At 56.2% G+C, this 107,517-nt stretch overlaps 5 protein-coding genes across 22 annotated transcripts; 2 read left to right on the top strand and 3 right to left on the bottom strand.

Annotated features, from left to right (window-relative positions):
* Positions 1-8,470: 8,470 nt before the first annotated feature.
* On the bottom strand, positions 8,471-70,785 carry PLIN1 (perilipin 1). Of its 3 annotated transcripts, none has more exons than XM_070054543.1 (9): positions 70,776-70,785; positions 21,854-21,912; positions 17,612-17,816; positions 15,974-16,056; positions 14,787-15,051; positions 14,356-14,528; positions 10,880-11,071; positions 10,222-10,467; positions 8,471-9,364 (listed from the first exon to the last, which is right to left on the bottom strand). In XM_070054543.1, the coding sequence occupies exons 2-9, from the start codon at positions 21,896-21,898 to the stop codon at positions 9,038-9,040; spliced, it is 1,536 nt and encodes a 511-aa protein (XP_069910644.1). In that variant the 5' UTR covers positions 21,899-21,912; positions 70,776-70,785; the 3' UTR covers positions 8,471-9,037. The 3 variants fall into 3 exon arrangements, with proteins under 3 accessions (XP_069910644.1, XP_069910643.1, XP_069910642.1); XM_070054542.1 differs by lacking the exon at positions 70,776-70,785 and adding an exon at positions 22,326-23,156; XM_070054541.1 differs by lacking the exon at positions 70,776-70,785 and adding an exon at positions 22,434-22,666.
* On the bottom strand, positions 24,529-33,549 carry PEX11A (peroxisomal biogenesis factor 11 alpha). 2 transcript variants are annotated; one of them, XM_070054544.1, is made up of 3 exons: positions 33,374-33,545; positions 29,803-29,918; positions 24,529-26,572 (listed from the first exon to the last, which is right to left on the bottom strand). In XM_070054544.1, exons 1-3 carry the CDS (start codon positions 33,427-33,429, stop codon positions 26,001-26,003), a joined length of 744 nt encoding a protein of 247 aa, XP_069910645.1. In that variant the 5' UTR covers positions 33,430-33,545; the 3' UTR covers positions 24,529-26,000. The 2 variants fall into 2 exon arrangements, with proteins under 2 accessions (XP_069910645.1, XP_069910646.1); XM_070054545.1 differs by lacking the exon at positions 29,803-29,918 and having other exon boundaries at positions 33,374-33,549.
* WDR93 (WD repeat domain 93) lies at positions 33,597-78,806 on the top strand. Of its 15 annotated transcripts, none has more exons than XM_070054530.1 (17): positions 33,604-33,793; positions 36,760-37,104; positions 37,720-37,912; positions 40,905-40,969; positions 51,086-51,164; positions 52,721-52,836; positions 53,691-53,729; positions 61,047-61,131; positions 63,841-64,012; positions 65,650-65,726; positions 66,185-66,271; positions 67,172-67,291; positions 67,969-68,182; positions 69,677-69,740; positions 70,928-71,084; positions 71,380-71,581; positions 77,895-78,159. In XM_070054530.1, the coding sequence occupies exons 2-17, from the start codon at positions 36,802-36,804 to the stop codon at positions 78,049-78,051; spliced, it is 2,130 nt and encodes a 709-aa protein (XP_069910631.1). In that variant the 5' UTR covers positions 33,604-33,793; positions 36,760-36,801; the 3' UTR covers positions 78,052-78,159. The 15 variants fall into 15 exon arrangements, 11 of the variants coding, with proteins under 11 accessions (XP_069910639.1, XP_069910633.1, XP_069910631.1 ...); XM_070054533.1 differs by lacking the exon at positions 77,895-78,159 and adding an exon at positions 78,178-78,806 and having other exon boundaries at positions 33,605-33,793; XM_070054531.1 differs by lacking the exon at positions 77,895-78,159 and adding an exon at positions 78,528-78,806 and having other exon boundaries at positions 33,605-33,793.
* A 5,168-nt stretch (positions 78,807-83,974) lies between these two features.
* MESP1 (mesoderm posterior bHLH transcription factor 1) lies at positions 83,975-85,083 on the bottom strand. Its single transcript, XM_070053392.1, has 2 exons — positions 84,478-85,083; positions 83,975-84,301 (listed from the first exon to the last, which is right to left on the bottom strand). Exons 1-2 carry the CDS (start codon positions 85,081-85,083, stop codon positions 84,227-84,229), a joined length of 681 nt encoding a protein of 226 aa, XP_069909493.1. The 3' UTR covers positions 83,975-84,226.
* Positions 85,084-101,875: 16,792 nt separating this feature from the next.
* Positions 101,876-103,899, top strand: MESP2 (mesoderm posterior bHLH transcription factor 2). The gene is made up of 2 exons (XM_070053393.1): positions 101,876-102,745; positions 103,402-103,899. The coding sequence occupies exons 1-2, from the start codon at positions 101,891-101,893 to the stop codon at positions 103,654-103,656; spliced, it is 1,110 nt and encodes a 369-aa protein (XP_069909494.1). The 5' UTR covers positions 101,876-101,890; the 3' UTR covers positions 103,657-103,899.
* The last annotated feature ends 3,618 nt before the right edge of the window (positions 103,900-107,517 follow it).

The following is a 107,517-nucleotide window of genomic DNA, read 5'->3' on the forward strand; positions in this document are numbered from 1 at the left end:
AATTGAGCTCCATCTTAGAGGCGTTGTCGAAAGAAACTTGGCACCAGCAACGGGAGAGGTGGCCCCGTGTGTGATGTGCACGCCCCACACTAAGGAGATGGTGCCTTCTCGGTGATTTCTGACAGATTGTTTGCATCAGCTCCACACCCGATTAAACTGCATTTTAATTAAAATTTGGAAACATATTTGTCATTTCAAATGTCATTAGAAAAACCTGGGCCTGGCACTGTGGCATAGTGGGCTAAGCCTCCGCCTGCAGTGCCAGCATCCCATATGGGCACCGGTTCTAGTCCCAGCTGCTACACTTCCAATCCAGCTTTCTGCTATGGCCTGGGAAAGCAGTAGAAGATGGCCCAAATCTTTGGGCCCCTGCACCCATATGGGAGACCCGGAAGAAGTTCCTGGCTCCTGGCTGGTTTGGCTCAGCTCTCACCATTATAGTCTCCTGGGGAGGGAACCAGCGGATGGAAGATCTCTCTCTCTCTCTCTCTCTCTCTCTCTCTGTTACTCTACTTCTCAAATAAATAAAGAAAAACTGAACCTAAAGTAGTAGCAAAACTTAGTTTATTGTGTATGTAGAAGATTGCCTATTAATAGGCAACATAATTAAAGGCTACAGAAATGGCCAGATCTCTTGAAAGCTTTGTGTTAGGACACTCTGAGCCTCAAGAAGCCATAACTGGGCCAGCGCCGCAGCTCACTAGGCTAATCCTCCGCCTGCAGCGCTGGCACACCGGGCTCTAGTCCCAGTTCTAGCACCGAATTCTGTCCTGGTTGCTCCTCTTCCAGGCCAGCTCTCTGCTGTGGCCTGGGAGTACAGTGGAGGATGGCCCAAGTCCTTGGGCCCTGCACCTGCATGGGAGACCAGGAGAAGCACCTGGCTCCTGGCTTCGGATCAGCGAGGTGCGCCAGCCACAGCGCGCTAGCCGCAGCGGCCATTGGCGAGTGAACCAACGGCAAAGGAAGACCTTTCTCTCTGTCTCTCTCTCTCTCTCACTGTCTAACTCTGTCAAATATAGAAAGAAAGAAAGAAAGAAAGAAAGAAAGAAAGAAAGAAAGAAAGCAAGCTTGCCAAAGGGGCTGGCGCTGTGGCGCAGTGGGTTAAAGCCCCAGGCTGCAGTGCCAGCATCCCATATGGGCGCCGGTTCAAGTCCCAGCTGCTCCTCTTCCGATCCCGCTAATGCACCTGGGAAAGCAGTGGAGGATGGCCCAAGTCCTTGGGCCCCTCCTGGCTTTGGATCAGTTCAGCTCCAGTGGTTGTGGCCATTTGGGGAGTGAACCAACAAATGGAAGATCTCTGTCTCTACCTCTCTCTGTAACTGTGTCTTTCAAAGGAGGAAAAAAAAAAAAGCCTGTGTTGTGCAGCAGCAGATCGTGATACCAGAATCCCATGTAGGAATGGAGTCCTGGCTGCTCCACTTCGGAAGCAGCTTCCTGCTGATATGCCAAGATGGAGTTCCAGGGGCCTGGCCCAGGTGCCCAGACCTGGTGTTGCAACCAGTTAGATGAAAGGTCTCTCCCCGCCGCCCCTTTCTGTGTGTGTGTGTGTGTGTGCGTGCATGTGTGTGTTACTCTGCCTTTCAAATAAATAAATCTTGGGGTCGGCATTGTGGTGTATCAAATTAAACTGCAGGCTGCACCACCAGCAACCCGTATGAGTGCCGGATCAGAAGTAAAACAGCCAGGACTCAAACATAAAGCAGCCAGGTGCCCATATGGTATGCCAGCATTGGAGGCAGCATTTTAACCCACTGCACCAAAGTGCCAGCTCCTCAAAATTCTTTTAAAGTGGTGTTTCTTTAAAAGAAAAAGTAGCTGATCCCACGTAATAGGTTAAATGGAATAATTTTTTGTGGTCAGAAAATTCAGATGCTTTTTTTAAAAAAATATGTTTATTTATTTAAGAGACAGAGTTTTAGACAGAGGGAGAGACAGAGAGGTCTTCCATCTGCTGGTTCACTCCCCAGTGTCTGCAATGGCCAGAGCTGGGCCAATCTGAAGCCAAGAGCCAGGAGCTTCTTCTGGGTCTCCCATGTGGGTGCAGGCACCCAAGCACATGGGCCATCTTCTGCTGCTTTCCCAGGTCATCAGCAGAGAGCTAGATCAGAAATGGAGCAGCCAGGACTCGAACCTGCGTCCATACGGGATGCCGGCACTGCAGGCAGAAGCTTAACCTACCACACCACAGCACCATCCCCCAGATACTTTTAAAATGTGTTATAGACCTGAAAGGATGAAGGGATTCCGGCAGCCAACTTGTGTCCATCTGACCACCAAAACAGAAAACAATCAGTGTGAAGCGGAAGAGACTTAGCCCTAGAAACTCCTTTTGCGGAAGCTGACTTGCTGATTTTACTACTTAGATGGAAAAACAAGGCACCCGATGTTGCAAAGACGGCCCTGCGAGGGGGGCTTGCCTAAGCAGATGGAGGAGACCCCGGTGGGAGGCTGGATCCCTGGCAGAGCTGAGGGGAAGATCAGTGGAGAAGGCAGACTGTTCAACCCACAAGACAGAGCCTGGTCCCTTGGCCCCTGCTCGGTGCGAGACGGCACTGCCATCCGCAGGCCAGAAGCTTCCAAGAGAGCTTTGAAACGTCCTGCTGTAAACAACCCAGGTTTGCAGAAACAGAGCCTCTAGCAGCTGAAGTCTTCTCTATGGGGAAGGAGAATTTGGATTCCTACTTCAACCATCCACGAAAGTCAATCCCATGTAGAAAGCAAAAGAACAAAAGTGTTAGAAGAAAATACAGGGAGGGGCCGGCACTGTGGCATAGCAAGTTGAGCCTCTGCCTGCAGCGCCTGCATCCCACATGGGCACGGGTTCAAGTCTCCGCTGCTCCACTTCCCATCCAGCTCCCTCTAATGGCCTGGGAAAAGCAGTGGAAGATGAAGATGGCCCAAGTGCTTGGGCCCCTGCACCCAGGTGTGAGACCTGGAAGAAGCTCCTGGCTCCTGGCTTCAGTCTGGCCCAGTTCTGGCCCTTGCAGCCATTTGAGGAGTGAACCAGGGGATGGAAGATCTTTATCTCTGTCTCTCCCTCTCTCTCTCTGTAACGCGACCTCTCAAATAAATAAATAAATAAATCTTAAAAAAAAAAAAAGAGAGAGAAGAAAATGCAGGGGAGAGGCAGGCATTTGCACAGTGCTGGCATCAGGGATCCCATAAAAGGAGTGCCTGGTTCAAGTCTGTTGGCTTGTTCATTTCCAATCCAACTTCCTTATAATGTGCAGGCAGGTGCCCCCAACATGAGAGACCCTAACTGTTTTCCTGGCTTCCAGCTTTGACCCATTTCATGCATTTGGGGAGTGAATCAGTGAGTGGGCTCTTCCCCCCCCCCCATTTTTAAAAAATATTTATTTGAAAGACACAGTTAAAGAGAGGCAGAGAGAGAGAGAGAGAGAGAACTCTTCCATCTGCTGGTTCACTCCCCAAATGGCCACAAAGGCTGGAGCTGAGCCAATCTGAAGCCAGGAGCCAGGAGCTTCTTCTGAGTCTCCCATGTGGGTGCAGGGGCCCATGAACTTGGGCCATCTTCTACTGCTTTCCCAGGCCATAGCAGAAAGCTAGACTGGAAGTGGAGCAGCCAGGACTTGAACCGCTGCTCATATGGGATGCTGGCGCTGCAGGCTTTACCCAATACACCACAGCACTGACTGCTCTCTCTCCTTATGTAAATAAACAAAAGTTTTTAAATAATAAATAATAACTTTTCTTCATTGAAAGAAATCATAAAGAGAATGAAAAGATAAGCAACAAGCTGAAAGAATATATTTGTGACACAGAACTCGTACGAATCAATGAGAAAAAGACAGTAGCCAACAGAGAGACGCTTGAAGGTTTGGACAGATGGACAGACACAGAAGAAGAAATCCTAGTGTTCACACCAGACGTGATGGATGCTGCCCAATGCCATTGCTGCTCGGGGAATAACAGCCCCAGGGAGACCCCAGATAATACCCATCGGATCTACAGAAGCTGCAATTAGACAATACCAGGAGCTGGTGAGGAAGCTGAACACAGGTCGAGGTCTCACGTTCTGGGGGGAATGTAAATCAGAACAACCACACCAAGACATAATTTGTCAAGTTCTTGTCACTGTATGCTTTAGGAATTTCACTCTTATTGGCAGTACCTCAGACAGCCTTGAGAGTGCACCTGCTACTAAGTAAGAAACAGTAAACAATGCACACAAGCAAAGGTGGGAGAGGGGTGTGGCAGAGGCTGCAAGCGGCCACCTAGCCCTGGGGGCTACTTTCCCGCCTTCCAGGACCCCTGATCTTCCCCAGTGTCCTTTTAGGCTGGGTGTGCCCGTATGGGTGAGTTTTCCCCGGCAACAATAAGCAGGAGTGGCCTGTTTGATTTGGGGGATTGGAGGGAGACGGGGTGCTGTTTTCCCTCCCCTTTTTCTCTGCAATTGGAATATGGAGTTTCTGGCAGGGTCTGGAACAGTCATTTTGGCCCATGCATTGACTTCAGAAAAGCAGATCAGAGCAGAATAATGAGACAGGAGGAGGCTCAGTCCCTGTCACTGTGAGCCCCTTGTCCTGGGGCCTTTCTTTGAGACGGACTTAACTCGCTATCATCTTTAAACTGCTGTGGGATCCCAACCCTTGGGACGCCTGCATCCCATATCAGTGCGGGGGTCCAAGTCCTGGCTCTGCTCCCAATTCCACTTCCTACCAATGGAGACCCTGGGAGGCAGCAGGTGATAGCTCAAGTCCTTGCCATCCCATGTGGGCGACCTGGATTTAGTGCTTGGCTTCCAGCTTCATCCTGGCCCAGCCCAGGCCTCTGGGGGCATATTTGGGGAGTGAACCAGAGAGGATGGGAATTTTCCCAGGCGCCCTCTCTGAGAGAGAGAGAGAGAGAGAGAGAGAGAGAGTCTGCCCCTCAAATAAGTAAAAATAAAAAACAAATAATCTCTTATGAAAATGAATCTCATGAGGCCAGCGCCGCGGCTCACTAGGCTAATCCTCCGCCTTGTGGTGCCGGCACACCGGGTTCTAGTCCCGGTCGGGGTGTCGGATTCTGTCCCAGTCGCCCCTCTTCCAGTCCAGCTCTCTGCTGTGGCCCGGAAGTGCAGTGGAGGATGGCCCAAGTACTTGGGAGACCAGGAGAGGCACCTGGCTCCTGCCCTGCCTTTGGATCAGCGCTGTGTGCCGGCCGCAGCGTGCCGGCCACAGCAGCCATTGGAGGGTGAACCAACGGCAAAGGAAGACCTTTCTCTCTATCTCTCTCTCACTGTCCACTCTGCCTGTCAAAAATTAAAAAAAATAAATAAATAAAAAGAAAATGAATCTCAGGAACACAATTTTGAGCAAAAAGATGCAGCTCTTAGAAGAACATGTATTACTCCACTTAATAAAGGTGAGGCCTCCCAGGACACAGAAGCCACATGGAGCCTGGAACCAAGGAAGTAAACTTCTGCCACTTTGTGGAGTTGTTGTGTCCTTGGTTCTGGCCAGAAATATTGAGCACCAGGCTCCCATCACTAAAAAGGCTTTCTCTCTCTTTTTTTTTTTTTTTTAAACACTGCGTCTTTTTTTTTTATTTTAAGGTAGATCGATCGATCTATCTATCTATCTATCAGGCAGGGTTACAGAGAGGCAGAGGCGGAGAGAGAGTGAGCACTCCATCTGCTGGTTCACTCCCCAAATGGCCACAACAGCCAGGGCTGGGCCAGGCTGAAGCCAGGAGCCAGGAGCTTCTTTCAGGTCTCCCACGTGGGTGCAGGGGCCCAAGCACTTGTCACAGAAACCTGGGGTGGGAAGACCGCCTTTGTTCAGACAGGCCCCACGGACAGTGGAGGATCTGAGCGGTGTATTGACGCCAGCAGGCTCGGCTGGAACCATCTCCCGAGAGCTGAGCAACAATGCCGAGTGTCTTACCATGTTTATAGGCTCGTCAGCACCACACCTCGGCTGTTACGCCATTGGTGGGTTTACATTGCAGCCTACGTGACGTAGGACCACACTTCCAGTGGTCGGTGGGCCCGGGGTGTTTGTAAGAGAGATACCAGGGGCAGATTCATTAGGACAGGTTTATGAGTGGAGTAGACAGAAGCAGAACTTGGACGTCTTCCTCCATAGACAAGGGCACAGTGGGCAGCTCCCTCACTGGTTAACCGAGAGCAGCCACTTTTCAAGGTTTGTGCTGGGAGGAGGGGTCCGCTTCTCTTTCTTTGTCTCTGGTTGTGGCCCTATATCCTCTACAGGGCCATCTTCCGCTGCTTTCCCAGGCACATAAGCAGGGAGCTGGATCAGAAGAGGAGCAGCCGGGACTCGAACCAGCGGCCATATGGGATGGCAGTGCTGCAGGCAGCAGCTTTACCCACTACACCACTGCGTCAGCCCCAAAAAGAGACTCTTGCAAGTACGATGTTGGCCCCTGGGCTGTCCTGGTCCACAGCCTGGCCCCCAACACCCCAGCTGGGGCCAGCGCCATTCTGGCCTCACTCTCAGGGCTTGCTGGGACTGGATCAGTGAGCACTTGCTGAGACTGGCCCAGGGAGACAAGCTGCAGGACAACGGAGGAAGAAGACAGGAGGAGGGCCGGTAAGGCCTGGAAAGGTGGGCGCTCCTCTCTGCACATCCAGCCTGAGCCACTTCTCCAGCAGCTGCCCTGGAGCCCTGTCAGGGCGAGCCTGGGCTCTGACTTCTTCCCAGCCTGGCCATGCTAAGGGCTACCCTTGCTGGATCCATACCCCTCCACCCCCAGGGAACAGCTGGGAGTGGGGTGGCGGGCATCCCCAAGGTGGGGAGGCCCTGTTCGCGCCCGCCAGTCATGTCCCCTGTTCTTGGCATCTTTAGACTCCGAAATCACACATCAAGGTCCATAACTCACTTCACCAAAGGTCCACCAGAGTCAGTTCCAGGGAGCAGGGCTCTCGGGTGTGCGCCAGAGTGGGGGCCGGGGGGTGCTCATGGTCTGTGAGAGACCCTGGAAGGAAGGATGGGCTGGGGCCTCGTAATTACCTGTGCACATTTCTGTAGCTGCAAATGAAAAAAAAAAAAACTAAAAACAGGGTTTGGTTTGGAAGGCTTTGGTTTGATTTATCAATGTTTAAAATGCACATACTTGTTCACCCAGCCTGTCTTAGTTACAAATAACAGCTTATCCCAGAGTTATATTCACATATGTGCATGAGACATTTTTGACAAGGATTTTTTAAAAAAGATTTATTTATTTATTTGAAAGTCAGAGTTACACACAGAGAGAAGCAGAGAGAGAGAGAGAGGTCTTCCATCCATTGGTCCATCCCCAATTGGCTCAATTGGCTGCAACAGCCGGTGCTGCACCGATCAGGATCCAGGAGCCAGGAGCTTCTTCCAGGTCTCCCACACGGGTGCAGGAGCCCAAGGACCTGGGCCATCTTCTACTGCTTTCCTAGGCCACAGCAGAGAGCTAGATCAAAAGTGGAGCAGCCAGGTCTTGAACCGGTATCACTGCAGGCAGTGGCTTTACCCGCTATGCCACAGTGCCAGCCCCAAGGATCTTTACTATAGCACAGTTTGCAAGAGTAGACGCATTGGAAACAACTAAAAGTCTATCATGAGGAAGACTGCTAAAGCAAATGCGGCACATCCATATTGTCCAGTGTGTAATAATAGTGCTAATACGTGGCCACTCAAAAGAGCAAGTAGGGGACAGGTGTTTGGCCTAGAGGTTAAGATACTGGTGGAGGTACCTGGGTCCCTTATCCTGAGGACTTGGGTTCAATACCCAGCTCCGGTTCCTGATTCCAGCTTCCTGCGAGTGAGAGACAGCGTTCATGGATGAAGACACTGGGTTCCTGTCATCCACACGGGTGACCTGGATTGCTTTCCCGGCTCCTGGCTTTGGCTCAGTCTGCTCTCAGTCACTGCAGGCTGAAGTGAACCAACAGGTGGAAGTGCTCTGTCGCTTACTCTCTCTCTAATAAATATTTTTTGAAAAGAAGAGTAAGTTGGGGACCAACACTGTGGTATAGCAGGTAAAACTGCCATCTGCGATGCCAGCATCCCACGTGGGCACCAGTTCGAGTCCTGGCTGCTCCATTGCCAAGTTAGCAGGGAGCTAACTTGGCCTGGGAAAATGGCTCAAATGCTTGGGCCCCTGCTACCCTTGTGGGAGACCTGGAAGAAGCTCCTGGCTCTTGGCTTTCCTGGCCAAGTCTTGGCCATTGTGGGCCATTTGGGGAGTGAAACCAGAGGATGAAAGATATCTTTGTGTCTAAGTAAATAAAATATTTTTTTAAAAAAGCAGAGTAAATTGGATAGTTGGATTTACAGATCTCGAGGGTGCATGGTTCAGTGGCGAAGCAGATTGGTATGACAACTCATAGCCGTAAAAGCAAAGGTGGGAAGTGGACAGCTGAGCGGGTGCACGTGGGTATTCTGGGATGGAAAGACACACCAGAGGCCCTCCCATGGTTGTCCTTATGAAGGCGAACTGGGTGGGGGTAGGGGTTCCGGGAGGAAAACGCACATCCTTTTGCAATGTTTGAATATTTTATTTATATGTATGCATTTCCTAGATTGACCAAGTACTAACATTTCCAAAAATAGGATTTGAAGTGGAGTGTAGAACCTCTATATGTGGCCCAGACAGTACAGACTACACTGGGCGAAAGGACATCCTACCGGCGTTCCAAGGACAGACAGCAGACGGCAGTGAGGATGATGCGAATGCGAGTGCGGCTGTGGGCAGGGGGTGGCGCTAGAGAGGCCAGGCCTGGGACTGGGCCTGCGCAGGGCAGCGCAGTGCTTTAAATAAACGCTCCCTGCAAAGGCGGCCTGCAGAGAGCAGACAGCCTAGATCATCAGAGGGTCGGGGCGCGACGCTAATAATAACAATAATACATTTTTTAAAAAGCCACCGAAGCTGAGATGGCCCGTGGCCCTCGGAGCACTGGCTCGGCTGTGCTGCAACGATGATGCGTGCCTGAGCGGCAGCGCGGGAAAGAACAAGGCCGGGGTCCCCAGGGGCCGCTCTGAAGACGCCCGGCGCTCCCCGGGCAGCGCGGGTTCCGTTCGCTGGCGGGGGACGGCGCGCGGCCTCAGCTCTTCTTGCGCAGCTGGCTGTACTGCGCGCGGCCCAGGATGGGCTCCAGGACGCTGGGCCGGAAGAAGCTGTCGCTGACCCTGCGCGTGGGCTTCTCGCGCGGCGCGGCCAGGAAGCCCGAGCGCGGCGCGGCGAGCGGTTCCGCCTTGTCCTCCAGCCCCGGGCCCCGCGCGCTGCGCAGGCCGCCGCGGGGCGGCGCGGGGCGCGGCGCGGGCTCCGGGCTGGCGGGAGGCGCCGCCGACCCCTTGCGCTCCGGCTCGGCCGGCGGGTTGTCGATGTCGCGGAACTCGCTTTCGGGCTCCATCAGCGACAACCTGGGGAGCTGAGGGCCCGGCGGTCACGTTAGGGGCCCCGGCGTGGCTCTCGTCCCTGGGTCTCCAACCCTCTTCTGCCTACCCCACCCCCCATTCATTGCCACTCCCGGAGCGGCCATCGGGAAGGCACAGGCTGGGGTGTGGGACAGCGGGAGGGGGTGGGAGTGCAGGGAGACCCTTGAGGTGGCGCCTGCACTGAGCTCTCCGCGGGGAAGGCCCTGGTACCCGATTCCCACAGGTCCCTTGGGCCTTCCTAACTCTTCTTGGGCCAGAGCTGCAAGCTGCGTGGTCTACACACTGACTCCGCCCAGGGGCCGGGGTTCTGTCTGGTCATGTTGGGGTGGGGGGCGGCGAGATGCACGGGGTGCAGAGACTGAGTGATGTAGCTCCTTGCTGGCTCTAACAGCGCCTCTGGCCCTGGCCAGCCCCCACCAGCCTGCACAATGTGACTTGCTCTGGGAATGGGCCCCAAGAGATGGCAATGCTGTCCTCGGGGTTTTCCTCTGGGTGACAGTATCGGAATGGACTCCACTGGTAACCCTTGAAACTCGTGCCCCACCTGTCCTGTGTGGTGCAGAACTCCTCCAACCCCTGCTTGGGCAGCAGCCCCCAGACCTGCCAGATCCTTCAGCTGGGGGTTGGGGGAAGCTTCAGAGGGATGGTGGGAGACTCCTGCTGGCACAGTGACCAAGGCCATGGGCCACGCTGCTCCCGGGGTTGGGGGACCCCCATATATGTGAATGTTCCCAGGGCACTGCGGCTTGCAGGGGGTTAGTCCCCTGGGCTGAGGGGATGGAGGGTCTGCAGCCCCTTCAGTGAACTCTATCATGGAGAGAGTGCCCGCTTAGCCCGGGGTGAGACTCACCGGCACGTAGTGCACCACAGTGTCCACCACGTTGTCAGTAACGCCCTTCAGGGCATCCGAGAGGGACATGGCCCTGCCCTTGGTGGAGGAGGCAGCGTGGGCGGGCGTGAGGTGCAGCATCCTCCCTGCCGTGCCCAGCACGGCCCTGGGTGCCCACGTCACGGCCGAAATGGTGCCATACAGGGTTTTCTGCAGGGTGTGCGCCACGCTGCCCAGGAGGCCTTGCGGGCTGGGCAGGGCTGCTACCTGCGGGCCAGAGCGCAGTCAGAGACTCCCCTGCCCACCCCCCCCCCCACCTCTCCTGGCTACCAGGGCTGCCCTAGAGTCAGAGGGGAAAACATGTGGACGTCAAATTGAAGATACTTGGGGCCTGCTCTGGCACAGCTGTGTGTCCTTAGGATTGTCCCTCCCCCTTTTCTGCCCCTCAGTGCTTTGATCTGTAAAAAGGGCCAAGACTCCCCGCCCTGCCTGATTTCCCGGGGGTGCCGTGAGGGACCGCTGAGAGTGACAGGGAGGTCCTGGGCGTTTGGGGCGGGGTGAAGCATGCTGCAGCCATGTCCCACGGCCCGAGGCTGGGGCAGAGACCCCTACTGCCCCCTCTGCCTCTGCCCCTCCCCCCTGTGGGCTGAGGGACCTTGAGCTCCCATGGGCCCCGCACCTCTCTGAGCTTGTACTCCTCCGTCTCCGACTCTGACTCCTCCTCTGTCTCCTCTCCTTCTGTGTCTGTCTGGTCGGCGTGTTCCTCCTCCTGGGCCGCAGCAAGATGGTGCAGCCAGGGCACGCGGACCTCGCTCCGCCTCCGAGACACCACCTGCATGGCCGCCGCCGCGCCCCACTGGGCCAGGCTACTCTGAGGGCGGGACGGCAGCGTGTCACTGGTGAGGCCGGCGAGCCCCAACAGCCAGGGTCCCTGGCCCCAGGGTCAGAGCAAGGTGGGGCCCTAACAGGATGTTCTTTAACTTTTCGTTGAGTGGTCACTTCCACAGGCTACGGTGCATCCTTCCTTTTGGGCACACAGCTGTGTAACTACCGCAGGCCAAGGCGGAGAGCACTGCCAACACCCCAGGGAGCCCCGGTGCCCCCTCTCATCCACACTCCCACAAGAGTGGCCAAGGATTCTGACTGCTTCACCATGCATTGCTTTTGCTTATGCTAGAACTTTGTGCAAATGGATCACACAACGTGCATTCCCCCATGATAGTGTCTGCAGCTCCATGGAATGGCATGACAGGCACCCCTGTTGCTGCATACGTAAGTAGTTCCTTTTTTTTTTCTTTAAGATTTATTTACTTTTTTGAGAGGCAGAGTTACAGAGAGAGGGAGAGACAGAGAGAGAGGTCTTCCATCTGCTGGTTCACTCCCTAGATGGCCACAATGGCGGGAGCTGAGTTGATCCAAAGCCAGGAGCTTCTTCTGGGTCTCCCACTTGGTAAAGGGGGCCAAACACTTGGGCCATCTTCCACTGCTTTCCCAGGCACATTAGCAGGAAGCTGGATCAGAAGTGGAGCAGCCGGGACTCGAACCGGTGCCCATATGGGATGCCGGCACTGGAGGCAACTGCTTAACCTACTATGCCACGGCACTGGCCCCAGTTCCTTCTTTTTCATGTGTGCGTGATAGTCTATGGTGTGCAATCACTGCAGTTCACCCCTTCTTCTACTGGTGGACACTTGCATTGTTTCCAGTTCTCAATGAAGGATAAAGCCAATTGGAATGTTTCTGACATGACGTAAGCATTCATTCTGCAAACCAGGGTCTCCTTACACAGCTTTCAGATCACTGTTCTAGGGGAATGGTGGCACCTGAGACTCTGTCCCCTCCGGGCCAGGGGGAGGTGTGTGTGTGTGTGTGTGTGTGTTTCAGCCCCCTCCAGGCCAGGGGGAGGGGTGTGTGTGTGTGTGTGTGTGTGTGTGTATGAGCCTCCTCTGGGCCAGGGGGAGGTGTGTATGTTGTGTTTGTGTGTGTGAGCCTCCTCTGGGCCAGGGGGAGGAGTGTGTGTGTGTGTCAGTCCCCTCCAGGCCAGGGAGAGGGGTGTGTGTGTGTGTGTGTGTGTCTGTGTGTTTCAGCCCCCTCCAGGCCAGGGGGAGGGGTGTGTGTGTGTGTGTGTGTGTGAGCCTCCTCCAGGCCAGGGGGAGGTATGTGTATGTGTGTGTGTGTGTTTCAGCCCCCTCCGGGCCAGGGGGAGGTGTGTGTGTGTGTGTGTGTGTATGAGCCTCCTCTGGGCCAGGGGGAGGTATGTATGTGTGTGTGTGTGTGTGTGAGCCTCCTCTGGGCCAGGGGGAGGTGTGTGTGTGTATGTGTGTTTCAGCCCCCTCCAGGCCAGGGGGAGGTGTGTGTGTGTGTGTCAGTCCCCTCCAGGCCAGGGAGAGGGGTGTGTGTGTGTGTCAGTCCCCTCCAGGCCAGGGAGAGGGGTGTGTGTGTGTGTGTGTGTGTCTGTGTGTTTCAGCCCCCTCCAGGCCAGGGGGAGGGGTGTGTGTGTGTGTGTGTGTGTGAGCCTCCTCTGGGTCAGGGGGAAGTGTGTGTGTGTGTGTGTGTATGTGTGAGCCCCCTCCAGGCCAGGGGGAGGGTGTGTGTGTGTGTGTGAGCCTCCTCCGGGCCAGGGGGAGGGGTGTGTGTGTGTGTGTGTGTGTGTGCCTCCTCTGGGCCAGGGGGAGGTGTGTGTGTGTGTGTGTGTGTATGTGTGAGCCCCCTCCAGGCCAGGGGGAGAGTGTGTGTGTGTGTGTGTGTGTGTGTGTGTGTCTGTCTGTCTCAGCCCTCACTGGTAAATGATTCTCAGCACAGGGGACAAAAGGGAACGAGAGGCCACAGCATCTGACACACAGTAAGTTCTCAGCAGACAATTGCTGGAATGAGTGATCCAGGCCCGGCAATGCTTTCAAAAGTACTCAAGGGGCCAGTGACGTGACACCGTGGGTTAAGCTGCTGCATGCAACGCCGGCATCCCATATCAGAGAGCTGGTTTGAGTCCCGGCTGCTCCACTTCCAATCCAGCTCTCTGCTAATGTGCCTGTGAAAGCAGCAGAAGATGGTCCAAGTGCTTAGGCCCCTGCCACCCACCTGGGAGACCCAGATGGAGTTGCTGGCTCGGGACTTCAGCCTGGCCCAGCTCTGGCCATGTTAGCCATTCGGGGAGTGAATCAGCAGATGGAAGATCTCTCTCTCTCCTGCCACTCTGCCTTTTGAGTTAATAAAATAAGTGAATCTCAAAAAAAAAAAAAAAAAAAGTGCCATTCCTATGGTGGCTGAAAAGTGGCCATCTTGGCCGGTGCCGTGGCTCAATAGGCTAATCCTCCACCTAGCAGTGCTGGCACACCAGGTTCTAGTCCGGGTCAGGGCGCCGGATTCTGTCCCGGTTGCCCCTCTTCCAGGCCAGCTCTCTGCTGTGGCCAGGGAGTGCAGTGGAGGATGGCCCAAGTGCTTGGGCCCTGCACCCCATGGGAGACCAGGAAAAGCACCTGGCTCCTGCCTTCAGATCAGCACAGTGTGCCGGCCGCAGCGCGCCCGCCGCGGCGGCCATTGGAGGGTGAACCAACGGCAAAAGGAAGACCTTTCTCTCTGTCTCTCACTACCCACTCTGCCTGTCAAAAAAAAGAAAAGTGGTCGTCTTGTTTGCTGACCTGCATGCTTTGATGTTTTTATTTCCTTTTTTGCACTTAGTTTCTTATAATGCATGGGGAGGTGAGGGTGGGGAGCAGTGGGGTGTCAGCCCTCCCTGGGCCTGGGAAAGGCAGCCTCTTCCCCTTGGGTGCAGTGCAGATGGAAATTAGAAGCTTCTAGAAGGGAAAAGTCAGGGACACGGGCCAACTGGGTGCTTGCCGCACAGGATGAAGCCTCATGCTTTGCTTGTTTAAGGATGACACGGCCAGATGCCTGGGTACCAGGTGGGAGGGCCCACAGCAGGAGGCCTGGCTTCGGGGTGAGGATGGGGGCCAGGACCACCCTAGCAAAGCTGGCTGGAGGACCAGCCCCACTCCTCCAAAGACTCTCGTCCTCAGACCGCAAGTCCCAAGGCTGGGAGAGAGAATATTCCCAGGATGGGTGGGGGCGTGGGTGGGGGACAGGAGGAATCAGAGGTCCACAGGGCTCCTGGGATTGTGGGGGGCAGGCGGGACTGAGCTCAAGGCAGACACTTACCAGGGGCGCCACACCCGGGATCCACATGGCCAGGGCGTGGCCCTGCTTCAGCGCCCAGGCGGTGGTCTGCATGCCTTGTCGAGAGAGCGTGTTGGCCAGGGCCCCCACCCTGCTCGCCAGGCTCAGCTTGGCCTTGGGAGGCTTCTGGCCTTGCTGGCGTCCGGGAGCAGCGGCTGGGTGGGGATTTGTGGGGAAAGAGGAAAAGAGTTCAGAGAGGGCTGGGGAAAGCCTGGGGCTGGAGGCAGTGGTCGCGGGGCCACCACCAACTCCCTGGGGATTGCGCCACTCACCCCCCTCCCACAGGTGGGGAGGGGCCAGGGGCCAGAGCATCCACCCGGCAGTCCTGCTGGGCCCTTCCTAATCCAGCCTCCTCCGCCTCCCTCTGACTCCCGGGCAGCAAGGGTAAGTTGTGGGTCCTGAGACGCAGGTACCTGTCTCTTCCTCGGCCTGGGGCAGGAGGTATTCCACCACCTTCTCAATGCCGCCCAAGGCCAAGTCGGCCCCGCCAGAGGCCAGGCGGCCAGCCCGGGTGCTGGCAGCATACTCGGCCGTGTCTCGGGCCACCCCCCAGGCGAGCTCGCAGCCAGCCAGCGCGGCTCCCAGGACCTTGTCTGAAGTGCTGGTGATGGGCACGCTGATGCTGTTCCTGGCACTGCGGAGGCGTGTGGAGATGCTGTCCTTCAGCTCGGACGCGATCTGGGGAAGTCGTGGTGGGAGGGGCTCAGGCCACCTCTGGGCTCAGCTCCCTAGCCCGGCCCAGGGTGCTGGGTACCGATATTTGGGTCCCTGCGTTATGCTGGGCCCTAGAGGGAAAGGGCTCCCACCTCGCCGTGCCAGCCTCGTGGACTTTCTGGCCCCTTCACAGCTACCACTGCTGTGGCTTTGCGGACAGTCCCCAGGTCTTCCTCCTGGGCTGCACCTGACGCCCTACTGCCCACAGGGCCTCTCCGCTCATAGTCCCATCTGCCTTCCTATAGGCTGATAGCCATGGTTGATCTTCCTGCCACAAGTCATACCCTGAAATAATTTGCCTTTCTCTTCATTAACCTGGGAGCTCCTTTGTGACAAAGATACTGCCCTTAACCTGGAAAGATGGGGGAGTGGAGAGCACAGGTCCCAGGCAGAGGTGCACCTGCCAGGCTCCACTGCAGGTGGTTGCCTCTGAACTCTGGGGACGTGGCCCCTTCCCCAGAGAGTGGGCGAGGGGGTCAGTGGGAGAGCTCATGCCGTGGGGCTGGGGGCTCGGACAGTGCCTGGGTGGGTGGATGGATGAGGTCAGAGACGGAAGCTCATTCCCCCACGGGCAGCTGCTCCGTGAGTATGGCTCCCTGTGAAGGGACCTGCTCGGGCTCTGGGCCGTCAAGGCTGGGAGCTCTCGCAGACACTGCATTCTGTCTTCCCGATGCATGTGACTCCCAGAGGGCCCCACTCCGACTTTCTGCTTGAGTTTGCCTTTGGGCTTGTGCCTGCTGCTCCGGGAAAAACCTGTGTCCGTTTGACTCCAAGGGCAGGGAAAGCAGCCACTGTGCGGCTGTAGGGGCCTCCCCCAGCCTGGAGGGAGTCCAGCGCCAGTGCACCCGAGGGCGAGGCAGGCACGGGGGTCGAGCAGGGGGCTCACCTTCTCCGGAGGGTACTGGAGGGCGGGGATCCTCTCCTCCAGGTGGTCCAGGCCTCGGCAGGCCAGCTCATTGGCAGCCGTGACTGGAAGGGAAGGACCATGTTGGGGTGGGGGTGGGGTGGGGGTGCGGCCCCACTGTAAGAACCTAGCAGTGGCCTCTGGGCCAGAGGCAGCTCCTCAGAGCCCTGGGGGCCCAGCCCTGTTGCCTCCCAGGTGTCCTTGACCCTGAGCCCTTTGCCGTCAGTAGCCCCGACCTGCGCTGGGACGGGCCCACACTCCAAGCTCAGCTCCCACCTCCACACAGTGTGTGGCCTCAGGTGAGCCACAGCCTGTGTGTGCCTCGGCTTCCTCACAGCTCCCTCCCTCCCTGGCTGCCCAGGGGCTCGGCCTGGGTGGCAGGAAGAGGCAGCACGGAGGTGTGGGTGGGAGGCAGGGCCTTGGTGGCACCAGTCTGGGGCTGCTTAATCCTAGTGGTGACACTGTCAGCAACAGCTGCCATGGGCTCTCCACAGCCCTTGCCTTTTTTTTTTTTTTGACAGGCAGAGTGGACGGTGAGAGAGAGAGTGAGACAGAGAGAAAGGTCTTCCTTTGCCGTTGGTTCACCCTCCAATGGCTGGCACACCACGCTGATCTGAAGGCAGGAGCCAGGTGCTTCTCCTGGTCTCCCATGGGGTGCAGGGCCCAAGCACCTGGGCCATCCTCCACTGCCTTCCCAGGCTACAGCAGAGAGCTGGCAGAGAGCTGGCCTGGAAGAGGGGCAACCGGGAAAGAATCCGGCGCCCGGACCGGGACTAGAACCCGGTGTGCCGGTGCCGCTAGGTGGAGGATTAGCCTAGTGAGCCACGGCGCCGGCCAAGAGATGCTCTTTCATACATGCCATCTCCGGGCATCTTATCTTCCTTCAGAGAAAGCTCAAGCCCTGGTGACTGGGCTGTCTCGGGACTGGGAAAGGGTGGAGGGAGGGAGGCCAGCCCAGGGCCAGGGGCCTTCACCCGCCCTCCTCTCCTGTGGGCTGGGTGAGAGCCTCAGATCCCCCTCATTCTCCAGCCAGCAGCGAGGAGGGAGCCAGACTTCTCAGCGCTGCTGGGAGTTCCCTCAGCCCCATCGAGAGCCACGGCTTGGAGAATTCACTTCAAGTTGGGCTGAGCAATTTGAAGGGACAGGGCCGCTAGGGCTTGATGGACAGCCGTCTTCCCGTCCTGGTCCCTGGCTGATGGCCCTCTGCTGCCCCCACGTGCCAGGAGCTGGTATCACCAGCTGTGGGGCTCAGCCAATGCCCCCCCTTCCCAGCACTGGTGCCCACCAGTCCTGCTGTTGGAGCCACTGGATTCGTAGTGAGAGCAGGTGTCTGACCTGCCACGGGCCCCCGTCTCACCATCGCCACTTAGCCCCGCCCACCCCTCCCCCTGCCAGTTCTTTGCCCCGTCATTGTCATCCCAGGTGACAGCCAGCTGGGTAATGATGGGGCATCTATCTACACAAGGACAGGGAGCTATATTTACATCTTTGTGTCTCTACGTGAGAAGACCGTGGAATGGGATGTAGGCCTGGGTAGGCGGTCGGGTAGACAGACAAGTTATCAGGTGATGGGACAGCCAGACGGGGGACAGACAGCCGCGAGTGTCAGTGAGGACTCACACTGGGTGGACAGCCTGCGGACCACTGGCTCCATACTCCAGGCAGCCAGGCTGCTGGCGCTCTGCACGCCCTTCTCGTAGGCATTGCACACGGACGCCACCAGGGGATGGGCTTCCTTGGTGCTGGCGTAGGTCTTCTGGAAGCACTGGCACGTGCCGCTCACCACCGGCAGCTGCAGCACCCGCTGTAGCGCGTTCTCTTGCTCCTGCCAGGGAAGGAACCCATTCGCGTTGTTGTCGCACCTCTCTCTCCAGCCTTCTGGGAAGGTGAGCCCAGGCTGGGGAGCCCATAGTGAGTCACTGAGCCTAAGTGACCTGGGAGGAACCAAGGCCAAAGAGGTCTCCGGATGCCAACAGTCACGGGGACACGGGGAGCCACAGGGAAGGTAAGATGCACCTGCAGCGCCTCAAGGTCACGAGCCAGGCTTTGGAGTGCTGCAGAGACAGAGGCAGCCCCTGTCCTCCTCCCTGGCCACCCCTCCTGAACTTGGCAGGAGAGAGCAAGTGTTGCTGCCATATGTGTCTGGCGTTTTGGTTCACCTTGCACCGGTGGCCTCGCCTGAACACTTGTCCGGTTGTCTGGAACACTGCCCCCTGCCTGTGTGCCCCGGCCCCGGCATCTGGGAGGCTCACCCTCCATCCAGGTCCCCCTCTGCCCAGCCGTGCCCTTTCCCGCGGGACCCAGCTTGGCCGTCACTGCCCCGTGAACCTCCCAGTCCTCATCCTACACAGCTGCCCCTGGGTGGCCATCCTTGGACCTGCCGTGCTGTGATTTTGTGTATGCTTGGCCCTCTCTCCCAGTGCCTGTCGCTGCTATACCCCCAGATGGCCTGGCCCATAATGTCAGCTCAATAAAGCAGGGCCAAATTAAACAAGCGGGGCTGCACAGAGCAGAATGGGAAAGCTCAGATCTTGGGCCTCCAGGGGGCGTGCAGTAGGAAGCCCCGCCCCACTCCCCTGGAAGGCTCCCCTCTCTTGGAGAGGAGGGGCGCACTTGTCCTCAGAGAGAGAGGCCTGCGCCCCTTGTCGGCCAGCGCCCCTTGTCGGCCAGCTCTGAGGGCCCGAAATCCACCTCCAGCCCTCAGCCCACCTTCTGCCCCTGGAGCAGCACTGGGCAAGCCTATTTCATCCCTCATGGTTGGCTCTTCCTGTAGTTGAAGCTAAAAGTGTCACCCATAAGAGGTCCCTTCTCCACGCTAAGGAGCTCCAGGTCCCAACCTGTGTTTGTTTTTTTTTTGTTTTGTTTTTGTTTTTGTTTTTGTTTTTGACAGGCAGAGTGGACAGAGAGAGAGACAGAGAGAAAGGTCTTCCTTTACCGTTGGTTCACCCTCCAATGGCTGCTGTGGCCGGCGCGCTGCGCTGATCCAAAGCCAGGAGCCAGGTGCCTCTCCTGGTCTCCCATGCGGGTGCAGGGCCCAAGCACTTGGGCCATCCTCCACTGCACTCCCGGGCCACAGCAGAGAGCTGGACTGGAAGAGGGGCAACCGGGACAGAATCCGGCTCCCCGACTGGGACTAGAACCCAGGGTGCTGGCGCCGCAGGCGGAGGATTAGCCTATTGAGCCACGGCACCGGCCCCAACCTGGTTTTGTGGGCAGTTCACCCCGCGGTCTGGTGGCCGTCTCTGCTGGGCGGACTAGTCTGGAGCTGTCTTTCTTTCAAATCTAGCACACAGACTCAAAGGCAGCCTGCAGGTGGGAGCGGAACGTGCTAGCTGTGGCGGACCCACAAGTCTTCATTATCGGGGCACAGTGCTCTTGTTATTGGGGTGCTGTGCCCTTGTTATTGGGGCGCAGTGCTCTTGTTATTGGGGCGCTGTGCTATTAGCACACTTCAGCAGCAGTCACATGATTCAACTTTAGCTCACCTTTAGCCGCACAGAGGGAACCGACATTGACTGCCTAGGGGACAGTGAGCTCCAGGCACTGGCCCGGGTGCCTCGGTGACTTGAGCTCACTGAGTGCCTACAGTGACCCTCTGGCGCCACTTTGCTGATGAGAGACTGAGACTCAGAGAAATGAAGTGACTTCCACAGATTGCACAGCTAGTATATGGCCGGGCCAGGATTCCAACTTAGGTCTAAAACGGCATTACATTAAATTCTGTGTGTGTGTATGTCGGGGGGTGGGGGGGTGGGGGGTGGCCAGCGTTGTGATGCAGGGGGTTAAGCTGCCACTTGCGACACTAAATCCTATATGAGCTCAGCTCAAGCCCCAGCTGCTCCACTTCCCATCCAGCTCCCTGCTAATGTGTCTAGGAAAGCAGCGGAAGATGGCCCAAGTGCTTAGGCCCCTGCTACCCGCATGGGAGACCTGGATGGAGTTCCTGGCTCCTGGCTCCCGCCTGGCCCAGCCCTGGCCATTGGACTATTTGGGTAGTGAACCAGCAGATAGAATCAGTCAATCTCTCTCTCTCTCTCTCTCGCTCTGCCTTTCAAATAAATAAATCTTTTAAAAAAAATTCTTGGCGCCATGGCTCAATAGGATAATCCTCCACCTTGCGGAGCCGGCACACCGGGTTCTAGTCCCAGTCAGGGCACCGGATTCTGTCCCGGTTGCCCCTCTTCCAGGCCAGCTCTCTGCTGTGGCCCGGGAGTGCAGTGGAGGATGGCCCAAGTGCTTGGGCCCTGCACCCCATGGGAGACCAAGAGAAGCACCTGGCTCCTGCCTTGGGATCAGCACGGTGCGCCAGCCGCAGCGCACCGGCCACAGCGGCCATTAGAGGGTGAACCAACAGCAAAGGAAGACCTTTCTCTCTGTCTCTCTCTCTCACTGTCCACTCTGCCTGTCAAAAAAAAAAAAATTCTTGTGTCTATGGCGAGCATCAAGAATTCTCCGCTGAGGTCAGGCTAAGCTGCTCAGCTGCCTCTGCGGCTTTGAACCCGACCCGGGCACAATTCTGCTCTGCAGGAGAGGCCCTGGCCTGTGCTGTCTGCAGGCGACCGAGCTGGAAGAGCCCCCAGGGACACCTGTGTGTCCATTCGACAGAGCAGGCCACGGTGTTTCAGCTTTTCATCTTGCAGGTAACTTGGAAATGGGAACTGGCAAGACACCGTGACTTTAAACAAGCACATATTTTCTTTAGCATTTTGGATAGCGCCTTCAGGGGTTGTTTTCAAAGGTGGAAAGGGATCCTGGGGCGGGAATAAGCGGCCAAACTTGGGACCAGATGGGTGTTGTACAGGTTCATGGTTCTTAGGTTGCACTGTCTGAACAGTGCCCAAAGCAGGAAGGCCCTGCCAGGAAGCATCAGGCACTATTAGGACCTGGGGCTGACACTGTGGTGCAGTGGGTTAAAGCCCCAGCCTGCAGTGCCAGCATATCATATGGGCGCCGGTTCGAGTCCTGGCTGCTCCACTTCCAATCCAATCTCTGCTATGGCCTGGGAAAGCAGTACAAGATGGCCCAAGTCCTCGGGCCCCTGCACCCTTGTGGGAGACCCAGAAGAAGCTCCTGGCTCCTGGCTTCAGGTCAGCTCAGCTCTGATTGTTGCAGCCATGTGGGGAGTGAACCAGCAGGTGGAAGACAGCTCTCTCTGTCTGGCTCTACCTCTATCTGTAACTCTGTCTTCCAAATAAATAAAATAAATATTTTTAAAAAAAGTATCAGGACCCTTCTGGTCATAGCAAAAACCAGATCGGAGCTGTACTGCGGGACACACTGAATGTCCAGCCCATGCCCACACACAGTGGCACAGGCTGCGCACTGCTCAACTCCAGGCAGTGCCATCTCGCCACATGGATGACATTGGGAGTGGCAGAATCTAGTGGCTCTGCACTGAGCAGATGAGGGGACTTCAAAAAGATCGATAGAAAATGGAATTCAAAGATAAGTTGGATAGTTTTTCCATAACATGAGTTCTCCATGAAGACAAATGCATGGATTTCAGAAGTTTTTTGCACCACGATAAACTTTCCTTTCATTGTGCCTCCCACAGACCTTTTGAAGTGCACCTGGGTGGTCAAGCCGGGGGGTGCAGCAGGGTGCAGGACACAGCAGCACCCGTCCCCTCCAGCCCTCCCCCCACCCCCAGCCAATACGCCCAGCCTTTCTCTAGGTTCTTTGGGCATCTTTCCCACCCAGATCTCCCCGCGGATAGCAGTGGGCTCAAACATAGCGGGCAGTGGGCTAGGACCACAACCTAAGACACATCTTCCTGAGGTCCCAGGACCTCCCTGCCCTGGCCCTGCCCCTCCCTCTCCCTCCACTGTCCATCCCCACGTCCTGCGATCCCAGATCACTTACCGGGAGGTCTCCATCCAGCAAGGTCGGGCCCTTGTTCACTGCCATGCTCGCTCGTCACGCTGCAACACAGAGAGTCCCAGGTCCACCAGAAACCCTTGGGCCTCAGCTCCACAGGGGCAGCTCCCCCTGCCACTGTCTCACGGCCACCAGCTGGGCCCAGGCTTCCTGAGAGCTCGGCTGCCCAGCACAGAAGTTTGAAGGGTGAACATCACGTCCAAGGTCACCCCTCAGGGTCCCAGAGCAGTGCTCCACGGGCTGTTGGCTCAGACAGACGTTTTCTTAGGAGGGGCCGGGGAAAGAAGTGAGAAACTCGGGCAACCATGGGAGAGAAAAGGTTTGTGAGGAGTCTCGAGGCTCTTAAATGGGGGCCCCAAAGAGGCTAAAAGAACGTGTGCAGCCACTCTCAAGGCCAGCTGCTCCAGCTGCTCAGGGAAAGGCTGGGGTTGCAGGTCCCCCACCCGCTTGCATTCACCTGGCGCTCTCCCTCACTTTCCTCACAGCCTCTTCATCCCCAGAAGGCCTTGACCCCCGGCCCCCACCTCTTCCCTTTCATGCCATCCACCCAGGAGCCCCGACTCACTGCAGCGCCCGTTGCCTCTGCAGGAGCCCAGGCTGCAGTGCCCCCGGAGCACACACAGTTCCAGCCACTCCAGGGAGTCTTGGGCAATGTGAGTCGGGCCTCCCAGCTAGGGGAGGGCGGAGGGGCAGAGGGGCAGAGGAAGCTGGGCCGGCCGTGGCCACGGGTCTGACCCAGGGTCCCCTGGGTTTATATCCCAACTTCTGTAAGGACATTTAGCCAACAGGGAGGGAGAGCACAGAGCCGAAGGCGATGCCCATGCAGAGGCCTGCTGATTGCAAGCCCTTGCAGGCATCCATTCTGAAATATTTCTGGCCCTCCATTTGCAAAAGGGAAAAAAACCAAAAGCCCACCCTGCTTTCTGGAAAAGACTGGGCTACCCATTGCTAATGTGTTGCTAACGGCATTGTGGCACAGCAAGCTAAGCCGCCGCCTGCGATGCTGGCATCTCATACTGGAGTGAGTTTGAGACCTGCTCTTCCAGTTCTGATCCAGCTCCCTACTAATGCTCCTGAGAAAGCAGAAGATGGCCCAAGTCCTTGGGTCCCTGCCACCCACGTGGAAGACCAGATGGAGCTCCTGGCTTCAGCCTGGACCAGCCCCAGCTGTTGTGGCCATGCGGGGAGTAAGCTGGAGGATGGAAGATCACCCTTGCCCTCCCCCTGTGTGTCTCCCTCTGTCTCCCCCTTTCAAATAAATATATAAATAAAATAAAATCAGAGGCTCTAAAGTTCCAGAGAGTTCCATCGTCTTTGAGTCCTTCCCAACAGAGCCTCCCAGGGGGAGGGGCGATTTTTATCCATTTCCCCATCCTCAGTTACTATTGAGAGTGAATCCTAAACAGCATGAGTTAAAGCCACAGAGGGCCAGTGACAGGGTGGACCAGGAGTCTGTTCCCATCAGCAGCACCGTCCTTGGCAAAGACTCAGGCACAAGCCCAGGTTCTAGTCCCTGGCTTCAAAACCGACAGGGCACTGTGGCGTAAGCCACTGTTTCCCGCGAAAGGATCCTGGGAGGGCAGCACTTAACAGTCCTCGTGGCTGGTGGACTTGCACACGCGATGGGCTCTGCAAAGCCGTGAGCCGTGGGCGACAGGAGAGAGAGGCAGGGTTGCAAAGAAACAATGCGTACGATAGATCCTCAGTGTTCAGTCCTGTGTGTGTGATGCGACAGGGCAGGCAGGGCCGGGAACCCCCACAAGCAGCAGCGACTGTGCCACTGTGCCTACGTAGCCACCCGCCTGGGCTCCTCACATACAGGACAGCCACGGAGATGCAGGGAAGCATTTAACAAGTGCCTCCCCCCTCTCCACAAGGGTCAGGCCAGATGACACTTGAGGCTGTGTTTGCACAGCAACCCGGGCCAAAGGGCAGCTTCCAGTCCCTGGAGCAGTGGCTCCGGGCCAGAGGTAGTATCGTACAGGGCTCTGCTGACAAAGCTGGTCCTTTGGCCGCTCGGGCTGGGATTCTAGAATGTGGGTGAGAGGTGAGAGGCAGTGAAAGGGCCCGGAGAGTCTCTGGGGAAGAGGGCAGGGCAGCTCGCCAGCAGCGGCTTGCGGGACACGGTGCTCTCTCCCTTCCTTTCTCCCCAGCCCCCCACCACAAAAGCAGGGTCTGGGTCATCTTGTTCACAGGCGGATTCCCAAAAGCAAGCACAGCACTTGGATGTTGGCTGGGAAGATGGATTCTGAGGCTCCAGATCCACTAGGATTCTAAATCCACCAGGAGTTCCTATGGGCTTTGGTGTGCATGGAGGCTCAGCGGAGGGAAAAGCACACAGGGAGGCGGCTCAGGGCACCCATGGAAGTCTCCGGTGCCTACAGAAGACAGAGCGCTTCCCAGGCTGCCCGTCACCACCCTGACCTGCACGAGGAGACAGGCGCCGTGGCACCTCCAGGCAGCGCAGCCAGCCAGCCAGGGCTGCCGTGGCCCCCTCCCGGGGGCAGCGGTGTGGCTGAGGTCTCCTTGGAGGTGCCTCTCGCCCCAGCAGCTCTGCAGCCGGATCTTTCCCCGCGTTCCTCCTCTGCCCAGAGCTCCCTCTACCAGCGGGGTGGTCGGGGTGGGGGTCAGGGTGGGGGTGGGGCCTTCGCAGACACCAGTCAGTTTGTCTTGAAATTTATTGGACATGATGAACCTGTTACAGTAGAGGATCTGGACAAGGCAAAAACAGTCATTTAAACTTTTTATCTGCCCGGGTCCAGCACCTTGTATCTCTCTCAAAGTCCCCAAAACGTTCTTTTCCAAATCCCGGACCTGATTGATCGCTTAGAAGAGAGCCAAGGACCTGAGTCTGTTTTTCAAGAATCTTAATCACATCTATGGGAATTTAACCCCTTCAGTGCACACTTCTTTTCCCATTCCCATCCAGAGGAATGACAAGGCCTTCCCGGTAGGACCGACACTGGCCCCGACCCGCTGGCGTCCTGCCTGCCCACCTCACTTCCCTCAAACTGAAGGATTCATCACCACAAAACCGGACACCCAGGGCGCAGGTAAACGTCTTCTTGCTTGGCCCCTGCCTGCCCTCTCCCACCTCCCCCAGCCACCCCACAGTGAGAAATCTGATTATCAAAGCAAATGATGACACTTTTCCCAGCATACATTTTGGTGAAAATTAATGCAGAATTGCCCAAAGTGTTATATGGCTTTGAACAAAAACAATCTGGCTCACAAGTCTAGAAGGTTTTCATTTTTTGTAGAATAGAACAGGAAGCATGGACCAATGAAAGCATCGAATCTGGGCAAGTGGAGAGACAACACAGAATTCTGGAGGGCCTCACGCGTTCACTCTGCCAGGAAGGCGGCAAGAGACCACGGACCAAGGGGTTGGAAACTGGAAGGAGGAGTTTTGCTTGTTTTTCTGAGTCGGTTTCCTTATCTGTCACGGGCCACAGGACAGGCACCCACTGCGACCTTCCACCTGTTGTCACCTCAAGTCCCTTCTGTCTGTTTCTGATTTTTGCCGAGTCATGGCACTGCCTAATGCCCTCTGCCCCCAGACGATTTCTAACATGAAGGTGCCTGGTACTTTTCTGCTTCTACTTTGGACACAGCAGGGACGCGAGTGCAGAGCTCTGAGGGCCAACAGTTAAGCGGCTCCAAGCCCAGCTCCCGCCATGCGTGGCTGACATCCACGGGTGGCGATGGGGTACAGTGGGCCAGATCCCAGAGTGCTGCAAAACCAATGGGTGACGCACCCCAGAGTGCCCACGGCCGAGTGCTCCGTCACCCTGTGACTGGGCCGTTTGCACTTGGTTTTCCTCCTGATCGTGAGTCAGGGGGCAGACACTACGCTCCCACTGTGCACGTAAGAGACGCTCACTGAGTGTTAGATGACGGAAGGTGTTAGGAATCCAGAGGTGACTCCAGCTCTCCGACAATCACATGCGAGTTTAAATCTTCACACTCCCCTTCTGCAGCCTTGGCCCCACTCTGCCCGCATCACGGGCTGCTCGACGCTCAGGGGACCGGGAAGCTACGCGTGGCTCGGCCTGGTCTGGGACTGCAGCAGACGTCCATTCCACTAAGGCTCACCTGTGAGGGCAGCGTCTCGTCCTCTCCTGAGGACACCCTAGCGGGTCCTGAGCTTCATCTGAGGATACGCCACAGTGATGATGCCGGCCACCGAGGACACGAGCCCCCCGAGCCCGATGACACCTGCGTTGGACTTATAGATCCCCAGCTGGTCCAGGGGGATCAGGATGTCACAGAAGTTCTTCACTGTGTCGAGGAGCAGGGGCGGGTGGCGCTTCAGGGACCGGAATAGGAGGAGGAGGAAGGACTGCAGCCACTCTGTCTCCTCGTCCGCCACGCTGTAGGCAGGGGGATCCCGGGAGGACGTTTTCTCCCTCTTGGCTCTGTCGCGTGCAACCCGCCCCATCTGCAGGGAGATTTCATACACGTCCCTGACCAGGCTCAGCAGGAGGAAACAGCAGTAGTGGCGGGCGGCCCGTCGTCGCCACGTGTCTTTGTTGATGCCGGAGGCGAGACCTACGCTCTTCACCCAGAGGACAGTGTCACAGACGAAGTAAATCACGCGGTTCAGGTTGGCTAACGTCAGGCACAGGCGAGGCACTGGGTCGGTGGCCCGGATGCTCTGCTCGGTCGCCTGGACAGCGTGTACCACGTTGCCGAGCCTGAACCCTGCAGGGAGAATCGACATGATTAGCGGTTATCCATCAGTACACAGTGTGAAGGCAGAAGCCCTGGATCGGGGTGAGGAGTCGGCACTGATCAGTTTTTCCCCCTATAATTTTTGTTTACTTGAAAAGCAGAGAGACAGGCAGAAAGGGAGATCTTCCTTACACTGGTGCACCCCCAAATGCCTGTAACAGCCAGCGTGGGGCCAAGCTGATTCCAGGAACCTGAAACTCTGTCTGGGTCTCCCACGTGGCTGGCAGGGACCCGACGACCTGAATCATCTGCTGCCTTCCGGGAAGCACTGGCAGGAACCTGGCCGGGAAGCAGAGTCACCGGGACCCAGATCAAGCACACAAGGGGGGATGCGAGCATCCCAAGCGGCAACTTCGCTGCCGCGCCGAGTGCCCCCTGGTTATTTAACGACTGCTGTTCATTTCAGGCTCAGCCTTTGCTCAGCGAAGGAGAAGAACAGCCTGGTACATCAGGGACCCCGACAACGATCCTGGAAAGCATAAAGACGGCGGCTTTTTACATTAATCTTCTGCAGCCCCTCTGGCCCTCGGGGTTGGGATGGAGCACACTCATGCCGAGGTCGGTCACCCTCGGGCCATGCTTCTCCAGGAGAAAGGTGCTGTGACACGAAGCCTGGGTGCCATCTGTCCCTGGGGGTCTGGCGTCTTGCATTTCATTTACTTTCCAGACAAAAGATTGCCTTATTTATTTCGACAGGCAGAGTGGACAGTGAGAGAGAGAGACAGAGAGAAAGGTCTTGCTTTGCCGTTGGTTCACCCCCCAGTGGCCGCTGCGGACGGCACGCTGTGGCCGGCGCACCGCGCTGACAGGAGCCAGGTGCTTCCCCTGGTCTCCCATGAGGGTATAGGGCCTAAGGACTTGGGCCATCCTCCACTGCACTCCCGGGCCACAGCAGAGAGCTAGACTGGAAGAGGAGCAACCAGGACAGAATCCGGCTCCCCGACCGGGACTAGAACCCAGTGTGCCTGTGCCACAGGTGGAGGATTAGCCTAGTGAGCCGCGGCACTGGCCAAAGATTACCTTTTAAAATAACACCACTATCGTCTTGCCGTTTATTTAGTCCAGCTTCCTCTTGGCTCCACACTACTACCTCTTGACAAAGTAGAGGAACAGGTGTTGGCCCTGGTGGTTAAGACACACACCCGACACTGGACTACCTGGGTTTGCCTCCTGGCTCCATTCAGGACTCCAGTTTACCGCTAGTGTAGACCTAGGAGGCAGCAGTGATGGCTCGAGCAGTTGGGTCCCTGCCGCCCACGCGGGAGGCCTGGATGGAGTTCCTGGCCCCCAGCTTTGGCCTGGCCAAGGTCTAGTTACTGTGCGCATTTGGGGGAGTGAACTTGCAGATGGGAGCTGTTTCTGTCTTTCTGCTTCTCAAAGGAATAAAAAAAAAAAGTCACACACAAAGTAGAGACGGCAGGACTCAGTAGACAGGACAATTAATGATATTGTCGGCTTACATCTTAGACTCGGTAAGTGCTCAAAAGCAGTGACTTTCAGAAAACTTATAAGCTCATAAGAGTGCCTTGTATTCATTCTTTTACCGCAAATAACACAAAAGAGGATATGGTTTCTGGGTTCCAGCTCTGGCTATACCACTAACTGAAGGACCTTGGATAAGCCCCTTCTGGATCTCAGGGTGACCTGTAAAAGCTGTCTGAGGGGCCAGTGTTGTGGTGCCAGCCTGTTAAGCCACCGCTTGCATGGAGTGCCAGTTCAAGTCTCGGCTGCTCCACTTACAATCCAGCTCCCAAGATGGCCCAAGTCCTTGGGCCCCTGCTACCCATGTGGGAGAACTTAACGAAATTCCTTCCTCCCGGCTTTGGTCTGCCCCAGCTCCAGCTGATGCAGCCATTTGAGGAGTGAATCAGCAGGTGGAAAAGATTTTTTTTTTTCTCTTGCTCTCTGTCCCCCTCTCCTTGTCACTTTGTCATTCAAACAAACAAAAAAAGTAAATCTTAAAAATCTATGACAGGCTGGCGCCGCGGCTCAATAGGCTAATCCTCCGCCTTGCGGCGCCAGAACACCAGGTTCTAGTCCCGGTCGGGGTGCCGGATTCTGTCCCAGTTGCCCCTCTTCCAGGCCAGCTCTCTGCTATGGCCCGGGAGTGCAGTGGAGGATGGCCCTAGTGCTTGGGGCCTGCACCCGCATGGGAGACCAGGAGGAAGCACCTGGCTCCTGGCTTCAGATCAGTGCGGTGCGCCGGCTGCAGCACGCCGGCCGTGGCGGCCATTGGAGGGTGAACCAACGGCAAAAGGAAGACCTTTCTCTCTGTCTCTCTCTCTGTCCACTCTGCCTGTCAAAAAAAAAAAAAAAAATCTATGACAGAATTTCTAACCTTGGCCTTCAAAGCCACCCAAGAAAAGCTCACACCACCCTTCCCATTTCTCTCCTTGACAACCTGAAGCTCCCTCCCCTGTGAGTCCAGCTGGTCTGACACTGGTTCAGCAACAACAGGGTGCTCGCCACCCTCCCTAGCCTGAACTAGAGGCACCTGCCCTCCTCCCTCTTTTCAACCACACCTCAAGCTCCACTCTTGCAAAACACCTCTCTCTTCCTCGTGCCCAGCCAACATGTTCCGCCCTAAACCTCTCATCACCATCACAGCGTGACTTCCTCTCTGCAGCCCAGGACTGCGCCTAGAGGAAGCAGGTGCATAGGAACAACGGATGGACGTGCCCCGGGGACACCTGCTTCTCGTCACAGCAGACTCAGGCGTGCAGTTGCTACGACAGCACGGGACTTGCCAGGCTGGTTTACTGCTGGAGTGAATGAAGTGAGCGCGAGACCCCGCCTTCGCTTTGCGCCTCGGAACTGATAACCCCACAAACGGCTAAGAAAAACGCCGCCCAAGGGAAGAAGGGGAAAGGCAGGTGGTCTGGGATTTAGCTACTCTGTTCTTCCACAGAACAACAGGGCTCACGAGAGCAGCAGCTCAGGAATTGGGTGATTCCGGGAGCAGTGTGACCTAACACTTCCCGTGCCCCTGGTTACAATGGCACGGGGAGACGTGGCGTCGCCCCAAACACGGACACAGAGGGCAGTGCGAGAACGGTGTGCTGCAGGACACCCGCATTTTGGGCCTGGTGGCTGTGCTGGCCGACCGCACCGCCAAGCCCGACTGCCTGGAGAGCGGTGAGCTGTAGGGGCTGAGGGTTCGAAGCCGACAGCCGCTGCCCTCCGCAAGACAGGGTACTTACATTTACGGCCAGTGCTCACACTGGACTCCAGTTTCTTGAGCTTCGTGACCACCTCCTCTTTGCCAGCCTTAGGCTCTAACAAATATGTAAGCAACATGCATGTGTACTGAGTGGCTCTGCAATGGAAAACAACACGAGGAGAATGATTGACAAATCAAATAAAGCTGGAGTCGGCAAGGAGGGGAAGAGAAACGTATCTTGCCAAAGGCAACGTTTCTAAGACAATTGCTCACATAGCAGCCCTTATGAGAGCAAAATTCTGCCACAGGGATTCCACAGGCGGGACAGAGGGCAGAATACGTGATGGAAATGCGACAGACAGGTTATGGAAGAGAACTCTGCGATCATGCAATGAACAGCCCCCCCAAAGGCTGGCACTGAGAAACGCCCGCGGTCAAGGTAAGAAAGTGAGCCGAAGTCTGCCTGGTGTTAAGTCTGCAGAGACCCATAGTCCGCATTTTCTCCAGGGTACTTTTCAAATTTCTAAAACGAACTTCTCTGCCATGTAGTTAACCTACTCTTTATGTGACAGGACACAAACTCAAGCCAGAACCAAAGCAAAAATCCACAGCTGGGGGGCCAGCGCTGTAGTGTAGCAGGTAAAGCCGCCACCTGCGGTGCTGGCATCCCATGGGGCGCCGGTTCGAGACCCGGCTGCTCCACTTTCGATCCAGCTCTCTGCTGTGGCCTGGGAAAGCAGTAAGAGATGGCCCAAGTCCTTGGGTCCTGTTTAATGATGCTATCCATTCAAAAAAGATGATTGCCCTGTCTGTAATGATGAGTCACTGATCAATGGAATAAATGAGAAATTCCAGAATGCACAAACACCCCAATGCTTTCGGCAGTGCATTTAATAAAGCACCTGGTTCCTGCTGTCCTGTAACTGCATTTGAATCTCTCTATGCTGTAAATTTTATTTTCAATAAAAATGTGGCACATTTTCCAAAGTGGTGAACCTAATATTGGGCATGAAGTAAAATGAGAAGACAGGAATCAGAAACAATTAAAAAAAGAAATCTTCCTAGCTTGATGGCTCAAGCTGGGCACGGCACTGCACCTCTCTCTTTAAAAAATTATTTACTCTCATTTTATTCGAAACGCAATGAGTCAGAGAGCTTCCACCTGCTGGTTCATTCTCCAAATGCTGCAACATCCCGGGTGGGAAAAGGCCAAAGCCAGGAGCCCTGAATTTCATCTGGGTGCACAGCAGCAGGGAGCTGGATCAGAAGCGGAGCAGCCAGGAACCAGGCACCCTGACACAGGACACAGACCTCCCAAGGGGTGACTCACCCACTGCACCAAACACCTGCCCCCGCCCCTCCCTTTCTCAGAGCTCATCTAACAACAGGAGTGGGTCCCAAAGCAAGGCATTATTTTACAAATGCCAGTTTGTTCACAGAGGTTATACATATAATAAAGACAGTTGGCATAGGAAAGCTAGAAATCTCAGATCTTGCTGAGTAAGTATGGGAGTACTTCAAAACGTTGTTGGAAACGTGGGATTAAAATATAAGTTTATAGGGCAGGTGCTGTAGGGTGGCAGTTAAGATGCCTACAATCCATACTGGAGCACTTAGGTTCCCTAACGGGCTCTGGCCTTGAACTCCAGCTTCCTGCTAATGTAGATCCTGGGAGGCAACAGTGATGGCCGGGTTCCTAGATTGAATTCCCAGCTCCCACCTCAGCCAGCTGTTGAGGGTATTTAGGGAGTGAACCAGTGGATGAGAGTGCATGTTCTCTCTCTCTCTCTCTCTCTCAAATAAATAAATTTTAAAATAAAACATGTTTTATTTTGGTGCAGAAAATTTTGATTTCCATGCATATAGTTGTTTTTCATAATATACATTTTCAACAAACTTTTTTTTTTTTAAAGATTGATTTTATTGGCCGGCGCCGCGGCTCACTAGGCTAATCCTCCGCCTAGCGGCGCCGGCACACCGGGTTCTAGTCCCAGTCGGGGCGCTGGATTCTGTCCTGGTTGCCCCTCTTCCAGGCCAGCTCTCTGCTGTGGCCAGGGAGTGCAGTGGAGGATGGCCCAGGTGCTTGGGCCCTGCACCCCATGGGAGACCAGGAAAAGCACCTGGCTCCTGGCTCCTGCCATTGGATCAGCGCGGTGCGCCGGCCGCAGCGCGCCAGCCGCGGCGGCCATTGGAGGGTGAACCAACGGCAAAAGGAAGACCTTTCTCTCTGTCTCTCTCTCTCACTGTCCACTCTGCCTGTCAAAAAAAAAAAAAAAAAAAAAAAAAAAGATTGATTTTATTTATTTAAAGGTAGAGTTACACAGAGAGAGAGATTTTCCATACACTGGTTTATTCCCCAAATGGCCACAATGGCCAGGGCTGGGCTGGGTCAAAATCCAGGAGCTTCTTCCAGGTCTCCCACATGGGTGCAGGGGCCAAAGTACTTGGATCATCTTCCACTGCTTTCCCAGGTGCAGGGAGCTGGATCGGAAGTGGAACAGTCGGGGCTTAAACTGGTGCCCATGTGGGATGCTGGCACTGCAGGCACTGCTTAACCGGCTACACCGCAGCACCAGCTCCTCAACAAACTATTGGAAGAGCCTGTATGGGCATGAAGCTCAACATATGTTTGCACCAAAATAAACCTGTCTTTTAATTCCATTTTCTACGAAATTTCTAAAGATCCTCTTGGACAAGCCTTGCAAGGTACTTTCTGGGTACACTGGGCCAATGACGCCTGTACAGGATGCAGCCATTCTGAAAATTTAACAAATGAATCGGAGAGGGGGCACGGCTTGGTTAAGAGGTGGGCATTGGAGTGGACCGTGTGAACTGGAACAGTGCGGCTCTGCCACTTGGTGCCTATCAACCCCCTTCTGCTTCTGTTTGCCTACCTGTGAAATGGGGACTTTAGAGTATCTACCGCATAGGGCTGTGAAGAGGATTAAATGATTGCAAGACACTGAGAACATTCTTGGCTTCAAACTGGCTCCCCAAGCCTCCCCCCTCCCCCCGGGGTGGGGGTGGGGGCTGTTCTTACTGGTCTCTTTGTATTTGTACACCAGAGGGGAAGGTACAATCGCAACAGTAGCTGTTTTTCTTCCCTAAGCAGATCACCCACATCTCTAAGAGACACATCTTGAACCAGTGTCCGGATTAAAGCCACCATCTCTGACACCGCGTGTCTCCGAGAGGGGCTGCGAGTTCTTTGGAAGACAGACACTGCCTGTTCCCGGTCTACAGCGTTGTTCCACAAGCGGGTCGACACGAGACAGACCGGACCACCATGCAGTGTCGAGACAGGAATCAAACTGTCTCCCCAACTTCTTGCCACCACGGGGTGGAGTGCTGCCTCGGCCAGCTCGAAGGGATAGCCCTCCGCAGACCGGGGGGCGGAGGGCGCCCCGAGGTTCGGCCCCCCGGCGTCCCCGGCCCAGGAAGCGGGCCAGGGCGCTCGGCCCGGCCCCACGGAACACGGGCCGAGGCGGGGCGCGAGCGCCAAACTCCCTCCGCGGCCCTTCGACTCGCCGACTTTCGCCTCCTTCTCCTCGGGGTGCCCGGGAGCGCGGGACCCGCGCAAGGGCTAGGGGCGAGAAAGGCACCGGGCTCACCTGAAGAGGCGGTCCCGGCCCTGCGTCTGGTTGGTGAAGCGGGTGAAGGCGTCCATGGCACCCAGCCCACGGCCGCGCGTCGCAGCGCGCTCGCCAGCGGGTCCTCCGGGGCGCCCCGGTCCCGGGGGAAAGTCGGTCTCGCGACGCGGGCCGGGTGGGCGTGGCCGTGCCGCTCCGCCCACGTGGGCGTGGCCGCGCCTGCCGGAGGGGGGCTGGGCCGGCTTCCGGGCGGGGCCGGAAGTGGTGGTTACTAGGACGACGCCAAGCCGCCGGCTCCGGGCGGCCGAACTTGGGCTTCGGAGGCTGCGCTGCCGCGTTTCCCGCGCGTGTCCTGGGGAGGGGTCTTCCAGAGGACGCTGCGAGGGGGCTGCCTGCTCAGCCTCCGGCGTGTCCCACGGAGCCTGGCGCCCGGAACCCCAGGTGGGTTCCGAGTGGTCCCTTCATCCCGAGAACTTTCCAGCAGTTCCCCAGTGGTTAGAGTGCAGGGAGTGCGGACCTCGCTTGAGAACGGGCTGAGGACAGAGTTTTCCATGAAGAAGGCCGAAAGGTTGAACCCTGAAAGTTGATGTTACCCGAGGAAAAGCCCTGTAAGGTCAGCGCGAGCGTATGTAGGTCTGTAATCTACTTTGGAGTTAATTTTTGCACGTGGTACAAGGTATGGCTCAGAGCTCATTTTTCCCCATATGGATGATCCCAGCAGTATTTGTTAAAAAAAAAAAAAAAACAACAAACTATCCCTATCCTTTTCCCACTAAATCATCTTGGCATATTTGTCAAAAATAAGCTGTCCGTATACTTATGTATCTAAGTCTCAACTCTGGTTTTATTGATGTTCATTTTGAAACCAGTGCCACATTGTCTGCATTATTGTGGCTTTACAATAAATCTTTTTAAAAAGATTTATTTATTTGAGAGGTTGAGTTACAGAGACAGGGAGAGACAGAGGGAAATGTCTTCCATCCGCTGGTTCATTCCCCACATGAGCCCAACGGTCGGAGCTTAACCGATCCAGAGCCAGGAGCCAGGAGTCTCTTCTGGGTCTCCCACATGGGTGCAGGGGCCCAAGGACTTGGGCCACCTTCCACTGCTTTCCCAGGCCATAGCAGAGAGCTGGACCAGAAGTGGAGCAGCCGGGACTAGAACCAGCACCCATATGGGATACTGGTGCCTGGTATCAAGAGTACTGAGTAATAGGGTCACACAGCACCTATCAAACTGGTTGCTTTCATTCAGCAATTCAGTCTCTGAGATTCATCCATATTGTGCATAGCGATAGTTTTTTCCCTTTCTATTACTGGGTAGGCTTATATTATCTGACTATGCCACGGCTTGTTTATCCGTCCCACTTGGGGCAGCTGCTGTGAGTATTTGTGTTCAGGCTTTTGTGTGAGTCTAAGCTCTCATACTCCTAGCAGTGAGATTGCTGGGCCGTGTGATAAGTACATGTTTAACCTCATAGGACATCGTCGAATCCTTCTCCTGAGAAGCCGTACTGCTTCTTGTTTGCAAAAGCAGTGTATGGGAGGCCCGTTGCTATGTGTCTTCACCAGGGCTTAGTATTATCAGTACTTTTAAAATTGTAACCCTTCTACTAGTTATGGAATAGTGACCCATGGCCTATTAACGAGTGTATTGTTTACTGTCTTAAAAGTTGAGATTTTATATACTTCTTTTTTTTTTTTTTTTTTTTTTGACAGGCAGAGTGGACAGTGAGAGAGAGAGACAGAGAGAAAGGTCTTCCTTTACCGTTGGTTCATCCTCCAATGGCTGCCGCGGCCGGCGCACTGCGGCCGGCGCACCGCACTGATCCGATGGCAGGAGCCAGGTGTTTCTCCTGGTCTCCCATGGGGTGCAGGGCCCAAGCACTTGGGCCATCCTCCACTGCACTCCCTGGCCACAGCAGAGAGCTGGCCTGGAAGAGGGGCAACCGGGACAGAATCCGGTGCCCTGACTGGGACGCCGGTGTGCCGGCGCCGCAAGGCAGAGGATAGCCTAGTGAGCCGCGGTGTTGGCCCTGCATCTTTTCTGACTTTTCTCTTCTATAAATGTCTACAGGTTCTAGCAGTTATAGGCGTACTGTGCAGATAGTGTAGGTTTGGCTCCAGACCACCGCAGTAAAGTAGGAAGCAATTAAGTTACTTAGAAACAGTCTGATGTCATAGCTCCTAAAATTTGGTGAGTTCTCAGAGCAGCATTTATGGTAGGACTGTTATATCTCACCACTGGGGCAAGATTCTTCCAAGTGTCCTACCCAATGCCTGGAAATTAAGAGGTGGGTTTTCCAGTTTGCTGGTGGGGAGAGGCATTGTTCCTGGCTCTGAGTGAGCTCGGGTTACTGTCCCCACTCATCCCGTCATGCACTTCTTTCTCCATGGTCATCTCTGGTCACACTCGTGCAGTGGCCACATGACAGATGACTCCACCAGGAAAGGGACGGGGATGGTAGTGGGACTACCATGTACATACCATGTACATATATACCACTTACCATGGTAAGACATCCGTGTACATACATACATACCACTTACATACATACCACTTACATACATACACACCACTTACCATGGTAAGACATCCGTGGGCCTCTTGTGGTGCGGGCCCCTGCGTCACCCCCGATCCAGCAGCTTCAGCTGTATCCCATGTTCCTTTTTTTTTTTTTTTACTATAACATTTGAAATTCTTTTTATATACACTATTGTATTTCTTAAGCACAGATTTGTCTTCTTGTCAACTTGAACTTTATACACACATACACAGAGGGAAGCCCATCACTTTAAGTGTTTTTATAACTATTATTTACAGAATAATAATTTGTGGGATTTTTTTTTAAAGCCAAATTTTTTTTCCATTTCTCCTCTCCAACATTTCTGGTGGCCCTGAACACTGTACCTACAAAACTCCTGGGTGGCAACAGTGGGAAGGAGAGCAGGAAACACATCAGACAGCCAGGATTGCAAGTCCATGAACCACATCCGACGGGATGACCGAGACGTGTGGCTTGTTGCCCGGCTGGCCCGAGTGTAGCCGTTTGTAGACAGAGAACCTGGAGAAGGCATAGGTGAGGGAGGTGAAGGGTGAGTTTCATTAGGGACAGGTAGACAGCTGCTCTAATTCGGAGACCGAGAAACACAGCATGAAGATGGCCAATTTCTCTTCTCCATCACAGCACGTGTTGTTGTGGTTGGCTTGAGAGGTTCTGCCTTTTCTAATATCCTTAGTAATGCAAAGACCAAATCCTAAAAATACAGTCCCAGTCTTGTGATAGGCGAGGAGACTGCCAGTCTCTGGAACCCCCCTCTGCTGATGTGCTGGGGAAGGGAGCGGGCTGGCTACCCGTTGCCTCCCTTTTTTCTTGTCTGAGTTCCTCTGCTTGCTTCCGCCATCAGCTTTCCGGAGTCTCACTGAGGTCCCCAGGGCCACCAGCTGTGATGGCAACCCCCAAGGGAGGTCGGACTCTGAAAAGGAAGCCGCCTGTTTCCACACCAAAGGGACCCCTGGAGGTGCCAGTGCCCACGGAGAAGGACTGGCCTGAGGACCATGACGCAGATTACGTCCTCAAGGACCCGGATCAGGAGCTGGAGTCCCTGCCCCAGCCTTTTCGGATGATCAGCAAGCTGGTGAACCTTCTGTTCGAGCAGACTTGGGAAGCTATTGAGGAGAGGGACGCGCTGAGGGAAGCCGAGCGCAACCGGGTGCAGCCCACCGTGTACCCTCCTGTCGCAGAGATTCAGGTAGGGAGTCCCTGTCTCTGCTGGGTGTTAATAAAATACCCTATCCAGGGAAGGATTCCTACCGGGAGCCTGCATTCAACAGGACAGGTGCCTTTTTCAAAGACGCCGGGATTCAAATGGGATTTGGTAATGGCCAGGAATGGGGTGTTCTGGTTAACAAGAGTATACAGGAGGCCTCAGCTGTTGGTAGTTGAAGACTCTCCCTTAAGGTGTTTATTAATCCACTCTCTGGCTCGATGGTTGAGAGTCTGCCAGTGCCTTGGCTGCCATTCTTCCCACAGTGCACAGGGCCTGCGGGCGCGCTTAAGGGAGGTGACAAGAAGCCAGCGCGCTGCCCTTCCCCCGCAGGATAGCAGACACGGACTGTTCCAGAAACCGCACCTTTCCTCACTTACAAGATTGTTACTGTGAACGGCATTTATTCTCGTTGGTTTGCTCCACCCTCTTTCCCCTAAAAGTGGAGTGCTCTGACTTTCCTGGTTATGGGCCCGAGTGTTAGGTGAGCACCATGTTTGTAGGAAGAGCCCTCAACCGTCTTTGAAAAGTTAGCTTCATTACTTGAAGACCCTGACAGCTGAAGGTAATTCCTTTTTTCCTTTGTTTTTGTTTTCCCAGCTCAACAAAATACCCAATTGTATGGCTATTTCCCAAGACTATCTGTTTATTGGAGGAGCCAAAGGATTCTCCATCTATAATCTGTACAATGCTAAACGAATATATGTGTGGGAGAAGTTTAAGGTTGATGTCACTTCCATCTGGGCCACGGATCTGGGGAGCGAGATGCTCATTGCTCCGGTGGATGAACTGGGTATTTGTTCTTCTTCTTCTTGTTACACCTCACGCGCACGTGCCTGTTGAGTGTTCACTTGAATCTCTCTCCAGGTGTGGGTGGGTCCAGGCATGGGAAGTTCTCTGGCGCCTGCTGCAGAACAAGTGTGGTGTCCTAGGCCGTGTTGGGACATTGCACAGCTGTAAGCCCATTGGATCCTCACCAAAGCCCTGGGAGGGAGCACAGACGTCCATCCCTCAGACGAGGCATCGGAGGCGTGCTGGTTAGCTAACTTAGGAAGTCAGGGAGCTGACCCTGTGACGGTGGGCCACGTGGAGCCGGAAGCACTTGCTCACCTTGAGAACTCTGCAGGAGGGTGGCCTGGCCAGCCTGGCATGTTAGGAAGATGCCCTGACAGGGGTGTGAAAAAGTGCAGAGACGCAGCGGGACCAGGAAGCACCGTTACGTTCGTTAAGGAGAGAACTTATGAAGGTCTGAACCAAGGCAGGGGTTGTTAAAGTGAAAAGAAAAATTATCCAGTGGTTGTGTAAGAAGTTAATGTTAGGGGAAGCTAGATTAGGGATCTAACTAGGAGATTCTTTATTACTATTTTCTGCAGTGTTTTTGTAAGTCTAAACTTAGTTCAAGCTAAAACGCTTTAAAAATGAAAAGGAAAATATAATTGAACAACTTGGTGAGGGGTGGGACCCACGTATGGAGTGGGGAGGAGTGCTGTGGGACAGCGGGAAAGGAGGATCCTTCCTGCCCACCTTGGTCAGCCGGGCGAGGATGAGGCCGTTCCTTGCTAACAGGGACAGGAAAATGGGTCTCAGGGCTCTGTGAGTTGAAGAATTCCATTTGAACATGCAGGCTTGAGGTGCCTGGTGCATATCTATGTGGGAATGTTGACATCTTGAAGGATTGGTCTAAAGGTAGGATCGTGTGTGTGTGTGTGTGTGTGTGTGTATTTTATTTATTTGAAAGACAGAGTTACAGAGAGGTAAAGCTAGAGTAAGAGTGAGAGTGAGAGTGAGAGAGAGAGAGAGAGAGAGGTCTTCCATTCCACTGGTTCACTCCCCAAATGATTGCAACAACCAGAGCTGCACTGATCAGGAGCCAGGAGCCAGGAGCTTCCTCCACATCTCCCACGTGGGTGCAGGCCATGTTCCACTGCTATCCCAGGCCATAGCAGAGAACTGGATCGGAAGTGGAGCAGCCGGGACTTGAACTGGCGCGCATATGGGATGCTGATGCTGCAGGCTGGAGCTTTAACCCAATGCATCACAGCACCAGTCCTGGAACATGTATATATTTTAAAAGTTTGTTTACTTGAGAGGCAGAGAGATGGGATTCCCATCTGCTGGGTTACTCCCCACATGTCAGAAACCAGGAACTCAATCCAGGTCTCCCACATGGGCAGCAAGGACCCAGCTGCTGGAGCCATCATCTGCTCCCTCCCAGGTTCTGCACTGGCCGGCCGCTGGAATGGGGACAGGCACCAGGCTCTCCAATACAACATGCGGGCATCCCAGCCAGCATCTGAGCTGCCGTGCCCGTGTGCCCTTAGGACCAGACGTACTGTTGTGCTGCGTTATACCTGTAGTGTGCTGTCTGCAACCCTCCGTACAGTGAATTAGAAGGCGGACTGCCTCGGTGTCCCTGATGTTCACTGGCCTGGAGCAGATACCCCCTGAACTTTTATTGGATGGAGTTTGACTTTCACAAACAGTGGGCCGGATGCCTTTGCACAGTCTATACTGTAGATGTGGAAGCTGGTTGCAGATATCTGGGAGAAACACCTAAAGAAAGAATTCCTTAGTCATGGTGGGTGTTAGTCTTACTGGGGCAAATGGGAATTAGAATGACAGAATTATTCACTCAGCAGGATCAAGTGCGAGCGGAGCTTGTTGGGGTTGAGTGGTGAGGCACATGCGCTCCTTTCCCTCAAAGAGCCTAAGAGCCGGCAGGGGGAACACACTGGCTAACAGTAGGGAGCAGAGTGGGTGACATGCGAAAACGGAGCTAAGAGTCGTGGTGCCGACTGCTATGGCTGATGTGCCCCAGGAGACTACCAGGGAGGCAGGTAGGCCTGGGGTAGGTGGAGAGGACCCAGGAGGGAGAAAAGAAAGGTCTCAAGTGACGGGGAAGAAGGCAGGGAGAGCAAAGCAACACAGGCAGTGGAGGGCCCAAGGGAGTCCTGAGAATGGGTGCACTTATGATGATCAGGTTTTCTTTTCTTTTCTTTTCTTTTCTTTTCTTTTCTTTTCTTTTCTTTTCTTTTCTTTTCTTTTCTTTTCTTTTCTTTTCTTTTTTAAAATTTTTGACAGGTAGAGTGGATAGTGAGAGAGAGACAGAGAGAAAGGTCTTCCTTTTCCGTTGGTTCACCCTCCAATGGCTGCTGTGGTCGGCGTACTGTGCTGATCCGAAGCCAGGAGCCAGGTGCCTCTCCTGGTCTCCCATGCAGGTGCAGGGCCCGAGCACTTGGCCCATCCTCCACTGCACTCCCGGGCCACAGCAGAGAGCTGGACAGGAAGAGGAGCAACCGGGACAGAATCTGGCACCCCGACCAGGACTAGAACCCGGTGTGCCGATGCCGCAGGTGGAGGATTAGCCTGGTGAGCCGCAGCACTTGCCGATGATCAGTTCTGAAAACTCTGTCTAAAGTCTGGGGCAGCCCTGTGGGCTAGGTTCAGACACCCACGTCAGAGCACCTGGGTTCATTTCTTGGCCAAGCTCCTGACTCTGGCTTCCCATTAATGCAGACCCTGGGAGGCAGTGGTGACAGCTTGAGTAACTGGGGACCTGCCACCCATTTGAGACCTATGGGTTGAGTTCCTGGCTTCCAGCCTTGGCCCCCGCTGAGGTCCCTTGTGGGAGTGAACCAGTGGGTGGGAGCTCATGCTCTGTCTGACTCTCTGTTTCTCTAGTAAGTAAATAAGAAATAAATAAATAAATAAATAAATAAAAAAAATTCCAGTTCCTCTTTGGCTCACTTGTCTGTCTTACATTCCCACTTGTTTTTCTGTTTCAGGTATCATTAGACTGTTTTATTTGTACAAGGATGGTCTTTTCCTAATCAAAGCCATTAATGAAGCGGTGAGTTTCTGTTCTTTCACATTTGGTTGAGCCAAAAGCTGTAGCAAATGAAGTTGACTTTTAGTATGGAGGCAATGACAGCAGTCCTAAATTGGAAAAAAAAAAAAAAAATTGAGACTTCCTCCTCTGAGAGCCTCTTCCAAAATAGCCAACTCAGGTATCCCTCACCACCAGAGGGGACATGCAGAGGCCTTGGATTTGTTTATCCTGTTGTCGAGAGAAGAAAGTTACCAAGGGACTCCAGTCCAGATTTTTCCCTGGAGCATCAGAGCAATGAATCCGATGAGTGTTTTGGATTTTTCCTGGTAGACCCAAGAGGAGCTGATCTGTGCTTCCTACGTGCTGCCACCAGGTAGAACAGAGTTTCTGTCACAGATTCTGCACCCTGTGTGCCTGCTACATGAGCGCTCTGCTTCTGGGTGTAAGCCCAGGTCTTATTTACCTCTGCATCCCTTATCTCTAACGCACTGCATAGCAGACTAGGCTGTAGGTTCTCCGTGTTTGTTATGAAGAGGCAGAGAAGGACAAAGATAGACAAAGATTTTCCATCCACTGGTTCACTCTCCAAATGCATATGACAGCTGGGGCAGAGCCAGCCCAAAGCTAGGAGCTAGGAACTCAGTCCAGGTCTTCCACATGGGTGGTGGGGACCCAAGTATTTGAGCCTTCACCTGCTGCCTCCCGGGCTGCGCATTAGCAGGAAGCTGGATCAGAAGTAGAGGAGCTAGGGTTTGAACACAGGTTTGAACACAGGTATTCTGATAGGGGATGCAAGCACCCCAAGTACCATCTTAACTGCCATACAACCCACCAGCCCCCAAAAAGTGTTTCTTAATTAGTTAATCTCAAAAAGAGAGTATATTATTTAGAGTAGGTTTTTCTTTTAAAAATATTTATTTATTTGAGAGGTAAACTTACAGACAGAAAGAGAGAGAGACAGAAAGTTCTTCCACCCACTGGCTCACTCCCTAAATGGCCACAACAGCTGGAGCTGGGCTGATCTGAAGTGGCTTAATAGGTAAAGCCGCTGTCTGCAACCCCGGCATCCCATATGGGTGCTAGTTCGAGTCCCGGCTGTTCTGTTTCTGATCCAGTGCCCTGCTGAGGCACCTGGGGAGGCAGCAGAGGGTGGCCCAAGTCTGTGGGAGATCCGGAGGAAGCTCCTGGCTTCAGATCAGCCCAGCTCCGGCTGTTGTGGCCATTTGGGGAGTGACCTGGTGAATGGAAGTCTTTCTCTCTCTCTCTCTCTCAACTCTGAATTTCAAGTAAATCTTAAAAAAAAGCAAAAAATAAAACCTCATTCCTCATGCACATACAAAGCTTAACTCAGAATGGATCCTATACCTATATGTAAGATCTGAAGGTAGAGAATTTTTAGAACAAAACAGGAAAAAGTTTTTGTGACCTTGAGTTAGGCAAAACAATTTTTAGATACAATACCAAAAGCGTAATTTATAAAAGGAAAGATTGGACATCATGAAAATTAAGAACTTTTGTTCTGGAAAAGGCACTGGTAAAAGAATGACAAGACTAGGAGAAATTGCAAATCACCCATCTGATAGATGACTTGTATTCAGAATATATAAAGGATTCTTGAGGATCAAAAATAAGGAAAAAATGTAATTTTTTTAATGGACAAAGGATTTGAAAAGACAGATCACCAGGGCCGGTGCAATGGTACAGTGGGTTAAAGCCCCAGCCTGTGGCACCAGCATACCATAAGGGCGCCAGTTCAAGTTCCGGCTGCTCCACTTCCGATCCAGCTCTCTGCTATGGCCTGGGAAAGCAGTAGAAGATGGTCCAAGTCCTTGGGCCCCTGCAACCACTGGGAGACCCAGAAGAAGCTCCTGGCTCTTGGCTTCGGATCAGCTCAGCTCTGGCCATTGTGTGGTCATTTGGGGAGTGAATCAGTGGAATGGAAGACCTCTGTCTCTCTCTAGCTCTACCTCTCTCTGTAATTCTGTCTTTCAAATAAATAGAATAAACCTTTAAAAAAAGAGAGAGAGGAAGGAAGGAAGTGAAGGAGAAAGAAAGGAAGGGAGGGAGGAAGGGAGGGAGGGAAGGAGAGAGGGAGGGAGGGAGAAAGGAAGGGAGGGAGGGGGAAGGACGGGGGAGGGAGGAAGGAAGTAAGGGAGAGAGGGAGGAAGGGAGGGAGGGAGGCAGGGAGGGAGGAAAGGAAGGAGGAAGGGAGGGAGGGAGAAAGGAGGGAGGGAGAGTGGGAGGAAGGAAGGAGGGAGGGAAGGAGGAAGGAAGGAAAAGAGGGAAAGAGGAAGGGAAGGAGGGAGGGAGGGAGGGAAGGAAGGAGGGAGGAAGAGAGGGAAGGAGGAAGGGAGGGAGGAAGGAAGGAAAAGAGGGAAAGAGGGAGGGAGGGAGGAAGGGAAAGAGGGAGAGAGGGAGGGAGAATTGAGGGAGGGAGAGAGAGGGAGGAAGGAGGGAGGGAAGGAGGGAGGGAGGAAGGAAAGGAGGGAGAGAGGGAGGTAGAAAGGGAGGGAGGGAGAGAGGGAGGAAAAGGGAGGGAGGGAGGAAAAGGGAGGGAGGGAGGAAGGGAAGGAGGGAGGGAGAGAGGAAGGAAGAAAGGGAGGGAGGTAGAAAGGGAGGGAGGAAAAAGGAAGGGAGGGAGGGAGGGAGGGAGAGAGGGAGGAAGGAAGGAAGGGAGGGAGAAAGGGAGGGAGGGAGGACGGAAGGGAGGGAGAGATGGAGGGAGGGAGGAAGGGAGGGAGGGAGAGGGGGAGGTAGAAAGGGAGGGAGTGTCGCTCCCCCTCTTCGTGGAGGAACGACACAGGACCCTGCGTTGTTCTTTCGTCTGCTCGGCCCTCCCCGGGTTTGCTGCTGGTTCTTCCCGGGTTGGCTACCATCCCTTCCACCTCCGTGGAAGGGCGGTTCCCCCTGCCACTTTCCCCACTTCCGCGGGGGAGCGGCACACCGCCGGCCGGCTCTCTCGGGGGCTGCTCAGGTGTTATTCGGATAGATGTTCCCAGTGCATGTTGTCTCTCTCCTCCTTTATAGTCCTCTTCCACCAATCCCAACTCGGCTACCCACACGCCGAGTACGCTGCTCTCCTCCAATCAGGAGCAGGTCCTACAGTTTATTGGTTGAACTGGAGGCAGCTGTGTAGAAGCTGTTTCCTCCTCTCCCAGCGCCATATTGTGGGAGAGCAGATGCATAGAATAAGTCTTAATTCCAGTAACTTAGTCTAGTCCGAGTTGCTCCCAGTTGCTCCCCACAGATCCCCCTTTCTTTTTATTTTTGGCGTTGATACGTGCCTGTCTTCGGTGCCCCGCGGCACACACTCTGCTCTGCTTGGTGGAGTTGCCCACAGGTGCTTACAAGCCCTATCAATCAGGCAAACCGAATCCGGGTCCTCTCTTCGCCATGTTGTGAGGAGGTTTTTAGGCGCTGATGCGTGCCTGAGTTCAGTGCCCTGCAGCGCATGCTCTACTCTGCTAGAACTGCCTGCAGGTGCTTACAAGCCCTAGCAATCAGGCAAACCGAATCCAAGCCTTCTCATTGTCGTATTGTGGGGAGACTTATTGGTGTTGATAAGGTGCCTGTCTTCGGTGACCTGCAGCGGGTAAGCTACTAGCCGCCAGCAGGTGCTTATCGTCTTACTAATCAGGCAGACCGAATCCAAGCTCTCTCATTGCCACGTGTATTGTGGGGAGGCCTTATTTTTCTCTATTTCTCTACCTCTGGGCATTCCTATTTCTCCTATTTTACTTCTATCTACCAGCATTCCTATTTCTCTCATTTTACTTCTAAACTTCTGTTTCTTATCCCCGCGGCTTCCCGGCGCCCGCCCCGAGGCTGCTTCTCGGCGCCTCGCCCCGAGGTGGCTTCCCGGCCCGTGCTTCTTTCATCTGCACGGCTTCCCGGCTTTGCGCACACTCCGCGGTCTCAGCGCCCCTTCGCGCCCGCACCACGGCCTTCGCGCCAGCACTGCATTCCTATCTACTAGCGCCCCGTGCGCTCTCCTCGTTTGTGCCCCACGCGCTCTCTTTGCACGCGGCGGCTTCCGCAAATCACACAGCCTAGCTCACGTTTCCGCCACCGGTATTCAGTCTAAGTTCCCCGGGCTAACCTGACAAAATGCAACCTATAGCTTATGTTTCCACCTTACGGTTTGGCTTCCCGTCTTTTGCTCCCCGGGCTAATCTGACGGATTCCAACCTGCCCCACGTCTCCGCCTCTGGTTCCAGATTTTCGCCCCTTGTTCCCTGGGCTGACTCGACGAATCCCAAGCTAGCTTACGTCTCTGCCTCAGCCTGCCCCCGCGGCTTCAATTTCCCTAACATTTTTCTCTACCCGGTATGTTTCCCTAAGTTTTCTTCCAACAATATTCCCCTCTCATTTCTCCTGGCTTCTCCCCACAGTCCGTATCCGAGTCTAAGTTTCTTCTAGGTTTCACTTTCACTTTCAACCTGCAGTCCGTATCTGAGTCTAAGTTTCTTCTTGCTTTCACTTTAAATCCTAGCTTTCAATCCTAACTTCTTTCCCACAGTCCATATCCGAGTCTATGCCTAGGCTTTCAATAGCTTCTTCCGGCACCTTTTCCGTCCGGCTTTTCCCTAGGCTCTTTGCTAGTCTCTGTCTCCGGTATTTTCCCACTTCTTCCCGTTTCTTCCCTCCTAAGTTTCCTATCCGAGTCACGGCACCATTATGTCGCTCCCCGTCTTCGTGGAGGAACGACACAGGACCCTGCGTTGTTCTTTCGTCTGCTCGGCCCTCCCCGGGTTTGCTGCTGGTTCTTCCCGGGTTGGCTACCATCCCTTCCACCTCCGTGGAAGGGCGGTTCCCCCTGCCACTTTCCCCACTTCCGCGGGGGAGCGGCACACCGCCGGTCGGCTCTCTCGGGGGCTGCTCAGGTGTTATTCGGATAGATGTTCCCAGTGCATGTTGTCTCTCTCCTCCTTTATAGTCCTCTTCCACCAATCCCAACTCGGCTACTCACACGCCGAGTACGCTGCTCTCCTCCAATCAGGAGCAAGTCCTACAGTTTATTGGTTGAACTGGAGGCAGCTGTGTAGAAGCTGTTTCCTCCTCTCCCAGCGCCATATTGTGGGAGAGCAGATGCATAGAATAAGTCTTAATTCCAGTAACTTAGTCTAGTCCAAGTTGCTCCCAGTTGCTCCCCACAAGGGAGGGAGAGAGGGAGGTAGAAAGGGAGGGAGGGAGGGAGGGAGGAAGGGAAGGAGGGAGGGAGGGAGGGAGAAAGGAGGGATGGAGAGTGGGAGGAAGGAAGGAGGGAGGGAAGGAGGAAGGGTAGGAGGGAGAAAGGGAGGGAAAAAGGGAGAGAGGGAGGGAGGGAGGGAGGAAGGAAGGGAGGGAGGGAGGGAGAGGTAGAGAGGGAGAGAGAAAGGGAGGGAGGGAAGGAAGGAGGGAGGGAGGAAGGGAAGGAGGAAGGAAGGGAAGGAGGGAGGGAGGGAGGAAGGGAGAGAGGGAGGAAGGGAAGGAGGGAGAGAGGGAGGGAGGAAGAGAGGGAGGGAGGAAGGGAGGGAGGAGGGAGGGAGGAAAAAGGGAGGGAGGGAGAAAGGGAGGAATTTAGGTAGGAAGAGAGGGAGGGAGAGAGGGAGGGAGGGAGGAAGAGAGGGAGGAAAAAGGGAGGGTGAGAGGAAAAAGGAGGGAGGGAGGGAGAGAGGGAGGAAGGAAGGAAGGAGGGAAGGAGGGAGAAAGGGAAGGAGGGAGAGAGGGAGGAAGGAGGGAAGGAAGGAGGGTGGAAGTAAGGGAGGGAGGGAGGGAGAGAGGAAGGAATGAAGGAATGGGGGGATGGAGGGAGGGAGGGAGGAAGGAAGAGGGAGGGAGAAAAGGAGGGAGGGAGGGAGAAAGGGAGGGAGGGAGAGAGGGAGGGAAAAGGGAGAGAGGGAGAAGGAAGGAGGGAGGGAAGGAGGGAGAAAGGGAGGGAGGGAGAGAGGGAGGAAGGAGGGAAGGAAGGAGGGTGGAAGTAAGGGAGGGAGGGAGGGAGAGAGGAAGGAATGAAGGAATGGGGGGATGGAGGGAGAGAGGGAGGGAGAAAGGGAGAGAGGGAGAAGGAAGGAGGGAGGGAGGGAGGGAGGAAGGGAGGGAGGGAAGGAGAGAGGGAGGGAGAGAAGGAGGAAGGAAAGTAGGGAAGGAAGGAGGGAGAGAGGGAGGAAGGGAGGGAGGGAGAGAGGGAGGAAGGGAGAGGGAGAGATGGAGGGAGAAATGAGGGAGAGAGGAGGGAAGGAGGAAGGGAGGAAGGAGGGAGGGAGAGGGAGGGAGGGAGGAAAAACGGAGGGAGGGAGAGAGGGAGAAAAAAGGGAGGGAGAGAGGAAAAAGGAGGGAAGGAGGGAGAGAGGGAGGGAGGGAGAGAGAGAGGGAGAAAGGGAGGGAGAAAGGGAGGGAGGGAGAGAGGGAGGAAGGAGGGAGAAAGGGAGGGAGGAAGGATGGAGGGAAAAGGGAGGGAGGAAGTAAGGGAGGGAGAGAGAGAGGCAGAAAGGGAGGGAGGGAAGGAGGTAGGGAGGAAGGAAGGGAGGAGGCAGAGGGAGGGAGGGAGAGGAAGGGAGGAAGAGAGGGAGGTAGGGAGGGAAGGAGGGAAGGAGGGAGGAAGGAAGGGAGGGAGGAGGAAGGAAGGGAGGGAGGGAGGGAGGGAGGAGAAGGAGGGATGAAGGAGGGAGGGAGAGGGAAGGAAAGGAAGGGAGGAAAGGGAGGGAGGGAGAAAGGGAAGAAGGAAGGAGGGAGGGAGGGAAGGAGGAAGGGAGGGAGGGAGGAAGGGAGGGAGGGAATGGGGGAGGGAGGGAGGGAAGGAGGAGAAAGGGAGAGAGGGAGGAAAGGAGGTATGGAAGGAGTGAGGGAGGGAGAATCGACTGAGGAGAGAGGGAGGAAGGAAGGTGGAGGGAGGGAGGGAGGGAGGAAAGGGAAGGAAGGAAGAAGGGAGGGAGGGAGAGGGAGGGAGGGAGGAAGCGAGGGAGGGGGAAGGAAAGGAGGGAGGGAGGGAAGGAGGAAGGGAGGTAGGGAGAGAGGGAGGGAGGGAGAGAGGGAGGGAGGGAGAGAGGGAGGAAGCAGTGAGTGAGGGAGGGAGGGAGAGAGGGAGGAAGGAAGGAGTGAGGGAGGGAGAAGGAAGGGAGGGAGGGAGGAAGGAAGGGAGGGAGAGTGGGAGGGAGGGAGGAATGAAGGAAGGGAGGGAGAGAGGAAGGAAGGGAGGGATGGAGGAAGGAAGGGAAGGAGAGAGGGAGGAAGGAGGGAGGGAGGGAGAGAGGGGAGGGAAAAAAGGGAGAGAGGGAGGAAGGAGGGAGGGAGGGAGGGAGGAATGAAGGAAGGTGGCAGGGAGGGAAGGAGGGAGGGAGGGAGGGAGGGAGGAATGAGGGATGGTGGCAGGGAGGGAAGGAGGGAGAGAGGGAGGGAGGGAAGAAGGAAGAGAGGGAGAGAGGTAGGGAGGGGAGGGAAGAGGGAGGGAGAGAGGGAGAGGGGGAGGGAGAGAGGAAGGGAAGGAGGAAGGGAGGAAGGGTGGGAGAGAGCGAGGCAGGGTGGGAGGGAGGAAGGAAGGGAGGGAGATAGGAAGGGAGGGAGAGTGGGAAGGCAGGAGGGAGGGAGGGAAGGAGGGAGCGAGGGAGGAAGGGAGGTATTTAGGGAGGGAGAGAGGGAGGGAGATAGGGAAGGAGGGAGTGAGGGAGGAAGGGAGGTATGGTGGGAGGGAGAGAGGGAGGGAGAAAGGAAGTGAGGGAGGGAGAGAGGAAGGAAGGAGGGAGGGTGGGAGGAAGAGGTTGGAGGGAGGGAGGGAGGAAAGGGATGGATGGAGGGAAGGGAGGGAGAGAGGGAGGGAGGGAGGGAATGAGAGAGGAAGGGAGGGAGGAAGGAAGGGAGGGAGAGATGGAGGGAGGGAGGGAGAGAGGGAGGGAGGAAGGGAGGGAGGGAGAAAGGGAGGGAGGAAAGGGAGGGAGGGAGGGAATGAGGAAGGGAAGGAGAGAGGGAGGGAGAGAAGGAGGAAGGAGGGAGGGAGGGAGGAAAGGGAGGGAGGTAGGGAGGGAGGAGGAAGGGAGGTAGGGAGGGAGAGATGGAGTGAGAAAGGGAGGGAGGGAGAGAGGGAGGAAGGAAGGAGGGAGGGAGGAAGGAATGAGGGAAGGTGGCAGGGAGGGAAGGAGGGATGGAAGGAGGGGATGACGGAGGGAGGGAGGGAGGGAGGAAGGGAGGGAGGCAGGAAGGGAGGGAAGCAGGAAGGGAGAATGGGAGAGAGGGTGGGAGGAAGGGAAGGAGGGAGCGAGGGAGGGAAGGAGGAAGTAAAGAAGGAAGGAAGGAAGGGAGGGAGGGCAGGAATAGGAAGGAAGGGAGGGAGGATGGGAGTAAGGGAGGGAGGGAGAAAGGGAAGGAGGAAGGAAAGAAGGAAGGGAGGGAGGGAGGGAGGGCGGGAATAGGAAGGAAGGGAGGGAGGATGGGAGGGAGGGAGGATGGGAGGGAGGGAGGGAGGGAGGAAGGGAAGGGGGAAGGAAAGATGGGAGGTAGGAAGGGAGGGAGGGAGTGAAGGTGGAAGGAAGGATGGGAGTGAGGGAGGGAGGGAGGGAGGAAGGGAAAGGCAGGTCACCAAAGAAGATATATAGTAGGCAACTAAGATGTTCAACATCATTGGTCATTAGGGAAATGCAGTTTAAAGTCACATGAGATGCCACTGCAAATATTTGTAAATTAAATTAAATTAAAAGCACTGACCATAATAAATAGTAGCAAAGATCTGGAGTAACTGAAGGTTCACCCTGTTGTGGTCAAGAATATTGGTCCTTGGCCGGCGCTACGGCTCACTAGGCTAATCCTCCGCCTGCGGCGCCAGCACACCGGGTTCTAGTCCCTGTCAGGGTACCGGTTCTATCCCAGTTGCTCCTCTTCCAGGCCAGCTCTCTGCTGTGGCCTGCGAGGGCAGTGGAGGATGGCCCAAGTGCTTGGGCCCTGCACCCACATGGGAGACCAGGAGAAGCACCTGGCTCCTGCCATCGGATCAGCGCGGTGCACCGGCTGCAGCGTGCCGGCCGCGGCGGCCATTGGAGGGTGAACCAACGGCAAAGGAAGACCTTTCTCTCTGTCTCTCTCTCTCACTGTCTACTCTGCCTGTCAAAAAATGAAAAAAAAATAAAAATAAAAAAAAAGATGCCAGTGGGGACACCCAAGTCCCACATCGGAGTGCTGGGGTCCTAGTCCCAACTCGGTTCTTGGTTCTAGCTCCTGCCAATGTGCGCTCTAGTTGACACTGAGCGATGGCTGGAGTAGTTGGGTTACTGCCACCCACATGGGAGGCCTGGATTGCACTTCCCGCTCTCAGCTTCATCCTGGCTCATCCCAACCATTACAGGCATTTGAAGAGTGAACCGACAGATGGGAGTTCTGTGTGTGTCTCTGCCACTCATAAAGATTTTATTTATTTAATTATTCATTTATTTGAAGTCAGAGCTCCAGAGAGAGAGAGAGAGAGAGAAAGAGAGAAAGATCTTCTGCCCTCTAGTTCACTCCCCAAATGGCTACAACAGCCAGGCTGAAGCCAGGAGCTTCCTCTGGTCTCCCAGGTGGGTGCAGGGGCCCAAGTGCTTTCCCAAGCCCATTAGCAGGGAGCTGGATTAGAAGTGGAGCAGCCAGGACTTGAACTGCTGCTCAGATGGGATGCTGGCGTGGCAGGCTGCAGCTTAACCCTCTGTGCCACAGCAGCAGGCCCTAGCCTCTCTAATGTTGCCCAAAAGTTTTGCGGGCAAAATTTTGCCCTAGTATTTTCGCATGCTGATTTCATACTGGGCTTCCATTCAGTCTTTACTTAGTCTTGATAAAACCTCTGTCCAGCAACCACCAGAGTTTCTGTGTCCTGTAGCACTTTTTTCAGATCATTTGAATGCGGGGCAGCTCAGGCTTCCAGACGTGTGTATCTGACCCAGAGATCTATAGCATGCCACAAATCATCGCCCTGTTGAAGAAACCAGGAAGTAAGTCCAGAAACCTGCACACAGAAAAGTGGGTTCTACTTTACATAGCGTCTTGTCCGGGCACGTACAAACATGCGAAGCATCTTTCACATCCAAGCTGTAAAAGTGTTCTGCTCCAGGGTCGACCCACAGAAGGCCCTCTCGTACGCAGGCCTTCTTCTCCGCCCCCAGGCGGAGCTCACCATGTCAGCCCCTGTTTGCTTTCCAGGATGACGCCAGCAAGCAGTCCACCTGTATAAAGATGGAGCTCTCGCAAGGAGGGGACTTCGCAGCCTTCCTTCTGCAAGGCAAGATCAGCCAGAGGCGATTCAGACCCGCAGTCTCTCCCGGACAGCTGCAGTCCCCTACCGAAGCTTTCCTGTAGGGGTAATATCAGGTTACAGAAGACTTGCAAAACGGTACAGAGAGCCCCCCCCCAACCCACCCCCCGTGCCCTTCCGCCAGCTTCCCTGATAACAACATCCAGCGTGACTGTGGTTCGTTTGTCAAAGCAGGTAACATTGGCACCATGCTGGTAACTACAGATTGTCTCCAGGTCTCCCAGTCATCAAATTTGTTTGCCCCAGGATACCCCACATCTCCTCAGTCTGCTCCTGGCTACCCCAGTTTCTGTGTCTTTCCTGTGTCATGGCCTTGACACCTCTGAAGGGTACCTGTCAGACTTCTTGTGGGTTGCCCCTCAGTTTCCACTTGTTTGACAGTTTCCTCCTGACCCAGCTGGGGTTAAGGATCTGGGGGGAGTGCTCCTCGCTTCCACCACTGTAGGGATGCATGCCAAGAGAAGCCTGATCTGGTTGTTCAGGTGGCGTCTGCCAGGCTCCTGCACCACTCCCTGTGAGAACAAGTCACCAAGTCCACACCTCACTCAGGGAGGGGCAGAGTGAATGGACGTCCCGTCCACCCTGATGATGATGGGGAGATACTTAGGGACCGTACAAGTATCTGCTTCTCCTTTAAAGTTTCAACACCGGATCTTGCCTGCTGTAGTTACTGTGGTAACAGGACATACCTTATACTAATGTTTATTTTGACATTTATCTGTTTAGACATATGGTACATGGGCCTCTGTGTATACCCTTGCCTGTGGCCTCTCAAGAGTTAGATGCCTGAGAAAGAGAGATTGGAGACTTGATAATGCTTTGTGCATGAAAGAACACTTTTGTACTTGCTGTATTTGTTTTCCAAGGTTGCCATCACAAAGCACAGGACTGAAAACGAGAGACGTTTATTCTCTCACAGTTCTGGAGGCAGCAGTCGAATTAAGGTGGCAGATGATGACTCTGTTAAGGAGACATTTGGCTGAGAGCCGTACCGTGGGAGAACACCTTTCCCAAGCCGACAGGTGTTCAGTCAGATGCCGAGCCTGTCTCCATGACAAGATAAGGTCCCGCAGGCATCCCACAGGTTGTCACCTCCTCAAATATCGGCCACGAGAATTATTTGGAGGTATCCCTTCCGACTCTCACCCTTCCCTGTCCCCTACCTCTCTGCTGACTGCCTGAGCCACCTTCCTTCCCAGACAGGCTGTGACCATGAGGCAAAATGTCAGTGCAGTTTGCCATTTGCATCAAAGAAGACTTGGGGGAGGGCAGAGCAGGCAGTGTGGTTGGAACTGTGTTGTGTGTGAGAGCAAAGCCCACGTCCCTTGCACAGGGACTTCCCTGGGGGCGTGAGGACTTGCTGAGCCACCTCTCCTCCGTCTGCCGAAGCTGCTGTCCCACTGGTGCCGGCGGCAGGGGTGGCCTGTCTCCGTGCCAGCGCTTCTGAGAAGACAGGCCACTTCTCAGGGGAAGCGTGTTGCCTGCTTGCTGTTGCCCAACGGCTCCTCGCTTTCCCAATGCAGGAGGCGGAGACATTTGGCTGGATGTGTATAAATTGCCCAAGGACTCTTGGCTCAAGGAAGTGGAGCACTACCAACTCGCGCAAAACCCAAAGAAGAAAGTCAGACAGCTGCAACTGGTAGGGAACAGCTGTGTTTTCAGCCGACCCTTGCCCCCTACCCTTGACCCACTTCTAGCCTACACTTCCCCTGGATCTCCAGGCAAATGAGACCGCCTAAGACGGCAGGAGCACTGGCCCAGGCCTTCCAAACTGATGTGTGTTGGTTAAAGCCGAATGTTAAAACGTGGACGTGTCCTCCGTAGTGGGCAGCCCAGCGTCTCCTCTGGGAGTGGCCTCCACCAAGACCACTCGCAAGCATTTCTCTGCAGGGAGGGGGGCGTGTTTTGTCCTGATCCTAAGTGAAAACCCCACCACCACCTATGAGCGGTCAAGGTGATGCCCAAGACAGCCCAATCTTCCTGTAATTCAGTATCCCATCATTTCCTGCTTGTACCAGAAATCAAGCAGCTGAGAAGCGATGCTGCCACCTCTTTAAAAAGAAAATCGTCATCACGGGCACTCTGTCCTCTCCTCCCTTTTGTTTACATTGCTCTATCCTAGACATCTCCCCTGCTGCCTTCTTTGGCTTTCTTACCGCCTAGCCACCAACCCCGCTGGCGGCCTCTCCTCTCGGGCTTTCCCCCCGCCCCTCGGCAGAGCTGACCTTGAAGGCAAGGCAGGTGTGCCCAGCGTCTTCACGAGGCTGGGCTGCCTGGCTGCTGCTGCTTCTCCCACTGCCCAACCCAACTACCTTTGAAGATCGGGGAAATCGGCATTTATGCTAAAATCTAGTATGGATCCCCCGTGTCTACCTCATGAACTCGCCGCTCACGCGAGGAACTGGGATAGAATGGACGTCTCGGAGCATTGAAGGGGGAGGAGGGAGCATGCGCTGAGCCCACCGCGAATTAATGTCTCGTGTTTCTCCGCAGAACACACTCGGTCCCATCACTCCAGATAACTTAGAAACGGTAAGAAACTTTAAAAAAAGAGTCCAGCGAGACTTCAGTTGCCTTCTAGAGATTTTCCTCTGTACTTGAATTCATCAACAGTACTAGTAAATGTGCCGCCGGAGCGCGCATGTCAGGTCCTCTACTTCCCCGTGTATCTCATCCACTGACGACGCCCCCCCGCCCCGTGTCCCTCATCCAGGGTGGGTCTCCTGTGGCCCCTTCGGAGGCCCGGCCTGTGTTTTGGGATGCCTCCGAGGGCATGGCTGCTTCCTGGCCCCCGCTCTGCGACACGGAGCGCACGGTGCTTTGCTTAGCTCTGGAAGGACAGGTGAACTTCTGAAAGGGCAGCCTCCACCAGAGCCCCTTCTTCCCCCTTTTTGAATTAGATTATGTTTCATAAACAGTATACGAGCACTTCCCTCTTGGAAGGGTCAGGTCTCCAGCGGTCATGGCCGTCATTAACTGGCTGTGTGTGTTTTCTGGACCTCAAGGATGTATTTGTATTTTTATTTTGCTTTTATTTGCTTATTTTTTTTTAAGCAACTTTATTTGAGAGGCACAGTTACAGCCAGAGAGAGAGGTTTTCCATCCACTAGTTCACTCCCCAAATGGCCACAATGGCTGGAGCTGAGCTGATCCAAAGCTATGAGCCAGGAGTTCATCCAGGTCTCCCCTTCAGGTTCAGGGGCCCAGGCACTTGGGTCGTCTTCCACTGTTTTCCCAGGCCATCAGAAGGGGAGCTGGATGAGAAGTGGAGCAGCTGGGACATGAACTGGCACCCATATAGGATGCCAGTGCAGCAGGTAGAGGCTTAGCCTACTGTGCCACAGTGCTAGCTCCTGCTTATTTTTTAACTTTTTAAAAAAGATTTATTTATTTGAAAGGCAGAATTAGAGAGGGAGGGAGGGAGGGAGAGAGAGAGAGAGAGAGAGATGCTTTCCATCTGCTGGTTCACTCCCCAAATGACTGCAATACCCAGGGCTGGGCCAGGCTGAAGCCAGGAGGCAGGAGCTTCTCAAGTCTCCCGTGTTTGTGCAGGGGCCCCAGCATGTGGGCCATCTTCTACTGCTTTCCCAGGTGCATTAGCAAGGAGCTGGATCAGAAGTGGAGCAGCTTGTACTTGGACTGGCACCCATATGGGATGCTGGCACTGCAGGCAGCAGCTTAACCTATTGTACCACAATGCGGGCTTCTATTTGCTTATTTTGAAAATGCAGTTTTATTTATGGGAATTTTTTTCTGTGTATACATAGCATCTTCCTGTGTCTGTTTTGGATTTTTTTTTTTACTCATCAATCTGTGGGCACAGATTTCCTGTGTCAGATAACGCTGCCTTGTCTTCCTAGTCTGCTGCCCGCATGTTGTGCTTCATAGTGTAGATACCCCAGAGTTTGTACAGCTTAGTCTCTGAGGGAACTTCTAAAAGGTTTTTGGAAAATGAAATTAAAATACAAGTTTATGGTGCCAACGTTGTGGCGCAGGGGGTTTAGCCTCTGGCTGTGATGCCAGCATCCCATATGGGCACCGGTTCGAGTCCCGGCTGCTCCACATCCAATCCATCTCTCTGCTGTGGCCTGGGGATGCAGTAGAAGATGGCCCAATTAGTTGGGCCCCTGCACTCATGTGGGAGACTTGGAAGAAGCTCTGGCTCCTGGCTTCAGATCAGTGCAGCTCCAGTTGTTACAGCCATCTGGGGAGTGAACCAGCGGATAGAAGACCTCTCTCTGCCTCTGCCTCTCTATAACTCTGCCTTTCAAATAAATAATTTTTTTAAAAAGAAGTTTTTTTCTGTTAAGGAATTTGTTTTATCTAAGTTGCCATATTCATTGGTTTAGAGTGGTTTGTAATAGTCCCTTATTATTATTCTGTTTTCTCTTAAATTTGTAGTGATGTCATTTTTCTCATTTCTGACTCTGGTGATTTGTGTCTTCTTTTATTTTCTAAATTTCCCTGACCAGAAGTTTGTTGATTTTATTAATTTTCTCAAAAGTGCAGGCTTTTGATCTCATGTATTTTTCTCTCTCGTTTTTCTGCTATCTTCCTGCTGTCCAGTATCATTTGTATTATTTCCCTTGAGTTGCATGCCTTGAGTTGTTTTTCCCTTGTCTTCTAGTTTCTTTAAGTAGAAGCTCATTGATCTGAAATATTTCCTTTCTGATATGTGTGTTTAGTGCTATAAATATATAAGTACTGCTCTAGCTGCGTCCTTTATGTTTTGATAAGTTTTCATTCAATTCAAAATACTTCCTAAATGCTTTTTTAAATGATTTTTCCCCAGAAACCTTTTATTTAAGGAACATAAACTTCATATATTTTAGGAACAAGGTGATTCTTCCCACTGAGCCCGCCCTGCCACCCACACTCCCTTCTACTACTCTTCTTCCTCCCTCTTCTATTCCCACTAATTTTTTTTACCAAGATCTATTTTCAATTACTTCATACACATATGATTAAATCTATGTTAAGTAAAGTGTTCTACAAATAGTAGGAAAAAAAAAAAACCTGTCCCTTAACGGTTGAGAGGAGGGCTGTTGAAGGTCATTGCTCTCAGAGTGTCAATTTCACTTCTACAGATTGCCTTTTAGGTGCTCTATTAGTTATCACAGGTCAAGCAGAACATATGGTATTTGTCCCTTTGGGACTGGTTTATTTCAGTTTCATCCATTTTATTGCAAATGACCAGATTTTATTTTTTTACTGCTGTGTAGTATTCCCTGGTGTATGTATCCCATAATTTCTTGATGTAGTCTTCAGTTGACGGGCATTTGGATTGATTCCATGCCTTAGCTATTGTGAATTGAGCACAATAAATATGGGGGTGCAGATAACTCTTTCATCTGCTGATTTCAGTTCCCTTGGGTAAATTCCCAGGAGCAGGATGGCTGGGTCATAGTGTAGATCTAATTCAGATTTCTGATGTATCTCCATTTCCACTGTGGCTTTACCAGTTTGCATTCCCACCAACAGTGAATTAGTGTGCCTTTTCCCCACATCCTCACCAGCATTTGTTGTTTGTTGAGTTCTGTATGAAAGCCATTCAAATAGGAGTGAAATGAAACCTCTTTGTGGTTTTGATTTGCATTTCCTAATGGCTAGTGATACTGAGCATTTTGTTGGCCATTTGTATTTCCTCTTTTGCAAAATGCCTGTTGAAGTCCTTTGCCCATTTCTTAACTAGGTTGTTTGTTTTGTTGTTGTTGGGTTTCTTGAGCTCTTTATATATTCTGGTTGTTAATCCCTCATCAGTTGTATAGTTTGCAAATAATTTCTCCCATTCTGTCGGTAGCTTTTTCACTTTGCTGAGTGTTTCTTTTGTAATAAGAAGCTTCTCATTTTGGTGTAATCCCATTTGTCAGTTTTGGCTTTGATTGCCTGTGCTCTGGGATCTTTTCTAAGAACTCTGCATATCCCAATGTCTTATAGAGTTTCCCAAATGTTTTCTAATAATGTGAAGGTATTGGGTTGTAAATTTAGGTTTTTAATTCATTTTGAGTGGGTTTTTGTGAGAGGTGTAAGGTAGGGGTCTTGTTTCATTATTCTGAATGTGGAGATCCAGTTTCCCAGCACCATTTGTTGAAGAGACCATCCTTGCTCCAGGGATTGATTTTAGGTCCTTTGTCAAAGAGAAGTTGGTTGCAGATGCTTGGGTTGCTTTCTGGCGTTTCTATTCTGTTCCATCAGTCCATCCATCTGTTTTTGTACCAGTACCAGGCAGTTTTGATTATAACTGCCCTGTAGTATGTCTTAAAATCTGGTATTGTGTTGCCTCCAGCTTTGTTTTGTTGTATAAGATTGCTTTAGCTGTTCGTGGTCTCCTGTGTTTCCATATGAATTTCAGCATCATTTTTTTCTGTATCTGAGAAGAATGTCCTTGGTATTTTGATTGATATCACACTGAATCTATAAATTGCTTTTGGTAGTATGGACATTTTGATGATATTGATTCTTCCAGTTCATGAACATAGAAGATTTTTCCATTTGTTGGTATCTTCTCTATCTTTCTTTAATGTTTTGTAATTCTCATCATAGAGATTTTTGACATCCTTGGTTAAATTTATTCCAAGGTATTTGATTTTTTTCTGTAGCTATTGTGAATGGGACTGATCTTAGAAGTTCTTTCTCAACTATGAGATTGTGTATACAGAGGCGGTTGGTTTTTGTGTGTTGATTTTACATCCTGCTACTTTACCAAACTCTTCTATGAATTCCAGTAGTCTCTTAGTGTAGTCTTTTGGATCCCCTATATATAGGATTATGTCATCTTCAAATAGGGATAGTTTGACTTCTTCCTTCCCAATCTGTATCCCTTTGATTTCTTTTTCTTGACTAATGGCTCTGGCTAAAACTTCCAGGACTGTATTGAATAGCAATGGTGAGAGTGGGAGTGGGTATCCTTGTCTGGTTCTGGATCTCAGTGGGAATGCTTCCAGTTATTCCCCATTCAACAGGACACTGGCCTTGGGTTTGTCATAAATTGCCTTGATTGTGTTGAGGAATGTTCCTTCTATAGCCAATATGTTTAGAGTTTTCATCATGAAAACTGTATTGTACTTTATCAAATGTTTTCTCTGCATCTATTGAGATAATAATGTTTTTGTTCTTCAATTTGTTAATGTGGTGTATCACATTGATTGATTTGTGAATATTGAACCATCCCTGCATACCAGGGATAAATTCCACTTGATCTGGGTGAATGATCTTTTTGAGATGTTGTTGGATTCAATTGGCTAGAATTTTATTGGGGCCGACACTGTGGCATAGAGGGTAAAGCTGCCACCTGCAGTGCCGGCATCCTATATGGGCGCTGGTTTGAGTCCCAGCTGCTTCATTTTCTTTTTCTTTTTTTTTCTTTTATTTTTTTTTTTATTTTTGACAGGCAGAGTGGACAGTGAGAGAGAGAGACAGAGAGAAAGGTCTTCCTTTGTCATTGGTTCACCCTCTAATGGCCGCCGTGGCCGGTGCGCTGTGGCCGGTGCACCACGCTGATCTGAAGCCAGGAGACAGGTGCTTCTCCTGGTCTCCCATGCAGGTGCAGGGCCCAAGTACTTGGGCCATCCTCCACTGCACTCCCTGGCCACAGCAGAGAGCTGGCCTGGAAGAGGGGCAACCGGGACAGAATCTGGCACCCCGACCAGGACTTGAACCCAGGGTGCCGGTGCCGCAGGCAGAGGATTAGCCTATTGAGCTGCGGCGCTGGCTGGCTGCTCCACTTTCAATCCAGCTCTCTGCTAGGGCCTGAAAAAGCAATAGAAGTGGCCCAAGTCCTTGGACCCCTGCACCCATGTGGGAGACCTGGAAGAAGCTGTTTCCTGGCTTTGGATCAGCGCAGCTGCAGCCATTGTGACCATCTGGGGAGTGAACCAGCAGATAGAAGACCTCTCTCTCTCTCTCTCTTTTTCTCCTTCTCTGTGTAACTCTGACTTTCAAGTAAAATAAATAAATCTTTAACAAAAAAAAAAGAATTTTGTTGAAGATTTTTGCATCTATGTTCATCAGGGAAATTGGTCTGTAGTTCTCTTTCTCTGTTGTATGTTTTCCAGGTTTAGGAATTAAGGTGATGCTGGCTTCATAAAAAGAATTTGGGAGGATTTCCTCCCTTTCAGTTGTTTAAAATAGCTTCAGAAGAATTGGAGATAGTTCTTTAAATGTCTGGTAGAATTCAGCAGTGAAGCCATCTAGTCCTGGGCTTTTCTTTGTTGGAAGGGTCTTTTTTACTGAATCAATTTCCATCTTTGTTTAGGTTTTCTGTGTCTTCATGGCTCAGATTAGGTAGGTTGTATGTGTCCAGGAATCTATCCATATCTTCTAGGTTTCCCAGTTTGTTGGCATACAACTCTTTTTTTTTTTAACTTTTATTTAATGAATATAGATTTCCAAAGTACAGCTTATGGACTACATTGGCTTCCCCCACCCCGGCATACAACTCTTTGTAGTAATTTCTGATGATCCTTTTTATTTCTTTGGTGTCTATTATTACTTTTCCTCTTTCATCTCTAATTTTATTGATTTGGGCTTCGCCCTCCTTTTTTTGGTTAATTGTGCCAATGATATGTCAATTTAAAAAAAAAAAAAAACCAGCTCATCGTTTTGCTTATCTTTTGTATTTTTTGTTTCAATTTTGTTTATTTCTTCTCTAATGTTAATTATTTCTTTTCTCCAACTGGTTTGGGGTTTGGTTTGCTGTTGTTTTTCTAGGTCTTTGAGATGCATTGATAGCTCATTTATTTGGTGGTGCCTTTCCAATTTCTTGATGTAGGCACCTATTGCTGTAAACTTTCTTCCTAACACTGCTTGTGCTGTATCCCGTAAGTTTTGAGATGTTGTATTGGCTCTTCATTTGTTTACAGAAATTTTTTTCTATTCCTTCAGTGACCCACTGCTCATCCAGGAGCATGTTTTCAGTCTCCATGTGTTTGCATATGTTCTAGAGATTCCTGAGTTGTTTGATTTCCAGCCTCACTGCATCGTGGTCAGAGAAGGTGCATGGTGTGATTTTGATTTTTTTTTAATTTGCTGAGACTTGCTTTATGGCCTGGCATGTGGTCAGTCCTAGAGAAAGTTCCATGCACTGCTGAGAAGAATGTGTATTCTGCGACTGCAGGATGGAAAGCTCTGTAGATACCTGTTAGGCCCATTTGGTCTATAGTGCCCATTAACTCTGCTGTTTCCTTGCTGATATTCTGTCTGGTTGATCTGTCCATTATTGAAAGTGGGGTATTGAAGTCCCCCATTACTATTATACTGAGTCTGTGTCTCCCTCTAGGTCCATTAACATTTCTTTTAAATAGCCAGGTACCCTGTAATTAGGTGCATACACATTTATGTGTGTTTTTTTTTTAAGATTTATTTTATTTATTGGAAAGACAGAGTTACAGAAAGAGAGGTAGAGAAAAAGAGAGAGGTCTTCCATCTGCTGGTTCACTCCACAGATGGCCACAATGGCCAGAGCTGTGCCAATCCAAAGCCAGGAGCCAGGATCTTCTTCTGGGTCTCTCACATGTGTGCAGGGGCCCAAGGACTTGGGCCATCTTCTACTGCTCTCCCAGGCCATAGCAGAGAGCTGGCTAGGAAGTGGAGCAGCCGGAACTCGAACCAACGCCCAAATGGGATGCCGGTGCTTCAGGCCAGGGCTTTAACCCACTGTGCCATGGCACTTGCCCCAATAAATAAATCTTTTTTAAAAAATAAATACCAACTTGCTGTTTAGTTTTTATTTGTCTCATATATTTTTTTTTCTCTTTCCTCTTCTTCTGCCTTCTTTAGAATGAGTGGTTTTAATGATTTTATTTCATCTCCTTTTTTGGCTTATTAGCTATGCATTTTCCTCATTTTTAGGATATGAGTATATCTTTTAAAGGAGATGTTAAATTGAGTTTTCCAATTCACATCATGAAAATCAAGCCACCGAAGCCCATTGCAGGTAAGGGTGACTCGGCTAATACTCTCTCCTTTTGCTATCAACTTCTCTGGTTTTTTTCCTCCTTTGCCTTTCTCCATTCCCCTCCCCCCCAAGTTCATAGCGGCACTATTTAAATTACAAGATGAGTTCTGAAGAGGAAATTGTTAAACACTCATAAAGCCACACAACATATGTGGTAGCGGCATGCCGTTAGCTAGCAGCATTGTAAAGTCAGGAAGGAGACGGCTCTTCTGATTGTCAGCTGGAGTTCAGCTGTTCCCATACTCCTGCGTCCACACATTCAGCAGTGTTTGCTGAGTGCCCATCACCCCCGTGCAGAGACCAGTGGAGCCGCATCCCCTGTGCTGTAGCCGAGAAGGGCAGGAGGGAGCCGTCAGAGCAGGGCGTGAGCAGTTCAGCATCAGGGCCGTGCAAGCACACAGCAAGGAGAGACTCTTCCCGCCCATGGAGGGGGCAGAGGAGGAATGGACACTTAGGCAAGGTTGTAAAGAGGAAGCGGGAGTTAAGTCAAGAGGGTGGGTGCTTAGCCCAGTGGTTAAGACACCTGAGTCCCATATCTGAGTACCTGGGTTTGCTGACCAACTGCAGCTCCCGATTCTGGCCTCCTGCTAATGTGGACCCTGGGAGGCAGCAACAGCTGGCCTCCCGCTACCCACGTGGGAGACCTGGAGGTTGCATTGCTAGCTCCCAGCTCATTTAGACATCTGGGGAGTAACCCTAGGGATGGAAGCTTCCTCTCTGTGTCTCTGAGATAAGTAAACGAATAACTAAATCATTGAAAAGAAAGAGGAGCTGAGGGGACAGCCATTTCAGGCAGGGACGCAGGGTGTGTGCTGTTAGCCTCACCATGGTCTCAAGGATGCACCTGCGAGGATGCTCTCGGTAGCGCTATTCACAGAGGCAGAAGGGTGGTCACCTCACATGGGACACTCACGTAAGGGAACACTTGGCCACCACTGAGGCCGAGAACAGCCTGTTCACTGTGCCTGGACTTGCTGTCAGGACTCACTGCAAAGCCGCAGTAACTAGAACATGATTAAACATGAGGAAGTAATAGCAACATAGATGAATAGAGAAACAGAGACGGAAAAGTAGAGGCCGGAGCATGAGTGACAGAGGTGGGGCCACCAGGCAGGGGGAACAGCAACTTGACCCCTGCCCCACAGCTGACACTACACCAAATTCCAGATAAACTGTGGGAGTAAGTATGAAAGGCAAAACAATATTACTAGAAAGTAACATAAGTACTACCTTTATAACCTCTAAAAAGGGAAGACTTTTAAAATAAAACACAGAACTTACAGGGACCCGTGCTGTGGCCTAGAGGGTTAAGCCGTTGTCTGCTGAGCCAGCATCCCATGTGAGCACAGGTTCAAGTCCAGGCTGCTCCATTTCCTATCCAGCTCCCTGCTAATGTGCCTGGGAAAGCAGCAGAAGATGGCCCAAGTGTTTGGGCCCCTGTATCCATGTGGGATACCCAGAAGAAGCTCCTGGCTCCTGGCTTTGCTCTGGCCCAGCGCTGGCCATTGCAGCCATTTGGAGAGTGAACCAGCGAATGGAAGAAATCTCTTCTCTCTCTTTCTCTCTCTCTAACTCTGCCTTTCAAATAAAATAAGTAAATATTAAAAAAAAAAAAAAACTTACAGCAAAAGGGACCTTGGATGCACTTGACTACATTAAATTTAAGAACTTCTAATCACCCAAAGACATAGTAAGAGCATGGAAAAGCAAGCTACATAGGGGGAGAAGATAATTGCAAAAAACATGAAGCTCACTAGTGGTCCATATCCACAGTATGTTTAGAAATAACTCCTACAAATGATTAAGAGAAAGAGAGAGAATGCAGGCAAAACATGCAGGAAATACAGTGTGTCACTGCAACTCCCAGACTTGAGCTGTTCCCGGCTCACTCGGAAGGCTCATTAAACCAGGCTGCAGGCCCCGCTGCGGAGTTCCTGTCCTTGTAGGTCTGGAGCAGGACCTGAGAGTCTCTTTGTCTTCAAGGTTTAATTATGTATTTGAGAGGCAGACTTACACACTGAGAGAGCGAGAGACAGAAAGTCTTCTATCTGCTGGTTCACTTCCCAAATGGCCACAATGGCTCGAGTTGGGCCAATTCAAAGTCAGGAGCCAGGAGCTTCTTCTGGGTCTCCCATGTGGGTACATGGACCCAAGCACTTGGGCTATCTTCCACTGCTTTCCCAGCCATAGCAGAGAGCTGGATCGGAAGTGGAGCAGCCGGGACTTGAACCAGTGCCCATAAAGGATGCCAGCACTGCAGGCGGTGGCTTTACCTGCTATGCCACAGTGCTGGCCCTAGAAAGGAGGTTTTTTTAAAGGGAGGTGATTGGCTGAATGCCAGCAGAGGAAGAGCCTGGGACTGGGCCTTCAGCAGCCGCTGAGAAGCAGTGGTCACTGGCATGCTGGGGACCTTGCCTGGCTGGGCAGACAGCAGCAGTGACACACAGTCTCCATCGGCAGAAGGCTGGAGATGTGGAAGGAGGAGGGAGGGCGGCTGCTCTCTGCCAGGGCCCAGTGTGCGGGTGGGGTGGGAGCAAGGCCAGGAAGAACATGAACACCTGAGCTTACAGACCCCCGAGGGCAGGTGGCTGGGCTGATGGCTTCCAGCTGGGAAGCACAGGTGCAGCAGGGGGACGTCAGGATAGGGGGTCTGCTGCCGTGACTGATTCTGGATCGTTCTCAACCCAGGCACCTCGTTTAAGAGCCCTCTGGAAGCCTTCGCAAAGATCGAGGACTGCCATGGGCTGGGCTCTGGGCAGAATCACTTCATCAAGGACAGTCAGTGGGAGCAGCAGGCAGAAATCTTCAACACTTCCTACAAGAAGTTCCTGGATGGGGAGGGGGAGGAGGAGCCTCTCAGGTGAGCCCCTCTCCCCGGGGAGCGCGGGGAGCCCCACATCTCCCAGCACAGGCCGGAGTCAGCCCGAGGACCTGAATTAACACACAGTCTAAACGTTCTTGCTGGTGTGGGGATTTCAGAGAACTTGAGTACATCTGTTGAAATGGTGCATGGACATTGTTTAACTATAGTTAGAACAAAGGCTGAGAACATGGATTTTTATTTTATTCTATATTTATTTTAATTTGGGAGAGAGAGAGCAAACGAGCACATGAGAGAGTTCTCATCCCCTGGCTCACTCCCCAGATGACCACAATGGCCTGGGCTGGGCCTGGCGGCCAGAAAATGAATCCAGGTCTCCTCTCTGGATGGTGGGAACCCAGTTACTTCATCCATTCCCACTGCCTCCCAGGGTCCTCGTCAGCAGGGAGCTGGAGTCAGGAGCAAGGCAGACACTGAGTCCAGGCACCCCAGTGTGGGCGTGAGTATCTTCACCACCAGGCCAAATGCCCGCCCTGATAACATGGATGTTAAGGAAGGAATAGATACCCATGGGAATGATAAAGATAATCTATTTTATAGTTTTATGTGATATGTATTTCAACATTTTCCCCAAATTATCTAAAAAACACAGAAGATCCTAAAGACAGAAGTAAGTCACTACTATGGAAGCCAGCGCTGTGGCGTAGCAGGTAAAGCTGCCACCTGCAGTGCCAGCATCTCATGTTGGCGCTGATTCGAGTCCTGGCTGCTCCACTTCCGATCCAGCTCTCTGCTGTGGCCTGGGAAAGCAGTGGAGGGTGGCCCAAGTCCTTGAGCCCCTGCACCTGAGTGGGAGACCCAGAAGAAGCTCCTGGCTCCTGGCTTCAGATCAGCTCAGCTCTGGCCATCGTGGCCATCTGGGGAGGGAACCAGGAGATGGAAGATTCTCTCTCTGTAACTCCGCCTTTCAAATAAATAAATAAATTTTTTTTAAAAAAGTCACCACTATTACCATTATTCTCCATTCCCTTCCTGCCTTTCTAAGTGTCTTGCAGATGTTTAATTATTACAAAGCGTTGCTGTGCGTCAGTCCATGAAAAACTGAGGCCACGTGTTTGGAGTGTCCTTTATTGGGCTGATTTTAGGAAAGAGCTCCCCTCGGGGCTCCCGTGGGTGTCCCTGGGAAGTGACACCTCTTGTCTTGCTCTCAAGTGGGCTGGAAGTTTCTCACTCCAAGACACCACTTCGCGAGGCCAAGCCCTAACAGCAGCTGCGCCACTGAAGGAGTTTGCAAGCCAGTTGTTCAGTGCTGTTAGCTGTCCACTGTGGGAGAACTCACAGCCTGCGAATCAGGGCCCTTTTTCTTCACTCATCACTGGTCTTTTTTTTAAAGCACAGCACTTGTGTCGCCCCCAGTATGAGAGCATTAATGCAGATCACCCAGGTTGGCTTTACAGGGTCTTCCCCAGGACAGAGGGGCCTCTCTGCCCTGCCCCCTCCTGGCCTGGGGGCACTCCTTGTTCCCTGACCCTCCCTGTACCAGCGCCCAGGGTCTGCTCGTCCCACCTGGACCAGCACCCAGAATGTAACTTACCTGGCGGCCCCGTGCCCGGGGAGGCCCCTCCCAACTGCCCACCTCTCCGCCGTGGCTCTCACTCCTCGCCTTTCCTTCCCAGCATGGCCACCTTCCACTTCTTCCTTCCCAGCTGCGTATTTGCTGTGCCAATGGAAGCCAAGAGCTCCTTCGCCTCAGGTAAGTGAGGGTGCAGCAAGAGGTGGCGCTGGCTGAGGGGTCGCTCGGGGGAGTCCCTGCACACAGAGACCTTCCACCCACGAGCTTGCCTGGTGGGAGGGGATGGAGCCACAGCTTCCTGGTTTCTGTTTGCACCTGTGGCGCCTGAGCCTGGACTCCATGATCATGGCGGCTGGCTGCCAGGCTGCTTCTGGACGCATCTTGTAGAAAACGTTTCAGATGTGAACAGCCGAGTGGGCATGAATTTTCTAGAAGATATGGAAGCAGCCAAGGGCCCTTGCCCGGGAAGGAGCAGCCCTGCTTAGCGGTGCCCAGTCCTTCCTTGGGAAGCTCACCCATCAGCACAAACTGCTGTCCCTTAGAGCAGTTCCCTAAGACTGCTTGAGCGGGCACCTTCCACACAAACCAGAGGCCACCCACGCTCGTCACTTGACGCCGTGCCTTCTCTCCTTCCCCAGGAGTAGCCTGTGTCCTCGGCGTACGCTGGACTGGAAGTCACAATTTCTTCCTCTACTCGCTGAACCGAACTCTGAAGGATAAAGTTGGTACTTGCCTGCTGAGACGGGTGTCCTTCTCCAGGGTCCTTTTAAGGGGACCACGGTGTGCAGGCAGAAGTGGGGGCTTGGTGGCTGTGGCACGACCCCAAAGATCTGTCCCTGAAGCATCATGTTTCTTAAAGACAACAGGTCCCTGGGGGACACAGCTCCTCCAGCAGCCGGGGGAAAAGTAAAGAAAACAGGCTCGGCTTCTGAAGGCCAGTGCTGGTCCCTGCCCAAGGGGCCGCCAACTCTGCCTCTCAGGGCGGCCTCTTCCCGCCCCGCCCCCCAGTGCCCCAACCTGAAACAAAGAACAGACTAATCACCCCATGGCTGTTGGCCGCTGTGGAGAGCAAAACCCAGGGCCTTTCTGTCTGTGAAAGCTCTTTGTGCCAAGGGAACAGGAGCTGTGGTCGTTTTACAAATCCGTGGAAGGATTTGCGTAAGCAGCTGCATGCCTATGTTTGGTGTATACTTCAGAAGGGACACTGGAGCCTGTCTCCCCCCGCCCCCCGCGCCCAGCAGCCCACTGCTTTCTCACGTCTGCTCCTGCACTGACCGGCTGCAAACAAGTCACACACACACACACACACACACACCCGTCCTCAGGAGCCTCGCGGGTAACATGGGGTGAACCGCAGCCCTTGTGCCTGACAGCTTGAGCACCTAGGAAGTACTCATTAATGCTACTGTAACCACAGTGTGACTTCCTCTTGAGTCATCCAGAGAGGGCAGAGCGCTGCACACTGGGGGGGGGGGGGGGGGGCGAGTCCAGACAGGAGCTGCTGCTGCTGCACCCCGACAGGCTGTTGGGTCTGGGTCCCAGGTGGTCGGGGCTGGCGGGGGTTGGGGGGAGGTGATGGGCAGGTGCAGGGGTCTCAGGGAGAGCCTGGTGTATCCTCCTCCTAGACCACGAGGGCGTGTGGCCCTGTGCTGCCCCCATCACAGTCTCTGAGCTCAGCTGCTCCTCCTCCTACCTGGTGCTGGCCTGCGAGGACGGCGTGCTCACGCTCTGGGACCTGGCTGTAGGTAGGGCCCCTGTCTGCCTCAGCTCTGGAATCCCTGAGGCCCTGGGCCTTCTGTGACGTCTGTGTGCTTAGTCACCATGGGGGAGCTGGTCCTGGTCTCATCCACTCAGCGTTTGCTGACCACCGTATCCCGCCAGCCCCCCTTGCCTGAGCGTTTACTGGGTGCTTGGCAGCAAAGTACCTTCCAGACCTGGCTGCTCTCCGCCTGCACACTCCTGGTTATCTTAGAGGGGAGGCTAGGATAAACATGGCCACTGCCCAGCAGCCTCGCTGTGAGGGTTCAAGACCGCTCACGGCAAGAAGAGAGGTCGCGGCTCCCCCAGCCCCCGGCCAGTGCTTCTCCTCGCTTCGGGAGATCTTGAGACCTCCCTACTGGGCTGCACACGCGTGCCCCTTCCTTTTCTGAACCCACACGCCTCCGCCTCCCGTGGTCAGTCAGTTGCAGGTCAGACCCTGGGTGCCTGGTGCTTGCTTGCCCTCGTCTGTGGGTCACCTCGTCCCCAGCCCCGCTCCACGCGGAAAAAGGCTTCCTGGGAGTGGCTGCTCGTGGCTCGGGCCCCGGGTGTGCTGCTTTCGCTCTCCCAGGCTTGGACGTCCCACGAGTCACACACAGGCGCGCCCGCCCGTGGCCGCCTCCCCCTGCCCGTTTCTGACTTGCTTCTGCTTCACTCCCTCCAGGCTTCTCTTTCGGGGTCGTCGCTCTTCCCGAGGGGTGCGTCTGCCAGAGCGTGCACTTCCTCAAATATTTCTTGGTCCGTGACGGTCAGAACGTGTACCCCGAGACGCCAGTGAAATCCCAAATGATATGCGTGGTGCTGTGCACAGACTCCTCCCTCTACCTGGTGACCGCCAGAGGGACCCAGGGACCCTCCCTCCGCGTGCTTGTCGAGAGGTGGGTGGCTTGAGCTGGCCCCGCCCCCGGGAACGCCTCTAGATCATGACGTCACAGACAGGGACCGATTTTCCCAGTGTTCGTGCTCCGCCCCAGGGACTTCTTTCACACCCCAGAGGAGGCAGCCGGGGCGCCTTCCTGCAGAAATGGCCTCTCATCCGCTTCCCCCGCGACCGCCACTCTTTCCTTTGTCAAAACGTTTACGTATTTCACGCGTGCGTGGGAAGTTCAAAAAGTTCGTGGAAATGGAGTTGAAAGATCCGTGTTTTGGTGCCAGTTTTGACACCCATGCATAGCTCTTTTTCATAATACATATTTTCTGTGAACTTTTTGAAGACCCCCCCCTTACATGGATTCCAAAAAAATTTTTGCACCAAAAATGCGTATCTCTTCATTCTGTTTCCCATAATAGGTCATCTCCAGTTCCACCCAGCCTCCCGCACGCCTTTCCCTCGTCACCTGTTCTCACTCCACCCCACAGATAACCACCTCATTAATTACTGCCACACCGGCAAAACCACCCCCAAAACATGGCTTAGTCCCTGGTTCTGCAGGTCAGCGATGCAGGCTGCACTTGGTCCATCTTCTCTTGGTCTCACACCTGCCCCAGTAAGGCAGCTGGGCAGGGGCCGGCCGTCCAAGACAGCCTCGCCCACACCTGGCAGTCGTAGGCTGGGGCGTCTCCCTCCGGCAGGCCAGCCCAGGCCTCCACACATGGTGGTCCCAAGGTCCCCAGCGTCAGCCACATAGGGGTGAGTGCAATGACGCGGCGGGTCGAGCTGTCACTTAAGGTATTACGGTGCTCCGCAGCTTGGGGCACCTGTATCCCATGTGGGAGTGCCTGGTTGGAGCACCAGCTACTTTGTCTCCCATCCAACCTCCCGCTAATGTGCCTAGGAGGCCACAGATGATGGCCCAAGGACTTGGGTTCCTGCCACCCATGTGGAAGGACTGGGTGGAGTTCCTGGCTCGTGGCTTCAGCTTGGCCAAGCCCTGGCTCCTGGTTTCAGACAAGCCCAGCTCCAGCTGTTGCAGCCAACTGGGGAGTGAACCATCAGATGGAAGAGCTTCCCTCCGTCTTTCCCTCTCTCTCTCTCTCACTGCCCTTCAAATAAATAAATAAAGCTTTTTTATAAAGCTCATGAAAATGCATATTATGTAAAAAAAACTATGCATGAATTTCAAAAATTTTTGCAAGAAAGTTAACCTCTCTTAATTTTACTTCTTCGTGAATTTTCCTGAACCCTCATACACATTCAGCTGTGCGTATTTGGAAAATGTGTATATGAAAACAGTCTCTATTCTCTGCCTCGTGTATCAGAGCTGTTTATTCTGTAACTTGCTCTGCAACATTGTTCATGAGTCACGCTGGTGCCGGTGGTTCCAATTCTGTATTTTCTTCGCTGTGAGTTTTCCTGGCGTTCACGATCAGGAGTTTCCCGCAGGATACATGCCTGGGAGAGGCCCAGAACATTTGTGCTTTGTTTCTTGTAGGCCTGAGAAGCACCTGGATGAAGCCATCTGTGCGGTGGCCCCGGTCCGAGCCCTGCCTGGTATGGTAGGTCCCCGGGGCTCTGCAGCCCTCTGCCACGCACGGCTCCGCCTTGGCTTCCACACACGTTTGTTCAAGGCTTACTACGTGCCAGGCGCCCAGTCTAGCTTTCGGTGAACAGACATAAAAGAGAAAGCCCCAGCCTCCTTCACGGGGCTCACAACAGCTACCCTCACGCGTGGGAGCTCCTGCAGGAGATGCATGGAGCAGAGAGGGGCCGCCCACCCCCGCTGTGGACGCCAGCAAGGCGGGGCGTGTGCTTGCTCGAACAGGCGTTGTGAGTCCAGTACCGAGCGGGGTCAAGATGCTGCAGCGTGAGAGGCAGTGGGGTGTGGAGAGGGGGCTGGCTGGGCAGGGCCCTGAACGCTGGGCAGGATACAGGTGCATTCTGCCACTCTGTGGCTTGAAGCATGGAGAATGTGGAGTGGGGGTGGGCGGCGAGTGCTGAGAAGGGCTGGAGAACGGAGCCGGCCCCATAGCCTGGCTCCTGTGGCAGCCTGGAGAGAAAGTCTGGGATTCCTGGGGTAGGGGGCCTACAAGCCCCCACCCCCGGGTCTCTCTCTCAGAGAGCCTGGGGCTGAAAACAGATTTCCTGCTCACCATCGGGCACCTGCAGACGCCCTGCGGGCAACACCATCAATTACAGGGTGATGAAAACTGAGCTCAGAAGGGACGGGAGGGACACGAAGGAGGCAAGAGCGCTGGGCCAGGGCAGGACAGTGCGGAGGCAGTGCCGTGGCCCCTGGCGGAGGGTGGAGGTCGAGGCAGACTTTCGGAGCACATGTTCTGGGCCCAGAGAAGGGGCTCAGGCAGGAGAGAGGCCCCTCCGAGACCCAGGCCGGGAGTGGCTGTTGGATTGCGCAAGGTGCCTCGGGGGTGGAATGGGAGGAAGGAGGGCGCTGGGAGGACCAGTGAGGAGCTGGAGGGTGGCCTCGTGGACAGGAGCTCTTCAGCAGGGTGCTGGAAAGAACCAGAAAGAAAAGCCGGGGCCAGAGGGCAAGCATGCAGAAGGGGCCCCAGCGGAGCCAGCACGCGTGTAGCTGCGGCGCCCTCAGCAGCACCAGGGCCCAGGAGCCGCGCGCGCGCTGTGTCTGTCCCACGTCCAGCCCTCACTGGACACCCTGGGCCCTCTGCCTTCCTGGGAAGGACAGAGTCCAATCGAGGTCCCCGCGCCCTGCCCCCTTGCCTCCTAGGTGCTCATCTTTACCAGGAACGGTTCCATGTCCCTCATGAACGCGGCCAAGTCCGAGGTCGTCTGTGCCTTTGCTCCCCCCAGGCCCCACCGCGTGGGGGTCCCCTGGAAGCCTGTGTTTCTTGTGTCCCTACAACTTCCGTTTTTCCTGCTCCAAGGTACAGGGGGGGCCCCTGAGCACCTGCGCCTGTTTCCCCGACTTCCACAATCCCAGCACCCAGTGGCCCTACCTGGGATCCATCCCACCCTGTGTCCCCAAAAGACACCGCGGCTAAGCCCCACAGGGGGCCTTCATAAAACGCCAACAAGGGCATCTCTCTGGGCTCCTGCTCCCCCAGATCACGAGCCCCTCCTGGCTCTACCCAGGCACCCCCCACCTACCCCGCATCCCCACCCAGCCGCGGTCCCCAGGAGGGCAGCACCGTACACAGCGCTGTGCTGCTGTCATGGCAGGAGACTGTCCGGATGAAGCGAAATCCGAGGAGGAGGCTGGCGACACCCGCAATTCTGTTTTCTACTTTAACTTCGAGGCCTACCCACTCCTGGAAAACCTCTCAAAAAATTACACCATTCCCCAGGAGGACCTGCTGGACACCATGGCCTTCCCCGAGGCACTGCCGCTGGAGAGAAGATGTGAGCTGCTCCTGCAGAAGAGGTAAGGGCCCCGCCACACCCCAGCCCCGGGCCAGCCCGCGTCCACCTGCGGGCGGCAGAGGAGGAGCCGTCGACTCCCCCTGGTAGAAGAGGCTTCCACTTGCTGGCTTCTTCCTGCTGAGACCAGAGACACTGAGCCAGACAGGTAGGAGAGGGCACCCTACGCACTGATGCACGCCCCCAGATGCCCAGGGTAGCCAAAGCCCGAGCCAAGAACTCAATCCAGGCGTCCCACGCCTTGAGCCGTCACTGCCGCCTCCCAGGCTGTGCGTTAGCAGGAAGCTGGAGTTGGGAGTGAAGCCGGGACTGAGATGCGGGCAGCTGGGACTTGGGCATCTTGTTGATGGTTCCCGCCATGATGGGACTACCATTTGGGCTGCAGTGGGGTCACCCAGAGCCGGCTGACCTGGCAGATGTCCTCGTGTCCTGGGACCTCTGAGTCGCAGCCACCTCCCCTTCCTCTGACTCTTGCCACAGAAGGAATGAAGGCAAATGCTTGGAGCTTCGGGTTTGAACTCCAGCTCTTCATTTGCCTCTCAGAGCCCCGTTTTGCTCAGTCATTCAAAAAAATACTGCTGTGTGCCGAGCACTTGTGAGGACGTTTTGGTGGTGAGATGTGGCATGAGATGACAGATGTCAGGTGCAGGTGCGCGGCGCCGGGCTTGGTGCTGTGTCCTCTCGCTGCTATCCCAAATGTCACCACCAGGAGGCGCCAGGGGCACCTCCCTGTCCTTTCCAAGTTTTGGTAGGTCCCTTGTGTGGCTGTCAGCGTCTCCCAGACAGAAGTATCCCTGTTCATCAGGACAGGAATGTGGTCCTGTGAGTGTCAGGAGAGAGGGCCAAGCAGAGAGTGGTAGACATTGTCCTAGAGATGTGCCAAGAACAACCGCCCTTGCTCCTCCTGAGCCCTGGGGCCTGGCTGGCCTTGCGGAGCAGGGCTGGCCGACATCAGGCCCATGGGCCAGGTGAGGCTGGGAGATCGCTGGGTCTGGCCCTGCCAAGGCACTGGCAGGTGGGACTTGAAATTCAGTGCATCTGTAGCAGGCTGTTTTGACACTGACAGTTTTGTATGGCCCGCAAATGATGTCATAAATACCCAAATGGCAGAAGGAAGGCTCCCCAGCCACCTCGGGCAGCCTGTCAAGTGGTCCAGGAAAACCTCTGTGGCGAGACACATGGTGAAAGGGTTAACAGCGATGAAATCAGGGACGTCTGGAGAGCGAGAAGGGGAGGGGGAAGGAGGAGGGGGAGGGGAGAGGGGAGGGGAAAGGGAAAGGGAAGGGGAGAAGGGGAGGGAAAGGGGGAAGGGGAAGGAAGGGGGAGGGGAGAGCAAAGGGGAGAGGGGGAGGGAAAGGGGGAGAGGGGGAGGGAAAGGGGGAGAGGGAAGGGAAGAGGGGGAGGGAAAGGGGGAGAGGGAAGGGAAGAGGGGGAGGGAAAGGGGGAAAGGGAGAGAAAGAATGTTACTTCTTTATGGATTTGAAATTTCTCAAAAAGAAAAGTTGTAGGATATTTGTAATGTAATCCTGATTTTGAGTGAGTGGGGACTGGCAGGGTGTACAACCATGGTGGCGCTGGCTACATCTGGGAGAGGCAAGCGTGTGCGGTTTTCTGCTTTGTGTTTTCCCTGTGTGCGACTTTTCTACCAACAGTGTGCATGGGGAGTGTGCAGTGGTGTGGGGTGAAGCTGCCTCTGGGGGCTCCCACACCCGTCTCAGAGCGCCTGGGCTGAGTTGCTCCTCCACTCCTGGTCCAGCGTCCTGCTGGTGTGCACCCAGAGAGGCGGCGGCGGCAGCTCGAGTACTTGGGTCCCTGCCACTCGTGGGAGATCCAGTGTTCTTGGCTCTTGACTTTGGGCTGGCCCAAACCCAGCTGTTGTGGGCATTTAGGGAGTGAACGAGGGGTGGAAGACAGATCTCTCTCTCTCTCTCTCTCTCTCTCTCTCTCTGTCGCTCTCCTTTTCAAATACATAAAATTAATAAACCTTTTAAAAATGGTGAAATGTAAACCAGGAGCATGGTGTTAGATCGTGGCCGCAGGAGCAGTTCCCCTGGGGAGGGCCTGGCCCAGCTTGCCTGTGCTCTTGACAGAGGGCCCAGACCTTGTTTATTGAACTTGTTTCTGTTGCTGTGGACTCTGGCCACACCCCTGCCCTTTCCTGTCTGCAGAGCCAGAGGCTGCCCTCCTGGGCGTGGGCCGGAGCCAGCGGCTGCAGCCCAGGGCGGCTCCCTCCCACCTCCCCGCCCACGGTGACCGGACACCAGCCACCTGCTGAACCTACTCCCGCAGCTCCCTCAGACCCAGAGCCCCACACCGGAACCCACTGAGGAAAGCGAGTTCACCCTCTCCAAGTTCTGTATGAACTTGCAGAAATTTGAAAAAGCAGGAGAATACAGCCACGAAGTGTTTATCAGCCTTAGCGCTTCCACCAGAAAACTGAGCACTGCGGTTACCGTGAGGGGAATGCATTTAAAAACAATAACGCATTCCATACGTGTTTTTTAAAAAAATGTATTTGCTCCCACTGCATTTGAAAGTCAGATATCTTCCATTTCCTGGGTCACTCCCCCAAATGTCCACAACAGCCAGGGCTGGGTCGGGCTGAAGCCAGGGGCCCGGAACTCCATTCAGGTCTCCCCTGTGGGGCACGGGGCTGGAGGACTTGAGCCGCCATCTCCTGCCTCCCCTGGGTGGTGGCAGGAAGCGAATCAGAAGGGAACCGGGACTGGAACGCAGGTGCTCCGATACAGACCTGAGTGTCTGGAGCGACACCTTACCCACTCCACGAGACGCCCGCCCTCTGTCCACTGTTTGTAGATCCGGTATCACACGGCCCTGCGGGACTTCACTTTTTCCTGGGGGGCTCTGTGGGCGGTGGGAAGAGTCCCTGTGTCCTGACTTCCTCGCTCTGGGCCGCGAGGCCCCTGCCAGCCCCTCACCTCCGTGTGCCTCGCTGTCTCCCAGCTGTCTCCTGGGAAGGGCGGGGTGCCGAGGGCCCCCCAGAGCCCACGGCTGGGAGGAGAGGCGGCAGCCACGTGGGGCAGGGTGGGGGCTGAGATGGGCAGGGGCGAGCTTTGGGGAGGAGACAGTGCGTGGTGGGCGTAGGCCGGGCTCCTGGTTACCTCAGCCTGAACCTGAAGGACCATCTACAGGGCCCTGACGCTAAGACGCGAATCCTGTGCCCCTGGCAGCCGCGGGTGACCGGGGAGCACCGAGCTCCAGTCGGTGCCTGGGCCTTCCCAGAGAGGTCCCCGGGTGTTTCACGGGGGACGTGCCCGCAGCCAGACCCTCACTGACAGCCCACCACCGGAGGCGGGGGTTGGGGGGCAGGTGGGGAGGGTCCCAAGGAGTTTGCTCCCCAGTGTTTTCTTCCCGTTTACTCCTTGTGTCTAAAATCGCGTCCTTGGCCCTAAAACTAGGTGAAACTGTAAGGCAGTGGGTCTGTGTAGCAACAGATGGAAAGTTCCAGAACTGCAGTGGCCAGCCAGTCAGCAGCCAGTGGGCCGCCCCACCCCGCCCAGCTGCCCCGGCCCCCCGCTGTGATCACACCAGGACAGAATTTTCAGGACCCCGTGGGACACACAGCAGCAGACTCTTGGCCCATAGTCCCTGTGGCGTGCAAGGCCCAGCAAGGTCCAGGCCCCACCCCCTCGCCTTCGCGGGTGACCCCATGTGTTTGCATCAAGCCTGGGGGTGAATTACTGCAGATCCTTAGGCACAGAAGTGCGCAGAGCCAGGGTTGAGGTGGCTGCCCCGCGCTCCCCACGTGGCAGCGTTCCCGCCACCTCTGCCCCGGCTGGCAGGGGCAACCTCGCCTCCAGCTGCCTGGCGCACGCCGCCCCTTGAATGCTCTCACCCTGGCAGTCCCCTCCGCCCGCCGGCTCGTGCTCACCGCGGCCCGTGTCAGCAAACAAGGAAGCACCCACCTAGCTCCAGAGCTGTGGGAGCCACCGTGCAGGCCTCGCCCTGCTTCCAGCCCGGCCGCCCCGCCCCTCGCCCCTCCAGCCGCTGTGCTGGGGAGTCTTCCCTGACGTCCCGCAGCCTGCGGGTTCTTGGGGGTGGCTCCAGGCTGCGGCAGGGGCACAGGGGGCCGTGAGCGCGTCCCGCCCTGCGTCTTGCACACAGGACGTGGCCAGGCACTCAGGGAAGGGCTGGAAGCCACTCGCTCGGTGTTGCGTGAGCTTGGAAAGTCGGGCACACTGGAGACCCCTCTCCCCTGTGGACGCCCGTTTCCTCCCCGTCAGGACGTGGCCACTTTTCTCGCTTTGGGTTGAAGTTATTTTGATTGTGTCAACCGGGCAGGAAATCAGCCTAGTCAAGAGGGAAAAAAAAAAAAAAAAAAAAAAAAAACTTCTATTTGAGGCTAATTAGGATCGCAGTCCAAGAAAACAGATTCAAGGGGCCACGAAAACACGCTGTAAGATTGAACTGAATGCGGTGGTATTTAAAGACCCCCCAGCGGGTGGGGGTCCCGTGAGTTATTTGTCGGGAGTTGTGGTGGGCACCGGTGCGGGCTGGGGTCCAGGCTCTTGCCTTGCACGGAGGCGAACCTTCCGAGTGCAGGCACGAATACGGTGCAGAAAGTGATACAGAAAATCTGTTCACATGACGGGAGCGTGAACCCACAGACGCACACGAGCGTGGCTTGCCCACACTCATGAAGGGTGGGCAGTGGGCCCGCAAGGAGGGGGTGGGGGAGGGGAGAGAGGGCTTCCCGCCCCCCCAACCCTTCCACCCCACCCCCCACCCAGCCAGCAGCAGCTCCAGCCATGGTCTGTGGTGGAAGAGCAAGAGAGAACAAGAGCTCCGGCCTGATGCTGGCCCCTCCATGAGGGAGGGGGCGGGGCCTCTCCAGGTGGGAAGCCACCTGGGAATTACCTGGCAGCTCCGCAAGTTCCGCGTAGAGCTCCATATCGTGGCACACACACACACCCCCCCAGGTCCTGGATGAAGCAAATGCATCCAGCAAAGGGGGCATTTTGATTGACAAGTAGGAGGTTAGGAGGGTAGAATTACACATGGGGCCCTCCAGCTCAGCAGACCTAAACCAAGCCCCGCCTGCCCCCGCTCAGCACTAACAGAGCAGAGCTGTCCTGTAAGAAAGGGACGGGGCAGGCCTCAGACTATAGGGAACTATAGGGCAGCAGGTGGCTCCCAAAAGCCAGGGCACTGCAGTTTGGGCCACCCCAGAGGTCTGCATGCCGGCTCCGCTGCCCAAGCGCATCTCCCATCCTGGAGTGTCTGGATTCGGCGCCCACCTCCTCACTCCAGTTTCCTGCTCATGTCGACCCTGGGAGGCAGCGGTGATGATGCGGGGTTCCTGCCACCCGTGTGAGAGAGCTGGATGGAGTGCCCAGATCCTGGGCCATTGCTAGCATTGTAGGAAGGCGCGATCTGATAAGAGTGACTCTGTCTCTCCCCTCCTCCCCACTGCCTCTTAAATTTTTAAGTCCAGCTGCAGATCCGTCTGAAACCCGATTTAAACGGCCTCCAGAGTCCATTCTAAGGACTGGAACCAGCATTTTGGTTTTCTTCCCGACCACTGCTTATTCAGCTGGCGGGATTGTTAGTCTTCCCTGGGCTTTGCTGCTGCGCCTCCGCACCGGCCAGGCTCTGGCGCCCTCTGGTGGTGCGAATGCGCAAACGCTCTGGTCCTGTGGGTCCTGTGTCCACAGCACTTTCGCGTGGCGTTTTTCACCGCACCTCTAGAGAAAGCCCTCCTCCGGCCAGCGTGGTGTTTGAGAAGTCACCCGTTCTGGTCTTTCTTTTAGACCATATTCTAGTTCCACCTAACTGCCCAGCTGCCCCCTGCACGGCCTCCGGTTGAAGCAATGTGACGGAGGGAGAGCATAGGTGCATGTCTGAAAAGGAGCAGCCGGGACTTGAACCAGTGCCCATATGGGATGCCAGTGGTGCAGGCTGTGCCGCCATGCCGGCCCGCCAAGAGCAAGGTTTGCACGCGGGCGGCGTGAATGAGAAGCCTGGTTTTCTGACCTGCACCTCACTCCTAGCTGCCGGCCTGCTGCCCTCCCCCTACGCGTGGGCCAAGCCCAGCACTGCAGCCCCGACCCTCCCAGTCCTTGCCGGGAAGACTAAAGAGCATGGCGGGTGTGTGAGGGCCGCCCGGGTGTTACCAGGATGTATTTCATGTGAAAAACCAGAGCGCACAGCGCCTCTTCCCATGTCCAGTTTTCAGGATTATGTGCGTGTCCGAACTCGTGTGTGAACATTTTAAAAGGTGTACTAGGTGTTGTTGGCACCAGTGTTGTGGCACAGCAGGTTAAGCCGCCACCTGTGACGCCAGCTCCCCATCTCAGAGCGCAGGTTCAAGTCCCAGCCGCCCCGCTTCCAGTCCGGCTTCCTGCTGATGCACCTGAGAGGCAGCACTTGATGGTCCAAGTGTGGTCCCTGCCACTCCCGGAGGAGGCCTGGAAGGAGTTCCTGCCTCCTGGCTTGGACCTGGCCCAAACGTAGCTACTATGGCCCTTTAGGGGGATAAACCAGGGAATGGGAGATGTCTTTCTGTGTCTCATCCTGTCTCTGTCACTCTGCCTTTCAAATACATACAATAAATCTTTCCCAAAAACTCTTTTTTTAAAGATTCAACTGAATGTCTTCAGGGAAGCAGAACCCTGTGGTGCGTCCTTGTACCTGGCTTATGTCTCTTAGCATGTGTCCCCAGCGTTCCACCAGGTTGCCATAGGTGTCACGACTTCCGTTATTCAGGCTGAACGAGGCTCCCTTGTGCACGAATCCCACCTTTTGCTTGCAAATGGACTTGGGGGTCCTCAGTTCACTTCCACCCGACCCCGTGGCCCGTTCAGTGAAAGCTGTCTGAGCGTCTGCTCCGGCTGGCCGGAGGCCTCATCACGGGCAGAAGAGGACGTGGGAGCCGCAGGCCTGGGGGCCGGGAGGAGGGGGGTGCCTCACCCCCAGCCCTGTGGCCTCAGCTTTCAGATGCTGGAGAAGAAGCAGCAGCAGGTGCAGGAGCGGGAGCACTGGACCCGGCTGCGCAGGTACTCCCTGCTGCTGCAAAGGGAGAACTTGGGGAGCGACCCCCGCCACCTGGGAGTGCTGTGAAAGGGTCCCGCCAGGGAGGCCGCTCCCCAGGACACCCCAGCGGGGAGGACTCGTGACAGCCCCCAGCGGAACCAGAGGAGGCGAAGGTGCATTTGGGGGACCTTGCCGTGCAGGTGTGTCACCTAAATAAACAGTGTCATTGTCTCCCAGTGTTGGCGTTGCTGTGGTGTGTACCTTCGTGCCCCCAGTCCAGACTCCACCAGCCCCAGCTGATGGTTTCTGTTACAAAACAAAACAAAAACAAACAAACAAACAAAAATGAGGCTGACGTTGTGGCATAGCACGTTAAAGCTGCTGTCTGCAGTGCCAGCATCCCATATGGGCGCCGGTTCGCGTCCCGGCTGCTCCATTCTGTTTCAGTTCCCAACTACTGTGTCTGGGAAAGCAGTAGAAGATGGCCCAAGTGCTTGGGCCCCTGCACCCATATGGGAGACCTGGGTGAAGGTCCTAGCTCCTGGCTTCAGTCTGGCCGAGCCCTGCCTGTTGTGGCCATTTGGGGAGTGAGCCAGTGAATGGAAGATTCTCTCTCTCTCTAATTCTGCCTTTCAAATAAATCTTTTTTTAAAAAAATTCTGTGGGGCCAGCTCTGTGGCTCACTTGGTTAATCCTCCGCCTGCGGTGTGCACTGGCATCCTATATGGATGCCGGATTCTGTCCTGGTTGCTCCTCTTCCGGTTCAGCTCTCTGCTGTGGCCCGGGAAGGCAGTGGAGGATGGCCCAAGTGCTTGGGCCCTGCACCCACATGGGAGACCAGGAAGAGGCACCTGGCTCCTGGCTTTGGATTGGTGCAGCAGCACCAGCTGTAGCGGCCATTTGGGGAGTGAACCAACGGACGGAAGACCTTTCTCTCTGTCTCTCTCTCTCACTGTCTATAACTCTACCTGTCAAATAAATTTAAAAGCTTTTTTAAAAAATTCTGTAAAAAATTCATTTATTTGAAAGGCAGAGTTTCAGAGAAAGGGCCAGAGAGAGAGAGAGAGAGAGAGAGCCTCCATCTGCTGGTTCACTCCCCAAATGGCCACAGTGGCCAGGGCTGGGCCAGGAGCCTGGAACTCCACCAGGGTCTCCCACGTGGGTGGCAGGGGCCCAGGACTTGGGCCATCTTCTGCTGCCTCCCCAGGAGCTCCCGGGTGAGGAATGCGGCCTGAGGCCAAGGGCGGGGGGCGAGGGAGGGGACAGGACACCCTCCTATGCCGCTGGTTCTGACTGGCTGAATGTGCCTGGGTGAACAGGGCCCCACCCGAGATGCCCGCCCCTGACTGAAGCAGCAGGGGCCGCTGTCCGCGGAGGATGGAGGACCTGGGACTGTGGCCTTGGCTCTGCACAGCACCTGCTGGCATCGTGTATTTTACCCTGAAGCCTGTATGGCCACACGTGGGACACACGGATGCTATCACTGTCCCCAGGTACAGAGGGGGAAACCGAGGCTGGGGTGACTTAGCTTAAGTGCCGGAAACCCAGCTCAGACTGGTCGGGGCCGAGGTATGGAAATCTTTATCCCAGGTTTTTGTTCCTGCCCTCAGAGATGAGCAGGATTTATTGAAAAGGGAGAGGGTGTGAATGTACAGTCACGCGTGGGTGTCAGCCGCCCCACATGGCACGGTGCCCACTGTGCGTGGGCCAGAGGGCTGCCTGAGAGCAGAGACCACAGGACACGCAAGCAGGGCCCGAAGCCCTGAGCGATGGCAGGGGCGGTGCCCTAACAGGGGGAGCTTTAATTTCCACGTGGCCATCGTGGTGTCCCCTCCTTCCTGGACCAGAGGAGACACAGGTGCATCTCGGGAAAAGTAGGCTGCACTAGATGGACAGTTAAGGGGCAGGAGTGACAACGCAGCACTGGCAAAACATTCCAGCTCATGCGCTCCCACCAGCGCCCTGTCTGGTTTCCCCATATCAACGCGCCTCCTGCAACAGCAGGTGGGGGGGGCGAGCTGTACAGTTGGAAACAACACCCGGAGACCTCCCCCACCTCCCAGCTGAGTCCCCTTACAGGCAGGCCTCTGCCCCAGAGCACCCGCAGCAAGCACAGTGCAGCTCCCGTCCTTGGCGGCCATGACTGCTAGCCCCTCTGGCTGGGGACCCAAGTGGGTGGGCCAAGACCCACGGGAGGCACAGGGGAGGGGCCCACACTGGGTGGCCAGGATGCCAAGGCTGCAGGCCCTGGGAGATGGAGCAGCTGGGAAACATGGGAAGTGTAGGGCCTGGGGCGGGGTGAGCAGGTGGCCGGGTGCAGCCCTTGGGGGTGTAGACAGCGCGGCCTCGGCCCAACCCTGGGACAAGCAGGGGCTCTGTCCTCAGACCACCCCAGCTCAGGCCTCGGGAGAGGACTGCCATCACCCACTGGCTTGAAGGTGGTCCCAGCTCAAGTGGACAGCTGTTGGCCACCTCCTCCTCTGGCCCCATGTTCAGATTGGTACCTTGGGGGCCAGCGCTGTGGCGCTGCGGGTTAACGCCCTGGCCTGAAGCGCCAGCATCCCCATATGGGCATGGGTTCTAGTCCTGGCTGCTCCTCTTCCAATCCAGCTCTGCTGTGGCCTGGGAAAGCAGTGGAAGATGGCCGAAGTCTCTGGGCCCCTGCACCCACATGGGACACCCGGAGGAAGCTCCTGGCTCCTGGCTTCAGATTGGTTCAGCTCGGGCCATTGCAGCCATCTGGGGAATGAGCAGCGGATGGAAGACCTCTCTCTCTGTCTCTACCTCTCTCTGTAACTCTGTCTCAAATAAATAAAATATTAAAAAAAAATTGGTACCTGGAATCAATTCTTTTTTTTTTTAAGATTTATATATTTGAACGGCAGAATCAAAGAGGGAGAAAGGGGAGAGAGAGAGAATCTTCCATCCGCTAGTTTACTCCCCAAATGGCCACAAGGGCTGGAGCTGGGCCAATCTGATGCCAGGAGCCAGGAGCTTTCTCCAGGTCTCCCACATGGGTGCAGGGGCCCAAGCACTTGGGCCATCTTCCACTGCTTTCCCAGGCCACAGCAGAGAGCTGGGTCAGAAGAGGAGCAGTTGGGACCTCACCAGTGCTCACATGGAATGCTGGCACTGCAGGTGGCAACCACAGCGCTGGCCCCTGAATAAATTATTGACTAAGCAATGATCAACTTAACTGCCCCATTATTAGTGTTAGCATCTACAGTGGCTATGGCATAGCTGTCCCACAGGACACTGCATGGGGCCACATGTGTGCTCAGCGTGGCACGGCCAGCATAGTGCCACAACCCCCATACACACACACAGACCCCACACGCACCTGCTGCCCGGACTATTCCAAAGACCAGGTGTCCCCACCCTGTAGCCCCCTACTGGCTTTGGCCTAATCCCTCCGCCTGTCGGTGCTCAGGTAGTCTGCCTACCTGTATGATGGGCATAAAGGCAGCAACCCCCTTGCCGGGATGGGAAATGGCTGGCAGACCAGGGCCCTACGCACGCGTCCGAGCAGGGCCAGTCCCGAGAGCGGCTCTCTGAGCAAGGAGGCGGTGGGGAGCAGAGGGCAGAGCGCCCGCCTTCCCGCAGACCCGAGCCCCGGCCACTCCAGACGGGGCACCGCCACGCCCCGTGCGGGTGGCAGGCAGCCTCCCACCCCCGCCGGCCGCACCTCCCTCCACCTCCAGCTCCCCTTCGAGAACCGCGGAGGTGGGCGGCTGCCGCGTGGCGTCCGCTCGGGCGCCTTCCCCGGCCCGCCCCGCCGGTTGCCGGAGAACTGACGCGGGAGGCCCCACCTGACGCAGGGTGAGCCCAGCCAGGACGCCTGTTGCTGTCGCGGTCACCGTGAAGGGACACACAGGAAGAGGGGGAGGGGGCCGTGGAGCAGCAGGAGGTGGCCCCTGCCTATCTCCAGGCCCCCGGCTCCTCCGCTATTAGCAGGGACGTGTTAATGAGAGTTCACACCCGGGTGCTAATAAACAGTGGGCGCGGCCCGGGTTAGGAGCGGACGAGAGACCCTCGGTGGGGGGGAGGGGGCGGGCCAATGAGCCCCACTTATCTGTGAAAAGACTTGCTAATAACTTTAATTCCCCATCCTAAACTGCTCCCCCTTTGCCATGCAAATAGATTTTCTAAGCTGGGTGGCTCCAAGGGGACACTTCGGGTTCTGGGAGGGGAGCGTGATATGAAGGGAGGTGTGGGGAGGGGGCGCGGGGAGATGCGTGAGCCCCCCCACCCTTACAGGGTTCAGCTTTGGGCCCCGTTTTCTGCAGCCGCGGGGAGTGCCCTGCTGAGGCTGAGCCTGGGACCGCCGAGCAGGGCCCCAGCCCCACCCTGCAGCCCTGTCCCTTTGGGACCCTGGAAATGCAAACAGGGCAGCTTCAGCGGCGCAGAGGACCGAGAGAGGTGGCCGCAGCGCCGGCCGCGGGGGCTGGAGCCAGACACAGGTGGAAAGCAGAGGGCCAGCTGCCGGCCCGGGAGTGATGCGATGCTTACAGCTACAAGGCTTCTCCGAGCGCCGACAGGGGCGCTGTGAAATGAGTGGTGACAGTCCCCCGGCTCCGTGGGCACAGCCAATGCACACGGCACACGGCGCCTTTAAGAGGGTGGATTTTGTGCTACGTGAATTTTATCTCAATAAAATACTCAGAACGAACACCAACACACACTTGAGGGGGACAGGGGAGGACCAGAAGGTAAGGGGCCCCTCTCGCGCCCTGCCCTACCCCACCCCGAGCCTGACGGCCTCTCAGCTGGCCTCTGTAGCGTGAGTGTTCCCCTGAGCTGAACCCAACCCACGAAGCCTGGTTTGGCTGCAGGCCCCCATCAGGCCCCTCATCTCTGGCTGGCTGGGCCTCCAGGTCACAGCTACCTGGCTGGGAACTGGCTCACTGTGGTTCCCATGGGAGGGAACCAGAAAGAGGGAGGAAGGAAAAACCCCAGGATCCAAGGCCAGGAAGCTTGACCACCAGGGGAAGAAGGGCTCCGGAAACACGGACAGGACCCCTTGGAGCTGGTGCTGTGCTCCCTGCACCACCCCCACCACCCCAGGCCCCAGGATGAAGGCAGCCAGCAGAATTCCAGGGGCCGAGCTCCGCCCTGTGCAAGGCGCCCTGCGCCCAGGAAGCACGCAGCAGGGCGTCCTGTTCCCTCCAGCGTGCCCTGGTGTTACCCAGTCCCCCACCAGGAGCAAGGAAGACTCCTCTAACGCCCACCGCAGCCCTTCCAGGCTGACCCACCTGGAACAGGGGGCGCCAGGCCAGGGACGGGGCTGGACCTGTGCGTTCTGGGGGCTGCAGACGGCCAGAATCGCTCCGGCCTCCCCAGGGTTCTTGTTTAGAGGGGAGGGAGGCAGCTTCGTGTCCACGGAGGGGAAGAAGAAACTGCCAAGTGACGCCACCACAAACAGTTTATTCACAAATAAATACACATTAGGCAGGGCCTCCGGCCTGCTGCGAAGCGTCCATTCCGAGTCCTTCCGTCCAAGGAGCGGCGGGGAGGGGCGCCCCGGGTCGGGACAGGTCAGCCCCGGGCACGCCCACGCCTGCGTCGCCGCTGCACCCACGTCCAGGAAAGGCGCCGAGGCCCACGGCGCCTCGGTGCTCACAGCCAGGGGGCCAGGTGTCCGTCCTCCGTGGGCTCCTCAGGCCGGCGGCCCCTCCAGGGACGACGGGGGCGTCCAGGCGTCCAGCAAAGCCAGCACGTCGCCCGGGAAGAGCTGCAAGGGGAGAGGGGACAGCGCAGCACTCAGCAGGGGCCGCACCCCAGGGGGCCGCAGTCCCCGTGCCCCGCGTGGCCTCCACGTCCCCTCGCACACTGCGTGGCTCCCCAGCGCGCGCGAGAGAGGCCAGGGCGCCCCCCGCTCCCCGACGGCGCGGGGAAGAGGGTACTAACCCGAGCCGAGCGGCTCGGCTCCATCGCCTGCCCTTCGGGACACACCACCTCGGCATAGGCTCGGCCTCTAGGGCGGGCGTCCGGGGACGCCCAGGCGGCTCCGGTGCAGACCGCGGAGCCCACGCCCGGCACCTGCGCGGCGCCGCCGTCGGGGCAGAGCGGCCAGCCCCGGGGACTCGCGGTGTCGCTGCGCCGCCGGCGCGGGCGCCGCAGGCTGTCCTCGCTGAGGCCTAGCACGGCCGACAGGTGGCCGATGTAGCGGATGGCCAGGCGCAGCGTCTCGATCTTGGTCAGGCTCTGGCCGGCGGGCGCCACAGACGGCGGCAGGAAGCGGCGCAGCTCGTGCAGCGCGCGGGCGAGCGTGCGCATGCGCAGCTTCTCGCGCTCGCTGGCGCTCTGGCGCTGGCCGCTGCCCAGGCGGCTGCCGCGGGCCCCGCGGGGCCTCGCCGCGGTCGGGCGCGGGGGTCTCGGCTCCGGGCTGCCGCCCCACGAGTCGGGGGAGCGCCCGCAGGCCCTGTCGGAGGGTGGCGGCGGCGGCCGGGCCGGGCTCCAGTCGCTGGAGAGGACCCAGGGTTCGGAGAGCGCGGGGCACAGGGGCTGGGCCATGGCTGCAAAGGCGAAGGCCCTCTTGGGGCTGCGGCCGCTTTATCCGGAGCCCTAGGTGTGAAGTGGCCCCTTCCCAGGCAGCATCAGCACATCAAAGCGGGCTCGGGGCGGGCCCGCCTCTAACCCCACGCGGGTGGGGGCTGCTCCCCCAAGCTGGCCCTCTAGGGTGCCCACTGACCTGGCTCCCCTAGACGCTGGGCCAGCGCTGCAGGCCCAGGTGACGTCCAGTTCCTAGGTTAGGGGCCCGCCCTCCCCGGGAAACCTTTGACAACTTCTGAATTCTCGTGGGTTCCAACTTGTGTAATGAGAGACCAGGTGGGCGCGCGCCCTTGTGCGCTGTGGAGTGGACTAAGAACCGGGAGAGGACCGCCTCTTCCTGAAGTGGAGGAGCGAGGGGGTCCGTTACCCATCGAAGCCCCCTTGATCCTGCGTGGGTCTCTCCCTGGAGGCCATGGGGGGGTCCTATGAGGGAGCCATCCCAGGCGCATTCACCCTGCTGGCCAGGTCGCTAGGCCGTCTGGGCAGAGGGACACCCCCTGGCCTGGCAGGATTGGGCATTGGGGCCTGTTGGCACGGCAGCCACCACTGGCTTCTAAGGCGTCCTGCCACTTGGGGGCAAGTAAATGGCGGTCGCCAGAGACAGCTTTCCACTGCTACCCGGAATGCGGTGGAGCTGTCTGCTCCCACAGCCCCTGTTCCCACTGAATGGAGGGCCAGGGTTGTGCAAGGGAGGAGAGAGTACAGCCGTTTGCAGATACCGCGGTTGTCTATGCAGAAAATGCGCCGACTCTACGCCGCGTGCCTGGGTCCTCAGGAGTTGGCGTTTGCAGCCTGGCAGGTGCATGATGGGTGGCTGCCCTGAAGGCCGTGGTGTCTGGTGTTGCTCCTGAATGTTATCTCGGGTCTCTTCGGTGCCAGGAGTTTGGTGTCTTGCAACCCCTGTGGCTTCCAGCTCCGTGAGACGGATGGGAGGGCTGGTTGGAGGCACTGAAAGCCAGGGCCCTTGGTGTCTGGTCCCCGCGTATCTTTGCTCCCCAGCTTCCGTCCCCGCCCCCTGCCCTTGGCTTCCTCTGACATCGTCTACAGCTGCTTCTCTCCCTCTGTCGCAGTAGCCCCAGGGTGCTTCCGCCCATGCTCACCTCCACAGGAAGGGGTGTCCCCCCCCCCCCGCCCTGGGGGACTGAGGAGAGGATGAGCCCACCCCTGGGCCTGTGCCTGTGGACCACCGGAGGGAGCGCCTGGCCCAGGAGGCCCCTCCGCAGCCTGCGGCTGTCTGCGGGGTCCACCCCCACTGGACCCCAACGATGCCCTCCTGGAGCTCCATTTCCAAGCCAAGAACCAGGCATGGGAGCCCAGTGAGTGGGCCTCTTCAGGGAACAAGTGGTTGGGACTCGGAAGAGTGTGTTGTGCACCGGCATGGGAGGGAGTACAGAGAAAGAGCCAGGGAGGGTGGCCCCTCAGAGGGCTCTGGGTGGGGCCGGCGCAGTGGTATAGTGGGTAAAGCCGCCGCTTGCAGTACTGGCATCCCATATATGGGCGCTGGTTCAAATCCCAGCTGCTCCACTTCCGATCCGGGTCTCTGCTAATGCACCTGGGAAAGCAGCGGAAGATGGCCCAAGTGCTTGGGCCCCTGCACCCACATAGGAGACTCAGAAGAAGCTCCTGGCTCCTGTCTTCAGATTGGGCCAGCTCTGGCTGTTGTGGCCATTTGGGGGAGTGAACCAGTGGATGGAAGAATGGAAGATCTCTCTCTCTCCTCTCTCTCTGCACCTCTGCTTCTCTCTGACTCTGCCTTTCAGATTAAAACAAAAAAAAGGCGGCTCTGGGCCACCCTGTTGTCCAGACTTCTGAATGTCGAAACTCCCCCAGGTCCCGCAGGCTGTGGTTTCACGTGGCAGCCTGCAGGGGAGAAGATTCGCGGGACGCAAACCCTGTGCTGGTGTCCTGCCTTCAAGCACATGGCTCCACAGTCAAAAGGCTCGCCAGGTGCAGCAGGAATCACACCTCTTTTTGCTGTCCTGCCTCACCCTTTTCCAACTGCCTGCCCAGGAGGATGCCACCAGTGCTGGCTTCTTTGAGATGAATTTGGGGGGCTGGCACTGTGGGCGCATTGGCTTGTCACCCCCTGCGACGCTGGCATCCCATAGAAGTGCCGATTTGAGTCCCGGCTGTTCCCAAGAAAGCAGCGGATGGGGGCCCCTGCCACCCGTGTGGGAGACCCTCATGGAGTTCCAGGCTCCTGGCTTCAGCCTGGCCCAGCCCCGGCTGTCGCGGTCAGTCAGGGCCATGAACCAGCACATGGAAGATCTCTGTCTTTCTCTGTGTCTGTCTTGTTCTGTAACTCAACCTTTCAAATAAATAGAATCTTTATTAAAAGAATGTGTCCGATTAAGTACAAAACCAACTAGACGCGTTTGTACAAGAGCCGCCTATGTGTATCTGTTGAACACAGAGCACCCAGGAAGTTCTCAGACCCGAAACTTTCCCTGTAGCTTCACCTGAGCACCTGCGAGCCACGCAGGGAGGGGGTCCTGGAGTGGTGCATGATGGGAAGTCCTCTGGGGTCCCAAGTGTGGAGCAAAGATCACAAAGGTGGTGCGAGAGGGGGTGAAGGCGGAGGTGCTGCCCCCAAAGCCCCAGCCCTCAAGGCTGCCACGTTGGAGCTGGCGGTAGAGCCCCTCCCTCGCCTGCTGCCCCTGGGAAGTTACCCTGGGGCCCACCCAGTGCGAGGGCTGTAGTCAGTGGGCCTAATGGAGCCAAGTCGGGGTCCAGAGCACCCCCAGTCTCAAGCCGGGGCCCTCCCCCGCCCACCGGCCAGCCTCCCTGTCCCTGTCCCCAAGCCTGTCTCTCTCCTTTGATCTTATCGGCCTCTGCGGAGTTAATGAGTTCTGCAGGCGGCAGGGCCCACACGCCCTCCCGCTGGGGTGAGGCCTTCGCACATGGGAGCCTGTGTTTTGACAAGTGCCGGGGCCACTGGCTCCTGCCGCCCTGGCCCGAGCCGCCCCTCGCCAGCCTGCGTGTAAGGCTGGGAAATGAGGCTTGGGGCAGCCCCACCGGAGCAGAGGTGAGAGTTCAAGCCTGGACGCGGGCAGGCAAGACAGGGTCCCCCCCACCCCCACCCCCAGCTCAGGCTCAGGCCCTGCCTGTGTCCTGGGCGCTGCTCCTCGCCCACCCCCAGCCCCTCTCACAGAGGAGTGCTAATCAAAGGTGCGAGGCAAAGGTTCCCCTTCAGCCCCTAATCCCCCACCTCACTGGAGCCAGCGGCCCCAGGAGGAGGAAGCAGTGCCCTCCTGCCACCTCCCGGGGAGAGAATGGCGTTTGCAAAGAGTCTGGCCCCTGTGACTAGAGTCCCCTGTCCGGTCATGGCCTCCCGAGCTGCTCCGGCAACTCTGTCCGTCCGTCCATCCGTCTGTCTGTCGCAGGGCCCCAGCTGCTGCTTCTGCACGGGGCGTCCCAGAGGCCTGGCTGGGTCACTGCCCGCTGTGAGTAGCACCACTGTGGTGTACTCTGTCAATGAGGGAATGAAGCCTGCCCCACGCACAGGGCAAGCAGGGGCAGAACTGGGGACCACTGGGCTCTGGGCAGCCTAAGCCTGGGTCCTGTCCTCCCTCTGTCTCCTGTCTCCTTTGGAGCAGGCCACTTTCAGCCCTGGGACTGAGCAGCCTGGGAGCTCTTAAGCCCCACCAAACCTCACCCTGCATCGCAGAAGCCCGAGGAGCCGGAAGTTGGACCTGAGACCACAATCCCTGGAATGTGGAGCCCAGCATCTGGCTGTGAACAATAAACCTCCCAGGATCACGAAACAGGGCCCCGAGGCAACACGGAGAAGAGATGTTGGCCAGTAACCGGGCCCCTGGATCCCACACCTGAGTCCCGCCCGGGCCCCTGGACCCCATACCTGAGTCCTGCCTGGACCCCTGGATCCCACACCCGAGTCAGTCCTGCCTGGGCCCCTGGATCCCACACCCGAGTCAGTCCTGCCTGGGCCCCTGGATCCCACACCCGAGTCCTCCCAGGCCCCCGGATCCCATACCTGAGTCTGCCCGGGCCCCCGGATCCGACACCTGAGTCCTGCCTGGACCCCTGGATCCCACACCCGAGTCAGTCCTGCCTGGGCCCCTGGATCCCACACCCGAGTCCTCCCAGGCCCCCGGATCCCACACCCGAGTCCTCCCAGGCCCCCGGATCCCATACCTGAGTCTGCCCGGGCCCCCGGATCTGACACCTGAGTCCTGCCTGGGCCCCTGGATCCCACACCCGAGTCCTGCCTGGGTCCCTGGATCCCACACCTGAGTCCTGACTGGACTCCTGGATCCCACACCCGAGTCCTCCCAGACCCCTGGATCCCACATCCGAGTCCTGCCTGGACCCCTGGATCCCACATCCGAGTCCTGCCTGGGTCCCTGGATCCCACACCTGAGTCCTGACTGGACTCCTGGATCCCACACCCGAGTCCTCCCAGACCCCTGGATCCCACATCCGAGTCCTGCCTGGACCCCTGGATCCCACATCCGAGTCCTGCCTGGGCCCCTGGATCCCACACCCGAGTCCTGCCTGGGTTGAGGAAGCTTGGGGCTGAGCGCGGGCAGGGTCCCAGAGCAGAAACCAGCCACAGGGGCTCCGAGCACCCCTGCCTGTTCCTCCTCCCCACCCCAGCCTCCCAAGGGAGCTCCTTCCACCCAAAATGCTGCCGCCTCCCCCTCCCAAATGCACACCTTTAGCCCTTGGAGCCACTGAGCTGGCAGGCCATATGGAATAGATTATTCTGGGTCCCTGATAATCTGATTATCTGGCCACGGGCCAGCTGGGTGCCCAGCAGTGGAAGTCACAGGCAGGGTGACGAGGAGGAGGGGGTGGGAAGGGAGGAAGGGCCCCCGGGAAGTGCCAGCAGTTCCGAGGGCCTGCAGAGAATGCAGAGTAAGTGGGGCCAGTGCCTCCCTGCCTGGGGCTCCCAGGTATGCCCCTTTCACTTCAACCAGTAAGTGGTGGTGGGGCTGAGCCTTAGAAGGAAAAGTGGGGAAACTGAGGGACAACGCGGTTAAGGTGATAAACAACCACAAGGCAAATGTGAAGACATTTCACAGTGCCTCCCTTTCTCCAGGGACTCCCTAGGGCCGGCTGGGATGCCCTGGGGACCCAGGCCAGAGCTGCGACCCCTGCATGTCTCAGGGTCCTTTTGCATTCCCAGACACAACCAGCAGAGGGCGCGGCTGGGCCGCCCAGGCTCTGAATCAAGGCAGTGCTTTGCCAGTCTCTGGGGAAGACTGATTCCAGGGGCCAAGGCCAGAACCCAGCTTAGGCCCCCACCTTGAGGTGGCAGGCGGCTGCTGGGGCTGGCTTAAGAAGTGGGTGCAGCCCGGCTCAGTGCCAGTGGGATGGACCAGACCACTGCCCTCTTCGGACCCGTTACTCCTCTGTCCACCAAGAAAAACGGGCCTGGACATGCAGACCAGAGCAAGGCTGGAGCCCACAGGAATGACGGGAGGGGAGAAGGCTCAGGAGGGCCCTGCCCCACCCAACATGCAAATGCCCACCTTGGTGTAGCCAGCCCGGCTCCCCGGATCACCCTCCAGGCACAGGTCTCAGGCCACAGTGGTGAGGGGCTGGACACCAAACCCCTGGCACGTTCAGGTCCTGCTTCCCACTGTTTGAGGTATCCCACCTGCGACCCAGTGAAAGCAGAGCAGCTCGGAGGGCTGGCGGGACTGGGGCGGCCCTGGACAGGCTGGGGGAGGTGGGGGTGGGGTCGGGGGGTCTGGAGTTAGCCAGATGCTCCATCACGAGGAGAAGGCTCTTCGACAACCAGGCCCAAGGGCCCAAAAGTCCAAAAGTCACCCAGATCCAGCCCTGGCCTGGGTCTTGGAGGTTGTGCACGGGAGCACCTAGGTGTGTGGCTCCCTGGGCCTGGCCTGAGGCTTCAGAGTGGCCCCGTCATGCCCTGCACCTGCCCTTGATGGGAATTTATCCTCATCAGAGATTAAAGGGGCAGGTTTAGACCGAAAGGCAAGTGGCAGGAAAGGCCATTCGGCCTGACACCACCCACACAGCAAACACAGAAACCCCAAGAATCTGAAACACAGCCCCACCCAGCCTGTCGTGGAATCACACCGTGGACTCTGTGTGTACGTGGGCACGTGTGTGGGCAAAGGCCTCGTGTTCTCACCAAGTACGGGCATGCTCTCCTAGTGACAGGGGCACAGTCTGTAAAAAAAAATGCCTTTATTAGAAAGGCAGAGTCGCAGAGAGAGAGAGAGAGAGAGAGAGGTCTTCCTTCCACTGGTTCACTCCCCAAATGGCCTCAATGGCTGGGGCTGGGCCAGGCTGAACCTAAGAGCCAGGAGCTTCCTCTGGGTCTCCCACATGGGTGCGAGGGCCCAAGCACTTGGACCACACCAGCAGAGGAGTTAGATCGGGAAGTGCAGCAGCCGGGACTAGAACCAGCGCTCACGTGGGATGCTGGCATCCCAGGCGGTGGCTGAACCCACTGCACCACAGCGCCGGACCTAGGGGTACTTCCTTTAATGGTGTTATTGGATGTTTTTGTCATTGTGCACACAATAGCGAGTCTGTACTTAGGCAAACTAAAATGACTATGATGTCATACCCTGGGTGACGCAATCTTACGGACCTGCTGTGATGTATGTGACTCTGAGGGGCAGCGGGCCTGGCACGTGACGGTGTGTGCTAACAGACCAGGCCCAGGTGTGTGGCCAGGGGCAGGCCTGGGTTCTGGCTGCTGGTCAAGAAAGAATTAGGCTTACATGTTTCACCTGGAGACTGTATTCCTGTATTACACGTGCAGTTTTAAAATAGTTTTTCAAATACAGGTCCAAGGATGTACACAGGTAGGAAACGCTGAGAAATTGCTCACAGTTAACTTCCGCTGTTACCACCACACCATGGAGTATCGGGCATGCCTGAGAAATCTCGTGCTGGGGGGTGGGGTGGGCGTTTGGCGTAGCAGGTAAAGCTGGCATCTGCAATGGGTTCGAGTCCTGGCTGCTCCACTTCCCATCCAGATCCCTGCTAATGCGCCTGGGAAAGTAGCAGAGGACAACCCAGGTGCTTGGGCCCCTGCACCCACATGGAAGACTCAGATGGAGAACCTGGCTCCTGGCTTCAGCCTGGCCCAGTCCTGGCCATCGCGGCCATTTGAGGGAGTGAACCAACAGGTGGAAGGTCTGTTTCTATCTCTGTCTCTGTCTCTCTTTCTGTTCTGGCCCTCTTTCTGTAACTGCCTTTCAAATATATAAATAAATCTTAAAAAAAAGAAGAAGAAATGGTGTCAGGTGCATAGCACTTGAACATATGAATACCACCAAGCTGTACACTTAAAAATGGCAAATTTTATGTCATACTTATTTCACCGTAATTGTTGCAAAATTCAAAGTGCAACGTACAAAAACCTCACATTACATACTTTAAACACATGATGCGGCTGGTGCCTCGGCTCACTAGGCTAATCCTCCGCCTGGCGGCGCTGGCACACCGGGTTCTAGTCCTGGTCGGGATGCCGGATTCTTTCCCGGTTGCCCCTCTTCCAGGCCAGCTCTCTGCTGTGGCCAGGGAGTGCAGTGGAGGATGGCCCATGCACCCCATGGGAGACCAGGAGAAGCACCTGGCTCCTGGCTCCTGCCTTTGGATCAGCGCAGTGCGCCAGCCGCAGCGCGCCAACTGCGGCGGCCATTGGAGGGTGAACCAACGGCAAAAGGAAGACCTTTCTCTCTGTCTCTCTCTCTCTCACTATCCACTCTGCCTGTCAAAAAATAAAATAAAATAAAATAAAATAAAATAAAATAAAAAATAAACACATGATGCACCCTATGTGAACTCTATCTCATTGAGACTATCAAAAAAAAAAGAGTTGGCCGGCGCCGCGGCTCACTAGGCTAATCCTCCGCCTAGCGGCGCCGGCACACCGGGTTCTAGTCCCGGTCGGGGCGCCGGATTCTGTCCCGGTTGCCCCTCTTCCAGGCCAGCCCTCTGCTGTGGCCAGGGAGTGCAGTGGAGGATGGCCCAGGTGCTTGGGCCCTGCACCCCATGGGAGACCAGGAGAAGCACCTGGCTCCTGGCTCCTGCCATCGGATCAGCGCGGTGCGCCGGCCGCAGCGCGCCGGCCGCGGCGGCCATTGGAGGGTGAACCAACGGCAAAGGAAGACCTTTCTCTCTGTCTCTCTCTCTCACTGTCCACTCTGCCTGTCAAAAAAAAAAAAAAAAAAAAAAGAGTGGGCATTTAGCCAAGCAGGTGAGACACCGTCACCCCATGTCAGATCCCCGGTCTGATCCTCAACTCCAGCTCCTGACTCCTGCCAGCTTAAGGCCCTGGAAGGCAGCAGTGACGGCTCAAGTCCTTGGGTTCCGGCCACACAAGCGGGAGCCCTGGATGGAGTTCCTGGCTCCGGCTTTGGTCCCAGCCCAGCCCTGGCCGTTGTGAGCATTTGGGAAACTAGCAGAAGGGAGCTGTCTCTGTCTGTCTGTCAAATAAATGAAAAAACTAAAAAAAAAAGAAAAATACATATGCCAGGAGTTTAAAACAATGGGAAAGGTGTGGCCATCCAGGCATGCTGGGTTAAGCCACCACTTGGGACTCCCACATCCCAAATCACAGAGCCAACTCCATGCTTCTGGTCTACCTTCCCACTACTGCGCCCGGGCAGCAGCAGATACTGGTCCCAGTACTTGGGCTCCTGTCACTCACAAGGGAGAACTGGACGGCGCTCCTGGCCTAACCTTGGCTGTTGTGGGCATTTGAGGAGCGAGCCAATAGATGGAAGTTTGGTCCCTCTCGCTCTGGGTCACCCCGCCTTGCAAACAAATATTTAAAAAAAAAAAAAGAAAAAAGAGAAAGAAAACCAAACAATAAAAAGGTGCACCCCCTCTGTCTGCAGTTCCTGTAAATGCCTGGAAAGGCTTGGCCTGCGCTGCACAGGCCCAAGTGCCTCTCTGGGTGGGACGCATGGAGGGTTTTGTATTTCCCCACATTCTTACAGCGAGAATGCATTGCTTTGATAACTTAAAAAAAAAAAAAAAAAAAAAAAAAAAAAAAAAAAAACAGAGAAGGAGGCTTGTGCGCGCTCCAGCAAGTGGGGCCCAAGCCCCCCTGTGGCTCTAGAGTTGAGGCCTGGGAGGCTGGGCCTGCAGCATGGGGAAGGGGCACCTCACCTCCCCCTTTCTTAAGAGCTGCAGGGACTCGGAGGGTCCCTGTGGAGCCCCCGGGTGCCTCACCTCACAGCAAGCAAGGACACCCATTTCATAGGTGAGGAGACTGAGGCCTGCCTGCTCCCAGCTGCTTCCTCTTCACCTCTCCTGGTCTCACCCCACCCTGGAGCAGTTCTGAGCTCTGCCCCTCCCAGTCCGGCCCCACCTCCACCCAGAAGAGATGTGCAGCCTCAGGTCCCTTCTCCCGCCCCCCCCCCCCTCACCCTGACCACCCCTGCAGGGAGCTCCTCTTAGGCCTCCCTGGGCACCCAGCACACAGCTCAGCTCCCAGCTCCCAGCCTACCGACCTCCTCCCAGTCCAGCCCCAGCCCCGGCCCCGGCCCCAGCCCCAGCCCTGGCCCCAGCCCCAGCCCCAGCCCCAGCATGGTGGTGTCCAGGCCTCTGTCTCAGACACCAGTGGGCTGTGCTCCTGGCCCAGGGAACCTGGTGGGAGTGACCTGTGGGCCCAGCTCTCTGAGCCCTGTCCCAGCGGCTGTTCTGTGACCTTGCCCTGCTGTCTACCAGCCTCTGGGCCTTGCGTGACGCAGCCTGGCAGGGCCCTGTCATCAGGCATCCCTGGCTGTGCGCCTGCCCCTGCGGCCAGGGGCCCCCTCCTTCTCTGCCCGCCCCGCCCCCCGGGGGGGCAGACCCTGCAGCAGTCCACACCCCCGAACAAGTGCCTTCTGGGCTCCTGAGGGGACCTGCTGCCCGGCTGTTTTGGAGGCCCCTGCACACCCTGGTTCCCAAGTCAACACCTTCTGCCCCGAGGGAGGTGGCCTTAGTGTCAACAGGCAGCCGGGAGGTGTGAAGGCAGCCACAGTGGCCTGGGACCCCGGCTAGTAATGAGAATACCACACGACCCTGCAGGCGCTCCCAGCCCTGCCTCCCCCCTTCCCTCCCACGTTCCCACAGCCCCCCACAGCCCACCCCCCCGGGCCTGGAGGGGACCCGAGCAGAGGAAAGGGAGGCGGTGGTCAGCAGCCTGGTCTCACCCTGGCACCACAGCCTTGGTCCTGTGTCCAGGGGCTCTGGGCTGCCTGCCCAGGGATGTGGCTGTGGGCAGCCGGGTGCCTGCTGGGGCCAGGGGTGAGCAGGCCGGAGGCACTGCCTCTGTTTCCCCGCACAGAGCTAGAGCTGGATGAGGGTGCCGGGCTTCATCCCTGTGGCCTCTGGCATCGCCTGACCAGTGGGGGCAGGGAGCAAGTTCAGGGATGTGCACAGACAGAGGTGGACGGGGCCCTCAGTCTCCTCACCTGTGCAAGGGCAATGTCAGGGTGGGCACTGTCCGCCTCCCAGCGCCAGGCTGGCCCACGGCACCCGGGCAAGCCTCGCCAAAGGCAGTGGCGGCCTTGTGGCTGCAGCCCTGAGCATGGGCCCAGCTGCATCCTGGGGCTCCCGTCCCACGCAGCAGGGGTGGGCACATTGCTGGATGCACCGGAGCAGCCTCCTTCTGCACCTGCCCACGAAGCAGCAGCCCCAGTCCTCTCCTTGGTCCTGGGCCTCAGCTCTGAATACATCAGGGCCACCCAGCCCCCTCAGCGGGGACTGAGAGCTGGGCACCCCAGCACCCAGCCCACCGGGAAGTCCCCTCCTGTCCCTGGCCTGGTCCCCTAGGCCAAGCCCTCTGGAGACAATGGCCACGCCCCTCCCCCATTTTTATTTCTGTGTTAAACACCCGCAGGGCCTGTTTCTCTGGTGACCTGGCTTCCTGCCCTGCGCTGGGGTCTGGCCCCACCCTCATGAGCTTACTCGAGGCGTGGCCCACCCTGCCAGGGTGGGGGAAGAAGCCAGGACCTCCTTGGCTGGAGACCCCCTGCTTCTTGAGAATTTGAATGCAGCTTGGGGTCCCATTTGCTTGCCTTGCCCTTGACACCTGGAAGCAACGGCCCCTGTGCCCCTCCCACGTCTTACGTGCTGCAGCCTGCCCCTGAACTTGGAGGGCTCTGCGGATTCTATCTGATTCCACCTCACGGGCTGCTCTAGGCGGCCGGGATCTCTGGCTGGCAGCCAATTCCTCTCCTGGGTTTGGGCTCCCTCCAAATTATTCAGGATTACAACGCTGGGGCAGGTGTGTGGCCCAGAGGTGAAGGCACCACCTGGGATGTGCACAGCCTTGGGACATCCTGGCCCCACCATGAAGGGCAGCTTAAGTACCTGGGAACTCACTGTCCGTGAGAGACCCAGACTGAGGCCTGGACTCCTAGCTTCAGCCTGGCCCACCCAGCCTCGGCTGTTGCAGCAGGAAGTGAGTGACCCAGCAGATGGATGGCATCTCTCTCTCTCTCTCTCTCTCTCTCTCTCTCTCTCTCTCTCTCTCTCAAATACATAATTTTAAAACATGATCATAATATTGCCTGTGACAAGCACATGTCACCAGGGACCTTGCTCCAGGTGCACCTGCTCTATCTGTGGTGTCACTTAACTCCCTGTCATCCGTCGCATGTCCCCATGCACTGACCGGGAAACCCTACGCCATGTCCTTACGTGGACAGGGATTGTGTGCAGCTGCTCACAGCATAGACTTAAAATGACCCCCGCGACTTAAAACACAAGGCGAGTCACTTTCTCTCGGGGTAGAGGCAGACAGCCCAGGGCCGCTGCGGCTGTTCCGGGAAGTCATCAATGCCTCCGCCCTCTAGCTCCAACATCCCCGGTGTGACGCGGTAGCTGAAGCTGCAGCCAACACGTTTTCCAGGGAGGGAGGAAATAGCAGGGGGCGGAGCCACAGGAGCATAACCCTTAGCTTTCGTGAGTTCTCGCAGGGAGCTCCGTCATCCAGGCGCCAGCTCCCCTATCTAGGACGGAGGCCCAGCGCTGAGCCCCTCACCCAGCAGCCAGCTCACAGCCTCGTCTCTCCTTCCATCAGAGGCTGCGGATGTGTGGAAGAGCAGGGTGGGACCCAGACCCAGCTTGCTGGCCCAGCACCTCGGGGCAGACAGCAGCAGTAAAGGCCCGGCCCCACCCCCTCACCACGGGAGGACCACTTGCAGGCCTGGATGGATGGACAGGCACCCGGGCAGGCCCCAGCCCTGGGAAGCTGGCTCTGAGCCTCCACGACGAGCCTAGCCTGGGGGTGCGGTGGGGGTGGGGCCGTCAGCTGCAGCGCCAGCTCCAGGCACCTGAGTTTTCCTGCAGCTCAGGTCAGGAGTGGGTGCGCTTTTGAGGACAAGCCCACGCCTGGGCCCAGGGAGGAGAGGCTGGAGGTGGAGGAGGGGTGGAGGGTGCCCTGCCTGACAGCTGCCACTGGAGTGAATCCCAGAGAAGGGCGGGCCACGGCCCGTGCTGACAGCCCCGTCCTCACACTCCAGCGCGCTCCCTTTCCCACCCGACCCTGCCCCTGGAACTTGCCCAGCCCCGTGCTAAGTACTACGAAGTGCATTATCTTACTACCCCAGCCATTACACGGGAGATTGGAATCCCTATTTCCTGCATGAAAAAATCCGAGGTTGAATAAGCTGCCAAAGTTCTCACGGCTTCCATGGGTGGAGCTACTCGACTCCATAGCCCAGCCCCCTAACCACTGAGCAACACTGCCTCCCTGTGCTAAGCATCGGGGCTACCATGTTGGTTTCCCCGCTGAAGAGTGAGACCGGCAGACAGTGTGTCCCATGCCTCCGGAGCTGACTCGGGCCCACTGAAGAGCCAGGGGCCATAGCAAACCCATTCCAAGGCCACGTTTAAGCTCGGACATCCCCGAGGCTAGCCCAAATCAAGGCAGAAAGCAGGCAGGCTACCCCAGAGAAGGGGGAGCGTGTTCCACGTGCAGGGCTCTGTGTGGGTAACAGATGCCCATGCAGCATTAAGGCTGGGGACGAGGGAGGTGCTGGGTCATCAGACCTTGGTGGAGATCCCTGGCACACGCGCAGGGCAGCGGAAGGCGTACACAGAGGGACTGCCTTCAGTCCGCGCCGCTCCACAGTCCCTCACGGCAGTTAAATGTGTGCGTCAGGAACACAACCAGACTCCGCAGCTGGACGGAACTGTGACAACTGATCAGTCTGTTTACGACTGTCAAGTGCCAGCGTGCTAGCTCCCTGCTAGTCCCTGCGGCTTCCGTGCCAGTTAGTAGGTCCAGAGCTGCTGGCTTGGCTGAACGAACGATGTACCTAAGCCACACCTGCCAGTATTTCAACCTTTTAGCCTGTGACGTTTCTACTTCCCTTAGGAAACTGTGTGTGTCTGTGTGTGTGTGTGTGTGTGTATGTGTTTGACCTTCATTGAAACCCTTTTAACTCATGCAATGTTGTATACTAACCGCTTTGTGTCAAATCAAGCCTGTATGCAATCAATTTCATCTTCATTTCACGTTACAAATTAAAAATTTCTCGGGGCCAGTGCTGGCCGGCGCTGTGGCTTAGCAGGTAAAGCTGCCGCCTACAGTGCTGGCATCCTATATGGGCGCTGGCTCGAGTCCCGGATGCTCCATTTCCAATCCAGCTCTCTGCTGTGGCCCGGGAAAGCAGTGGAAGATGGCCCAAGTCCTTGGGCCCCTGCACCCACATGGGAGACCCGGATGAGGCTTCTGGCTCCTGGCTTCAGATCGGCGCAGTTCCAGCCATTGCGGCCAATTGGGGAGTGAACCATCGGATGGAAGACCTCTCTCTCTCTCTGCCTCTCTCTCTGCCTTTCAAGTAAATAAATAAACCTTAAATTTTTTTTCTCATTGTTCATAGCCACTAGAATAAACAAGATACATTAGCCAATGTTATTTAATGTCAGTGATTACTTCACTATAACATCAAAATTTCTGTAACATATTTTGAAATAAGTTCTGAGAGGGATAAAGTGTTAACATTTTATTTTTGAAGGTTTACTGGTCTTACCTGCCATTTTACTTTTCCCCCCAAAATTAAAATTATTTAAATGGGGTCGACACTGTGGCACAGAGGGTTAAACCACTGCCTTCAGTGCCAGCAGCCCACGTGGAAACCGGTTCAAGTGCTGGCTGCTCCACTTCAATCTGGCTCCCTGCTAGTGCATCTGGGAAAGCAGCAGAGGAGGGCCCAAGTCCTTGGACCCCTGCACCCACATGGGAGACCCGGATGAAGCTTCTGGCTCCTGGTTTTGGCCTGGCCCAGCCCTGGCTGATGCAGATATTTGAGGCGTGAACCTGCAGATGGAAAATCTCTCTCCCTCTTCCTCTGGACCTCTGCCCTTTGAATAAATATTTATAAAAAACTATCTAAATGGATGAACATTCGAGTAAACTAGGGCTGCAGTCTTCTTCTTCTTTTTATTTATTTGACAGATAGACAGTGAGAGAGAGAGACACAAAGGTCTTCTTTCTGTTGGTTCACCCCCCAAATGGCCGCTACGGCTGGAACTACGCTGATCTGAAGCCAGGAGCCGAGTACTTTCTCCTGGTCTCCCATGCGGGTGCAGGGCCCAAGCACTTGGGCCACAGCAGAGAGTTGGACTGGAAGAGGAGCAACCGGGACTAGAACTTGGCACCCATATGGGATGCTGGCGCCGCAGGCGGAGGCTTAGCCACGTGAGCCACGGCGCCGGCTCCTGCAGTTTTCTTTTGTATATAGCCCGCAGCAGGTATCTGTGCTCATCCAGGGTAAAACTTCGATTGGTTATTGTTTATAAAGGGGAATCGGCTGCACACATCCTGATGTGGAACAATCTAAGACAAGCTGCTGGATGAGAGAAAAAACAAGCAAATTATAAGCTGCTAGGCGTGACGTGCAAGGTGCGTGACAGCACCGCGCGTGAACTGTGCACCCTCCGAGGGTACACGTTTGTGTAAACACGCTGAGGGCCACGCTGGACCTCCCCACAGCTGCAGCCTGGGACTCCAGCACTATGTGCAGCGTTACTGTTTCTTACAGTGAAGTTGCATAATTAGCCCAATGAAGTTAGTTTTTAATAACAGCCATAAAAACGACAAGGTCATTCACCCCTTGGGGCAGCGATGGTTCATCTGCTCTTGCCATGCTGATCCTTAGTTACCAATTTCTTTTCAGTACAGCAACTTTATGCTCCAAAGTCCCAAGGCTAGCTCCCCGTTACCTTGGAAACAAAGCCCACCTCCAGCCACCCCAGCAGTGCCTGTACCTGGGCACCCTGGGAGGGCTCGCCCTGTGCCTCTCCCCATCCAGTTCCCCTCTGGAATGCTCTCCACCTGCCTCCCTCCCTGCTCAAAACCTACTCATGGCCCCAGGCCCAGCCATGACCTCTGCATGGCCTCTGGACCCCAGGTGGCTTTTTTTAAAGATTTATTTTATTTATTTGAAAGACAGAGTTACAGAGAAAGGTAAAGCCAAAGAGAGAGAGAGGCCTTTCATTCCACTGGTTCATTCCCCAATTGGCTGTGATGGCTGGAGCTGTGCCAATCCAAAGCCAGGAGCTTCTTCTGGGTCTCCCACAGGGGTGCAGGGGCCCAAGGACTAGGGCCATTTTCCACTGCTTTCCCAGGCCACAGCAGACAGCTGGATGGGAAGTGGAGCAGCCAGGACTCAAACCAGCGTCCGTATGGGATGCTGGCGCTGCAGGCCAGGGCTTTAAACCGCTGCGCCACAGCACCAGCCCCTGCTCATGTGGCTCGTCCTGCGCAGCCCTGTCCCTGGAGCTCACACAGGAGTGAAAACCATCCCTCGCAGGGATCCTGTGAGCAGATGCTCTGTTCACTCCTGTTTTATTGCCCAGAAGCTCAAGCTGAGACAGGTTAAGGGCCTTGCCCAAGGACACCCAGCTAGTTCGTGGTGGGGCAACTGGTTATCCATTGTCCGGTTCACTTGCCCTTCCCACAAGAAAGGAATCTCAGGAGAACTGACCCCAAGGAGAGCTTGTTCACCCGGGGACACCGACAGTAGACAGCTGCTACGTAAGACGAATGAACAGCCTTGACACCCGAGTCCCTTCCTTCTACCAGCATAGCCGCCTCCTCCCCAGCGCTGGGTACCCTGGCTACTGCTGGGGCGCTGCTGAGGTCCCCAGAGCCCAGACCTCTAAGTGACTTGCCCAAGGTCATCCAACCAATAAAGAGGCCGGCCTGGGCACCCAGCTTCTCCCATCATCACCCACTGCACCCCAGACCTCTCCAGGCCACTCGCAGCACCGAGATAACGATCCCGGGGTCCCTCGTGGAATCAGCCAGTGGGGTTCTGGGGGACCCTAAGAGGGTCCACCTGTACCCACCCTCCCACCCCCATCACACTCGAAGCCAGATCCAGCGCGCCAGGAGGCGCTGTGTGGCCTAGAGGATCAGTCCCGGGCGGCGCCTCACCAGCGCCCGGGAGACACCCGAGGGACCGCCTGGCCACGCACCTGGGCGCTACCTGCCTCATTGGTGGCACCCCCACTCCCCAGTGGACGGGGCTGGGCGGGGGGGGGGGGGGTTGGTGAGAAGCTTAGCAGCTCCATCCAGATGCGAATTGTCCCTCCCACACTTCCCGGGCCCCATTAGAGCCCCCGAGGAGTCAGAATCCACACCTCCGCAAATGGGCCCGCTTTCCCAGGGCCCCCTGCCCGGACCGTCCCTGGGCTCTGTGGGTTTTGACACCTCGCTGTAAGCCGGCGGGGGGCCACCTCGCACCTCAGGCCCGGATAAAGGCTCCGGCTTGGAGGTGGCCGGCCCAGCCGCCCAGAGCCCCGCCGGCGAGCCATGGCCCAGTCTCCGCCACCGCCGCTGCCGCCGCCGCCGCCGCCTCCACACGGCCTCCTCGGCCAAGACCACTGGGTCCTCCCCCAGGGCTGGGGCTGGGACGCGTCCTCGGTCTCCACGTCCCCGGCCTCCTCCTCGGACTCGTCTGGGTCCTGCCCGTGCGACGGCGCCCGCGGCCCCTCGCTGCCCGCCGCCCCCGGCCACGGCGCCCGCACCCGGCTCCCCGCGGCCGCCCCGACGGCGCCCCGACGAGCGCGGCCCGGCCCCGCGGGCGGCCAGCGCCAGAGCGCCAGCGAGCGCGAGAAGCTGCGCATGCGCACGCTCGCCCGCGCGCTGCACGAGCTGCGCCGCTTCCTGCCGCCGTCCGTGGCGCCCGCCGGCCAGAGCCTGACCAAGATCGAGACGCTGCGCCTGGCCATCCGCTACATCGGCCACCTGTCGGCCGTGCTGGGCCTCAGCGAGGACAGCCTGCGGCGCCCGCGCCGGCGGCGCAGCGACGCCGCGAGTCCCCGGGGCTGCCCGCTCTGCCCCGACGGCGGCGCCGCGCAGGTGCCGGGCGTGGGCTCCGCGGTCTGCACCGGAGCCGCCTGGGCGTCCCCGGACGCCCGCCCGGGGCCCCGCTCCGCGCCTGAATACGTGGGGAGCAGAGTCCCGGACTCGGATCCCTGGGTGACGCCCCCGTACTGCCCCACGATGCAGTCACCCGCGCATCAGCCCCGAGGGAGAGCCCCGGATGCGTCGCCTTGGACGCCACCCCAAGCTTGCCCCGGGACGCAGATGTCCCCAGAGCCCGGGCACCCCGCGGCACCCTGGACGCCGCCCCCCGCGCCCCCGGAGCTGGCTGCAGTGTACCAGGTATGCACCGAGGGCTTCGCCACTTCCCTCGGGGTGGTCCCAGGGTGCGTTGGAAGTGGAGGGGTCGGAGGTGTCAGGTCCACAGGGAAGGGCGTACTTTCTAGGTTAGCGATCGCTTAGTGGATGGGAGAGTGGGAGGAACCTCCAGCGGGGAGGGGGGTGTAGGCACTGCCACCCAGGGTCCTCAGAGCCCCCCGACTTACTCAGAGGTCAGGGTGGAAGGTGGTGGGGTCCCTGGGAAGAAATTCTCTCTAGGAGGGTTCGGGTTCCGGTTCGAGTTCGGGGGTGGGGAGGAGGGAGGCCCACTTGTGAGGACAGCACTTTCTGAGATGGGCTGGCAGCTGATGACCCTCGTGTTTTCTCGGAGTCTGCAAAGGGTCAAGTTCATAACCAGAGCTATGGCATTTCCCCAGCCCCCGTCTTGGCACTTGGCTGTGTTAATTCCTTCAGCCTGCCCAGCAACGCCCCTAGGGAGCCGATGTTGGCATCTCGCCCATTTCACAGATGAGAAAACCGAGGCTCACTGCAGTCAGGAGAGGTCTCACCGTTAGTGAGGGGCAGAGCTGGGGTTGAGTGTTGATCCTGGCTGCCAGCCCCCCCCCCCCCCCCCCCCCCGGCAGGGGCCCACTCCTGAGCTGCTCTTTCCTGTTTTACAGAGTTCCTCTGTGTCTCCACTGGGAAGCCCACCCATCCTGCCCCCCGCGTCGTGCCAGAGACTGCAGCCTCAGACCCAGTGGGCGTGCTGGGGCCGTGGTGTGGAGGTGCTCCCCGGCCCCCAGGAGCAGGCGCTGGGCCCTGCCTTCCCGCTCAGCCAAGCCAGCCCCTCGCAGAGCTCAGCCCTGCGGCTCAGTGGCTGCCCCGAACTTTGGCAAGAAGACCTGGAGGGGACCCACTTGGGCATCTTCTACTAGCAGCCTTGCCTGCCTCGCTTTCAGCCAGGACTGGGGCCTGTGGCGGGGGCGCCCCCCCATACACACCTGTGAACTGCGTGGCCCCCAGCGAGGCTGGGCTGGGGCCGGTTGGGCGTGGGTGTAGGGGCCTTGCCCCTTGCGCTGCTTCTTGGTGAGGGCTGACTGGAAGCCTGTACTGTAAAGTGGTTTTATCCCGCTGCAAACACGCGCATGCACACAAATACACCGTGTGGCTGCACTTTGCTTACGTTTTGGACACTGTGTTGTTCAGAGATACATAGTTATGGGGCATCACGTGATGATAGCTGTGTACATGGCGTAACGTCACGGGGAGCCTGCTTCCTCAGCCTGGTTGTCTGTCTTGCTTCTTTGAACCTGGCTTGGTTTGGTTTTGCCTTTGGAAAGGGTAGACTGGACCCGTCCAGTGGGGAACAAGTCACAACACTCTTCAGCTTCCCAAATCCAGGCTCTGGGCCGCACCTGCCCGTGCGTTACCCAGGTTCCCCCTGTGGTTCAAGGCTTAGGCCCGCCCCCTCGCGTCAGTCACCGCTGCCTCCTGCTGACCGGTCAGGGGGTGGGCGCCTGTGGCTGGGCACAGACAGGGGCCAGGCTGGAGCGCAGAGGCGTGGGACTCGGCTCCAGCACGAGGATCCGGAGCGGTCCTCAGGCTGCTGTCCAGGAGGGCCCGTCGTGGGAGCAGAGCAGGGTCAATGCAGCCACAAACACAGAACTCAGTTCTGGGGGCCAGGACGCCCAGGTCAAGGCGGGGGCAGCTCTGGCCGCTCTGAGGCCTCTCCTCTCGGCCCACAGCCGCCTCTTTCTCCCTGCGTCCCCACGTGGTTGCTGCTCTGAGCGTCTCTGTCCTCACCTCTTAGGAGGACCCCATTTAACCTTAGTTACCGCTTTTAAGGATCCGTCTCCAAATATAGTCAGGGTTGGGGGCTCAGGCTTAGACATGCATTTTAGGGGGACCCAGTTCAGCCCCGTAACACCTGGTGTTAGGAACCAGAGAGGAAATTTTTCCCAACCAACAGAGCCGATGACAGGAAAGTGAGCCATCAGGCTGCAAAGGTGGGCTTGGGCCAGGTGCTCTCGACCAGCGAGGACGTGACGGCAGGCCGAGTTACCTGTCGGTCCTGCGCCCAAGCAAGGACTCAGGGAGTGGACGTTCGGCTGAGTGGTTACGAGGCTTGCATCCCACACTGGCGCTGCCTGGATTCCAGTCCCGGCCCCTGCTCCTGACGCCAGCTCTCTGCCAGTGCGTACCCCGAGAGGCAGGAGGGCCGGTGCTAGTCACGGGGTCCCTGCTACTCATGTGGGAGATGAAGGTGGAGTTCCCAGCTCCTGGCTTCGCCTGGTCCAGTCCTGGCTGCTGCAGGCCTTTGGGGGAGTGAACTGAGGGACGGGAAATCTTTTGTCTATCTGCCTCTCAAATAAAATGGAGAAGAACAACCAGAGGCATGCCCAGATCTTGGGGGAACGGATGCCATAATCCACTGGGCAAAGCTCCCGTGGATGTGGCAGTGCAGCCAACTCGGAGAGGGGGGCTGGAGAAGAGGTGACCTTGGAGCTGGGTGTTGAGGGATGTGTAGGAGTTCGCCCAGAGGAGCGAGAAGAATGGCACAGCCATGAGCCGAGCCAGAACAGCAGCGGCTGGTGTCCAGGTTGACAGGAGGGGCAGATAGCTGGGAAAGGAGCTTGGAGGCCAGGCTGCAGGGCTCTGTTTGGTGCTGGGGTGGTCGGCCCTGTGTTTCCTGGGTGCTGGAAGGTGCTGGAGGCTGGGACAGGGGCCGGGGCTTGGGGATTGGGCAGAGCTGCTCTTGAGCCCCTTTGCAGACTTGGAGCCAGGCAGCGTGGCCACCACAACCGTGCGGGTTGAGAGAAGGGCAGGGAGGAGGCCCCACGCAGACTCCGTGTGACCTGAGTGGCAGCCATTGCCTGCCAGGTGCCCGTGACACCAGGCAGGTCCTTCCCTACAGCCTCGGGCGCTTACCTCCTGATGGACAAGGCTCAGGAGGCCCTGACTCTTCTTTTTTAAGACTCATTTGAAGGCAGAGTGACGGGAGGAGGGAAAAGAGAGACAGCTCCGCCTGCTGGTTCACTCCCCAGATGGCCACAATGGCCAGGGCAGGTCGAGGCTGAAGCCAGGGGCCAGCAAACTCCCTCTGTGTCTCTCACGTGCATGACAGGGCCCCAAGCACGTGGGCCATCTTTTGCTGCTTTTCTCAGGTTATTAGCAGGGAGCTGGATCCAAAGAGGGAGCAGCTGGGACTCGAACCGGTGTCCGTGTGGGATGCTGGCACTGCAGATAGAGGCTTAGCCCACTACGCCACAGTGCTGGCCCTAAGCCTCAGTGAGATGGAGGTCGTGATAGAGCCTACCGAGCTGTCAGGTGGCCCAAGCAGGCACTCAGTGACGAGCGGCTGAGCAGAGGCAGCCGGCCTAGGGGACGCCTGGCCCTGTGGTTGCCAAACCTGGCCTCTGGACAGCTCACCAGCTCTCCCTCGGCGTGTCCCTGGCTGCACCCTGGGGGTGCTGCTCTAGCTACACCTCGGTTAGTGCCTGCCCGGGGAGGGAGAGGAGCTGACACACCAAGCCCCATGTGACCAGTCCACCTGCACTTCCTGGGGACCCCACGCCACTGTCCCCCAGAGATCAGACACTCACAGAACACAAGGCTGCCGCTAAGAGGTCTTGCTGGCTTTGCATTTGCAGAAAGCCTGGCTCAGCCTGGGCACGTTCCCAGGTCCCCAGAGGAGCCCCCAGCAGCTCTGGCTGCTCCCAGGGGCAGATGGGATATGGGGTCGGCAGCCTGAGTTCTTGTTGGTTCTGCTCTGTGACTTGCGCCGGGCCCTGCAGCCAGCCTTGGAAAGCTGTCAGGCCGTGTCAGCATCAGCGTGGATGTCACAGACCCTGTCCCAGCTGCAAATGGGGGCTGGGCTTTCCGGCCAGGAGGGGCAGGCAGCAGGGGGCCAAGCCACCCGGGTCTGTGAACCTGCGATAAAGCTTGCCCTTATCTCTGGGAGCTACTGAAGACAGGATGAGAAAACAGGGACCCAAGATGGTGAGGCCAGCTCCTCCCCTGGCCAGTCCCAGAAGGTCAAGTGCCAGCCATGGCCGCTGGGTACTGGCGACAGGAAGGGCTGGCGCAGAGGGGAGGGGCTGGAGGGCTTAATCTGGGGCTGCCCCAGGAGCCTCCGGGTCGGTGTCACCGGGCTGGCCTCAGCCCCTGGGCCCGCCCTCCCCTTTGATGTGCAGAATGGGGTCAGGGAGTGCTGGCCAGCTCCTCCCCAGGTGGGGCCGCCTTGGTCTGGAGATGGGCTCTCCTCACCAGCCCAACAGCTTGCTCCCTGCCTCCTGGGCCTAAGAAATCAGCGGCTGAGCAGGCCTGGGAGCCCCGGCTCGACCCTTCCCCCTACTGTAGCTGCTGTGTGGAAGAGGAGCAGTTAGCATCCTGCTCTCTTGCCTCGTGTGAAGACCGGTGGTTTCTGGGAAAGCCCTCCCTCCCCTCTGCCAGGACCTGCTCTGTGCCTGGCCCAGGACTCACTACCCACGTGGGAGCCACTGCGTCCACAGCTGTGAGCCCTCCACCAGCTCTCAGCACCTTGAACTTGTCACAGGCGTTGAGAGTGCAATGATGGCTGCAGGCAGACAGGGCCGCCCAGGTGCACAAGTCCTGTACAAGGGCCGGGGCAGGTGCCTCTCCCATCTGTGCTCCCGGGGGACCCCAATCCCAGCGTTCCCCCTGCACCCCAGCTCCCCTCTGCCCTGGCCTCTCCAGGCGTTGCACTCACACAGCTTTCACGAAGCTCATTTAGAATACTTTATTTACATTTGTTCTTATAAAAAAAAAAATACAGA

This window comes from Oryctolagus cuniculus, chromosome 12, assembly GCF_964237555.1.
Source record: "Oryctolagus cuniculus chromosome 12, mOryCun1.1, whole genome shotgun sequence".
Taxonomy (NCBI): Eukaryota; Metazoa; Chordata; class Mammalia; order Lagomorpha; family Leporidae; genus Oryctolagus; species Oryctolagus cuniculus.

What these genes read in the sequence shown, in the direction of transcription:
- PLIN1 (XM_070054543.1), bottom strand. Translation starts at nt 21,898, where the DNA reads ATGGCAGTGAACAAGGGCCCGACCTTGCTGGATGGAGACCTCCCG. An exon ending in CCAGGCCGAGGAAGAGACAG is followed by an intron (nt 14,529 to 14,786) that starts GTACCTGCGTCT and finishes ATCCCCACCCAG; the next exon opens with CCGCTGCTCCCGGACGCCAG. An exon ending in CTGTGGTGCACTACGTGCCG is followed by an intron (nt 9,365 to 10,221) that starts GTGAGTCTCACC and finishes CCGGGCCCTCAG; the next exon opens with CTCCCCAGGTTGTCGCTGAT.
- PEX11A (XM_070054544.1), bottom strand. Translation starts at nt 33,429, where the DNA reads ATGGACGCCTTCACCCGCTTCACCAACCAGACGCAGGGCCGGGACCGC. An exon ending in GGCCGGGACCGCCTCTTCAG is followed by an intron (nt 29,919 to 33,373) that starts GTGAGCCCGGTG and finishes TTTCCATTGCAG; the next exon opens with AGCCACTCAGTACACATGCA. An exon ending in TGTGAGCACTGGCCGTAAAT is followed by an intron (nt 26,573 to 29,802) that starts GTAAGTACCCTG and finishes TTCTCCCTGCAG; the next exon opens with GGTTCAGGCTCGGCAACGTG.
- WDR93 (XM_070054535.1), top strand. Translation starts at nt 33,939, where the DNA reads ATGTTACCCGAGGAAAAGCCCTGTAAGGTCAGCGCGAGCGTATGTAGG. An exon ending in CTCCAGATAACTTAGAAACG is followed by an intron (nt 53,730 to 61,046) that starts GTAAGAAACTTT and finishes CCTCATTTTTAG; the next exon opens with GATATGAGTATATCTTTTAA. An exon ending in GAGCTGCTCCTGCAGAAGAG is followed by an intron (nt 71,582 to 77,894) that starts GTAAGGGCCCCG and finishes TCCCCATCTCAG; the next exon opens with AGCGCAGGTTCAAGTCCCAG.
- MESP1 (XM_070053392.1), bottom strand. Translation starts at nt 85,083, where the DNA reads ATGGCCCAGCCCCTGTGCCCCGCGCTCTCCGAACCCTGGGTCCTCTCC. An exon ending in AGCCGAGCCGCTCGGCTCGG is followed by an intron (nt 84,302 to 84,477) that starts GTTAGTACCCTC and finishes CTCCCCTTGCAG; the next exon opens with CTCTTCCCGGGCGACGTGCT.
- MESP2 (XM_070053393.1), top strand. Translation starts at nt 101,891, where the DNA reads ATGGCCCAGTCTCCGCCACCGCCGCTGCCGCCGCCGCCGCCGCCTCCA. An exon ending in AGCTGGCTGCAGTGTACCAG is followed by an intron (nt 102,746 to 103,401) that starts GTATGCACCGAG and finishes CCTGTTTTACAG; the next exon opens with AGTTCCTCTGTGTCTCCACT.